Source organism: Hippoglossus hippoglossus, chromosome 8 (assembly GCF_009819705.1).
Source record: "Hippoglossus hippoglossus isolate fHipHip1 chromosome 8, fHipHip1.pri, whole genome shotgun sequence".
In the NCBI taxonomy this organism is placed as follows: Eukaryota; Metazoa; Chordata; class Actinopteri; order Pleuronectiformes; family Pleuronectidae; genus Hippoglossus; species Hippoglossus hippoglossus.
In genome coordinates, this window is record NC_047158.1 from 23,271,132 (window position 1) to 23,407,670 (window position 136,539).

Sequence of the window (136,539 nt, forward strand, 5' to 3'; positions counted from 1 at the left end):
GTATGTATGTATGAACCAGTCCTTCATCTATATTGTCTTTTGTTTGATTTTGTTGTTTTTACGGTTTAAAAATCATACGAATTAAAATAATGTAACTGTAGATATGAACATTTTTACATTGAAACAACAAACGTCATTTTGATTTCAGAATAAGTTTTTTTTATTGTGAATTTTCTGTTACTATGTCACTTCCTGTCAAACCCCCCCCCCCCCCCCCCCCCCCCCCCCTAAAAACTATGAATCTCATCAATCAGTTAAAACTATAAAAAGCTTCTGTACAAACTGAAACCTGTGAAAACTCATCTGATGATGTTCAACTGGATCTGTAGATGTAAAGTAAACTGCATGTTTCCTCTGAATAAACAGTTTCCTCTGAATTTTTCCCGATCTGAGACATTTTAGCTTCAATTCTTTTCTTCTTCTTTGTTCGGTTTATTGGTGGGTGGCAACCAATATCAACGTGCATCACTGCCATCTGCTTCTATGTTTAGTTTTTGGGTTCATTTCTTGAGGAAGTGGAGACTTGTGGTCTTTATTTACAGTCTCTGATCTTTATTTTCAGTCTTTGATCTTTATTTACACTAGTTTTATCCATAATGTTTATAAAACTTAAATATTCTTTTTATTATTCGTCTTTTGATGGAGTGAAGAAAACACTGTACACAAGCAGTCGAGATGAAAAAGTAAATGTTGCTCTGCAGCAACGCGTGTCAGAGTTCCGCCCTCTAACCCTGACGCTCTGGTGGATGAGTGCTGGGACTGGCGAGAGGGAAGGAACATGAAGTGGCTTGAGTCATGTACAACATCTTGTAAGAGGTCATCAGGAGGTTGCTTATGGTCACCTGACCCTCTGTCAGGAAGGAAACGTTATTTGGAACTAGTACAAGAAGCATCATTATGACGAGAACATCAGGGCCTAGCTTTCTAAAGACTGATGTGGAACTTTCCTTACTGAGCTTCAGGTTCATTATTTATTCAGACGTTTAAACCTGAGGAACGGAAGTGACGCATCGACACCGGAAGGGGGCAGCGTCGCGCTTTGTAACGTGTAGTGTGCCGGGATTTCATCAGGAGAAGAAGAAAACGTGACGTAGTAGGAATAAACACACGTGCAAACTTCCGGACGATCCGCTTCTTGTTCGGAGTTAGAAACATGGAGGACGTGATTCCGCTGCCGGAGCCGAGAGGAGCCAGGAAGAGAGGCCGAGCGGAGAGGAGCGACCCGGGGCCGGAGAGGAGCGACCCGGGGCCGGAGGAGCAGAGGAGGCGCAGGAACGCGAGCAGCGTGTCGGGGCTGCGGGAGGAGGACGCCTCGGTGCGGCTGCTGGAGGAGCTGCTGTTCGGGACCGAGGACGAGCTGCGGGGCCGAATCCTGGAGGTTTGACTCCATTTAATCTTCATTTAAACTACATCAGCTGATTCCACCTTTTCTACACCTTTTATTAAACTAATTCACTTTCATTGCTCTGCGCTGGTGACACCTGGTGGCCGGAGGTGTCATGTTGTTTTATTCAAGACGTTGAAGAAATAAAACTTAAAATTCAACAAAAGACCAAACTGTTTGTTCAATAGATTCAATATATGTAAAATGTCATTTAAACTATGTTAACTACACTTATTCTGAAACATCTGCTCGATAGTAACAAGTATAATGCACGGAGCTAGAAAACAACATAATGAGATGATACACAAAGCAAACAAACATTTATAACGTTACAATATGTAAGAAGAGATCATTACAGTTTGTTAATTTCAAATCATTGATGAAGAGAAACAGTAACTTTCTAACTATGGTTTTAATTGTCAGTGATTTCATGTGTTGGAGACGGATGATTCTAGTTTTTCAAAGTTAACGATGTGTTTGCTTCCAGACTTCAAGTCAGATAACTTTATGTTCTCATGGTTAATAACTAAACAAGACTTCAATAAAAAGTTCATCATTTTATGTTTTGACTTCGAGCCGAGAATGAGATGATGAATAATTGTCGTGTTTTTATGGTGTGTGACGTGTTTACTTGAGCAGGAGGACGAAGACGCGACTGAACGTTTGTCTGTGGAAGACGAAGATGTCGAGTCTGAGGAGGACGAGGCTCATCTGCAGCACCGACCAACCAGAGAGGCCGCCTGGGTGGACGAAGATGACGAGCTGGAGGAAGAGTGAGTGTGGTGTGTGGTGTGTGTGTGTGTGTGTGTGGTCCTCACTTTGTGCCCCCCCCCTTATTGGACTGTTTGCGGGTTAAGACTGTACAAACGTGTCTGTGTGTGTCTGTGTGTTTCAGGGTGGACATGAAGCATCGTTACCGTAAAGACCTGATGAAAGGAGATGCTGAGTCGATCATGACCAAACACAAACTTCAGCAGAGGATGAGAGAGCAGTGAGTCCACACACACACACACACACCTCATGTTTACCTTTGGTGTGTGTGTCTGCTGCTGAACACATTGTGTGTCAGGTTTCAGAAGTCGATGGGCGGAGCTCCGTTGTGGGCGGAGAGCAGCAGCAGGAAGAAGAAGACGACGACGACGAACGGTACGAACGGTTTTCATGATTTTGTCTTTATTCTTGTTTCTTCTGAACAAATGAAACCATGTTTGTGTGTGTTCCTGAAGCAGCTGACGACGATGATGATGAAGATGATGATGATGAAGATGACGACCTGCTGAGGAGGACAGGAAACTTTGTGGCGTCTTCTGAGCGTTTGCCCAGCGGCATCTTAAGAGTCAGTGATCGTTAAATTCAACTTTGTTTTTTACATTGTAATGATCGTGATGATGATGAAGATGTTGTCTCTGTCCTGTCTCAGATGAAGAAGTGTCTTCCCGCCAACAGCGCTCGTCCATCCGAGGACAGACTGACCACTGTCCAGTTCCACCCCTCCGCTCAAGTCGTCATGACAGCTGGCCTCGACCAATCAGTGTCCCTCTTTCAGGTACGGACGGCCGATCATCTGTCGCTGTCCGATGTCTGGTGGAGCAGATCATGTGACACTTTATCTCTCGTCCCTCAGGTGGACGGGAAGACAAACCCAAAGATCCAGAGCATCCACCTGGAGCGTTTCCCTGTCCACAAAGCGCAGTTCAGTGTGGACGGCGAGACGGTGATCGCCACCGGTCTGAGGAACAAGATGTTCTACCTGTACGACATGATGGAGGGCCGGGTCACACCTGTCCACACTGTCAGAGGTCAGAGGTCGAGCGATACATTCATTTTTTAACCCTTTCAGAATAAAAGTCTGCCAGCTGCTGCTGTTTGTTGCTTTAGGTTTGAATGAAAACAGAGTGAAGGAGTTCTCAGTTTGTCCTGATGGAGGCGCACTGCTGCTCAATGGGACTCGTGGGTACCTGCACCTCCTCACACTCAAGGTGGGTGTCGTTCACCTTCATCCGCTACAGTCTCATCTCAGCTTTAATAACGAGTTAACCTCTGACCTCTACATCCTTATTTTGACTTCATGTGATGTCATTTGCTGGAGCATCGACTAAAAGGTTTTGTAATAATAAAACATAAATGTGATGAAACATGATGACGTCAGAGACAGAAAACAGAGGCCTCGACTTTCTGCAGCAAAAAGAATGAATGTTCTAAATATTCCGTTTTTTATTGTAGATTTAAACTGGATCCTGTACAGTACCAGTGTCCTGTTAGGGGCCACCAGCAGGGGGGGCTGTTTTCAGAGGGTTAATGGTGTGTGTGTGTGTGTGTGTGTGTGTGTGTGTGTGTGTGTGTGTGTGTGTGTGTGTGTGTGTGTGTGTGTGTGTGTGTGTGTGTGTGTGTGTGTGTGTGTGTGTGTGTGTTCAGACTAAGGAGGTGGTTTGCAGTATGAAGATTAACGGTGACGTCAGCGGCGTCGCCTTCTCCCACGACGGCAGCAAAATCTTCGTCAACTCAGGTGAGTCCACGACATTCAGAGTCTGTGACATCACAAATGACTCTCCTGTCAGTCTTGTGACGCATGTTTGTGTGTGTGCAGAGGAGGGGGAGGTGTACATGTGGGATGTGCGCAGCAGTCGTTGTGTGAACAAGTTCACAGATGAGGGTTGTGTGAAGGGGACGTCCATCGCTGCCTCTCGTAACGGGCAGTACCTGGCCTGCGGGTAAGACACGCCCACACACATCCTGCAGTCTGCATTCTACTGGCTAAGATTGGGGGGGTGGTGGATTGATTGATCTTCTGTCTGTTGCAGCTCTCAGTCGGGGGTGGTCAACATCTATTCTCAGGAGGCGTGTCTTAACTCAGCCAATCCGAAGCCTCTGAAGGCCGTGATGAACCTGTTGACCTCAGCGACCTCCCTGACCTTCAACCCCACCTCTGAGATTCTAGCCATCGCCTCCCGAGCCGAGGACGAGGCTGTAAGGCTGGTAAGATACTGGTGGTTAGAAAACAGCAGGGGCATGAACTCTTCAACTCCGATACCAGCTGTTCAGTCCCGGTTCTGTCCCCTCAGGTCCACCTGTCCAGCCTCAGCATCTTCTCCAACTTCCCTGTCTCCAAGAGGAACATTGTTTATCGAGCAAGCTGCCTGGACTTCTCCCCACATAGCGGCTTCTTCTCATTGGCTAACAACAAAGGACACGCCCCCCTCTTTAGGTAAGCTAATTGATTTCTCTGCACTTATAAAGTTTGCTTCCATTAATGTGCTCATGTTAGCATGTTAGCATGTTTTAGTCTACAGACTGACAACCGTAGATTCTACCAAATGCTTTTGATTGAAATGAGCTGTGTTTTCAGGTTGTTACACTACAAAGACTTCTGAGGAGAAACTTCACACAAACTCTGAAGGACTGAAGATGAAAACTGCACCGACGACCAGGTGGTGATGAAGATGAGGTGATGAAGATGAGTTGGGCCTGAGGTTGTTTATAGAAAATGTGAAATTACCTCTTGTGTGTTTTTATTATTTGTATAAAAACTAAATCAGTTCAACTCATGTTTCGTTGTTTTTTTTCACTGAGACAAAATCTGACGATTCACTGATCTGAAATCTGAATTAATCTCTTGTTTGTTTCACTAGTTTATGATTTCAACTGTTAAAAATCTGCATTTTAACATTAGACATAATATCTTTTATCAAACCAATTTGGAACAGCATCAGCTTTCCGCTCTGACTAGTTATAATGAAAACAATAAGAGGGTAAAGATGTTGATTTATTAATGATGGCAGCAACAGTTCATATAATAATTAATTATTAATAAGTATTATTGATAATAATGATAAGTGCTCAGTGCATGATGGGAGTTCTCTCTCAGTCTAGACCTCTAGCAGCATAAGTAAGGGATGTTTCAGGACCTGATCCAGAACTATAGGCTTCATCAAAGAGGAACGTTTTCAGTTTAACCTTAAATGTAGAGAAGGTGTCTGACTCTAGAACCCAGAGTGGGAGCTGGTTCCACAGGAGAGGAGCCTGGGAGCTGAAGGTTCTACTTCCTGTTCTGCTCTTACAGACTCTAGAACCCAGAGTGGGAGCTGGTTCCACAGGAGAGGAGCCTGGGAGCTGAAGGTTCTACTTCCTGTTCTGCTCTTACAGACTCTAGAACCCAGAGTGGGAGCTGGTTCCACAGGAGAGGAGCCTGGTAGCTGAAGGTTCTACCTCCTGTTCTGCTCTTACAGACTCTAGAACCCAGAGTGGGAGCTGGTTCCACAGGAGAGGAGCCTGGGAGCTGAAGGTTCTACTTCCTGTTCTGCTCTTACAGACTCTAGAACCCAGAGTGGGAGCTGGTTCCACAGGAGAGGAGCCTGGTAGCTGAAGGTTCTACCTCCTGTTCTGCTCTTACAGACTCTAGAACCCAGAGTGGGAGCTGGTTCCACAGGAGAGGAGCCTGGGAGCTGAAGGTTCTACTTCCTGTTCTGCTCTTACAGACTCTAGAACCCAGAGTGGGAGCTGGTTCCACAGGAGAGGAGCCTGGTAGCTGAAGGTTCTACCTCCTGTTCTGCTCTTACAGACTCTAGAACCCAGAGTGGGAGCTGGTTCCACAGCAGAGGAGCCTGGTAGCTGAAGGTTCTACCTCCTGTTCTGCTCTTACAGACTCTAGAACCCAGAGTGGGAGCTGGTTCCACAGGAGAGGAGCCTGGTAGCTGAAGGTTCTACCTCCTGTTCTACTCTTACAGACTCTAGAACCCAGAGTGGGAGCTGGTTCCACAGGAGAGGAGCCTGGGAGCTGAAGGTTCTACTTCCTGTTCTGCTCTTACAGACTCTAGAACCCAGAGTGGGAGCTGGTTCCACAGGAGAGGAGCCTGGTAGCTGAAGGTTCTACCTCCTGTTCTACTCTTACAGACTCTAGAACCCAGAGTGGGAGCTGGTTCCACAGGAGAGGAGCCTGGGAGCTGAAGGTTCTACCTCCTGTTCTGCTCTTACAGACTCTAGAACCCAGAGTGGGAGCTGGTTCCACAGGAGAGGAGCCTGGTAGCTGAAGGTTCTACCTCCTGTTCTACTCTTACAGACTCTAGAACCCAGAGTGGGAGCTGGTTCCACAGGAGAGGAGCCTGGTAGCTGAAGGTTCTACCTCCTGTTCTGCTCTTACAGACTCTAGAACCCAGAGTGGGAGCTGGTTTATCCATTTATTTTTCTGTTTGTGGCAGAAATTTGTCTCCATACAGTGGAAAAGGGTTTTATTGCATTATGAAGGCTGAAGAATCAACCAATCGCAGACCAGGACAACCAAGCCTCAAACAGGATTGACCAGCTCACTCAGGAATGTCCTCGGTCCCGTTCGTCCTCCACAAACATGACAAACATGCATAACCCTGATCCTGCCTCTGAGCAAGGCATCTGCTGGAGACGGCTCCTAACACCAACACACGACCTGTCACTAAATGTATTTATTTTGTTTTTATTTGTATTTATTTATTGGAACATTCATATTTAAATAATTATTCATATACATTGTTTGCCCCCCCCCACTTGACTTTAATTTGAAAATTAGATTTTATAAACTAAAATAAGATTTATTAGAATTGATTTATTTAAATGTATTAGTTTGTTTGTCCTTTTTGATTTTGACGTTAATTCTTAAACTTGAAACATCATTTAGATCAAGTTTATACGGAGGGTTAGGGTTCCGCGTCATCAGAGTGAAAAACAAACGTCTCCACCTCCGAAACTCACCTGACCACTCTGCACCTGTGTGAGGCCCCGCCCACGGGGGACGTCCCACGCCGACAGGAACCAGAGTTTCCGGATTTCGAAGAGAACCTGAAGAGAAGAAGCTGCTTCGAACCTCAACAGGTTGGTGGTTCAGCTCAATTCATTTCATTCAAATGTTACATCTAAAAGTTGTTTTGGATCCAGAAAAAGTTGATTTAGTTTGATTTAGTCGAGTTTGAATTCGTCTGAACGTTCTCACCTGTTCTCAGGTGAATGTGTGACGCAGCTGACCGAGGATCAGTCTCATAATGTCACGTCGGTTTCTGAGACTCACTTGTTGACATGGATTGCTTAGCTTAGCATAGCTTAGCATGACGCCTGAAAACCTAACCTTTAGATCAGTGGTCGCCAACCCGTCGATCGCGATCTACCGGTCGACCTCGCAGTCTTCACTGTCGATCCCCGAACTCTCCGAACTCTCTGGACTCACTGGCTGCGTCGCGCCGCAGATCAGCTGTGTGTCGGTTGTCGGTTGTTCACACGGCAGCGTGTCGGTTACCGGCGGCGGAGCTGCTGGTTCATCTTCGAAACAAGTCGATTCATGTACTAAACTAAACACCAGGACTCTACGGTCTGAAGACGAGCACCTCCCGGTCTGTCGATAACAATCAAAGCCAATCAAAGCCCCGTGAGATCAAATGAATGGATTCAGAAAGTGAAACGCTGGAGTGCTTTTACTTTGAAACGGGTTCGGGAAGTGTTGTAAATACGTTTGTGTCATAGACAGATAAACGTTGTGTTTCACAGAAGAATAAAAAGAGAAAATGAACTTTCACCTGAGCTTTAATATTTATCTTTTGAAATTATGCCACAAACAAATTTTAAAACCACTTTCTGTGTGCGTTTCAAAATAAAAGCACTCCAGCGTTTCTGTTGACGGAATCCATTCTTTTGTTTAAAAAGTGTCTTATTGTGAAATTTTTGCAAGACCGGAAGACGCATGGCTTCATACTGTGTAGTACTGGTTTTATTTGAGTACAAGGGACTTCTTTCAATTCCATATTCAAATCAAAGCCCATTGAACACATTGTGCTGCAGCAGCTCCTCTGCAGAACATGTTGTTGAACTGAAGCTAAATATTGTGCACTGAACAGATGCTGTAAATATGAATTGATATTGTGAATATTGTGCATTGAATAGATAAAGTTGCACAACTGCCTTTCTTTGTGTATATTTATGCTCGTACATTCAGCCTTTTACAGAAATTGCAAAACCTAATAAATATGACTCTCCTAAGTGGGTTTCTTAGAAGATATCAGGGTGGTAGATCTCGGCTTACGATCTTGGGCTCGAAAAGGTTGGTGATCACTGCTTTAGAGTACGAGAAGTAGAAGCTAAGCTAAGCTAAGCTAACCTAAACCTGAAGACTTTCACTTGCTCTATTCTTTGGCCACACACGCTCAGCTGCCTTTAATTTTAAACGATTCTTCATTTCTTTATGTTTTTACTCTTTGTCACGGCTGTTTTGAAAAGCTGCTGTATAAATACGATTATATCCACACATGGACACGTGGAGAATAGTAGAGTGGGAAGAAGATCCAGTAGATGGCAGTAATTTACCTTGACGTTGTTTACCACTCGCCAATAAACCGAACAAAAAAAGAAGAAGGTTATCGTTACTTTTGATTTATCTTGCTGGAGATAAACGTTTTTGTTTTATCAAAATAAGATTTATCATGGGCAAAAAAGGTTTGTTTCCTCTTCTCAAACATAACAAGATAAAACTGATATTTGTGTTCTTCCAGTTTCACGTCCGTCACGTGTTAGAAACCTCATCAACACGTCCACTCGCTCTCTGGGAAGCTTCCACACATTGTCCTGCTGTGTCCTCACATGGACTCACTGACGTGTTACACACATGTTACTAGGAGGCTGCAGGAGAAGATCCAGAACATGTCCAGAGACACTGACTCAGACATTAGTTCTCACAGACGGAACCTGCAGAACATGTGAGGAACATGTGATGAGCACATCAGGAACATATGAGGAACATGTGAAGAACACATTACATTACATTTCATTTAGCTGGCGCTTTTATCCAAAGTGAGTTACAGTAAGTGCCTCAACTATGAAGGAACAAACCCAGAACAACAAGAATCAACAAAGTACAATTTCTTCAAGAAAGCCAAACTACAAAGTGCTATAATTAAGTAAATGGTAAATGTTTTTGTATTTATAAAGAGCTTTCCTAGTCTTGATGACCACTCAAAGCTCTTTACAGTACAGTTTTACATTCACCCATTCACACACATTCATACAGTTCATCTATAAGCAGCACTTTGTTGTTCTGTGAGGGGCAATTCGGGGTTCAGCATCTTGCCCAAGGACACTTCAGCATGCAGATGGGGAAGACTGGGGATCGAACTGCCGACCTTCAGGTAGAGCTGCATATATAGTGACATATAAGTGCTACTAAATCGTATTCAAGGTATAGTCGGAAGAGGTGTGTTTTTAGTTTGCGGAGGAAGATGTGTAGACTTTCTGTCCTGATGTCACTGTGGAGCTCGTTCCACCGTTTAGGAGCCAGGACAGGAAACAGTCGTGATGTTGTGAGGGAGCAACAAGCCGATTGGCCGAAGCAGAGCGGAGTGAACTTGCTGGGGTGTAACGTTAGACCATGTCCTGGATGTAGACTGGACCCGATCCGTTCACTGCACGGTACCATGTACTAGTGTTTTGAAACACATGCGAGCAGCCACTGGTAACCAGTGAAGGGAGCGGAGTGGTGTGAGTGAATTTAGGTTAAAGACCAGTCGAGCTGCTGTCGGGAACATATCAGGAACACGTCAGGAACATGTGAGGAACACGTCAGGAACATGTGAGGAACACGTCAGGAACATGTCTATCATGTCTGAAAACAACTATAGTACTTCCTGGAAGTGATGTCATCATGTCTGTTTTCCACTGAGAAAACAGTGAATTTCCAGTTTGACCTCCGACCTCTGACTCTTTAAATTGCAGGATTTTCCTTTGATCTGTCTTGCAGCAGCAGGATGTCGATGGCGGAGGCGACTTTAGATCTGTTCTCAGAGCAGGAGTTAACCTGTTCCATCTGTCTGGACCTGTTCATTGAACCAGTCACAACTCCCTGTGGACACAACTTCTGCCAGGTAACGTAAAGACACATAACACCTGAGGCCCGGTTACACCGGAACTGATGCATGTGTTCGATTCGTTTGTCTCCACCAATCAGAAAAGTTATTTTTTCAGACTCATGCGAGCTCACTGTGATGGAATTAATGTTAAAAGTGAACATTTGCTTCTGATCTGAAGAGTTTTGGTCAAAGCGTTCTCGAGACATGTTGACACAAGAATGAGACGGACGTACAACCCGAAAACATATTGCCTTTGGTCACTAGGTGTCACCAGTGCCGAGGCTTAAAAACTGGTGACTTTCTTGTTTTTCCTTCAAAAGAAGAAGGATGTCGTATCCTAAAGCTCAGAAATGGCGCCCTCTATGGGAGTTCAGGTGCAGGTACAGGACCACAGGTGCAGAAGGGTTCGGTGATCACGTGAGGTTCAAACTCTTTTTCTCTTATTTGTTTGCAGGCGTGTATTGGAGGTTACTGGGCGTCCAGTCCCGTGTGCACGTGTCCGCTGTGCAAACATCAGTTCGATGAACGGCCTCAGCTCAGCGTCAACAAAGTTTTCGCTCTCATCGCAGATAAATACAAAGAGACTCGTTACGGAGCCACGGGGTTACCGCCGCAGGTCGGGAACGAGACGGCGTTGATGACCGGCGGCACAAACACCTTCACGAACCCGTTTTTGACGGTGGCGACAGTGGCCCCAGGTGAGGAGGTGGTGTGGTGTGATGTGTGTACAGGTGTGAAACAACCTGCCGTCAGCTCCTGTCTCACCTGCACGGCCTCATACTGCACTGAGCATGTGCGGCCACATCACACCGCCCCCTTCTACTCCAAGCACCCACTGATGGACCCTCTGAAGGCTCTCCGGGGCCGCACCTGCTCTGTACACCGCCGCCTGCTGGAGGTGAGTGGAAACAGATTGGTATCATTTCAGCTTTGTCGTTTTTTGAGGTCCATTTATTTTTGGTACATTTTTAACCAAGTTGAGACTTTTTTCACATTTTATTTTGTTTGTTAGTTTTTTAAACAAATTTATTAAAAAGAAAAACTGACATTATCACAAATCAGAGGGGTCCGACGTTGTCCTCCGGAGTCAGACATTGTCCTCTGGTGGTCAGATGTCGTCCTCGGGGAGAGACAGTTTTAGGTCTCTGCAGAGATGTTTGGTTGGTTCTTGTCAGGGCTGACATTGGTCCTCTCAGGGACACTGATCACGTTGCCATGGATTAACGGAATGAACTTGTTCCTGATGTGTTCACCCGTGCAGGTGTACTGTCGGACATGTCAGAGTTGTATCTGTGCCATTTGCGTCCTGGAGGAACATCGAACACACAAAACCGTCTCTGTCCAGACAGAGAGACTCAGCAAACAGGTAAATGACAGAGACTTGATGTGAATGTACTCGTGGTGTGATTCAGTCGGTGAGACGGAGTCGTGTTCACGTGTGTGTTCAGAAACAGGTGGCGAGGACGGAGCAGGAAATCCTGAACCGGATCAAAGAGCGAGACATCCACGTGACGGAGCTCAGGAGAAAACTGGAGGGAGTGAAGGTCCGACATGTTTTTGTTTGAGTAAAACGTTTAAAACTTAAAAGAAGGGCAACTTTTGGTCCCAGTTTGTCCAGCTGGGCCTGAGGAGCCTTGCTCATGGGCACTTTAGCTGATATCACTACATTTAACAAACTATTTCAACTTGAAGTTTTGGTTCTGTATGTTTCAGTCAAACCATTTAGATTTGAATGATCATTATTTAAATTGTTTTGTCTCAGAACTACGCAGACGGACAGCAAGGTGAGGTTGAACACCTGCTGGACGAAGTGTCCGGTTCCCTCGAGCGTGTCCGGACGCGGGTGGTGGGCGGGATCCAGAACCAGCTGGACGCCGTCATGTCAAAGGGGGAGGGGCTGGTGAGCCGTCTGGAGGCCGAGCTCAGCCAGTTGATGGACAGGAGGGCCACACTGGAGGTCCAGGCCATCAGTCAGGATCACATCGGCTTCCTGCAGGTGGGAACTGAATTTGTATTTTACTCACTGTATGAGGTCGATGTTATCAGTGAAACCAAAGCAGAAAGACTTTAATCCCATTTACCATATTTGTTTATTTATCGCAAGTTATATCATCTTTGCGATGTTTTACTAATATCCTGCAGCCCGAGTAGACATAATGTATATCAAGAGGTCTTGTTGTAATCATATTCATCGATCAGCTGCCATCATGATCGTTGATTCACAATCCACCATCAAGATCCAGGATGTGGCCACAGCAGCGATCCTGATAAAGGAAGAAGTCACGTCAGTAACATGTGTTGATGAGACATTAGTGTGAGATATATATATATATATATATATATATCATGACAGTAATCTTGAGATCTTTAGAATGTGGATACTCGTACCAACAGGTCGGCCAAGCTTCAGATAAATTAGTTTGAAATGATGTTCGGTCACGTTGAATGTTCTACTTGAGCTTTTACACGGCACACGTCTGTAATCAGGGACAAAAAAACCACAGAAAACTCTTCATCAGTCTTCATCCCCTCCTCCTCCTCAGAGCTTTGAGGAGGCCACAGTGCCTCTGGCTGACGATCAGCAGAGCAACGTGGACGAGGACTCTGAGTTTTCCCTCCATTTCCATCTGGCGGAGGTGAAGAGTTCTCTGACAGAGGTGAAAGACAAGATGGACGACATCAGGATGGGGGAGGTCCGCTCCCGAGGCTCCGGAGGCTCCTGTGAGTTGAGCTGGTGATGGAATCTGACCTTTAAACCATGAAACATCCCTTTTATCAATTTACACCAAGAACATCTTAGATTTGGTCAAAGGAAATAAAAATGGTTGAATAATTCAGCATTGAAACCTGAAGCAGTTTGTGTTTCAGTTTCATCCACAGATCTGATGGCGGCGGAGAGCATGCTCAGTCTGAGAGGAAGCAGCGCCAATCTGAGGAAGAGTCAGTGGAGTCTGAGAGGTGAGGCGTCATGATCAAAGCACAACCACACTCGCAATACTTTACTTTTATTGTGAAAGGTCTCACGGTGGTTTCCTGTCCTCTGTAGATATGAAGAAGTTCAAAGCCGTCTCAGGTCTGTGTCCCACTCACTTTTCTTCTCCATCACAAATGATCAACATGTGTTTGTAAAAATCTCTTTGTGTTTTGTAACAGGACATAAAAAGGCTCGGGTTTACATGGGTGAGTTTTACAACATTTACACATTTTTATTTCAGCTCTCTGAGACACGTTGTGTTTGCTTACAATCATCGCTATTACTATTTTAATAAACTTTATTGATTATGTGGATTTATAACAATTGCTCTAACCATTTTGCTGTGTATTAAATGTTAGCACAAGACAACACCATGTTACTGTTAACTTAAAAAACATAAGAAATATTTACCCGCAGCTCGAGCAGAATGCTAACTGAAGCATGCTAGCATCCACTTTTTTCAGGTGGATGCTAGGGTTAACTAGTTTAAATTCATTTTTCAATTTCATTTATAAAGCTTAAAATCATAATATACATGACCACAAGGCTCTCTACATATTAAAGTTATAGAGAAATGCTTCAACAGGGCGACTGAAACTCAAACTGGAAGTTGGAGTGGTTAAGTCTAAACTGGGGAGACTGTAAATAAAGATGGACAACATGATTCCTTAAAGTGAAGCCAAAGAGTCTTGATCACCCCCTGGTGGCTGGCTGCAGAATAGGATTCCATGTTAGCAGATGAGACGTTTCTAAAAGATAGGTTCTGAGACTTCCTGATTGACAGTTGAGACTGACTCTTGTTTGGTCCAGAGTGTGTGTGGGCGGGACCTCGATACCACAGCCGGGTGGAAACACATGGTGTTAGCTTTTGTAAAGCTTGAGATGTCACACGTCATCGTACATGTGATGTCCCCTCTAGTGCCCCAGGAACAAACTGTTGGTGTGTTTTGGTTAACTTGTGGTTTCCAGAGGACGTGACGTTGAACCCGGTGACGGCGTATCCGTTCCTCATCCTGTCTGAGGACAGGAAGCAGGTGAAGCGAGGAGAGAAGCTGCAGTTCTACAGAAACAGTCCTCACAGGTTCGATGTGTGGTCCTGCGTCAACACCAAGGAGGGATTTGGCTCTGGACGCCATTACTGGGAGGTCAGACCCACACACAAAGAAACACACACACACACACACACACACACACAGTAACACCTGCTGTGCGCTCTCACCTGTCTCAGGTGTTTGTCGGGGAGAATAAGGACTGGAAGGTGGGCGTGGTCAGCGAGTCGGCTCAGAGGAAAGGTCTGTTCGACATGAGTCCCTCTAACGGATACTACGCCATCTGGTGGAGTGGCAGCCAGCTGAGGGCGCTCACTGCACCCCCACTTACCAAGGTTGAACCCAAACCCTGTCATCAGTCTGTCTCCTTATTGGCTGTATCATGAATAATGAATCAGTCCATCAAAAAATCTGCTCATACATCTGTGTCAACCTCAACTGTCCACCTACATCTGTGTTAACATTAGCTTGTGTCCATGTACGTCTGTGTCCACATACTTCTGTCCACATACGTCTGGTCTGTGCTCAGGTTCCATTTGTGTCTGTCCTGCAGGTAAAGAACCCTCAGAAGTTGCGTCAGGTGGGCGTCTTCCTGGACGTGGACGTGGGTCAGGTGTCCTTCTATAATGCCAAGTCGGGCTCTGAGATCTACAGCTTCACTGGATCGTCTGAGTTTACAGAGAGGATATTTCCTCTGCTGGGAACTGGAGACAAAGAGGTCCCCCTGGTGCTCATCACCGCACAGCACCACGTGGCCTGAGGGCCGAGCCTCGTACCTGAGCGAGGTAGAGGAGACGTAAGGAAAGAGGGTGGAACAGAAACTTTGAATCAGTTGTGACTCTGTTGCCGTTGACGACTAAATAAAACGTCAGTCCTCCTTTGATTTGTCTTTGGAACAACATCGTCTTTGCGTTAAATTAAGACAAATCCATCGATTGATCAGTGAACATTAGAACAGCTGACGTCTCGTCTCACGTTCCAGATACTTCAACTGTAAAAAACCAACTTTGATAATTTAGTTTGTTTATTAATGAGTGAATAAAGTGTCAGAAATAAATGAAACAAGAAAACATGTTTAACATATGAACATTAAAACATATGAACATTAGAACATTTCAGTCAGGACCACTTCTGTCAAACAAATCCTCATTCTTCTTCATTTGAATCTGCATCAGTTACATTTGGTGGTTCTGGGATCTCCTGAACCTGAAGAAGGTGACAACAGAAATGAGTTGCATCAAACCCAGTCTGAAAAAAGGGTGGAGCTGGTTTTCAGAGGAAGCAGCTTAAATTAATAATGAAATAAAGGCGCCTTGTTTGAGCTTTGCCAATGAACGTGTGGAGGGAATCAGCTGCTGTGAGCTGAACGTGACTTTGTCCTTCCTGAACTATGCTCAATATGAACATATGATCGTTAGAACATAGGAACACATGGAACATACACCGCTCAGAAAAACTATAAGAACACTTAAATCACACATCAGATCTTGATGAATTAATGATTCAAGTATAAAATCTTTACTAATGAACATTGTATGATTAGTTGAGAACAAAATGTAACAACGATCGATGGAAACTTAAACCATCAGCCCACTGAGGACTGGATTCAAAACCACACTGAGCGTCCCAGTAACAAACTGAAACCACAGGCTGATCCAACGTGTGTGAATTTCATCAAGTCATCATGTGACTCAGTGGGTGTGGCCTCCTCCTGCCTGTTCTCCTGACAGCGTCTGGACATGATGCTCCTGAGGAGTCGCAGGATGGAGTCCTGGGGGTTCTCCTAACCTTTGCTTATATGGTATTATTCAGACATTAATTATGTTTACTATCCTCATTCATGTTTATCATTTACACACTTCCCTGAGGTTAGAATCGAATGTGCCGTGTTCGTACAAACTCACTGTACGAACAAATGTGGGTGAAATTTACCATAAGTTACAAACATGGTCTTTGTTTGCGATGAATCTAAAGATGTGATGATGAAAACCTTTAATTCTTCACAATTAAACTCACAACACGGAGACGTCTTTGGTCGGTTGTCATGGTCCCTCGACAGATGATGGATGTGTCAGCAGGAAGTGTGTCAGTGGATTAAGGGCACTGAACAGGAAGTGATTCTGGACACGTCACAACATTTCTAATCTTTCAAGTTCATATTTTATTTAACATAAATCATATTGCAGTCAATGTGAACAGCTGGGTTTCAATATACACAAGAGAGTCAAACATTTTAAGCCCTGCTATAACCCCACCAACAATTACCCCCCCCCCCCCCCCCCCCAGCCAACAAAGCAAAAAGAGCCCCCCCCATAGACCCCACCCACCCTCTGCTCCTTTAAAACACACTGATCGTCCCACCCCCATGACAGCACAGCCACCTAGCTCCGCCCCTAATACTATGTGTGTGTGTGTAGCAGCAAACTCCGAACCAATCAATCTTTACGTTGCTAACGTTGGCATCATTTGGTGCCATCTGTCCCACCTGCAGCCGATCTAGTGTCACGTGATCAGCGGCAAGCGTGAATTTACTTTTTTAAAAGACAGAAGTAATTCTTTTTTTATTTAAGGCTCGTAGCAAACACCTCCCAATCAAGCCCCTCCCTCCAGCACTGACATCATCCGACCTCCTGCCGTTGACTCATGACCAGCAGAAAACTGTCGACTTTGAGTTACTACTGACAATACAATGGCTGCCTGTTGGAAATCTTTTCATGGTGACCACCAGTGACTTCCCAACATCTTGTCATCACGTTGCCATAACGTCAGAGACGCTGGGCTCAGTAATCCTGCTCCCTGATGACAACATGATCAGTTTGGAGTTTGCTGCCGACTGATGTGAGAGTAACGAACAAATGGCAGCAAAAAGGAGGTGGGCGTGTCCTTCTGACCACCTGATAAACTCAGGTGTCTCCGCCACGCACATAAAATAAAAAAAATAAAAACCATGTGGGTATCAGAGGCGTTGTGGCGTTCACCGAATCATTGTCTCACCTGAGCAACACCCCCCCGTCCCTCCATCATCATCATCATCATCATCATGGGCCGCTGCTCTATCGGCCATCTTTTTGAGTCCAGTCAGGTGTGTGTTGTGTCAGCGCCCCCCTGTGGCGTGTAAACGGTTGAATTCTGCGTCTCGGAAGTAAAACAGAGAGAAATGGGGGGTGGGGGCTAAATGTGAGCAGGTGTGTGTGGGGATGGATCTGTCGTCTTGTTTTAAAACAGAAAAGCGTCTTCTGATGAGCTGCTTCCTGTCTCAGCAGCTTCTGCCAACGAGCAGGACGGAGGAGGGGGAGGAGTGGGGGTGGGTGGAGTCTGGAGGATGGTGGGACGCCGAGTTATTTAAGACACCTCTCAAAGTAGGTGGCGCCCACGTAGCCGCCCCTCAGAGAGCGATGGACATTCTGCTCAAAGAGCCGCCGGTTCGTCTGCAGAACCTCCGCCGCCTCTTTGTTCAAGGGATCCTCAGGGTTCGGCTCCTGCAAGGGGGGGGCGGGGAGGTGATCAGAAGTGGAACAATTCACCGATCAATCAATCAATTAATACGTTTTAACTAATGGATGGATCTTAATGTTCTAAGAACAGGTCAATGACTGAAGTTACCTACTAGCTAGCTAACTGACCGACTAACTAACAAGTGATCTAACTAACTAACTAGCGAGCTAGGTAGGTAGCTAACTAACTAGCTAACTGACTGTCGACCATGATGTTGTGATGACATCACATCAGCTCGGGGGACGTCTGGTCAGTTCAGAGACGGTCAGTGGACATCGGGCGTGACAACCAATCATTTAGATTGTGTAGTGTCTCATAACGTATTGATTACAACTAATAAATGGAGTTCAGTCAAATCAGTTTCAGCTAATTTTTATCAGCATCAATATCACCACGATCACTTTGTTTCCTTTCTGCTGGATGATGATTATTGATGATTATTATTGGATGTATAAAGTTGCCATGTGTTGCAGGCGCTCTGAGTGTGAGACTCACTAGAAATAGATACTGTAGACCGTAGATGATGGAGTTTACTGTCAACACAGGCTTCCAGTCCTCTCTGTGGACAAACACACACACAGTGAGGAAGTGAAGCTCCACGGCTGCTGGTTCAAAGCTCCGGCAGCTGTATACAAACCTTAAGATATTTAGGCAGACGTTTCCTTCCAGGTCGATGTTGGGGTGATACACCATTGTCTCACACTTTACCTTGGGGGGGTCATGAGGATAACCCTGTCCTACCTGAAAAACACATCCTCCATGTTAGCTGATGGGACATAGACTAAAAAAAATAAATCAAAGGAGACCTTAAAGAAATATTTCTGAAAGACTTCTGTCAGTCACTGATGGTCTTTATATACAGTCACTGATGGTCTTTATATACAGTCACTGATCATCTTTATATACAGTCACTGATCATCTTTATATACAGTCACTGATCGTCTTTATATACAGTCACTGATCATCTTTATATACAGTCACTGATCGTCTTTATATACAGTCACTGATGGTCTTTATATACAGTCACTGATGGTCTTTATATACAGTCACTGATCATCTTTATATACAGTCACTGATCATCTTTATATACAGTCACTGATCGTCTTTATATACAGTCACTGATGGTCTTTATATACAGTCACTGATGGTCTTTATATACAGTCACTGATGGTCTTTATATACAGTCACTGATGGTCTTTATATACAGTCACTGATGGTCTTTATATACAGTCACTGATGGTCTTTATATACAGTCACTGATCATCTTTATATACAGTCACTGATCGTCTTTATATACAGTCACTGATGGTCTTTATATACAGTCACTGATGGTCTTTATATACAGTCACTGATGGTCTTTATATACAGTCACTGATCATCTTTATATACAGTCACTGATCATCTTTATATACAGTCACTGATCGTCTTTATATACAGTCACTGATGGTCTTTATATACAGTCACTGATGGTCTTTATATACAGTCACTGATGGTCTTTATATACAGTCACTGATCGTCTTTATATACAGTCACTGATGGTCTTTATATACAGTCACTGATCCTCTTTATATACAGTCACTGATGGTCTTTATATACAGTCACTGATCATCTTTATATACAGTCACTGATCATCTTTATATACAGTCACTGATGGTCTTTATATACAGTCACTGATCGTCTTTATATACAGTCACTGATCATCTTTATATACAGTCACTGATGGTCTTTATATACAGTCACTGATCATCTTTATATACAGTCACTGATGGTCTTTATATACAGTCACTGATGGTCTTTATATACAGTCACTGATCATCTTTATATACAGTCACTGATCGTCTTTATATACAGTCACTGATGGTCTTTATATACAGTCACTGATGGTCTTTATATACAGTCACTGATCGTCTTTATATACAGTCACTGATCATCTTTATATACAGTCACTGATGGTCTTTATATACAGTCACTGATGGTCTTTATATACAGTCACTGATCATCTTTATATACAGTCACTGATGGTCTTTATATACAGTCACTGATCGTCTTTATATACAGTCACTGATCATCTTTATATACAGTCACTGATCCTCTTTATATACAGTCACTGGTCGTCTTTATATACAGTCACTGATGGTCTTTATATACAGTCACTGATCGTCTTTATATACAGTCACTGATCATCTTTATATACAGTCACTGATCATCTTTATATACAGTCACTGATGGTCTTTATATACAGTCAGTGTGACAGGTGACAGGTGTTTCTCACCTTAAAGCTGAAGACAAACTTTCCTCCTTTGTAAAAACCCTGTGAGACAAAGACAAACATTCATCATCATCCCCGTTGTCATGACAGCAGTGGTGTACAGGTGTACTACAGGACATTAAAATCACTTCTGACCACAGCCAATCATAGTGAAGTATTTTCATGGTGTGAGGGGGATGATCCTTTAATGATCAAAATATTGAGCAGATGAATATCAATAAAAGCTCTGCTTCTCACAGCTGATGGTGGAAAACAGGAAGTGAAGAAACGCACCTCGTCTGGTGAGATGATGAGTCTGAAGTTGAGGAGGTCATCGTCATCAGGGAAGTTGATCTCACACGTCTTTGGCAGGTTCAACTCATTGATGTCTGACACAGGAAAGAGAAAAACACTTTCCATCAGTTCACCTCACAGGCGATCAATAATCAACAGTTGATCAATAATAGAACACAGAATAAACTTATTTCATTCAAGAAGCTTCAAAAAATGACTGAAACCAGTAATTGATTAACAGTTGCTGAGTATTTTCTTTGGTGGATGAATTGATTTTGGACTCAGTGGATTCACTGAGAATTAAATACAAATATTAAGGACATTGATCATTGATGACAATAACGAGTCCAGGTAAATGAATTCTACTCATCATCAGAAGCTGTTTTCACCAAGTGAGTGTGACGAGTCATCTGCTGATTCAGCCGTTCAGCACAACTTCAACGCAAACAGCAGAACGTGATCCCCACTTACTCAGAAGTTTAAATTAAAATGTTTATGCTAAAAAGTAACGTTTCACGTTAACAGTAACGATTATCGTTTCTGAGATTCTGGTTGAGATCTGGTCACATGACTACCTGTCACCTCGAGTGTTAATAAAGACTGAGGAGAAGTGACTTTTCACTGGTTAGCTGGTTATCTCCAGGTCAGAGACTCACCTGAGCAGGTGAACACAAACCGATAGTTAGTTCACCTGGTTAGCGCTGGAGATGCTGTTCCACACTGTTCATGTGAAGTGGCTAACAGTTAGCAACTCGCCGTGTGTTTTGAGTAGGTGTTAGCTGTGTGCTAGCATGCTAACCATCAGACAGTCTATGTCTGAACGTCTATTTTCAAATGTAGCACAAGCTAGCTGTTAGCCCGCACCACTCCATGCTAAAGTTAGCGCGCTAGCTCTTTTCATCCGAGTTAGAAATAGACCCGCTTTATGATGAGCTCTGGGGGGGGCCCCTGCGGGTTACTGCTAACTAGTCGTGCAGCTAACCGGCCGGTGGTGTGGGTAACTAGCCTACCTTTCTGTATTCGGAGCTGGGCCGCGCTGGCTTTTTTACCCCCGGCTCCTGTTCGGTTTCCTCCAGCAGATTCCTCGTCTTTCTTCTGCTGCTTCAGTGAAAACAGTTTAATCATCTTCAGTCGTGTGGTCGCTGCTGCTGCTGCGTGTTGCTGCGGGGTGTGCGGGCTCCGTGCGGGATCTCAGGAGGCTCGGTTCGGTCAAACGGCACCGGGACGTGATGGAGCCGGTGCGTCTCAACTAATTACACTGAAGAGCTGCTAGCGCCGAGCTAGCCTGTTAGCCTGTTAGCTAGCAGGGGAGGCCGGGCACGGGGGGGGGGGGTAGATGTGGTATGGAAGACAATCAGTGACAAAACCAAAACTGTAGCAATGAACAATTCATATAAAATACTATAATCAACAAACTTTAAATCAAACCTGTACAATAATACAACTTTTATTCAATCAAAAGTTTCTGAAAGTGCTCAAAACATATAGAAATATCTATATAAACTTTTTATAAAGACCATCAGTGACTGTATATAAAGACGATCAGTGACTGTATATAAAGAGGATCAGTGACTGTATATAAAGACCATCAGTGACTGTATATAAAGACCATCAGTGACTGTATATAAAGATGATCAGTGACTGTATATAAAGACGATCAGTGACTGTATATAAAGATGATCAGTGACTGTATATAAAGATGATCAGTGACTGTATATAAAGATGATCAGTGACTGTATATAAAGACCTTCAGTGACTGTATATAAAGACCATCAGTGACTGTATATAAAGACCATCAGTGACTGTATATAAAGACCATCAGTGACTGTATATAAAGACCATCAGTGACTGTATATAAAGACCATCAGTGACTGTATATAAAGACCATCAGTGACTGTATATAAAGACGATCAGTGACTGTATATAAAGATGATCAGTGACTGTATATAAAGAGGATCAGTGACTGTATATAAAGATGATCAGTGACTGTATATAAAGACCATCAGTGACTGTATATAAAGATGATCAGTGACTGTATATAAAGATGATCAGTGACTGTATATAAAGACCATCAGTGACTGTATATAAAGACCACCAGTGACTGTATATAAAGACCATCAGTGACTGTATATAAAGACCATCAGTGACTGTATATAAAGACCTTCAGTGACTGTATATAAAGACGATCAGTGACTGTATATAAAGACCATCAGTGACTGTATATAAAGATGATCAGTGACTGTATATAAAGACCATCAGTGACTGTATATAAAGATGATCAGTGACTGTATATAAAGACCTTCAGTGACTGTATATAAAGACCTTCAGTGACTGTATATAAAGACGATCAGTGACTGTATATAAAGACCATCAGTGACTGTATATAAAGATGATCAGTGACTGTATATAAAGACCATCAGTGACTGTATATAAAGACCATCAGTGACTGTATATAAAGATGATCAGTGACTGTATATAAAGACCATCAGTGACTGTATATAAAGATGATCAGTGACTGTATATAAAGACCATCAGTGACTGTATATAAAGATGATCAGTGACTGTATATAAAGACCTTCAGTGACTGTATATAAAGACCTTCAGTGACTGTATATAAAGACGATCAGTGACTGTATATAAAGACCATCAGTGACTGTATATAAAGATGATCAGTGACTGTATATAAAGATGATCAGTGACTGTATATAAAGACCATCAGTGACTGTATATAAAGATGATCAGTGACTGTATATAAAGAGGATCAGTGACTGTATATAAAGATGATCAGTGACTGTATATAAAGACCATCAGTGACTGTATATAAAGATGATCAGTGACTGTATATAAAGATGATCAGTGACTGTATATAAAGACCATCAGTGACTGTATATAAAGACCACCAGTGACTGTATATAAAGACCATCAGTGACTGTATATAAAGACCATCAGTGACTGTATATAAAGACCTTCAGTGACTGTATATAAAGACCATCAGTGACTGTATATAAAGATGATCAGTGACTGTATATAAAGATGATCAGTGACTGTATATAAAGACCATCAGTGACTGTATATAAAGATGATCAGTGACTGTATATAAAGACCATCAGTGACTGTATATAAAGACCTTCAGTGACTGTATATAAAGATGATCAGTGACTGTATATAAAGACCATCAGTGACTGTATATAAAGACCTTCAGTGACTGTATATAAAGACCATCAGTGACTGTATATAAAGATGATCAGTGACTGTATATAAAGACCATCAGTGACTGTATATAAAGATGATCAGTGACTGTATATAAAGACCATCAGTGACTGTATATAAAGATGATCAGTGACTGTATATAAAGACCATCAGTGACTGTATATAAAGACCATCAGTGACTGTATATAAAGATGATCAGTGACTGTATATAAAGACCATCAGTGACTGTATATAAAGACCTTCAGTGACTGTATATAAAGATGATCAGTGACTGTATATAAAGACCATCAGTGACTGTATATAAAGATGATCAGTGACTGTATATAAAGACCATCAGTGACTGTATATAAAGACCATCAGTGACTGTATATAAAGAGGATCAGTGACTGTATATAAAGATGATCAGTGACTGGGGGGCGTGCATCTTTTAATCTGTTGTATTTATTAATTTATTCATGTCTTCTCTCTCTCCCTCCCTCTGAGGTGAGTCGGTGAGTGTGGTCACCTGTGTGACGTCATCAGTGCGGGGGTCGCAGATCAGCTGACTCACAACACCATAGTCCCGCACGGCCCCGCAGCCCGCACAAACACACAGTGGCACAATAGGAGAACAATAGCCGCGCGCTGCTCGTCCCGCACATGTGATGCATATGATGTGCGGTGATGTGCGGGTCTAGCTCTGGCGGAGGGTTATTGCTCCGGTGCAACGAGCGGGTCGTGGTGTTTTGAACCCCCCCCGGGAAGAAGCGGAGAGGAACACGTTGTAACGTGCTGAGGAGAGAGAGAGAGAGAGAGAGAGAGAGAGAGAGAGAGAGAGGGGAGTGAATGGGCACGACTCACTGCGCCCTGCACGTATCGATATTATCGATCAGTTCGATCATCGATACATTAAACCCGCAGCGGGTCTGTTAGCTTAGCTCGGGAGCTAACCGGGGCACCAGAGGCTACCACGATGGGACGCGTGTGAAGCAGCCGCAGCTAACAGCAGCCTGGCGGAGAAAGGAACAAGGAAGCGGACGGCTAGCTGCGCTGCACCGAAGCTAACGTTGGCTAGCTGTTGGCTAATATTATTTCTAATGAGCGACCGAGGAGCATGCGACCTGATCCGAGGAGGTGAGCACCTGCACCCGGAGAACCGGCGGTGAGGCGGGGTTCCCTGAGCCCCACCTGCCCGGCCGGGTGTTTCTGGAATGGGGAGATAATGAAAGAGGAAGCGTACTGCGGGGAGGGGGAGCGGACAGCTAGCCTGCTAACACGCTAGCACCCGTAACGCTAGCCCTGCCCCCAGATACCCGTGTACCCGTATACCTGTGGGGTGGGGGGGCATTCACGGCGTGTAGAAACGTCCTCGCGCTCCTGTTTGCGATCACTTCTCTAAATAGAGCTGCACTCTGACACGTTAGCTGCTAGCCGTTAGCTGTTAGCCGCTAGCAGTTCCAAGTGGTGCTAGATGCGCATCTTCATTATTGTCTTCAGGTCCGAGAGTTAAAGTTTAAACCTGAAAAACTGCTTAAGGTTTTAAATGTTTGAAATAATGTGTCGGTTCATTGATCAGTGAGTTACCGGTGAAACCCGATCAACAGCTGTACCGATCATCCATTAATCGATTTAGTCCTTTTTTAAAGCAAAGATGAGAAACGTGTGAAGGGAAGTGGTCACGTGACAGAGGTGAAGACACCTGAACGTCTCACTGTGGAATATTGATCCTGTCGATTACTGATCAATCAATAATAAACACAAATATTAAAATGAATCAGTATTTTATTTGTAAACATCGTATTGTTATTACCACTGCTAACACAGCTAACAGCTCATTAGGTTTATTATTATGAATCAGCCTCATCAATTGATTAATAAGCTACCGACCAGTTTCTGATCAGTTCTGTTCACTGTCCCTTAGAGACGATTTGTGATCCAGTATCTGCTGCTTCTACTATTTGTTGTTTTTCTGTAACCAACTAATCAGTGTTGTTCATGTTCTTCAGACTCTGACTCTTTGGCCTTTGGCAAATTATAACAAACATTTTCAAGGCAGTTAATCTGAAAACTAACCTAGTAGATTAATCAGTAATGAAAATAAATGTCCGTTACACCTGTTTGATCGACCGCTAATTGGAACTCTTAAGTGTCCACGAAGCAGCTCGGCAAACTAGTTACAAACTGAATCAAGCTGCTTCGTGTGATTTCTCATTTAACATTACATTTCATTTAGCTGACGCTTTTATCCAAAGCAACTTACAATAAGTGCATCAACTATGAGGGAACAAACCCAGAACAGCAAGAATCAAGTCATTACATAGCTTCAAAAGCCAAACTACAAAGTGCAACATGTACAAGCAACTAAACTTAATCATTTGTATTCATTCATCATCTTCTTAACCGAGGTGTGGTCTGAAGAGAAGTGTCTTCAGTCTGGAGGAAGCTGTGTAGACTTTGTGTCCTGATGTCCATGTGGAGCTGGTTCCACCGTTTAGGAGCCAGGACAGCAAAACAGTCCTGATGTTGTTGAGTGACAGCTGTCCCTCGCAGTGAGGGAGCAGCTGATTGGCCGATGCGGAGTGGAGTGGACGGGCTGTGAGGTTTGACCATGTCCTGGATGTAGACTGGACCCGATCCGTTCACATCCGTTCCGTTTAAAAACAAATTAAATTAATTTGTGTGATCAGTGTTGATTTTGTAAATAAACCAGTGAGTGTGAAACTGAGAAAAGTGAAAATAATCTGGTTCATTATGAAACATTCGAGGTCAGAGGTCATAAGCTGAGTGGGCGGTCCTTCAGTCTGACTTAGGACACGCTCACAGTGACAAATATGTGACCGGTGTCTCAGAACCTCCTGATGTGTCAGTTATCAGGTCTCAGGCTTCATTCATACTAATCGGATGTCTTCAAATTCCGTCTCTGAGAAGTTGAAGCTCATTCACAAAGTGCTCACGATGATCCGGTGGATCATAGAATCATTGACTCATGTTTTTTTATGTTACAGATTCACTGATTAATTGATGATCAATAATGAAAACAATGATACGGTGATGCTCTGTGATCACATGGTGACCAGTTGCCATCTCTGATTGTGTTTGCAGCTGACTTGTTCGGGGATGTCGGGCAGTAAGGCACTGGGCGGGGGGGCCGGCGGGGGGGCGAGGCGCAGGCGGACGCGGTGCCGGCGCTGCCAGGCGTGCATGAGGACCGAGTGTGGAGAGTGTCACTTCTGTAAGGACATGAAGAAGTTCGGAGGGCCTGGTCGGATGAAGCAGTCCTGCCTCCTGAGACAGTGCACGGCTGTGAGTCCAGCACACACACACACACACACACACACACACACACACACACACACACACACTGATTTTTACCTTTCATTTATTCGTGTCGATTCTTCAAATAGCATCGACCCACAGCTGCATCCCAGCAGGCAACGATGCTGGGTTTCCATGGCAACCATCTCTGGATGGAGTCTTGAGTTGGCTTTGATCCATCGCAGTGGTTTTTCAGAGAGATGCTTTAACAAACACACACACACACAGCTGTTCATATCATTTCTGTTGTTGGGTTATTTATGGGTCATTGTTTCATCTCAGAATATTAATATTACAGGGCTCCAGACTACATTTAGTCGCAAATTTATAACTTTACACAGTCTGTAGCCAATTCTCTGGATTTTACCCAGAGGTCATGTCTGAAAATGGCTTCAGATGATGCACACTGGTGTGAGCAAGATTTTTGGTGGCATGTGCGTGTGTTTTTTTGTATTTATGATGTAACAATCTTGAAGACCGTACACGGCCCGGAGGCCAGGAGTTCCCCACCCCTGCTCTAAAGGGAAGGAGAGGCTTGAAAGAGGAAGTTCCTTGTTTACTTGTTTTGTTGTGGTTGTGCTGTAATGACGCTAATGAGCTGACCACATATATGTATACATTTATCAGTTTTTTTTATTTGGTTTTAATATTTTAAAAAGCACCACTGAGGTGTTTTTCTCAGCACTTAAAGCACCTTTTAAAGCACTACTTCACTTTTTGAAGTAGTGCTTCGCACATTTCTGCATTTTAAATTGTCTATTCATTACCAAAACATTTATCAGTAAAACAGTTGGGAAATGGTAAAAATATGAATGTGTTGCATGTCGCTGCCTACATTTTGTGCTGGTGCCTCTCAAATGTTCAGTGAGGAGCAGCAGAAGTTAGTCTGGAGCCCTGTAATCAAATTAACAATCATATTCTACAGTGTTTTAAAAGTCCAGCTGACAAACGTCTTCACACAAAACCTGTCTCTCTTTGTATGGCCACCTGTCCACCTGTCTCTCTCTCTCTCCGTCTTTGTAATTCGGGTGCTGATGTACCTGTCCCTCAATCACCTGTGTGTCTCCGTACAGCCCGTGCTGCCTCACACGGCGGTGTGTTTTGCGTGTGGCGAGGCAGGGAAGGAGGACACTGTGGACTCGGAGGAGGAGAAGTTCAGCCTCTCTCTGATGGAGTGCACCATCTGTAATGAAATTATCCACCCTAGCTGCCTGAAGGTTGGTGATCAGGTCGGATCAATAATCAGAATCATTGATCGTTTCTCTACAACTCTCAGACTGACGCTGTGTCTCCTCCTCAGATGGGTAAAGCTGAAGGAATCATTAACGACGAGATCCCAAACTGCTGGGAGTGTCCCAAGTGCCACAAGGAGGGCAAGACCAGTAAGGTGAGTCAGACCAGGGTCCTGGACTCGGGTACCTGTACTCGGGGTCCAGGACTCAGGGACCCCTTTCCCACAGCAATGCAATACAGTGCCTGATCTCGAACTGGTTCTTTGTGTTGTGATGGCCAAAGAACTGTCTCATGGCCAGAAAAACAGGTTCAACTCTGGTACACTTAGCTGCTCTAAAGAGAGAACTGCTTACATCAGGGGCTGGGGGCGGGTTTATCATGACCAACAAGACCAATACGACCAAAACATTGTGACCACCAGTTTGAAAAAACTAAACCTGTACAAATGTTATAAACCCGTCGGAGGCATACTTGAAAAGAAATACAGTCGTCCTCCATTTCTTATGTTGTGCTTGAAGTCTAGTGTGGCTGAGAATTCAAAAACTGTACACGTGATGTAACGACGTGGCTCTATTCCATGGAAAAGCACACTTGAACCAACTTCAAACCAGACCTAGCATCAGATTCACCTTGGTCAAAAAGGGTTCAGAACTGAGGGACTAGGACTCAGGGACCAGGAAACTTTTTAACGGCATCATTGCATCAGTGCAGCGGTGACTGACCTGTGTCTGTCTCCAGGACCAGGCCGATGGCTCAGGGAAGCGGCGACTCGATAACGGGGAGGTGGGCCGTTGGAAGCTCACAGATGACCCGCCCCCTAAAAAGAAAGCCCCTCCCTCCCTGGAGGAGGGGGGAAGGACGACGGAGGGGGGCCACAAGAGGAAGAAGGAGAAGGAGCTGCCTCAGGACAGCGGAGCCAAGAAGAAGGTGGAGTTCCATGTATTTACACATGACATGTTGATGTTTAGTCAGACGTCACATCAGTGTTAATGTTCACGATAAGAAAAACATATTTTACAGAATAAACATTCATGTTTATATTTTACATAAATAAGTTGTTTGATTTCTTAACTCAAGTTCTATATATATTTTCTTTTTCTTCTTATTCATGTTAAAGTTTTTGGTTAAAGTGTAAAATATCAAACCAATGACATCTCAAATCATTGATTATTTTATTTTGATAATGAGCGCATAGATAATAATCCAAAGTGGTGGAGCTTCACAGAAAAAGTCCTCCAGCTGTAGGAGACACAGAGGACTTTTATTGTGAAGGGTGGTGACCTCTGACCTTCTGTCTGTTTCTGTCCAGATGAAAGCTGCCCATGAGAAACGCCTGAAAAAGGTACTAAGGCTTCGTTCACACCCATGTTTCTGTCAGCGTGATGTGACGGACTAAAGTTCATGTTTACGGTGTCGTCAGTGTGTCGTTAAATCTTTTCTCACGTCACGTCGCTGGTCGGCCAGTCGAAGACCACGTGTTATTCAGATGAGACAGAAAGAGAGACTGTGATTAACACCTGCTGTGTCCACATTGTGATCGGAATATTTCATTTGAATTACTTATTAAATTATGTAAAAACAGACGACATAGTTGAGCACGTGGAGGGGTAGGACCTTGATACCTGTGTGTGTGTGTGTGTGTGTGTGTGTGTGTCTGTGTGTCTGTGTGTCTGTGTCATTACAACTTTTTGAATCTTTTCTTTTAAGAAACCCAAACAGGAAGTGGTGGAGTCTAATGGTCCCACATCGTCAGCTGGTGGATTTCAGGGCTCCTCCTCTTCGTCTTCGTCTTCTCAACCTGGTGGTGTTGGGGGAGGAGGGGGGGGAGCAGGGGGCGTGTCGAGTGCGGACCAGCGGTCGCATCACAGAGAGAAACTTGAACGTTTTAAGAGGATGTGTCTGCTGGAGCGTCGGCCCGAGTCCTCCTCTTCCTCCTCTTCCAGTTCTGAGTCCGACTCCGAGTCTGACTCCGACGATTCCCTTAGGGGGGAGCAGGGTGGAGGCTCCTCGCCATCGTCGTCCTCCCCTGCCCCGCCTCCTCCAATTGTCTATGGCAACAGCAGTGGGGGCCGGGTGGAGAGGGAGAGGAGTCGTAGCGAGCGGGAGAGGGAGAGAGAGAGGGAGAGGGAGAGACGTCTGGCCGAGCTGGGCTTCAGTGCCAGTGAGGAGTCGGAGGGGGAGGGAGGGAGGGGTGAGGAGGAGGAGGAGGAGGAGGTGGGGGTAGGGGGAGACAAGACACGGCGGAGAGGGGGAGGAGATGTGGGGTTACCTCCAAGAGGACGTAAAGGAGGGCAGCTGGACGGAGAGGACGAGGACACGCCCACATCAGAAAGGACCAGGAAAAACTCCTCCTCCCTACCCCCACCCTCACCCCTCTCATCCAATCAGATGCCTCCATCCTCGCAGCATGATGGCTTCACGGGGAAGCAGCGGACCAATGGGCAGGAGGCGCGCAACGGACGGACAAGAGGTGGGACGGGAGGGGTGAGGGAGGGAGGTGAGAAGGAGAACGCCAGCGGGGTTCTGACCAATCACAGACATGGTGGGGGAGGAGGGGGTGGCACCAAGGGAAGTGGGAGCCGTGGCAACAAGATCCGTAGCAACAGCAAGAACCAGGTGTCCAGAAACAACATTTCCTCCTTGTCCATTCCCACCTCCAATGGGGGAGGTGGGGGAGGCCCCGGGGGAGGCGGCTTGATGATGTCAACAATGGCTGCGTCCCCCTGCTCCCAGCCATCACGTCTTGCCCCTCGCTCTCAGATGATGAAGCGCAGCCCCCCGGCCGTGCCCTCGCCACCCCGGCCTGTTCAGATGGAGAGACACCTGGTGCGCCCCCCACCCACTTGCCCAGAGCCCAGCTGTTTGCCTCTGGATGGCGGAGCATCGCACATCATGACCCGTGACGTCTGGCTCCGAGTCTTCACCTACCTGAGCCACAGAGAGCTCTGCGTCTGCATGAGGGTGTGTCGCACCTGGAGCCGCTGGTGAGTTCACAACCACCTGAGACACTGAGGCTCCTCCCACACTGATACACCTGAAAACACACGTCACATGACAGTTCACGTCCACTGGTCATGTGATGTAAACAGGAAGTAGATTGTCTCTGCAGTTGGTTGCTTAGTAACAGAAGTGAAGGTGAAAAGTCAGAGCAGGGATTTCTTTTCTCTGAGCGACGACGAGGTGGAACTGTTCCTGACAGGAAGTGTTAGCGACGCTTTGTGTTCACCGCTGGTAGTCGAGTCATGTGACTGATGAGAACCAATCAGGAAGAGAACGTGTCATCGTTTACTAATGTCTCAGTTTCTGTTCAGACTCAAACACAAACCCAGAGTTTTCAAACTGAAACGAGATCAGTTTACACAAGTCTCTGATTCAGAGGCTGGAAACTCCAGCAGGCGTAACCATAGCAACAGGGATGAGTTTTATAACTAAAGGTGTCAGTGTGGGAGGAGCCCGAGACATGTCTGTAAACATTATGATGTCACAGTAAGTTAGAAGTAAACAACCACATGATTGTTCAGGATGTCTTTCACCATAAAAGGATAACATATTAAACTGGTTAAATAACATGAATCGAAGTTTTATATTGTGACTAATAAAGGTCACATGACATCGTTCACACACATCCTGCTTACAGACCTATCAGCATCTCTTTCTTGACCTACCTGAACATGTGACATCCCTAACTGTTTCCACCTGAACCATGTGACACTGTCGTCGTCACATCTTGACTCTGATCGTTTGTGATGTGTCGTCGTTAAACTCTTGCTGTCAGACTGACGTGTTGTTGTGTCTCTGTGTCCATCAGGTGCTGCGACAAGAGGTTGTGGACTCAGATCGACCTGAGCCGCCAGCGCTCCATCACCCCCCCTATGCTGAGTGGTATCATCCGCCGCCAGCCCGTCTCCCTCAACCTGGGATATACCAACATCTCCAAGAAACAGCTGATGTGGCTCATCAACCGCCTGCAAGGTGTGTGTGTGTGTGTGTGTGTGTGTGTGTGTGTGTGTGTGTGTGTGTGTGTGTGTGTGTGTGTGTGTGTGTGTGTGTGTGTGTGTGTGTGTGTGTGTGTGTGTGTGTGTGTGTGTGTCTCACTCACTCAGTCTCACCTGTGTGTGCAGGTCTGCTGGAGCTGAACGTGTGTGGTTGTGCGTGGCCGGTGGTGTCGGCGTTGTGTCAGGCCGTGTGTCCGTGTCTGAGGCTGCTGGATCTGAGCCGAGTGGAGGACCTGAAGGACTCGCACCTGAGAGAGCTGCTCGCCCCCCCACCTGACACCAGGACAGGTGAGACGCACATGACATCACCTGACAGGAAGTCACACATGAACCATTGATGACTCACTGAAGTGCTATGAATCATTCGTTTATAAATGAAGTCGTTTAATCTCTAATTAAATGCTTATTAATGAGAGAATTAGACCTTAATTAAAGATTGTTCATATAGTTTTATATTTCTAATGAAATCTTTCAATTCATTTTGAAAAGGTTTATTGTGTTCATGAAATGCATGTTCTTTTATTTCTGGTTCATGGTGGAATCACTTAAAATGATCAAATCCATCTGTCATACACTTTGCGCTCTGATTGGTCAATCAGCTCACGGGGAGACCAGAGCAGGACGCTTCCAGAATGTGACGGAGCTGCGATTGGCCGGTTTGGATCTGACGGACGCGTCGTCTCGTCTGCTGGTGCGTTACGTTCCTCACCTGGTCAGGTTAGACCTGAGTCAGTGTGGAAACATCACAGACCAGACGGTTCTCACCCTCTCCTCCCCCGTCTCCCCCCTGAGAGAGAGCCTCACCCACATCAACCTGGCAGGTGAACAAAAGTCTGATTCAGGTTTAAACCAGACTCGTCTGATCCTGTTTCCAAGAGTCTGGCTTTCAAATCACTGAAAAGAAGATTCAATTGTTATCGATACTTAATTACTGAATAGTTATTTTTCATTTATTCTACAGTTACTATATTTACACTATTTTACAGTTAGTGTAATTATTTAACAATTTGCTTTTATATTTAATTTTAATTTTTCCAGTGAACTATGATTAATTATTTTAGTTATTTTTCCCACGTTGTTGTTGTTGACTGAACCACCTGGTGTGTGTGTGTGTGTGTGTGTGTGTGTGTGTGTGTTTTCAGGTTGTGTTAAAGTGACAGAGCAGTGCGTCTCGTTGTTGCGTCGCTGCTCGTCCCTGCAGACGGTCGACCTTCGCTCCTGCTCGCTCCTCTCGTCTGAGACTGGACAGCTGCTCTCCTTCCCCTCCCACAACTCCTCCTCCTCTTCCTCTGCCACAGTCGCTTCCTCCTCCTCCTGCCCTCCTGAAGACAGAACGCTGATGAAGAACAGTTAAAGTCCACGCCACCTGACAGCCCCGCCCCCCAGCTCCTTACACTACAGACAGAGGAGGAGCAAGAGGAGGAGGATATATTTTTGCGATGACATTGTGGGTCATAGTAAAACAATAGAAACTCTGAGCATGTACATATTTGTTCTCTGTATAATTCTGGCTGTGTGTAAATATCTGTAGTTTACTGTAAATGACCTTTAACCTTTGGACCCCAACACACTCCTCTCCCTCCCTCCTCTCCATCGATCCTTCCTTCCGTCCACCCTGCGACCAATCGTCCCACCGATGTCCACCTGCTCGTCTGCAGCTGCACAACAGGATGTCCCCCCCCCCCCCCGACACGCCCCCACAGGAAGTGAGAGTTGTAGGTTGGGGACCATATCGACTTTTAGAAAAGTTGCAGCTAACAGTTTCCCTCCGCTTCCAGTGTTTGTGCTAAGCTAGGCTATCTTCAGATCTGGTGCAGTTAAATGAGCGGACGAATCACATTTAGACGATCCTGATGTGTCGCACCTCAGGTTCCTGTCGTTCATGTCCCTATCACGTGATGTCACCTAGCCTCATGCTGACGGGCCGGCGGTTTCTGTCCGAGCTGCGTCTGTGAGGCGATGACCTGACTCCCCGAGTTCAGGTGGAACTGGCCAACGAGTTTAAATGACATCAATCCCATTTTCATTTCAAAGGAAAATGACCAATCGAATGAGAGACTTGGCATGTAGCAAAGGTCCCTGACTGGACGCTCACTGGGGAAGTCGTGGTTGAGATGCTGCCACTAGGGGGCGCCTGTAAGCCTGTGGTGGATGTTGTTACGTCAGTGTTTCCTGCAGCTTCAGAAATGATGTACATACGAAAGTTTAGACAAGTTTATAGAACAAAAGTATCAAACCTGTCGGATGCGACACGTCGCCGAGTCAAACGCATTTTATTCATGAGCGTCATGAACGTACCTCATCACGTCCACCATCCAATCAGAGGCTGAGCTGCAGTGTGGGTGTGTATGGATGTCAGTGTTGGGGGGGGGGTGTGTGTGTCTGTCTGTCTGTGTGTGTGTGTGTGTGTGTGTGTGTGTGTGTGCAGTACGAGCAGGAGTTCAAATCATAAGAAGGGACTGTGCTTTATTTCGATTGGCCCCTCATCACCTCCGTCCCATAGTCAACTTTCACAAGGTAAACAATAATCTTCAAAGCTCCGCCCACACTGACACGTTATATTTTTAAAGCTGTTGCTATGGTTACGCCTGGTGGAGTTTTCCAGCCTCTAAATCAGAGACTTGTGTAAACTGGTCTCCTTTTATTTTGATAAATTGTGTTTGAGTCTGGACGAACAGAAACTGAGACTTTAGTAAACGATGACACGTTCTCTTCCTGATTGGTTCTCATCAGTCACATGACTCGACGACCAGCGGTGAACACAAAGCGTCGCTAACACTTCCTGTCGGTAACAGTTCCACCTCGTCGTCGCTCAGAGAAAAGAAATCCCTGCTCTGACTCTTCACTGCTCCTCCTTCAGAGGAGTTTCTGTTACTAAGCAACCAACTACAGAGGAGACAATCTACTTCCTGTTTACATCACATGACCAGTGTAGGTGACCGGTCATGTGACGTGTGTTTTCAGGTGTGTGGTGCGTCAGAGATTGTTGCTGATGCGTAGCTGAAACACTCATTTTTAAATGAATCGGTGTGGACGCAGCCTGAATGGTCTTGTTTCACGTTGAGGAAGGTTAGCGCCCCCGTGTGGTCACCTGGTCTGACCTCATTCTGCGCTGGGACTGTTCCTTTAAACAGCTGGCTGTGGAGGGGGCGGGGCCGCAGGTGATGTTTGGTTGAAGGTGTTTTTCTTTCTTTGTGTGTGTGTGTGCGCGTGTGTGTGTGTGTGTTTGAATCTGAGCCTCAACGTCTTCAACATTCGCCTCAATTGTACATGTTTGTTCTTTGTTTGTTTACATCAGCTGTTTCCCTCCATCGTCGCCTCCGATCAGATTCTTCATCATTGATTGGTGATTGATTGTTTTTTCTCAGGAGTTTTTTGTTTTTTCTTTACGTCAGGTTTTATTTATTTCCGTGCCACGTCAGCTTCCATCCTGCTGAATCTGAACTTTGATGTTTCACGGCCATCACTCGTAAAGAATTTGTCGCCGTCTGTTTTCTACGTGATGACATCACTTCCTGTTTCGCTGCACTATTCAGATTGTATTTCTGTGGAAGGTCAATGCCGGGTAAAAAAACCAAACAAAATCGAATTATTGTTGTGACGCATTAAAGTAAGAAAAAGGGGCGAAACAGGAATTCAGATGTTTGTGACGCGATGGAAACTGAGTCACGTGTGAACTGGCTGTTTAAATGTGTCATGGACTACAGTCTCCCTCTGCTGGCCGCCATAACAGCTAGCTGAGGCTACGTTAGCCTCGTTGTTGCACCACATCCGCTGTCATCAGACCGAAACTCAACAAAACAAAGATGAAATTATATTGAGTGAACGAGCGGGAAAATGGAAGCTATTTAGAGACCTGTGTTGCTAGCATATTAGCAGTTCTGGCTAACAAGCTAACATGCAAACAACACAGATTGTGTCGAGGCCTGAGATGACCAGTTGACCAATTGTTTTGTAAACAAAGTGAAATTGAATCGATGACCACTTTGATAATTGATCAACTGTTTATGTTGTTTTTCAAAAACCTTTTGCGATGCTGTTGTCGGTTGATTTAGTTTATTTTGCTCTGTTTAAAGTAAAAGCTTCACACTGTCAGTAGTTATTGTTCATTTTATAATCGTCATCAAAAGATCACGGAACACAGGGACCCCTGGTGTTCATCTGCAAAATAACCTCCGTAGAGAAGAGACTCCCACAATCTGTCGTCTGATTAGTGGATGGGGGCCATTCACATGGGGGGGGCACAGGGCCTGGGCCCCCCCCATGTCGGCCTGAGGTCGCACATCGTAAAGAAGCAGCAGGTCGGTGTTGACGTGTGACGTAGTCCGTGAATCGACACCATCGGTGGTGACAATTCAAATATCCACCACGCCGTGTCGACGCCATGTTGTGCCATAAACTCACCAGATCCACGTGTCACAGTGTAAATGGGTCAGTTTTTATTTTTGTATTCTGTTGTGATTTATTTTTTTACTGTAATGTTTCGCTCTGTCCCGCCGATGATGCTTCACGTTTCACCTAGCAACAAGTGACGAGATCAAATCGGATTGGACGATAATCTCTGACTCCTGAAAGCTCTTATCCAATCAGATGTCTGACATATCTTAGTAAAAAGTGAGCGGGTGTTTTAAAGATGCACTGGATCATCATCACGTTTTGCCAAATGTACTTTTTGTTGTGAAAATGGGCATTTTAACGTTTGTTACTTTGTTTTGTTCCTTTTTCTTCTTTGTCTCGGTTCTTCTGTTGTTGATGAAAAAATGAAGAAGTTGAACAAAAAGTAAAAAGAGACAAAAAGAGAAACTCAAGGCAGCTACGTACGAGAGACTACTGTAAAACCACCGACCAATAAAGAAGCAATGGTTTGTTTTTACACCTGTTTCCTGATGATGTCACAGCTGCTCCCACCAATCAAAACACCTCAACCAGCCAAGTAATCTATTACCAGAAAGTCCTGCATTATAAAGAACACAAGTGCAACCAGCTTCATGTAGTTACGTTATTTACATCAGTTCCAGTATTTACAATACAGTCACAGTATCTGTAGTTACTGTAGTTACTTTACAGTTACATGTAGTCAAATTACAGTTGCTGTAGTTACATTACAGTACTTGTTTTATGTAGGTGCATTACAGTTACTTTAGTTACTTGTAATATTATAGTTACATTACTTGAAGTTATATTACAGTTACAGTTACATACAATTTAAATATTGAACAAAAACGTTTTAATCAAACTGAACTCGTGCACGAGTGCGTGTGCGTCAGGGAGCGCGCCAGAGAAGAGCAGACGAGGTCGCGCGGAGTCAGATTCAGGTGTTCCTGGTAAAAACCTCCACTTTTTCAAATCAGTTATATTTTGGTTAAAAAATAAAAACCAAAAAATGTAAGTTTTATTTGGTTATACATTTTATTTATTAACATAAAATACATCATGAATGTAACAGTTGTATTTGAAGAAGCAAACATTTAAGATGAAGCAGCATCAAATAATGAAGATATTAGTCAAAGGACCAAACAGATTTATATAAATTAATAGTTTCTATAAACTGATGCATGTTTGATATATTGATTTATTTAGTCTTGACTTTTATTGCAGTTATATACATATAGGAATACGTGTTTTTCTTTATGTATTTTCATATTATATTCACATTTATGCAGAATACAGTACCTTGGGAACCACTGGTTTATAGTTTATTGGGTTTATGATTCTCCAAGTAAAGTCCTATAAAGTAAAAATACTCAAGTAAAGTACAGAGATGTACTCGAGCAAAAGTACTTTCCGCTGCGGAGTGTTACATTTCCGTCGGTCCCTGAAGGCAGCACGGCGCCGTCACTGTGCGTGATATCCCTCCGCGGGAGAGAAGCGCGCGGCCCTTTCCCTCCGACAACACAGGATGTGAACGAGCGAAGCGACGAGACGCGTCTCTGCTCCGTGAACGTCCCGCTGCCCGAGAGAGAAGCACCGGGAAACCTGCGCCTCTGGCCCCGCACCCTGCACCGACCCGCCCCGAGGAACACGCACTATCCCGCTGGGAGCGCTGCGCGGCCACCGACACCGTCCGAGAGAAGAGAGCGCGCCGGGGTCGGAATGGAGCTCATCACGATCCTCGAGAAAACCGTCTCTCCAGGTGAGACCCGCCCGAGTCCCGAGCCCCGAGTCCCGGGCCCCGGGCCCCGAGTCCCGGGCCGGATTTCGGTTGGCTGGTTTTCAGGCGGCTTCTCGGAACTGGAAAAAGTTTGATGGAGGGAAATACCTCGTTACCGGGTTGTTAGCTGGGGATGCTAACCGTGCTAACGCTACGGCCTCAATCCCCACTGCTGACTTAGCATTCTGTCCGAACTTTACCCGCAGTGTGACGGAGAAGTCCGGCCGCTTCTCCGCTCAACTGATCGGTAAACGCGTTGTCACACCACAGAACCGTGGGTTTCCCCAGGGGGACGCGGACCTGCCGGTTGGGTGTAGCCGGTTAACGGCAACGACCCTGCCCATGCCTGAAGTAGCCGCTCCGCTAGCTCGTTAGCCGTTAGCTCGTACCATTCAAACTGTCGCCCCCCTGCTCGCACTCCTGTCCCGGGTCACGTTTCCGTGGAGCCGCCGCGTCCATCCGCCCCCCCCCGCTTCACATCAACTTAACAATGTTTTATTCGGGATTTATTTTGTCCCACAAACTTTATTTCTGTCGCCTGCTAATGTTAGCATGCTAACATGCTAAGAAACAGCCTCCTCCCTCACGGCGGCTAAAACGCACGTTGGAGGCTCGGCGTGTCGCTGCGGGCGGAGCCGGGGAAGTTTCCGGGGATGTCTCCGCTGAAGTTGTCGTCTCATCAGCGGAAACTGAGCATGAAACCTAGTGTGTTGCCGTTAGACCGCCCGCTTCGCGGCTCATGTCTCCTCTTTAGCCTACGTGCCAACCATAGCTGTCAGCTAGGTGCTAGCATCCCCCTGAACCCTCTCCCCTCTCTCCCCTCTCTCCCCTCTCTCCTCCCGCAGATCGGATTGAACTGGAGGCGGCTCAGAAGTTTCTGGAGCAGGCGGCGGTGGAGAACCTGGTGAGTGGGGCTCTAACGGGGGTTAAACGGTGTTTCCGGTGGTGGTGCCGGTCAGTGGGGATGAGGAAGCTAACGCTAACTGACCCACAGCTACAGCGTGGAGCTCGGCTGCACCCCCCCCCCTGTTGGTGTGGAGGCAGCTTCACTGTGACGTCATGGCTGCAGCTTCCGGTTAAATGATCTGATTATTGATCAGTAGTTTTACTGTGAAAGGGACAAGATCAGCTGATGGTGGACTGACAGCGTCACAACACAAACTCTCACTCAGTCGTGACCTCTGACCTCAGTGATGACCAGGGTTGGGTGTCTTTTTCTTAGGACACAACATGATGATCGATGATAAAAATTTTCATTGCTACGGCAAATTGAAATTTAATGTCTTAACAGTTCGAATATATAAAGGACGTCCACACCACTGGTGGATGAGTTTGTAATGGGGTCACGTTCGCAGTCGAACACGTCCCTCTGCTTTTGAATCCGTGTGTCAACGTGTGCTTCACACTGAATCGTTCTCAAACTAGGCTGCACGTCCTCATGTCAGAATCCTTTCACGTGAAAGTAGTAGTCGAGTCATGTGTCTGGTAAGAACCACGGCAACAGTGATGCGTTTTATGTCATGTCCATGTGGGTGGAGCCGCGGTGAGACGTTTACCAATTCTTTAGTTAATCATAGATAAAAGTAAATGTTTGTGTGATATTCTGGAAAACAAACTACCAAACTAACCACCTCGCTCTGGCCTCAGACCACATTCCTGGTGGAGTTGTCGAAGGTGTTAGCGAACCCTGGGAACACCCAGGTGGCTCGAGTCGCTGCCGGTCTACAGGTGAAGAACTCTCTGACCTCCAAAGACCCAGATGTTAAGACGCGGTACCAGCAGAGATGGCTGGCCATCGACGCCAATGCTCGCCGTGAGATCAAGAACTACGTAAGGATCCCGTCACTTTTCACCCAAGCTTGATCCAGCCAACGTCCGTTACTCATTGGTCCGATTGTGTCTCTCAGGTTTTACAGACTCTGGGCACGGAGACGTATCGGCCGAGCTCGGCTTCGCAGTGCGTCGCCGGGATCGCCTGTGCAGAGATTCCTGTTAACCACTGGCCCGAGCTCATCCCACAGCTAGTCGCCAACGTCACCGACCCGTCGAGCACTGAACACATGAAGGAGTCAACGCTGGAGGCCATTGGATACATCTGTCAGGACATCGTGAGTGATAACACACGCAATAAATAGAGACACACACACACACACAAACTTTACATACTTGACACTCACTGTGCTGCCTTCAGGACCCAGAGCAGCTGCAGGAAAACGCCAACCAGATCCTGACAGCCATCATCCAGGGCATGAGGAAGGAGGAGCCGAGCAACAACGTCAAACTGGCAGCGACCAACGCTCTGCTCAACTCTCTGGAGTTCACCAAAGCCAATTTTGACAAGGAGGTACTTGGCTTTTCACAATAAAAGGCTCTTTATTTTAACCTGCAGGACCTTTTGTATGGGGCACATCATAGTTAAAATATTGATAACATTATGAAATATGAGACTGTAATAAATCTACAGTTTGAACTAATCTGTATTTATACATGTTTGTTTTCAGACAGAGAGACACTTCATCATGCAGGTGGTGTGTGAAGCGACGCAGTGTCCAGATACCAGAGTGAGTAACGTGAGGACAGTGTTTGTGTCGAGCAGCATCCACACGCCAACACTTCTGATGAGTGTGTTTTCTTTCAGGTGCGTGTGGCGGCCTTACAGAACCTGGTGAAGATCATGTCTCTGTATTATCAGTACATGGAGACGTACATGGGCCCCGCCCTGTTCGCGGTAAGAACACGGGTCAAGATGTGAAACATGACTGTATATACACAATCTTAATTTTTTTTGTGTTTCCTCTTGCACTTTTTTTCTCAGATCACCATTGAGGCTATGAAGAGTGACATCGATGAGGTGGCGTTACAGGGCATTGAGTTCTGGTCCAACGTCTGTGACGAGGAGATGGACCTTGCCATCGAGGCGTCGGAGGTCAGTGTGAGCAGCCATCATTTCTTTAGTTCTTCAGTCCCTGATAGTTAGAACCTCTCTGACAACCGTTTGTTCTCGTCCAATGGCAGGCCTCGGAGCAGGGGCGCCCACCTGAGCACACCAGTAAATTCTATGCTAAAGGGGCCCTGCAGTACCTGGTCCCCATCCTCACTCAGACCCTCACCAAACAGGTACGCACCTGATGACGTGACTCATTACCAGATGTGGTTAGTTCCTGTGGGAAAGTTCTTCAACAGATTTGACTTTTTCCAGGATGAGAATGACGACGATGATGACTGGAACCCCTGTAAGGCGGCAGGTGTGTGTCTGATGCTGCTGGCGACCTGCTGTGAGGACGACGTGGTTCCACATGTTCTGCCCTTCATCAAAGAACACATCAAACACCCCGACTGGCGCTACCGCGATGCCTCTGTCATGGCCTTTGGATCAATCCTGGAAGGACCTGAACTCAACCAGCTCAAACCGCTCGTTATACAGGTCAGTGGCTAACTGACCAGGTCACCTGGTTCAGGTTCAGCTCATTGTTTCACGGTTGGTGAATGTGAAAGCATGTTAATCATGAGGTTTTCTTCCTACACACACACACCAGGCGATGCCGACCCTGATTGAGCTGATGAAGGACCCCAGCGTGGTGGTGAGGGACACCACGGCGTGGACCGTGGGACGGATCTGTGAGCTGCTGCCTGAAGCTGCCATTAACGATTTGTACCTCTCCCCCCTGCTGCGGTGTCTGATCGAGGGTCTGGAGGCGGAGCCCCGGGTGGCGTCCAATGTCTGCTGGGTGAGAAGTGGGCTCGAACCAGGAGGGGGCGGTGCACAAAAGATGTTTAAACTCTTGTACTTTTCTTTTGCTTGTCATTTTAATTAAGAGTTAGATGTTTGACCTGAATCTAAAGTTTTATACAAATCTAAGTTTAACCTCAGGACTGAAACAGGAAGTGATGCCATTCATCTCTGAGTAGTGCTGGGCAATTAACCGTAAATTTATCAAAACCGCCATAACATCAAGTAATTGAGCTAAAAGTTTGAAATGATCATATTGATGAGAAGTTATGTCGCCTCTATCTCTTGGCCTGAAAAATTAGGAAAAACAAATGAACTAAGAATTTTTTTTTTTCATTTTGAGTTAAATTTTACATGACTGATCACACACATGTTAAACATATTTGCTGTGTGTGACATCACATGTAGCTGTGTAACCGTGGCGTGTTGTCCTCCGCAGGCCTTCTCTTCTCTGGCTGAAGCCGCCTACGAAGCCACAGATGCTGCCGAGGACCAGGAGGAGCCCAGCACCTACTGTCTGTCCACGTCCTTTGAGCTCATCGTCCAGAAACTCCTGGAAACCACAGACAGGTGGGCTTTTGGGAAACGTAGAGCTACAGGCGGTTGCTCTGGTGACAGTGTGTGTTTACACCCTTGTGCTTCCTGTTCAGGCCTGACGGTCACCAGAACAACCTGCGCTCCGCCGCCTACGAGGCTCTAATGGAGATCGTGAAGAACAGCGCTAAGGACTGTTACCCTGCGGTGCAGAAAACCACCCTGGTCATCATGGAGAGGCTGCAGCAGGTCCTGCAGATGGAGGTGAGACAGGAGGTGTTTGTGCCTGAAGCTTCGTTGTCATGACGACATGTTGTGATGATCGGTTTGTACGGGACAAAGCAGAACGTATAAAATCAAATTGAACAATAGTTAGTAACAGGTTGATCTTTTTCAGTCTCACATCCAGAGCACCTCCGACAGAATCCAGTTCAACGATCTGCAGTCACTGCTGTGTGCCACTCTACAGGTGAGAGCCCATTTATACACGCCATCATTAACGCTGTATACACACCTGCATTGACTGTATAAAGCCCATGTGTGCGTGTATATAAACAGGATGTGTTTCCTCCTGTAGAATGTTCTGCGTAAAGTTCAGCATCAGGACGCTCTGCAGATCTCAGACGTGGTCATGGGTTCTCTGCTCCGCATGTTCCAGAGCACCGCCGGCTCTGGAGGCGTTCAGGAGGACGCTCTGATGGCCGTGTCCACACTGGTGGAAGGTACATGCACGTCAGCTGAGACCATGGAACCACCACATGGTGGCGCTGTGCTTCATTGAATAATTTGGTGTTGGTTTGCGTTTCAGTTCTGGGCGGAGACTTCCAGAAGTACATGGAGGCCTTCAAGCCGTTTCTCGCCATCGGACTGAAGAACTTCGCAGAGTATCAGGTCGGTCACCTGGCGACTCGCCACCCTCAAACCAGTTAGAGGAAGTCATCTGTGGCAGTTTCAAATTAAAAGTATTCTGTCCAGTTGGCTTCAAGGATTATCTTATCTTATCTTGGCTTCATGACTGTCACTATAACATGAATATTTAGTGTCTGGTTGATGATATTGATTGATTTTTGTCTCAGGTGTGTCTGGCGGCGGTGGGTCTGGTGTGTGACCTGTGCAGAGCTCTGATGTCAAACATCCTGCCGTACTGTGACGAGATCATGCAGCTGCTGCTGGAGAACCTGGGGGTGAGGAATAACTGCCTCCCTCTTTCCTCCCCTCTCCTCCCCCTCTCCCTCTGTCCTCGTCGTTGCTCAGTGATGATGAATCATGCACCACGCTGAAGTCGTGATGTAAAACCACATATATCTGAGACCTCCATACTTGCTCTTCCTCGGTTCGATCATCACGTCCACTGACCCTTCTCTTTTCTCCGCCTCCTTTAGAACGAGAACGTCCACCGCTCAGTGAAACCTCAGATCCTGTCTGCGTTCGGCGACATCGCTCTGGCCATTGGAGGAGAGTTTAAGAAGTACTTGGACATCGTGTTGGACACACTGCAGCAGGCGTCACAGGCTCAGGTCGACAAGGTACACACACTTCAGACTGACCACATCAGAATTCAGGATATTTTCACTACGTCTAGAAACATTCAGTCAAGTTTGTCTTGAACTAAAATGATAAAAATAATTATTGTTAAAGGTCATTGTTGAAAAGAAGAGTCAGAGGAATTTGGGGGTGTGGAGACATTTTAGTTTAAAGTCCAACAGGAAGCAGAGTAGCGTGCGCTACAAACTGTGGAAAGAACGTTCCCACCAAGACACTAAATACACTATAGCACAAAGCTCTCCACAAGTTATTTTAACTATGGAAATTGTTTTGCTTTTGAGTTATGAATATTGCTCTTCTCCCGACACTCTGGAGCTAGTGCAGGTTATAAATATGTTTTTCACTGCACGTGATGAAAGATAATGACTTCAGAGGCAGAAAACAGGCTTCGACTTTCTGCTGCAAAGAATGAATGTTCTAAATATTGTGGTTTTTAATTTTAGATTTAAACTGGCTCCTGTACAGTACCAGTGTCCTGTTAGGGGCCACCAGCAGGGGGGGGCTGTTTTCAGAGGGTTAATGTTTACACAGAAATACATTTGTTTCACAGTCTAATGAAATATGAACAAAGTTTCATCATCTTATCATTTTCATGTGTTTGTGTCAGACGGACTACGACATGGTGGACTACCTGAACGAGCTGAGGGAGGGTTGTCTGGAGGCGTATACCGGCATCATCCAGGGCCTGAAGGGCGACCAGGAGAACGTCCACCGTAAGACACGTAAACCCACTCTGATCACATGACCACGACCAGTCGGTGACGTCAGTTCCTCCTCCTGACTCCAGTCGATCAGGAGGATTTTATGATGTCGTACAGAAACTCGGGTCTCTTCACCCAGAAAGCTTCAGGCTGCGGCCGATATCGCCAAGGCTTTCTGGTTTTGCGTGACCCCACAAGCGCGCGCGCGCACACACACAAACAAACACACAAAATGAGTGAATTTGCCTGATGGACATCTTCTCTCTCCTCCCTTGCTCAGCTGACGTGATGCTCATTCAGCCACGAGTCGAGTTCATTCTCTCCTTCATCCATCACATAGCAGAGGACGAGGACCACTCTGACGGCGTGGTGGCCAACGCTGCCGGACTCATCGGGTGAGGAGGTGGGGGTGGGTGTGGGTGGGTCTGTGAAGAGAAACCATGCACCACTCTGACACTGTGATGTCACTACAACGTCTGAGACCAACACACAACCTGGTTTTATTCTACCCCAACGTATGCGTCTTATTTGACCTCACAGTTGAATCCAGAACCTGATTCAGACCCGAGTCTGGATCCTGACTCTTTGTTAAATCTGTAACTGAACTCTTGCTGAGACTGAAACAGTTTTTATAATGGTTTGGTTAATTTGAATTGAATCTGAATTCAAGTTTTTGAAGACATTTGATTTCTGTTTCACTTGTGTCACATTAAAAGCTTCAGCTGTTTTGTTGATGTGTGTTTGTATGGTGTGTGTGTGTCCTCAGCGACCTGTGTACGGCGTTCGGTAAAGACGTGATGAAGCTGGTGGAGGTTCGTCCGCTCATCAATGACCTGCTGACGGAGGGTCGACGCTCAAAAACCAACAAGACCAAGACGCTCGCCACCTGGGCCACGAAGGAGCTCCGCAAGCTCAAGAGCCAGGCCTGGTCAGACACACACACATACCCATCTACTAACACGGAGCAGGCAGGGTTCATGACCTATACTGCAGCCAGCCACCAGGGGGCAATCCAGAGCCATTATGTTGTCCCTCTGTATTTGGTCCCTAAGTCATGTGACCAACAGAACGTTTGTTGATGTATTTCAGATGCTTGGTGGAGAAGACAGGGGGCGCTGTGAGAGATCGACATGCGTGAACGACGAGGAAAAACTTTAGCTTCTGTTCGTCGGTCGAAGACGAGTGAGTGTGAGAGAGAGAGACGTTTGAGAGAGCGAGCGAGAGATGATGACGTCACACAACCCTAAAGTCCAGCAGGCGACGACCCCCTCTCCCCCCTCTTCTGGACAGCCTGTGGACTGGACTCTGACTCCCCCCTCCTCTCCCTTTAAAACAAACTTACCTTCAAGCCTGCCCCCCCCCCACCCACAATCCACCTCTCTCGCTGTAGCTGGGCTCTCCTTCGACGTCACGATGACGTCACCGACCTGCCGTCGCCACCCCCCCAACGTCGGGGGAGGTGGGGGTTGAGGAGGGGAACCGGATAAAAACCCGACAAGAAAATATAAGACTTGGAGCGGACTAAGAGGAAAACTTTTTTTGTTGCTCTTCTTTTTTTCTTCTTCCGAGCACTAACACAGCGAAGGAGATGTGACGGAGATAAAACTTCTCCGTCTGCAGCGTCCACGCTCCCGACAACAGCAGCACTAAATCACTTCAAAATAAAAGTCCAAACCTCACGAGGAATGGTCAAGGAGCGAGTGCCAAATGGAAAATAAAAGGTGCGAAGCGTTTCAGTTTTTATTTCCAGCTGCACTTGTTTGGGAAAGGGTCACTCACGTTTCTGCTTGTTTAAAAATTCAGAGAATTGAAGACGTTTGTATGAGGTTATATTTTTCCATTGCTATGATAAAAAAAAGTTGGAAAAAACCAATAAAATGATATGAAACATTCCCCACGCAGTTCTGGTGATTTGGGTCTCTGTCGTCTGTCGGACTCCTGGACCGAACCGGACTCTGAACTTTGTTTACGCCACAAATGACCATGATCTTTTTTTTTTTTCTTTTTTTTTTATTCCTCGGCCGTCACTCCTCAGACAGTTCTCTTGTTGGGGGGGGGGGGGCATTGTAGTTCACACCTGTCGCCTCTGGATCGCTTCACTTTCAGTCCCTAACCCTATCTCAAACAATCAACCGGAGGAAAGAAAGTTTAAATTGAGCTTGAACCTTTGAGTTGACGGTTAAGTGTTTCCAGCCTCACAGGGCTCTTATTTTGAAGAGGTGTGGCGGACGTAGGGAAAAATTCCTGTTGACATGAACCTGCAAACTTGGTGATCATTGAATTGTGAATCATTTAAAGCTGATCTGCTTTTTATTTCATAATCAACTCTAGTGAACTAATAAAGTCTATATTGTACTGAACCATCTGCTGCTGCTTCTTCAGAGGGGGGGGGGGGGGGTCAGACCTCAAAGTCTAAACACACAAACACACACACACACACACACACTGACAAACATCAGTCTGAACACATGAATTCATGTTAAGGACATACAGGCCCTTGTTCTACGAAGTGAGTTCAACATATCCAGGATCTGTTCCTCCAGGCTCAGTGGTCACATGACGCTGGTTATCAACTCGTTAAGTTAACTCAGGTTTTCATCAAGATCTGTCTGTGCACACAAAGGGGCGGGGCTTAATGCATATGACCAATCACAGACATGGACAGTTTGACTGACTCCTCAGCAGAGCTGAGGAGCAAACTGTTGAATAATAAAAATCAGAAGAATAAAGGGTAAGGTCACAAGGTAAATCTGGAAACTATTTGTCCCCCAAATAAAAAGGATGAAGCTACTTAAAGGATCAAAGTATTAAAGTATGTGAGGTTCTCCTCGCTAACACTCCCAGTACATCAGTATCAGTAAGTGGAGCAGATGCAGTCTGTGGTACTGGGAGCACTTTACGGGTCAGGCTGGTTCTGTTGGGCTCCAGCAGCTGACAGAGGTTCATCCTCTGAGGAGAATCTAGATCTTTCAGAAGCTCATCAGAGGAGCTCAAAGGATCTTGTGGGTCTCTGAAGACCCTGGTCCTCCTCAGAGACTCGAACCATCCACACCAGCTCCACGGATCCTCTGAGAACATGATGTCATGGTTCAAAGGAAGGGATTGGTCAATTACTAAGTTACCATGGTGATTTACCCGATAACAAGTGAACGAGCTTCGTAGGACTGAAAACTCTGATTTAAACCAGATTTAAACCTGATGACTGAAAACCCTGCTTCATAGTTCATGTTTTTATTATCGCTTGTTTATGTTGATAACTGAGGATCAGCTGAGAGACACTTCCGGTCGTGTCTCCGGTACCGGGACGTGTTTAGCTGTCTACCGTGCACATTCTGCACGCGCCTCCGTTCAATCAACACTTATGATTAATGATGGAGCCGCTGCGCACCCGCGCCGCGCGCCCCCTCTCCAGCTCGTCCGTGTCGTCTGACCGGTGGCAGAGTCGGTAGGAGGCTAACGGCTAACAGCTAGCTTATGTTACCGAGCGGCGGCCCCGGTCAGGTTTCTCATGTCTGTTCGTGTTCTGACGTCGTTCAGCGGAGCCGTTACCGCCACCAAGCGGGCCGGACGTCACATGGCCGTCGGACGCTGCTCCGTCGGGCTCCCGGTCCGCTCGGCGGGAGGATGCCGCCGTTAGCCGCCGTTAGCCGCCGTTAGCTCCGCAGCCGTTGATTCATGTCGGTGTTATGTAAGCGCAGCTAACGTTAGCCTGACAACATGAACGACGCGCAGCAGGACATGTCCCCGGACTTTGTCCTCATGAGGCTCGTGTCCGCGGCAGAGTACGACCGGCTGGACGAGCCCGACGACCTGATGTCCGGAAGCGGCGGGTTCGGGCCCGTTAAAGCGGCGCTGGGACACCACGGCCGGTTCGATCTGGAGCCCGGTGGCCCCTCGGCAGGCCTCGGCTCTGCCTCCCCGCACTACAGCTCGCCGCTCCCCGGAAAAGGCGACCTGGACGGCGGGCTGGTTTTGACGCAGGCTCCGCTGGGCTCCGAGGCGCCGCTTTCCCCTCCGCCTCCAGAAGACTTCGCCGTAGCGACGCAGAGGTTCGTGGACTTCCCGGTGCCGCACGGCTCGGGGGGGCAGCTGATGGTGTTTCAGAACCTGCTGCGGTCAGGAGACCGGATCCTGGAGTGCGGGCTGGAGCAGCCGCCACCGAGGTTCCTGCAGGAGGAAGCGGAGAGACAGCAGCTAGATTCCGGATCAGGAACCGGTCCCGGTAGCACAACAGCCGGTCCTGGGCCCGGAGGTGGTAAAGACCAGAATTCACACTGTATCACATCCACAGAGGAGAACCTCCTCCAGTGGCACCCGGTCCTCAGACTGTCCAAAGGGTCTGATGGGTCTCCTCAGCGGGGCATCCCGGCTCTGGACTCTGAGCCCGGGTCAGTCCTGTGCCATCGACACCGCCTGCTGACAGACACACTCGCTAAATGGCCCCCAGGCCTGCTGGATCAAGCCTTGCGTCTGGGGCTGCTGGAGCCCAGGAAGATGTGCTCCACCGGGGGAAGGGACCCGGTCCTGGCTCTGGCCCGAAGGCTGGGTCAGCTGGGTGAGGGGAGGGAGGGTGGTGGAGGAGAGGAAGTGGTGCCTCCACTAACTCGGTGTTCCTGTCACAGTGTCCTGGCCTCAGGTTCGGGCGGCATCGGGCCCGGCGAGGACCCGAGTGATACCAGCGATGCCCTGCTGGTCCTTGAAGGTCTGGGGTCTGAGGAGGTGGGGGGGCTGGGAGGGGGTGGTGAGAAAGGGGAGAGGGTGGGGGGGCTGGTTGGTGGTGGGATACCTGGGGGGGCGGGGCCTGTGTTCTCCAGTGGGACTCTGAGTGGTCTGATGCGGCAGGTCCACAGACTGGCGGAGGAGGCGGGGGTCTGCACCGATCAGAGCTGCCGGTCGACGGCGGACGTCAGCACCACTGACACCCCCTGTCCATACCCCCCCAACCACCCACAGGCCCATGCAACCCCCGGGGGTCTCCAAGTCTGGCTTGAGCCACTCCTGTCCACCAACCCTGAACCAAACCACCACCCACAGCATCAATCCCGCTCCCAGCCCCAGAGCCGCACTGCCACCCCCAAACTTGGCGTGGCCTCGGGGGGAGTGGGTCGATCTGCCTCCCCTTTAGTGGTCCTGAAGGGGGAGGTGGGAGGAGGAGTACGAGAGGGGGAGAAGACACCGCGGAGCAAGTCGAGAAAAGGGGGGTCCCTGAAGGTCCGGCTCAGCAAACTGTTTAGAACCAAGAGTTCCAACGGGGGGTCGGGGGGGCTGCTGGACAAGAGGCCATCGCTGGCCTCGTCCACCTCGTCCGGGGGGAGTCTACTGGACGTGTGGGGGTCCACCTGCAGCAACACGGAGCAGGACAGCAGCAGGTAACTTCAGGAGGGCGACATACTTGATGCTTGTCGATATTGAATGTTCATTTACTCAAACATTGAGGTCACAGCAGCCGAATCCAATACAATTGAAGACGTTAGTGACTTATCTTCAGACGTAACAAAACAGAAAAAATCTAAAAACATGTTTCCATACTGCTCGTGTGGTGTCAAGTGTCCGCAAGCCCCGAAGTTCATACTCGAATCAAAACAACGTCATTAACATTGTGTTTTAAGCAGCTCGACATGATCACATTATTCCCTGTGGTTATCGGGCTTATCTCCAACTTAACCTGGAGCAGGTCAGCTGTTCAGCACAAGTTACCATGGTGATTTACCCTGATAACAAGGGAACGAGCTTCGGAGGACTGAGAACTCGTAACTAGTTACCTGATAACCACAAGTCCTGCTTCACAGTACAGGGCCCTGGTGTGTTTGGACTGACTGTATATAAAGATGATCAGTGACTGTATATAAAGATGATCAGTGACTGTATATAAAGATGATCAGTGACTGTATATAAAGAGGATCAGTGACTGTATATAAAGACGATCAGTGACTGTATATAAAGATGATCAGTGACTGTATATAAAGATGATCAGTGACTGTATATAAAGACCATCAGTGACTGTATATAAAGACCATCAGTGACTGTATATAAAGATGATCAGTGACTGTATATAAAGATGATCAGTGACTGTATATAAAGACCATCACTGACTGTATATAAAGACCATCAGTGACTGTATATAAAGACCATCACTGACTGTATATAAAGATGATAAGTGACTGTATATAAAGACCATCAGTGACTGTATATAAAGAGGATCAGTGACTGTATATAAAGACGATCAGTGACTGTATATAAAGATGATCAGTGACTGTATATAAAGACCATCAGTGACTGTATATAAAGATGATCAGTGACTGTATATAAAGACCATCAGTGACTGTATATAAAGACCATCAGTGACTGTATATAAAGACCATCAGTGACTGTATATAAAGATGATCAGTGACTGTATATAAAGACCATCAGTGACTGTATATAAAGAGGATCAGTGACTGTATATAAAGACCATCAGTGACTGTATATAAAGACCATCAGTGACTGTATATAAAGACCATCAGTGACTGTATATAAAGATGATCAGTGACTGTATATAAAGACCATCAGTGACTGTATATAAAGATGATCAGTGACTGTATATAAAGACCATCAGTGACTGTATATAAAGATGATCAGTGACTGTATATAAAGACGATCAGTGACTGTATATAAAGACCATCAGTGACTGTATATAAAGACCATCAGTGACTGTATATAAAGATGATCAGTGACTGTATATAAAGACGATCAGTGACTGTATATAAAGACCATCAGTGACTATATATAAAGATGATCAGTGACTGTATATAAAGACCATCAGTGACTGTATATAAAGACGATCAGTGACTGTATATAAAGACCATCAGTGACTGTATATAAAGACCATCAGTGACTGTATATAAAGACCATCAGTGACTATATATAAAGATGATCAGTGACTGTATATAAAGACCATCAGTGACTGTATATAAAGACCATCAGTGACTGTATATAAAGACCATCAGTGACTGTATATAAAGATGATCAGTGACTGTATATAAAGACCATCAGTGACTGTATATAAAGACCATCAGTGACTGTATATAAAGACCATCAGTGACTGTATATAAAGACCATCAGTGACTGTATATAAAGATGATCAGTGACTGTATATAAAGACGATCAGTGACTGTATATATGACGACAAATCTCCATTTCCACTAGAAAAGGAGCCAAAATATTTCAGATGTAAAGGCTGCCATCTTGTGGTGATGATGTATTTTGCAGTCCAGCCCATACACTGTATTGACCAATCAGGAGTCAGTCTCTGCCTGTTTGTTTTATCATCACATAGCCTGATGAAGATTGACTTTAAATGTCCGCTGTGTGTCCGTCAGGCTGCAGGTGTCCAGACCTCACAGTGCCTTCTCTCCAGTGACCTTCACTCCTGCGTTCACTGGTGAGTCTGGGTGTGTTTTATACAAACAGAATTTACCTTGTCGTCTATGGTGCAGAACGATGCTTTGATGTCGTGATTCTTTGGCTCAGGACGACTTTGTTAACGTCCTAAAAACGTACGTTTCTTTTTTATTGTTCTTCCTTTATGTTTGGTTTATCCTTTTTTAATTGAAGTTTATTTTATCTGTTGTCTTTAACGTTTTGTGTTCTGGTTTTTATTTGTCCTCTTTATGAATCACTTTGTAACAGCTGTTTTGAAAGTTTCTATTAATTAGATTTGTATTATTTACTGAGCAAACATGACATCGCTGACTTGCTTCACTGAGAGTAAGCGCCCTCTGCTGGACCATGAGGCAAACTACTTCAGACGGTCTGACGAGCTTCTGCTGCTTGTTGGCGATAACAGAATAACTGTTATCTGAATGTTTCTGTGTAGGAGAGAGAGACAGGAAAGTCGACTGTCTCGTCCAAAAGAAACTGCGTCTGCATTTAATTATTAACATCAGCTGATTATATATTTCAGATGTTTTATAGTCTCATATATATATATATATATATATATATATATATATATATATATATATATATATATATATATATATATATATATATATATATGGAGGAGTCCTGCTCAACACTAATATTTCACACTTTCCCTTCTCTGCCTAACATCTTCTTCCTCCTCTTCTGCCTGTTGGACCGTGTCTCCAGGTGAGACAGTGTCTCTGGTCGATGTGGAAATTTCTCGGAGAGGTGGGAACTGTCTTCATCCCCCCACTCCCCCACCCCCACCCAGACGGAGCCTCAGTCTGCTCGGTACTTCACTTCCTCTTCCTCTTTTGCTTCCTGTCTTCACCTCCTCTGTCCTGCTTCCTGTCAGGTGACTCTGAGGTCAGAGGTCAGCTGACTCTAAACAGGTGTGTTTCTCTCGTTGGTCTCCAGATGATTTCGGCGGTCCTCCTCAACAGGGGACACTCACCGAGCGAAGTGTGGGGGCGTCAATGCAATCTCTTCCCCCGCGACCGCTGGCCCTGCCCCCCTCCCTCAGCACCATCCAGCACAGCCTGAGCCTCAATGGTGAGACACACACACACACACACACACACACACACACACACACACACACACACACACACACACTGGACAGCTGTGTTCAGACTGGAGAACATGGACACATGCATGTCCTTCATGAGTCATGTGACCAATCTAACTAACACATTTTTTGATGTTGGTCAGACACCTTCCTACGAGGTTTACCACGGCCAGTCCCTCTGCGTCCCGACAGTCAGCACTTCCCACCGCGACTCACCCCCCGCTGTCCCCTCAGTCGACCCGACGCCAGCAGCTTCGCCACCAGCCTCAGAGAACTAGAGAAGGTGGGGCCCGGGGCCACGCTGGGGTCAAAATGTGTCTTCATAAGTGATGTTGTGATATTTCATTCAGAACATTTTAAAATAATGTCACTGACCTGTAGCACTTTGTAGTTTGGCTCTTTAGTTCTTGTTGTTCTGGTTTGTTCCCTCATGGTTGAGGCTCTTATTCTGAGTCGCTTTGGATAAAAGCGTCAGCTCAATGAAATTTAAAAAAAAATAATTATGAAGGTCGATTTTTATTTTCCTTAATTTCAAAGATTTTATTGGCAAATTAAGTCCAGTCCAATAAGTCCAGTCTCTGAAGTCCAGTCCAATAAGTCCAGTCTCTGAAGTCCAGTCCAATAAGTCCAGTCTCTGAAGTCCAGTCCAATAAGTCCAGTCTCTGAAGTCCAGTCCAATAAGTCCAGTCCCGGAAGTCCAGTCCATGTAGTCCAGTCCCGAAAGTCCAGTCCAATAAGTCCAGTCTCTGAAGTCCAGTCCAATAAGTCCAGTCCCGGAAGTCCAGTCCAATAAGTCAAGTCCAATAAATCCAGTCCTTTTAGTCCCTGAAGTCCAGTCCCTGAAGTCCAGTCCAATAAGTCCAGTCCATGTAGTCCAGTCCCGAAAGTCCAGTCCATGTAGTCCAGTCCAATAAATCCAGTCCTTTTAGTCCAGTCCCGGAAGTCCAGTCCATGTAGTCCAGTCCCGAAAGTCCAGTCCAATAAGTCAAGTCCATGTAGTCCAGTCGTTGAAGTCCAGTCCAATAAGTCAAGTCCTTTTAGTCACTGAAGTCCACTCCATGAAGTCCAGTCCATGTAGTCCAGTCCATGAAGTCCAGTCCATGTAGTCCAGTCGTTGAAGTCCAGTCCAATAAATCCAGTCCTTTTAGTCCCTGAAGTCCACTCCATGTAGTCCAGTCCCTGAAGTCTAGTCCAGTAAATCCAGTCCATGTAGTCCAGTCCAGTAAGTGTAGTCTATGTAGTTGTTAAAATCTCATGGAAATCCAGTTTGACTTGAGTTAAACTGTGTGTGTCTGTGTGTGTCTGTGTGTGTCTGTTTAGTGCGGTTGGTACTGGGGGCCAATGAACTGGGAGGATGCAGAGATGAAGCTGAAGGGGAAACCTGACGGATCGTTTCTGGTTCGAGACAGTTCAGACCCTCGATACATCCTGAGTCTGAGCTTCAGGTCGCAGGGAGTCACACACCACACACGCATGGAGCACTACAGAGGTAACACAACACAGACACACACAGAGTGAACATGAATGTGACAAGCATTTCAAGCTTTAGCTGAGTTTGATGTGTTTCCTTCAGGAACCTTCAGTCTGTGGTGTCATCCTAAGTTTGAGGATCGTTGTCACTCTGTGGTGGAGTTCATAGAAAGAGCCATCATGCACTCCAAGAACGGGAAGTTCCTCTACTTCCTGCGCTCCAGAGTCCCTGGTAACCAAGCAACCAATCACCTGACACCTTCTGTCCTCACCTGTCTGCACTTTACAACTCAAAGTCTGTGTGTGTGTGTTTTTCAGGTCTGCCACCGACTCCGGTCCAGCTCTTGTATCCAGTCTCCAGGTTCAGCAGCGTTAAATCTTTGCAGCATCTCTGTCGCTTCTGCATCAGACAGCTTGTTCGCATCGACCACATCCAGGAGCTGCCGCTGCCCACGTGAGTTCAGACATTTAAGGCTTTAACAAAATCTGAACTTTATTTGTTGTCACATGTCAGCAGAATAAATTATTATGAGATCATTCGAGAAGCAAAATGAGCAGCACAATGAATCAGCAACTGTACGTGGAGACGGACGATGCTCCCCCTGGTGGCTGGCTGCAGTATGCACCCGACCAATCATGCATCAGTCTCAGCTGTCAAGCGTGACGTCTTGTTTTTGTATCATCAAATAACTAATTAAAACCAAACACTTGAACAAGCATCAGTGTTGGGATACACTGGACATTCAATACATTTGTTTATCAGAAAAATATTTAATATTTAAATATTAACTACAACACCCAATAGTTAAAGTTATAGAAAAACATTTATTATGAAAATAATAAGTCAAAACACACAAACTATCTTAAAGTATACTTACTATATACAGGTGTGTGTATTTGTGTGTGGTTCCAAAATGGCTGCTGTGGCCCCTATGAAGACAAAGGACCACATGGAATGTTGGACCCTGTGGGGGAGGGGCTGGGGCTGGTTACAGAAAGACCCCGAGTCTGTGAAGAGCAAAGCTGAACTAACATTAGCTTTCAATTGTTCCGTGTATCACAACAACACAAATCAAACTCATAAACATCTCACTAATAGAACAGTCCTTTTCTGAGCTAAGTGTAATCAGCCCAGTTGTGTTACCAGTCCATGAAGGGGGGGGGGGCAGTATTCTGAGTGCTTTTGGATCCAGTTGTTGTGAACCTGGTCAGACCTTTGTGTTCTGAAGTCCTGAGGCAGGATCTCATCACTGCTTCAGACCTGCATGAGGTCAGAAGAGCTTCGGTCCGGAGGACGTCTCCCGGATGAGCAGAAGAGAAAGAGAGAGATGGAGGAGAAGTGAAAAGAAGAGGGAGCGGTACACTTCTTAAGAAAGAGAGGGAGCAGAGGGGGAACTGTGGTTTAAGTGGTCTGGTGACCTCACGGGTTCTGAGACACACAATGACAGTAGTAGCAGGAAGTTGGGTCCAGGGGCAGGTCTCACACCTCAGCGTGAAGAAGTGAAGGACCCTGGGAGACTGAGTTCTGGAAGCTCTCCTCTGTCTTCAGCCTTAGGATCCACATGTGGGACCTACTATTGGTGACCAATAGTAGGTCCAACATCAGTGAGATAAGAACGACCTGCAATGACAGAAACCATCTTTAACGTCGACTTTGATTTTTTTAGTTTGGTCCATGTCCCAACTGCTAACATGCAGGGGTTTATGCTGCAGCCAGACACCAGGGGGCGATCATGTCGTCCATCTTTATTTACAGTTTATGGATGAAACAAACCCAGACAGATTCCGTCCTCCTTTACCCATGCTGCCTCTCTCCTCAGGCCTCTGATCGCCTACCTGAAGAAGTTTTATTACTACGACCCCGAGGAGGAGATCAGCCCCACACTAACGGAGAGGAGTCCTGACTGCAGCAGCCAGATGGGGGCGGTAGAGTCCCAAACGTAGCACTGGAGCCTGAGACCATGTAAGTGTCACCGGTTTCGACTTGGGAGAAAGAAGCGACATCGTGTTGAAAACTTGTTTGAACGGTGAATAGAGTGTAAACTCCTCTTTCATTCACTCTTTTGTTCCCTCCAGTTCTTTTCTTTCCTTTGTGTTTTTCTTTTTCTGGGGACACCTCGATCGGCTCGCTGAAAGACGTCCAGACCGTCTCCTGGACTCGCTGACCGCAGCCAGTCATCTTCCTGTGCTCAGTCCTGCGAGTTTCAGATGTTCCACCCTCCTGCGGGCTCTCTGATTGGCTCACGAGCAGCGGAGGTGGAAGGACAGGGGATGTGGAGACTCTGCATCTCTTCGGATGTCATCACTGGGCAGCTGGACTAAAGAAAACTGGACGCTAGAATCTGTAAAAGAAACAAAGCAAGAAGCTCAGTGTGAGGAGAGAAACTGTCGCCTCTGGGATCCTGTAACGTCCACGAGCAGGTGGCCGTCACCGTGGAGACGGAGGATTAGAGCTTTTAGAAAATAAGAACATTATTATTATTATGAATAAAACTGTAGAGGTCAAACCTCGTGTTCTCTCAGGTTTGATTTTTTTTCATTTTCTCTATAATCTAAAGTTAACTTTCGATAAATAAAAACTATAACCCTAACATTTGATTGGCTCTAATCCTCCGTCACTGCTCCAACAAAGATCTTCCTGCAGTTTTCTACGTTCAGTTTCAAGTCTGCACACACTGGAGCCAAAGAGCCATTTCCTCAGGATTAACCAAAACTCAACCAGCGGCTCGTCACGTGTCCGCCGTCGCACTGACTTTTACCGTAGACGCCCGACCATGTATAGAAATGTCTCAAAGGTTAAACTGGAAACATATCTCAAAAGTAAATGTGAAATGATTTTAGAAGCCATGTTTTAAAGTCGTGATGTTCCACCAGAATAACAAGTCGTAAACTTTAACGTCTCTCGGCTCAGTGCTGAAGAGTGAAACCAGGGACTGTGTCAGTCTCAGCTGTCAATCATCACGTCTCAGCCTGTTTTTATATCAAATAACTGATTCAAACCAAACTGATCAGAAACACTTGAACAAACATCAGTGAGATAAGAACGACCTGAAATGACAGAAACATCTTTGACAAACATTTATTTAACGTCTACATAGATTTTTAGTTTGGTCCATGTCCCATCTGCTAACATGGATGAGGAGGGGGTTTTGGCAAACAGACAAACCCTGCCCGCTTTCACACCTTAGTCCACCTGACCAATCACAGCGGCCGAGGTTTCAGACATCAACATATAACGGCACAAACAAAAAGTGAAATTCTTTGTTTAACTTGGTCGTGATTTAAAAATGAGGAATAAAGTCGTCAGCTATAAAAACAGTCACAGATACAAAGTACGTTTGTTTGGTAAAGAATAATGAGAAACAGGAACAAATGTCCACATTAGCAGGAACCACAGGATCCCAGGTGGTGGCAGAAATACCAAAAAAAAGGAGAGGATGGAGGTGATGACTACTGACCTACATTGTTACCGTGACGACGTTTCACTGGAACAAGCTGCTGTTTGGATGAGTTTTACTGAACACTGGACACCTGACCCTGTGGGGACACTTCCATGATGTCATGACAGTGAGGGGGGCGGGGCATTGATAAGTATTAATACTGAAAACTGAGATGTTATTTTTGGTGTGGACGAACAGTGAAGTAATCTGTTATCTTGGTGACCTGCGACCTGTTAATAAAACTGTGGGTGGGGCTTGTGTTTGAGCTTCTTTCTGTCCAGGTGAAGTCCACAAACCTCCGGTGCGACGCGACGCTACATCCACACGACCACGTTTTCATTTTAAAAAGTCATCATCTCTGCTACAGATACATCTCAGTCCGATACAACAGAGGAGGTGTAAATGCTGCTGGTCCCGTTTTAGTCTGGACAACCAGAAACTGAGCTGTTTAGAAACAATGACGTCAACACAACCTCGTACTTATTGTCTTTTCGGTCACGATGTAGCCCTTGCTGATTCGTCACATGACCTCCTTCATGAAGAAAACCAGCCTCAGCTCACACATGCCCATTGTACGTGAGCGGTTATGTGATAAACGCTTTCAGACGTGTTCCTGTGGATGGCGATTAAAACTGATGCGGAGCCAAGAGATCGATTTAGTTTGGAAACTGTTTCCAAACTAAATCGTCATGTGAAACTCAAGTGATAAAAGTTGACATCGAAGGTTTTCCGTCACACCAGGTTCTGAGTATTTAGAACACAGGAAGTTGGTTCCCAGCCGGAACCCAACGCAGCATGAACTGTGATGTCATCAGTGGGTGTGTCCTATACTCCAGGTTAGAAAGTGCATAGACATCTTGTCATGAGAAGTTAGGTCATCTTCACTGTTCACTTCCTGCAGCACCATAACACAAAGTATTAGACAAATTCAAATGTCGACCTGATGATGGCGCTAGAGTTCACCACGCAGGTGAGTTCCTAATAAATATAATTTTCATCGTAGCAGCTTCAGGCTTCGCTAACAGCACTCACTCGTACACGTGATTTTAACCCGGGGGGTGTTTACGCCTAGTGCGATCGTCGTAACATAAACTACCATTTAGTTTCCTTCGTGCTAAAGTGCCATGCTAGCTATCCATGCTAAAGGGAAGTACACAGGACGTTTCTAAGATGGACAACTTCCACTCACAGCTTCCAGGTAACACAGGGGGCGCTCTCAGGGTAGTCCAGAGTAAATGTAGCTGCTTTTCTTCCGATTTACACCAATTCAATCCTCGTTTGATGTCACACATCACGTGACACCCACCATTTTTGTTTTCATCAGTCTGTTAGTGTGAGTTGTTAACCCTGAGTTTCATCAGTGTGTTTGTGTGACTGTTAATGTCACAGTTAGCAGCTGCTACAGTAGCAAATCTTTCACTGACCAATCAGCATGCATTAGCATTAGCAGAATGCTAGTGGGAAAGCTCCATGTAAAAAAAAACAGACAATATTTGAAAAAAACTGCTTTTTGTCTGGAAGCACATGAAAATAAGGGTAGCTCCATTCACTCCAGTTTATTGAGGATTACATCACGAGCGCCCTCTAGGGGAATTGCAGCCAGTGTCTGTACAGTGAGGTTAACAGGAAGTGGACAGGCTCTACGTGGACGGGCTTATGCAACGTTAGCAATGTAAATAATAATGTAATAATGCAGTTGGGTAACGTGTTGTCTCTTCCCGGTACAGCTGTGCAGTACCTGCTTCTTACCTGCAGGTGGAGTAAAATATTTAGATGAATTCACGTGACTTTTGAAAAAAGAAGATGACGTTTCCTGTCGCTTAATGTCCACTGTTGAACTTTTCTAAAATAATGATAATAATTTGCTTCTTGTGCCGGAATTTGTGCGCTGAAATCAGGGAAGATCTGGAACCATCTCTTGAAAATCTCCAAATAAAAGAAGGAGCCTCAACACAACACGTGATATTTATCTGTGTTTTTATGATACACACAATTAAATCAGTTTGCGTAGATACAAATGAATACCTCCTAAAGATTATCATGATACACAATGCTGGTTTTTCACATGACATATTTGAACATTGTTTTCTGGATCACATGGAATATTTGACCCACAATAATAATAATTGTGGGTCCTATATTCTATGTTATATTATTGTAGGTTTGATATGTGAGGTAAACAACCACAGGAGGGGATTCTAGTTACATCATCAAATAACTAATTAACATGAACACTGGAACAAACGTGATCAGCGTGATTACAGGTTTCTGGCCTATAATACAGCCAGCCACCAGGGGGCGATATACATTCAGCTTCACTTAAGGCAGCCGTCGTCCCGTCCATCTTTGTTTTCAGTCTGTGGTGGCGAGGATGTCAAACCTGGGGGGGGCAGGGGGGGACGTTGACACAGGGCTGGGACTGGATCTTTCCGCCGTCACCCGACGCCAAAACACAGTCGGCACGTGGTTTCCCAAAGAACGTGGCCTTCTCCCTCTGACGGCCGATGGTAGGACTGCAACACACCCACACTCTGCTCAGTGACAGGACTACAAGCCCCATAATGCACTGCAGTCACTTTTTCAAGAAGAGTTCAGGACATTAAAGAATGAACTTTTCTGTTTCTTGTATTTTTACTGAAAATATTACTTCCTGACACAGGTTATTGATTTCATTCATTTACTCAGCATCTGTGTGGTATATGACAGGGGGTATGTGTGTATATATATATATACACATATATATATATATGAACGGGTATATATATCAGGGTTGTGTATGCGATGTATTCAGCAACTAAATATGCATTGAGTTGCTTTTTTCTATCAAACATGATTGATCAGTCAGGTAATTTCTCTTAATGTGGAAATACATATTTAAGATCTTCCTGAAGTAAAGGAAAGATAAGCTAAAGAGATGATGTGGGTTAGGGGTTAACCCTAACCCTAACCCAATAGAAAATGACTGAATGAATCATCTGTCACTGTTATTGTTGCTGTTGATTGGATTTTGAAAGTGTGATTCACCTTTAATATAATGTTTTAAATCAATATTATAATGTCTGAAGGGTTAGGCGAAATGGGATTGAGCCTAATATTCTATTAATGTTTTTCAGTATGACAGAAACAAACTGACTTGTAGCCGCTGTAATCAGGTTTACAAATTCTCCTCCTGATGCGTTTGGACCTCTCTCCACAGGAAGGAGTACACAGACTCCACGACTCCCAACCGTCCCAGCTGCCCTTCACTGCAACACGCACACACACAATAAGCACGGGATTGGCTGGTGTAATAAGACATGAAATCTTTAAGACAATCATTGACAATGAAAACATGAACCAATTAAACATTTGCAATGTGCGGTTTGTAGAGTGGATGGTTTCTCTGCCTGTCACACGGAGGACTAGGTTCGATTCCTTGACGAGGAGCCAGAATTACATTCACTAAACATCAAGAGAATGAGTTTGTCCTGTAACCTTCTGTTTTAATGTGCTATTGTTTCACCACAATGTGAAGTGTGGGGCAGTTGTAGCATCCAGAAAATAATAATAAATTGTATTTTTTTACAAAATAATATAATAAAGAAAGAAGATATAAAAGTCTTACATCGAGATGAGGACAAAGTCAATGACGGTTTGCGCTGTAGCCGCCCGCCCGCCCACCTGAGGTTTTCCTTTTGTTCACTGTTTTAACAGTTGTTCATGTTGTAGTGTGTGTGGACATGTATCACTGTCTTTGTGAGGACCTGTTTCCTGGTGTATTGTGAGGTGGTTGTTGCCATTTTGATTTCCACTAAACGTATAAAATACTTGAATGTGTGTGTGTCACCCACGGTAACAGTTGCTGACATCATAGCAGACCCGCATGTCAGTCAAAGTGTCTCCGCTGCAGATGGATCCGTTATGAGCTTGATGACGGCACTGATGGTCACGAGTTTGACTCCCGCCCAGCTGCTTGCAGCGGATGTCCCGCCCACCAAACGGATATTTACATTGGGACCACTCTGACCACTCTGACCACACACCGTCCACTGCAAACACACGTTACTCATCTTCAGGGTTAGTGTGTCGGCAAACTTCATCTACATCACTGAGTTAGTAGTGTTGTTTGTTGTCTCCAGGACAACACCTGGGGGTCGTTATCGTCTTCAACACTTGTGAGTAGTCTACTTTGTGTTTTTTTGTCTCAGGTTTAAGAAAGGTACCTGGACAGTGGACATTGGTTGTACAGATGCTGGTTCGACGTCCCTCTCCAGGACATGGCAGGCCGCCATGTTGAGCAGCAGGGCTGTCACATCTCCTGTCTGACAGCTGAAGCCCCACCCCACATGTGACAGGACATGAAGTGAAGGGAGACCAAGACCCCCATCCCCCGTCCACTGGTGGAGAGACAGAAACAAGACAGCGAGGGGTTATCTGTGTCGATGACAACTAAACATCTGTGCAACCTGTTCTTCCTTCAATCACACCTCTCCATGGTCCTCTCAGAGTCACTGTTGTCTCTATGTAGAAACTTTGAAGTCTATAGTTATGTCTCCACACCAGCGACACCCAGTGGCTGGAGGCATCATATGTAAGAATAATATATAAGAATGGGTACGTTCGTCATATTCTTGTGAACACGATATCTAAGGAATGCCTCCAGGGAATAATTTCAAATTTGGCACAAATGTTCTGAGAAGCTGCTTCAGACCTGAGCTCCTCAGTTCTCTGGATCTTCTCTGGAGGATCAGACTCGGTTTGTCTTCCTCCTCCTGAGCTCCTGTATAAAGTCTAGATCCAGGAGCAGTGTGAACACAGCAGAGGATCCTCCACTGATTCACTGAGTGAGTGGGGGGGGGGGGGGGGGGGGGAGGAGCTTCTAACACGGGACACAAACATGAAGAAACTAAAACAAAGATCTCTGGTGAAGAAGTGCTGACACACACAAAGAAGACACAGACGAAGATGTGAAGAGAGTTTGTGGTGATCAGAGCTGAAGGTGTCAGGTGATGTCAACATGATCACATGACCTCTGCAGCAGAGGTCACACGTCACTTCCTGTCTCTGTCTGCTGCACCCGGCTGCCCCCCCTCTCACCTGAACCATGAGGAGGATCTGATGCTGTGAACGAGTCTGTGCAGAAAACCTGCTGCTGAGTTGTTCAGCTGTGAAACACAAACTCTGGAGAAGCTCTGGAGACGAGTCTCTGGATTCCACCTGGAGCTCAGGTCTGAAAACAGCTTGGATTAGATTAGACTGATTCGATTTCGGTGGTCAAAGGTCACGGTGACCTCATATTGTTGTGAATGTAATATGTCACCTGGAGGGACTGCACTGGTTACCAGAGGTGTACAACCCCAGGGCGGGGATTCTACTCTCTATGTTGATGTCGTTATAGACTCTGTAGACATGTGATGTCTGTTGATATCAGCTGACAGGGGTTAAAGCATCTGGGAGTTTGTTTTTGTCTCTTACAGCTGTGCAGTCACACATTTTTATGGTTGACTGACTGGAGACAGGTGTGTGTTCAGAAAGACAGGTGTACCTGGGCAGTGAGGTGTGTGATTGCAGTCCTCTATCTGGTGGTTGTCGCCTTGGCAACCTTTGCCGGGTGGCCTGGATGAGGGGGGAGGGTTAGAGCAGGAGCGGTAGCGAGTCCTGACGGGTGCTCGGCCTTGTGGGATACAAGAAGACGAGCACTCACCCCAGCTGGACCAGCCAGACCAGAACCCGTCGACTGTTAGAGACATTGACAGAACAAGAGACTCAAATAGTTTTCACCTACGTGGACACGTCAGGACAACCTGACCTGCTGACTATGTCACCTGGCCTGGAAAGATAGACTGATAAGTTACAAGACAGCCAGAAGCTCCTATTATTCATTATTAATAGAAGAAAATAAGAACAACCCGAGGTTCCTCTTCAGCTCTGTAGCTGACAGAGAGTCACAGCTGGACTGATCCATCTATTCCTCTGAGGAGCAATGATTTCACAAACTAAATTATCCACCACCACCTCCTCCCCATGAACAGCACAGATACATGGTCTAGTCCAGAAACCATAGAACCACCTGTAGCACCTGATCTATATCTGGACCACTTTTCTTCAATTGATCTTCTGAACCGACGTCACTAGTTTCATCCTCTAAACCAGAGGTCACTAACAGGCGGTCCGGGTCCGGACCCAGAAGCCGTCCCGTACGGACCTACAGCCAAAACAGAAGGTTATGATTTAAAACCTGACGGGGCGCTTCTATTTGTAACCGGCGCAGCTTTTGTAGTCTTTACGGTAATGGCTTAGTGGATGAGAAACGCACAGACCAATTGCATGCGAGTTAAGCCATCCCACGTGATACCACTCAGCCAATCAGGTCTGTGCATTCCAGCAGGTAAACATTGACTCTACAGTGCGGACGGATGAGAGGTAGAGGCAAGTTACACATGAGAAGACGGGAGAAAGAAAAAGACAGATAGAGAAACAGGAGTGAGACGGAGAAAGGGAGAGATACAGGAGTGAGACGGAGAAAGGGAGAGAAACAGGAGTGAGACGGAGAAAGGGAGAGAAACAGGAGTGAGACGGAGAAAGGGAGAGAAACAGGAGTGAGACGGAGAAAGGGAGAGATACAGGAGTGAGACGGAGAAAGGGAGAGAAACAGAGGAGTGAGACGGAGAAAGGGAGAGATACAGGAGTGAGACGGAGAAAGGGAGAGATACAGGAGTGAGACGGAGAAAGGGAGAGAAACAGAGGAGTGAGACGGAGAAAGGGAGAGAAACAGGAGTGAGACGGAGAAAGGGAGAGAAACAGGAGTGAGACGGAGAAAGGGAGAGAAACAGGAGTGAGACGGAGAAAGGGAGAAAAACAGGAGTGAGACGGAGAAAGGGAGAGATACAGGAGTGAGACGGAGAAAGGGAGAGAAACAGGAGTGAGACGGAGAAAGGGAGAGAAACAGGAGTGAGACGGAGAAAGGGAGAGAAACAGGAGTGAGACGGAGAAAGGGAGAGAAACAGGAGTGAGACGGAGAAAGGGAGAGAAACAGGAGTGAGACGGAGAAAGTTGAGAAACAGGAGTGAGACGGAGAAAGGGAGAGAAACAGAGGAGTGAGACGGAGAAAGGGAGAGAAACAGGAGTGAGACGGAGAAAGGGAGAGATACAGGAGTGAGACGGAGAAAGGGAGAGAAACAAAGGAGTGAGACGGAGAAAGGGAGAGATACAGGAGTGAGACGGAGAAAGGGAGAGAAACAAAGGAGTGAGACGGAGAAAGGGAGAGAAACAGGAGTGAGACGGAGAAAGGGAGAGAAACAGGAGTGAGACGGAGAAAGGGAGAGAAACACAGGAGTGAGACGGAGAAAGGGAGAGAAACAGGAGTGAGACGGAGAAAGGGAGAGAAACAGGAGTGAGACGGAGAAAGGGAGAGAAACAGGAGTGAGACGGAGAAAGGGAGAGAAACAGGAGTGAGACGGAGAAAGTTGAGAAACAGGAGTGAGACGGAGAAAGGGAGAGAAACAGAGGAGTGAGACGGAGAAAGGGAGAGAAACAGGAGTGAGACGGAGAAAGGGAGAGATACAGGAGTGAGACGGAGAAAGGGAGAGAAACAAAGGAGTGAGACGGAGAAAGGGAGAGATACAGGAGTGAGACGGAGAAAGGGAGAGAAACAAAGGAGTGAGACGGAGAAAGGGAGAGAAACAGGAGTGAGACGGAGAAAGGGAGAGAAACAGGAGTGAGACGGAGAAAGGGAGAGAAACACAGGAGTGAGACGGAGAAAGGGAGAGAAACAGGAGTGAGACGGAGAAAGGGAGAGAAACAGGAGTGAGACGGAGAAAGGGAGAGAAACAGGAGTGAGACGGAGAAAGGGAGAGAAACAGGAGTGAGACGGAGAAAGGGAGAGAAACAAAGGAGTGAGACGGAGAAAGGGAGAGAAACAGGAGTGAGACGGAGAAAGGGAGAGAAACAGGAGTGAGACGGAGAAAGGGAGAGAAACAGGAGTGAGACGGAGAAAGGGAGAGAAACAGGAGTGAGATGGAGAAAGGGAGAGATACAGGAGTGAGACGGAGAAAGGGAGAGAAACAGAGGAGTGAGACGGAGAAAGGGAGAGAAACAGGAGTGAGATGGAGAAAGGGAGAGAAACAGGAGTGAGACGGAGAAAGGGAGAGAAACAGGAGTGAGACGGAGAAAGGGAGAGAAACAGAGGAGTGAGACGGAGAAAGGGAGAGAAACAGGAGTGAGACGGAGAAAGGGAGAGAAACAGGAGTGAGACGGAGAAAGGGAGAGAAACAGAGGAGTGAGACGGAGAAAGGGAGAGAAACAGGAGTGAGACGGAGAAAGGGAGAGAAACAGGAGTGAGATGGAGAAAGGGAGAGAAACAGGAGTGAGATGGAGAAAGGGAGAGATACAGGAGTGAGACGGAGAAAGGGAGAGAAACAGAGGAGTGAGACGGAGAAAGGGAGAGAAACAGGAGTGAGACGGAGAAAGGGAGAGAAACAGGAGTGAGACGGAGAAAGGGAGAGAAACAGAGGAGTGAGACGGAGAAAGGGAGAGAAACAGGAGTGAGACGGAGAAAGGGAGAGAAACAGGAGTGAGATGGAGAAAGGGAGAGAAACAGGAGTGAGACGGAGAAAGGGAGAGAAACAGGAGTGAGACGGAGAAAGGGAGAGAAACAGAGGAGTGAGACGGAGAAAGGGAGAGAAACAGGAGTGAGATTGAGAAAGGGAGAGAAACAGGAGTGAGATGGAGAAAGGGAGAGAAACAGGAGTGAGACGGAGAAAGGGAGAGAAACAGGAGTGAGATGGAGAAAGGGAGAGAAACAGGAGTGAGACGGAGAAAGGGAGAGAAACAGGAGTGAGATGGAGAAAGGGAGAGAAACAGGAGTGAGACGGAGAAAGGGAGAGAAACAGAGGAGTGAGACGGAGAAAGGGAGAGAAACAGGAGTGAGACGGAGAAAGGGAGAGAAACAGGAGTGAGATGGAGAAAGGGAGAGAAACAGGAGTGAGACGGAGAAAGGGAGAGAAACAGGAGTGAGACGGAGAAAGGGAGAGAAACAGAGGAGTGAGACGGAGAAAGGGAGAGAAACAGGAGTGAGATTGAGAAAGGGAGAGAAACAGGAGTGAGATGGAGAAAGGGAGAGAAACAGGAGTGAGACGGAGAAAGGGAGAGAAACAGGAGTGAGATGGAGAAAGGGAGAGAAACAGGAGTGAGACGGAGAAAGGGAGAGAAACAGGAGTGAGACGGAGAAAGGGAGAGAAACAGGAGTGAGATGGAGAAAGGGAGAGAAACAGGAGTGAGATGGAGAAAGGGAGAGAAACAGAGGAGTGAGATGGAGAAAGGGAGAGAAACAGGAGTGAGACGGAGAAAGGGAGAGAAACAGGAGTGAGACGGAGAAAGGGAGAGAAACAGGAGTGAGACGGAGAAAGGGAGAGAAACAGGAGTGAGACGGAGAAAGGGAGAGAAACAGGAGTGAGACGGAGAAAGGGAGAGAAACAGAGGAGTGAGACGGAGAAAGGGAGAGAAACAGGAGTGAGATTGAGAAAGGGAGAGAAACAGGAGTGAGATGGAGAAAGGGAGAGAAACAGGAGTGAGACGGAGAAAGGGAGAGAAACAGAGGAGTGAGACGGAGAAAGGGAGAGAAACAGGAGTGAGACGGAGAAAGGGAGAGAAACAGGAGTGAGATGGAGAAAGGGAGAGAAACAGGAGTGAGACGGAGAAAGGGAGAGAAACAGGAGTGAGACGGAGAAAGGGAGAGAAACAGAGGAGTGAGACGGAGAAAGGGAGAGAAACAGGAGTGAGACGGAGAAAGGGAGAGAAACAGAGGAGTGAGACGGAGAAAGGGAGAGAAACAGGAGTGAGACGGAGAAAGGGAGAGAAACAGAGGAGTGAGACGGAGAAAGGGAGAGAAACAGAGGAGTGAGACGGAGAAAGGGAGAGAAACAGGAGTGAGACGGAGAAAGGGAGAGAAACAGGAGTGAGACGGAGAAAGGGAAAGAAACAGGAGTGAGACGGAGAAAGGGAGAGAAACAGGAGTGAGACGGAGAAAGGGAGAGAAACAGGAGTGAGACGGAGAAAGGGAGAGATACAGGAGTGAGACGGAGAAAGGGAGAGAAACAGGAGTGAGACGGAGAAAGGGAGAGAAACAGGAGTGAGATGGAGAAAGGGAGAGATACAGAGGAGTGAGATGGAGAAAGGGAGAGAAACAGGAGTGAGATGGAGAAAGGGAGAGAAACAGGAGTGAGACGGAGAAAGGGAGAGAAACAGGAGTGAGACGGAGAAAGGGAGAGAAACAGGAGTGAGACGGAGAAAGGGAGAGAAACAGAGGAGTGAGATGGAGAAAGGGAGAGAAACAGGAGTGAGACGGAGAAAGGGAGAGATACAGGAGTGAGACGGAGAAAGGGAGAGAAACAGGAGTGAGACGGAGAAAGGGAGAGAAACAGGAGTGAGACGGAGAAAGGGAGAGATACAGGAGTGAGACGGAGAAAGGGAGAGAAACAGGAGTGAGACGGAGAAAGGGAGAGAAACAGGAGTGAGACGGAGAAAGGGAGAGAAACAGGAGTGAGACGGAGAAAGGGAGAGAAACAGGAGTGAGACGGAGAAAGGGAGAGATACAGAGGAAGAAAGTGATTCTAAAACTGTTCAATTGTTAAGATGTGTTGAGATTTATTATCTGTAAAATTGGTTTGAGACTTTTGAGTCAAGATGTGAAACAGAAAAAGGGAAATTCAAGCTCTTGCTCCCTTTATTTTATTTTTCTGAAGTTAAGCCCTTTATGTGAACATGCACAATTTTCACATTTTATTTATTTTCTCTTATTTTGAAATACAGCCCTACTTTTATTTAGTTAATGAGAGAACATTATACATATCTGCAATCATACATATATGTTCAGTTCTTTGTTACGTGACAATAAATATTGTCAAAACGTTTTTGAATCGTACTGAATTCATTTGATTTGACAGTCAGGTATTTAGTACATGCAGATGTTGATACAACTACTAGGCTACTTAAATATATATCACACTAAATAGTTAGACATTATGATCTTCTGGACCTTTGCTTCAAGACATTTTCTCTAACTGGACCTCTTTACATTTTAGTTGAATACCCCTGCTCTAAACCAACAACTTGTCTATTAGACTCTGTCCCAACTGGACTTTTTAAGGAAGTTTTCCCGCCGCATTAAATCAGATTCTTATGTCTTTGTTAACCGGCTGCGTACCACAAGCTTTTGAGGTAGCTGTAATTATACCTCTGCTTAAAAAGCCCCCTCTTGATCCAGAGGTTTTAGCTGATTAGACCCGTATCAAACCTTCATTTCCAAAATCCTTGAAAAAACGTTCCTCTTTGATAAAGCCTATAGTTCTGGATCAGGTCCTGAACCATCCCTTAGTTATGCTGCTATAGGTCTAGACTGCTGGAGAACTCCCATCATGCACTGAGGGAGAACTCCCATCATGCACTGAGGGAGAACTCCCATTTTCTCTCAGAGCTGCTCATTATTGAACTGTTTGTTTCTCTATAATTTTATAATTTTAAGCCTTGAGATGATGAAGATTATGATTTGATAATATACAAATCAAATAGAATTTTCCTTGTGAACCTAAACAGAACCATGGCAACACTTGACAAGAGTGTGTGTGTGCGCGTGCATGTGTGCATATGTGTGTGTGTGTGTGTGTGTGTGTGTGTGTGTGTGTGTGTGTGTGTGTGTGCGTGCGTGTGTGTGTCTGTGTGTGCGTGCGTGCGTGTGTGTGTGTGTGTGTGTCTGTGTGTGTGTGTCTGTGTCTGTGTGTGCGTGCGTGCGTGCGTGTCTGTGTCTGTGTGTGCGTGTGTGTGTGTGTGTCTGTGTCTGTGTGTGCGTGCGTGCGTGTGTGTGTGTGTGTGTGTCTGTGTCTGTGTGTGCGTGCGTGCGTGTGTGTGTGTGTCTGTGTCTGTGTGTGCGTGCGTGTGTGTGTCTGTGTCTGTGTGTGTGTGTGTGTGTGTGTGTCTGTGTGTGTGTGTGTGTGTGTGTGTGTGTGTCTGTGTCTGTGTGTGCGTGCGTGCGTGCGTGTGTGTGTGTGTGTGTCTGTGTCTGTGTGTGTGTGTGTCTGTGTCTGTGTGTGCGTGCGTGCGTGCGTGCGTGTGTCTGTGTGTGTGTGTGTGTGTGTCTGTGTCTGTGTGTGCGTGCGTGTGTGTGTGTGTGTGTCTGTGTGCGTGCGTGCGTGTGTGTGTGTGTGTGTGTCTGTGTCTGTGTGTGTGTGTGTGTGTGTGTCTGTGTCTGTGTGTGTGTGTGTGTGTGTCTGTGTCTGTGTGTGTGTGTGTGTCTGTGTCTGTGTGTGTGTGTGTGTGTGTCTGTGTCTGTGTGTGCGTGCGTGTGTGTGTGTGTGTGTCTGTGTGCGTGCGTGCGTGTGTGTGTGTGTGTGTCTGTGTCTGTGTGTGTGTGTGTGTGTGTGTGTGTCTGTGTCTGTGTCTGTGTGTGCGTGCGTGTGTGTGTGTGTGTGTCTGTGTCTGTGTGTGCGTGCGTGCGTGTGTGTGTGTGTCTGTGTGTGTGTGTGTGTGTGTGTGTGTGTGTGTGTGTGTGTGTGTCTGTGTGTGTGTGTGTCTGTGTGTGTGTGTGTTACCTGGACAGGGACTCTGACAGACCCGTGTCTGAACATTTGTTCCATCACAAAATCGACCACCATATTTTGGGGCGGGGCTATCACAGGTCCTGGTTGACAGCTGAAGCCCCTCCCCACAGGAGATGGAACACGAACCAGGCGGAGACCACGCCCCCCAGCTCCCATTCACTGCCGAGACAGCCAATCAGTTCACACATCAGGTTGTCATTAAAGACTGTACCTGACCATTTATCTGAGCCTTTCTCACCTGGACAGTTTGGTAGCTCGCTGCAGAACTCAATCTGCGAGTTCTTGCCAGGGCAACCATTGCCAGGTGGTGCCGTGTCATTGGAGGGGGCGGGGTTAGAGCATGATCGATATCGCACTTTGGAGGGGACGATGACATCATCACGCTGGTCATCGATACACAAGCCAGAACATTCAGACCAACTGGACCAGTCTGACCAACCTCCGTGGACTGAGAGACAGAAAGGTGGAGAGACACAGGAAGTCAGAAGGAGAGACAGACACAAAGAGAGACAAGACAGACAGACAGACAGACAGGTTACCTGGACAGGTCTCGTGTGTTGGACAGTTGTCTGTCTCCTCCGAAGAACCGCTACAGGCCGAGCGACACTCAGAAGAACTGGAGCAGAGTCTCGCCCTCTTCCTGACTCCGCCCCCTCCACAGGTGACCGAGCAGGGTGACCATGTGCCCCACAAGCCCCACCCCTTTGCTGCACACACATATTCAAAACTTTACCACAATAATGTGTGTGTATGTGTGTTTGTGTGTATAAATGTGTGTGTACCGTCGCAGCAGGTGCCGCTGCATGGTTCCGTCTGCAGTTTGTTTGCAGCATTGTTACACTCGCCGACGCCAAAACATGTCCTGCTTCTCTGCCTCACTCCGTCCCCACAGAGAACAGTACACTGTGACCATGGCGACCAGGGAGACCACGCGGGAGGACTGAAACAAACACACACACACACACACACACATTAACACACACACACACACACACATTAACACACACACACACACATTAACACACACACACACACACATTAACACACACACACACTCAAACAATTTAACAACAGTTTAACTAACATAGAGCAGAAGTGAGATCTGATCACAGGAGACACATTGAGGACACACTTTAATACCAGGTGTGTACGGGCCATACTTGCTGTGTTACTGGAGTATGCCTCTAGGGGGCACACCACAGAACTCAGACTGTGTAGAACTTCTGGATTTATAATTTGTGAAGAAAAGCATGGTAGCAGGATGTATGGGATTTTGCGAATGGATGAATGCATGTGAATGGTGAGGATGAAGATGAAGGATGTCTGCCAGGCTGGTCTGGGAGGATATGCTGTGGACTGGGCGGATGGAGGGGGTTCAGTCTCAGCCACATTTGTGCCCAAACTGATGTCGGACCCTCAAAAAAGTCTGATTTAAATTGAGCTCAGTTGAGTTTGGGCTTGACGGATATCGTTGATGTTTTTGCTGAAGTAGGAACGATATGCTTGTGACAGCCAGAGGCCAGGACCTGGATGGTTGGATCTGAGATGCCCGGTCTCGCGGCAGTGGATGCTGCTCCGATGCAGAAGAAATGGCAGGAATTGTGATTGGACGATATGCCTGAAATGTGGAGTGTAAGTTGTGTAGGTGCTTTTGAAACCAGAATCTGGTGGCCATTTTTCTGTCTCTGTGACGAAGGGTGGGTGATGTGGCGATGCCATGGAGGTGTAACTGGAGCTGAGATATTTGATCAGAGGCTCTTTTGGGCTGAGATGGGAATCTGGCCGAAAAATGTAGATGGGGAATGAAACTCCCAGCTGATCTGTCGGAGCATAAATATGAGAGAGTCAGGAGTATGGATGGAGATGTCTGATAGGCTCGGATGGCGAGAAGGGTTGTAAACAGATGTAGTTCGGGCAAATTCAGAGCTCCTCAAGAAGCCCAAAGAAGCTGATTCCAGCCAGGTAGGTCGGGATGGTTCAGGACCGGATTCCTTTATAGAACGAGCGTGGGTGGTAAAACTGAGAGAGGGCGGGCTGCGAGGATTTCCATCTGTGGAGGTATTTAAAAATTGTGGCGAAAACGATGGGACTGGTTTTGGGGTGAGTATCCGACTCTGGGGCCAACAGTCTGAATTTCTGGAATGAGAACCGAGACGGTGAATCATGGATGTTGTTCTGGTAACCGGGGATGATGAACTGGAATTGGGCTGAGATTAATGTGAGTCTGCACGGGAATTGCATAATGGCTGGAGAGCAGGAGCGACCTTTGTTGAGGATCTCTACGACTGCGGTGTTGTCGTGTGGATGAGTGTGGACATCCTGGACCATTCATGTCCCTAAAGAATGGCAGCTATGATTATGGGATATATCTCATGAGGCGCAGATAAACAGCTGGAGTCTGATGATTACTGACACTGTGTGTGTGTGTGTGTGTGTGTGTGTGTGTGTGTATACTTTCACTAACCCACAAGACTGACACAATCCACCTGTTGCCAGGTAACTGTACTGAGGGTTCTGACAGCAGTCGTCCTCGTCCATTTCACCAAGCTCCTGATCGCACTGACCTGAGGTCAGAGAGAAATGTGCAAAACACCGCACACACTCTACACACACACAGACACACACACACACACACACAGTGAGTCCTAATGTAAACAGAGTATTGTGTGTGTGTGTGTGTGCGCGCGTGTGTGCGTGTGTGTGTAGTTTCCAGGATTTCAACACACAGTCAGAAGTTGAACAAAGTTCAGTCAGAAATATTTTGTTAGACTAAAAACGAACTTTCTTCTGTGATTGTCATGACAACGATCTCACTCTTCTTCTGCTGGTTTGTCTTTTATCGTCACTTAGTTTTTTATACATGTACTGAATATGTTTATGTATGTGTATATATATATATACTGCATATGTGGTTCATTCACTTCATATACAGGGTTAGGGTTATATGCATATAAATACAGACAGACACACACACACAGACAGACAGACACAGACACACACAGACACACAGACACATACACACACAGACACACACACAAAGACACACACACACACAGACAGACACAGAAAGACAGACACAGACACACACACACACACAGACAGACATACACACATATACACAGACAGACACACACACACACACAGACACAGACTGACCTGAGGTCTGCAGAGAACCCAGTAGCAGAACCAGAAATTGGAGAATCCTCATCCTGCTGCTGAAGAAACAGACAAACTGAATAAGCCTGACCTCCACTCTGCTGACACTGTGTGTGTGTGTGTGTGTGTGTGTGTGTGTGTGTGTGTGTTACGCCATGTTACCGGAAGAGGAATTTATATTGATTGCAATTTATTTGCACAACATGACTAACACACAAACACAGACACACGCACATACACACACAAAGACACAGACACGTACACACACACACACACACACACACACACACACACACACGCACACACACACGCACACAGACTTACAGGGACATACATACACATGATTTTGGGATTCATTCCTGCTTCCTTCATTGAGTTCGGTTTCCTGGGCTGATGTCCTTCATGAGGAGTTTCACAGACACTTCTTGGCTTACAGTAAAACTTTCTGGAGGTTGTATAAGTTGTGTAGCGATGCCATATGCTGCCCGAGCACTGAGGACACAGTTCCAGGGAGAATACAGGAGCACGTCTAACCCTAACCCTGATGCATCATTGACGATGTCATACATACTGCATGCTCAGTGGGCAGAAGGAAATCTCTGTGGAGCTAAAAACACGCACACGCTCAACACTCGTTTTCCGCTTGTGTTTGAGGTTTTGTTGATTTTTTCGCCCTCGGCTGATCCAACGCTCTCTTGTCAAAACTCTTGTCATTGTTTCATGGTTGTTGTGTGTCATTGTGTGTCTCTGTGTGATGTGTTGGGGTTGTTGATGGTGTTTTTGTTGTGTTTTTTGATGGTGTTGTTGGGGTTATTGAGGGTGTTGTGGTTGCTGATGGTGTTGTGGTTGTAGGTGGTGTTGTTGGGGTTGTTGATGGTGTTGTTGTGGTTGTAGATGTTGTGGTTGTAGATGGTGTTGTTGTGGTTGTGTATGGTGTTGTTGTTGATGTTGTGGTTCTAGGTGGTTGTTGATGGTGTTGTTGTGGTTGTTGATGGTGTTGTTGTGATGGTGGATGGTGTTGTTGTGGTTTTAGATGTTGTTGTGGTTGTAGGTGGTGTTGTTTTGGTTGTTGATGGTGTTGTTGTCATTGTAGATGGTGTTGTTGTGGTTGTAGATGGTGTTGTTGTGGTTGTTGATGGTGTTGTTGTGGTTGTTGATGGTGTTTTTGTGGTTGTAGATGATGTTGTGGTTGTAGGTGGTGTTGTTTTGGTTGTTGATGGTGTTGTTGTCATTGTAGATGGTGTTGTTGTGGTTGTAGATGGTGTTGTTGTGGTTGTTGATGGTGTTGTTGTCATTGTAGATGGTGTTGTTGTGATTGTAGATGGTGTTGTTGTGGTTGTTGATGGTGTTGTTTTGGTTGTAGGTGGTGTTGTTGTGGTTGTTGATGGTGTTGTTGTCATTGTAGATGGTGTTGTTGTGATTGTAGATGGTGCTGTTTTGGTTGTAGGTGGTGTTGTTGTGGTTGTTGATGGTGTTGTTGTGGTTGTTGATGGTGTTTTTGTGGTTGTAGATGATGTTGTGGTTGTAGGTGGTGTTGTTTTGGTTGTAGATGGTGTTGTGGTTGTAGGTGGTGTTGTTTTGGTTGTAGATGGTGTTTTTGTGGTTGTAGATGATGTTGTGGTTGTAGGTGGTGTTGTTTTGGTTGTAGATGGTGTTTTTGTGGTTGTAGATGATGTTGTGGTTGTAGGTGGTGTTGTTTTGGTTGTAGATGGTGTCGTTGATGGTGTTTTTGTGGTTGTAGATGATGTTGTGGTTGTAGGTGGTGTTGTTTTGGTTGTAGATGGTGTTGTGGTTGTAGGTGGTGTTGGTTTGGTTGTAGATGGTGTTTTTGTGGTTGTAGATGATGTTGTGGTTGTAGGTGGTGTTGTTTTGGTTGTAGATGGTGTCGTTGATGGTGTTGTTGTGGTTGTTGATGGTGCTGTACTCACTGTGTCAGCAGCACTGACATCCAGTGTTAAACCAGGATCCAGTTGTTACAGTCCTGGTTCCAGGGGGGTCCACCTCAGTCCGCCTCTGAATGAAACATCTCAGGAGGAGACCTGAGCTGAGGCAAGCCCCGCCCACCGGACACCTGCCACCTGCCTGATAGGAACATCACTATGCTGCTCTCTGATTGGTGGGGTTAGGGCTAACCCTAACCCAGTTATTTCTGAACTTCATTCAAAAATAATTCAATAGAACATAATATAAATAATTATGTGTTCTATTGAATTATTTTTTAAATATTTGTAACTGCTCAGTTTATCAAGATAAAATATATAATGTTTTTATCTAATTTCATCAACACTGAACATTTGTGTTTTATATATAGAATTATTATGTAGAAAAAAAATTATATATATATATATATAATTTTTTATAATCTCAAAAAACACGAGTGAGCTCTGTTTGTTCTCCAGCCAGATGACGTCAGTGTGTTCGTAAACAACAAACAGCTGAATATCGATCCATCTGTTTTTGATTACCTTTGCCTGCGCTGTTGTTTCTGTGATCGTCTCGTGCTGCCTGCAGTATCCCACAATCCTCTGCGCTCCAACAGTTGCCAGTCATTGTGAAGTTAGCCCGAGGAGAAGAGACAGGTAAAGACCCGTCCAGACCCGATCAGACCCGGTCCGACCCGGTCCAGGCCCGGTCCAGGTCGCTGTGTGGTTGTGACGGAGCTCCGTGTGTCCTCACTGTCCGCACTTTTTCTTCCAGACACGATGAAGGAGACAGCGGCCAAGAGGAGAGACAAGGCGGGAGGCCGGGACACCAAAGCCGAGAAGCCCAAGGGTCCGGAGCCGCAGGACGTGGAGATGCCGGAGGAGGAGTTGACCGGCGCGGCCAAAGTCAAAGAGCAGGACAGCCTGACCCTGGAGGGTAAATATTACCGTGAACTGCCCCGGGACAGACCGGGACAGCTGCCGGTCTCCCTGCGCTGTTAGCCGCTTAGCCTGTTTGCATAGCCGGCTAACAGGCTAACAACCAGGAGCTAACCGTGAACGCGTTAGATTCAGATATTTAACGGATTCAATGATCCTCCCCCGGGGAGTTAACGTGAGACCGGGTCCACACCGACCGGGTCCCCCGGGGAGTTAACGTGAGACCGGGTCCACACCGACCGGGTCCCCCGGGGAGTTAACGTGAGACCGGGTCCACACCGACCGGGTCCCCCGGGGAGTTAACGTGAGACCGGGTCCACACCGACCGGGTCCCCCGGGGAGTTAACGTGAGACCGGGTCCACACCGACCGGGTCCCCCGGGGAGTTAACGTGAGACCGGGTCCACACCGACCGGGTCCCCCGGGGAGTTAACGTGAGACCGGGTCCACACCGACCGGGTCCCCCGGGGAGTTAACGTGAGACCGGGTCCACACCGACCGGGTCCCCCGGGGAGTTAACGTGAGACCGGGTCCACACCGACCGGGTCCCCCGGGGAGTTAACGTGAGACCGGGTCCACACCGACCGGGTCCCCCGGGGAGTTAACGTGAGACCGGGTCCACACCGACCGGGTCCCCCGGGGAGTTAACGTGAGACCGGGTCCACACCGACCGGGTCCCCCGGGGAGTTAACGTGAGACCGGGTCCACACCGACCGGGTCCCCCGGGGAGTTAACGTGAGACCGGGTCCACAGGTTGAAGTAGCTTCAGCTTCAGACTCAGCACAGATTCTTTGTCATGCTTGGTTTTAATTTCTTTCTTTTTTTCACAGATTAAACAGCTCAACAAAACTTTGACAAATAACTGATGGGACAACACTTTATTTTTTCATGGGTTAAAATTTGTTTTAATTTATTTTATTCTTCTGATAATGGACATCAAGAGCTTGACAAAAACTTAGGACAGAACTGTCTTTTGACAGCGTCTCAGTTTTTGGAGCTGGTGTGGATTGTTAGGAGGACCATGGTCTTCAGAGACCCACAAGATCCTTTGAGCTCCTCTGAGGAGACTCCTCAGAGGATACACCTGTCAGCTGGTGTATCCTCTGAGACTCCTCAGAGGATACACCTGTCAGCTGGTGGAGCCGAACAGAACCAACCTGACCCGTTGGAGCGGGTTAGGGTTACCCTAGGGTTAAAACTCTCCTCTTCAACATGGCTTTTAGAACTTTTAAAGAAAAAAGTTCAAATATTATGGTTATTAATACCTTATACAACTGTAGAATTAAAAGTATAAAACACTCAAACTGATTATTTTACAGAAGCATTTCGGTTCTGAAAAGTGCATGAGTTCTCTAAAGTGAACTTTCTGTTCTTGCATAGGAACAAATCTCAGATAAAAACTGCATAAGTGGGTTAAAGTAGACATTTCTTTTGAATCTCACAGTACCGCAGACTGTTAACGTTTTACACATTAATAACAATGGGCCTCATTCACCAACCGTTCTTAAAGGGATGGTTCACCCAAAAATCTCAATTTACACATTATTTACTCACCACTATGCCGATGGAGGTTTGGGTGACTGACTTGATTCTCTAGAGTTTAAACCTGCTACACAAGACGTGACACAGTCAGGACATCAGAGTTAAAGTGACCTGAACCATCCGGAGTCATGATCCGACATCATCCCTGAATAACTGTTTGAATATAGGACTAGATGGTGAATATCCCATGTGATAGTTTGTGTGTGAGTCCTGACGGAGTCACTGCATCAAGCGATGAGAAGAGGAAGCGAAACTTTCTGACATGAGGTGTTTGTTAGTGAGGTGGAGGTGAAGAGACATTTGATGGGACAGCAGTGATGTGATTAATAAATAAAATACACTGATACTCTGCTGCTGTTAACACAGCGAGTGAGAGTGAAGACGATAGAAAGAACCGAGCCTGAAATAAAAAAAGATCCAATTCAAAGGTGAAGGCAAAAAAACCACTGTCAGAATGTGAAGGAACTTGTTGTATTGTCTGATCGTATTTTAATCATCCAAAACTGCAGGATTATTAAATTCAGAGACAACTGTGATGTCCTCAATCTATAGAATTTAACAGAATTATTATATGCTCGTGTTTGTACTGGGATGGTTCCCGTCGGTCGAGGGATTCAACAGAATCTATATCAGCTGATCAGACATCGCTGAACCCTCGTTTCCTCATCCTTCCATTCGCGTGCATCCATCACGCACCAGTGTCACCGCAGTATTTATTTATTTAGAGCATCGAACCGATTCCCTCACATCAGTGGATCCTCACCTCCTCTGGGATATTGTTTGGAAAGTTTCTTAATTTCTTGTCAGTGATCTCCAGGTCGCTCTGTGCGCCTGATGGCTCAGTCCCGTTCACTGCAGTGATCTGATGATACACGCACAGTGTTACAAGATATTATTAAAACCTGTTAATGACTCGGCTCTGTAATGCCGCTGTTCAATGGAATCTAAACGTAATTTGTTTTATATATTTTTAAATTAAAAGGTTCATGTGGAACAGTTTTGTAGTGCAAGCACAACTGAAGTTGTTGGTTTTAATGTCAATGATGAAGTGGATCAATAATCTGGCTTCAGTTCACCACCTCACGTCTGCGTCGCCACTTTCCCGTCTCCAAAACATTCGTACACATGGGTCAGAGTTTGCGTGGAAATACGCAAATTTTCCTGTCAAGTTTGTTTTTATAAATCCCAACGTTTGCGTGAGAAGTGGCGTACGTACATTTCAGGCCCCGTTTTGTGCGTACGCAACGGTTATAAATGAGACCCCTGAACCATCCGGAGTCATGATCCGACATCATCCCTGAATAACTGTTTGAATATAGGACTAGATGGTGAATATCCCATGTGATAGTTTGTGTGTGAGGAGGGACAGAGACACACACAAATTTCTTTCCGCAGATTATGACTCAACACAGTGTTTTAACTTCTTTGTTGCAGAAGAAGTGACGCCCTGTTTATGCAGGAACATAAATATGAATTCAGCAGGTTTTTATAGAGCTCAGTTGTAAGTGTGATGATTAGAGAACATGAGGAGCAGAATCACTTGTTGACCAGCGGAGAAACGCTCCTCAGTGCTGTGGTGCTGATTTAAGATAAGATAAAACTTAATAGATCGACACACCGGGGAAGTTTAGTTGTTACAGCAGCAGGTACTTCAGAATGAGGTAGACAAGAGAATATAGAAATATAAAAAGATAAATTAAATTATGTACATTGTATTCGCCTTTTCACTTTAGTGGTTTGTATGAAATGTTATAAGTAAAGTTTATTTGATTCTGGATGTTTGTTCTCATGTTTTTATTATACATAACAGTTTGATCCTCGGTTCTGCTGTCAGTCAAACTGTCCTGGTCTGTGCAGCCGGATATCAGAAAGGCCACTTCTCTGACCTCTGTCCTTTGTCCCCTGCTCAGACATCAAGGAGCATGTGAAGCAGATCGAGAAGGCGGTGTCGGGGAAGGAGCCTCGGTTCGTTCTCCGTGCCCTGCGAGCGTTACCGTCAACCAGCCGCCGTCTCAACACCAACGTGGTGCATAAAGCCGTGTGTGGCTTCTTCACCAACAACGCGGCCACCAGAGACTTCCTGCTGGGCTTCCTGGAGGAGGTGAGGGCATGATCACTGATTGCTTCTAGTATTGATTCACCTGTAAATCAGACTCATTCTCTCACCTTGTATTTAAGGCTTGTTTAAAAAACATGTGTCGATCATCAGAAGAGTGATTGGTATCAATTGTAATAATTAGGGCTGAGTTAAAAATAATAATCGATCTTCGTTTTAATGATACGATACTGATTGATAAAAAAGAGGAATCAATCTTTTAATATTTGCCTTCTCCCTTGAGTGACCCCATTTTACTTGAGAACGGCAGCAACATGTTAGCGAGTCGCTTCTCTCATCTGTCTGGAGGCGGAGCCACACAGAGTTTATGCTCCCGCTGACCTGCGCTAACTTTACAAATATACTTATTAGGACCTGATCACTCAGTTCACCCGCAACACGAGAAGCACACAGCCAGGGCATCAGGGTTAAAGTGCCGGGAACGATCCGGATTCATGATCTGACTCCATCAATTAACAACTAAATAAATGTGATCGTCAGGTTGTGTGTGAAGAGCAGACACACACACACACGACCTCCGAGAGGAAACGCTGGAATACTAACTATACAATCATAATCCCATGTTTACCAAGCTGGTAACATGCACTGATCAATCACACATCAGATGTTAATGAATGATTCAAGTTTAAAATCTTTACTGATGAACATTGTATAATTAGTTGAGAACAAAATGACATAACAACAGTCAATGGAAACTTAAACCATCAACCCACTGAGGACTGGATTCAAAACCACACTGAACATCCCAGTAACAAACTGAAACCACAGGCTGATCCAACGTGTGTGAATTTCATCAAGTCATCATGTGACTCAGTGGGTGTGGCCTCCTCCTGCCTGTTCTCCTGACAGTGTCTGGACATGATGCTCCTGAGGAGTCGCAGGATGGAGTCCTGGGGGTTCTCCTCCCAGACCTGGATCATCACCTCCCAGACCTGGATCATCACCTCCTGGACCGTGGACGGACGTGGTGGCGTCGGATGCACCGACACATGACGTCCAATAGGTGCTCAACTGGATTTAGGTCAGAGGAACATGAGGGTCAGTCCAGGGCATCAATGCACCAGGAGGAACCCAGGAGGAACCCAGGGCCCAGTGCATGTTGGCTATGACATTGAGGTCTGTGTGACCCTCCCAGGATCTGCCTCCTCAGACCTTCACTGATCCACGTCTCCAGACTCGTTCACACCTTTCACATGTGCTCAGTGTAAACCTGCTCTCATCTGTGAGGAGAACGAGGCTGCAGTGGTGGACCTGCTGGTCCTGGTGTTCTCTGGTGAATGGAGATGTGAGCTCAGGTCCCACTAGAAGACCTCGGCTCCTCATGCCTCCTCATGGAGTCTGTTTCTGACAGTTTGGTCAGAAACACACCAGTAGTTAGCTGGAGGTCATTTTGTAGAGCAGCGCTCCTCCTGTTCCTCCTTCACGAAGGAGCAGATACTGGTCCTGCTGCTGGGTTGATGCTCTTCTACTGTCCAGCTCTCCTGTTGTCTCCTGGTGTCTCCTCCAGGCTCTTGAGACACAAACCTTCTTGTGACCACACGTATGGATGTGTCCGCCTGGAGGAGCTGGACTATTTTTCTAAGATTCCAGATCTTCTGGTGATGAGGGCCGACGCCGGTGTGGATGAGCTGTAAACAACAACACTGATCTTTCCACAGCAGAGTTTATACGTCATGAATGTTCCCACATGTTCCTGTTGTTGTGAACAAGTCTGACCCGGACAATCTGCTGCTGCTGCTTCACAGGACAACTACACAAAATGTCCACAAAAGGTTTTACAGAGTTCATTTTCTCTGGTTTCTGTTGTTAGTAATATGTAACTTAACCTCTAGATGTTACTAGAGGTGTGGAAATAAAAGTTCTTCCTTCAGATTATCACGTGTTTTAAGTAATAACCTCATGGTTGGCCCTGTATGCCCCCCCCCCCGATACAGTAAAGGCTATAAGTTAAGTCTAAAGCGAATGAATGTGAAATCAGTGTGGAGAGCACTGACCACTGTTACACACTTAACATTATTTTGTAAATTACAGCACAATTTTAATAACAGTGTACAATTATTTTAAAAGCACTTTCTAAATAAAATGTGAGTTCAAATTTAACTGATTGTAGCCATGTGCTACAATCACTACAACGCTACACTTCGCCGTGACCTCTTCATGTTTACTTTTGAAATACACGGAAACTCGCAGGTAACTGAGTAGGCCTGTGGCGTTTTTCTTTTTTTCAAACATTGCCCCGTGTGGTAAAATGTTTAATTGCTGCCACATAGCGAAATCCATTGCATTCCTTCAAGACTCACACTACGCAACAGAACATGCATTAGTTTTATCGATGAAAAAATGATGTCATCGACGAAATTCTTAATGATCAATTAATCGATCGTCGATTAATTATGCCCATCCCTAATCCCTGCTGTCGCTCTGTCTCTCAGCCGATGGAGATGGCGGACGGGGACGTCCAGTTTCGGCCGAGGACGGGTAAAGCAGCGTCTGCTTCGCTGCTGCCTGAGGTGGAGGCTTACCTGCAGCTGCTGCTGGTGGTTCATCTGACCAATAACAAGAGATACATGGAGGTTTGTCTGATGTCTGAACGTGGTGAGGAGAGGCAGCACAGCGACTAAGATGATGATGATGATGATGATTTCTTATGTTTCAGGCTCAGAAAGTGTCGGACGACCTGCTGCAGAAGATCGGCTCGAAGAACCGCAGAGCTCTTGATCTGGTCGCTGCTAAGTGTTATTATTATCATGCCAGAGTGTACGAGTTCCTCAAGCAGTTTGACACCATACGCAGGTACACTAACAGCACACTTTTGCACACACTCTGGTCTTAAAAGACGCGCGTGTAAAACCATGGTGTGTTTATTACTCTTTCAGTTTCCTCCACACTCGCCTGCGGACGGCGACTCTGCGCCACGACGCTGACGGTCAGGCCGTTCTCCTCAACCTGCTGCTGAGGAACTACCTGCACTTCAACCTGTACGACCAGGCCGAGAAACTTGTGTCCAAGTCTGTGTTTCCTGAACTCGCCAACAATAACGAGTGGGCCCGATACCTGTACTACACAGGTGAGACTGACGCCTCCATGTGATCACTTCATGAACTTTTCATTATTTTACTGCTCTTCGTTTGTTCCACCCCTGCGTGTCATGTGCCCCTGCAGGTCGTATTAAAGCGATTCAGTTGGAGTACTCGGAGGCTCGCAGGACTTTGACCAACGCTCTGAGGAAAGCTCCACAACACACAGCAGTGGGATTCAAACAGACGGTGTGTATGAACTGACACTGAGATGATGATTAATAGATGATCGGTGATTGATCACTGAAGCCGGATCATTGATTGTGTGTGCAGGTCCATAAGCTGCTGATCGTAGTGGAGCTGTTGTTGGGAGAGATTCCTGACAGACTTCAGTTCAGACAACCTTCACTCAAAAGATCACTGATGCCGTACTTCCTGCTCACACAGGGTTAGAATTTACACTCACTGAACCTAACCCTGAACTCATCACCACTCAACGTCCAACCATGAGTCTAACGGCAACCTAACCACTGACCCCCCCAAAGTGCTGTGAAACATCTGAAATTCTTTTATTTGAAATGTTTATTTTGTAGAACTTCATTTATGGTCTGTCTCTCTCGCTCTCTCTCTATCCCTCTCACCCTCCCTCCCCGTCTCTCTCTGTCACTCTAGCTGTGAGAACAGGTAACCTGGCGAAGTTTAACCAGGCGTTGGATCAGTTTGGGGAGAAGTTTCAGACGGACGGGACGTACACACTCATCATCCGCCTGAGACACAACGTCATTAAGACCGGTGAGCCAATCACAGGCTGTTATCCTGCAGGTTGTTGTATCTGACGGAAAACTTGATGTTAACTTCACTGTGTATTTTCAGGTGTACGTATGATCAGCTTGTCGTACTCTCGTATCTCCCTGGCCGACATTGCTCTGAAGCTGCAGCTCGACAGTCCTGAGGACGCAGAGTTCATCGTCGCCAAGGTAACAAGGATTAATTCAAGATCACAGAAAAGAAGTCAGTCAGATCATGTATTTGTGTGGTTCTGATCACATCCGTGTTGTTCAGGCGATCCGTGACGGAGTGATCGAGGCGAGCATCAACCACGAGAAAGGTTTTGTCCAATCAAAAGAGACCATGGACATCTATGGCACCAGAGAGCCTCAGCTGGCATTTCACCAGAGAATCTCCTTCTGTCTGGATATACACAACATGTCTGTGAAGGTAACACACTGTCCGATACACAACATGTCTGTGAAGGTAACACTGTCCGATACACAACATGTCTGTGAAGGTAACACTGTCAGATACACAACATGTCTGTGAAGGTAACACTGTCAGATACACAACATGTCTGTGAAGGTAACACACTGTCCGATACACAACATGTCTGTGAAGGTAACACTGTCCGATACACAACATGTCTGTGAAGGTAACACACTGTCCGATACACAACATGTCTGTGAAGGTAACACACTGTCCGATACACAGACACACAAATTTTAAAGAGTGTGAAATGATAATTGACTCCGTCTCCCCCTGCAGGCCATGAGGTTTCCTCCCAAAGCTTACAACAAAGACCTGGAGTCAGCCGAGGTAACACACAGACACACACACACACTCAGATGATTGCACATTCTCACTGCTATGCTACATTTTGTATCACTGTGTGTGTGTGATGCGTTCAGGAGCGTCGGGAACGTGAGCAGCAGGACCTGGAGTTTGCAAAAGAAATGGCCGAGGACGATGACGACAGTTTCCCGTGACCTTGTTGAACGGACTTCCTGTGCAGACAGGAAGAATTTCTGTGTGTTGGCGGCACACTGATGTTAGTAGATCATTTATAACCCACAATGCCCCTCTCCTGTCTTTTCTCTGTGGTGTGTATTCTGCTGTAATGCTTGAACTTTAACCTTTGGTTTTTTTCTCTCACTGAGATGAATAAAAGAAACTTTGATTTCACCTGATTTGTGTCTGTGGAATTCTGGGTAATGTTGTGTGAAGAGGGTCTGAAAATAAAATCTGTTCTAAACAGTATGATCATGTAAATATCTCACAATTAAAACAAATGAATGGATCGAGTCAACAGAAACGCCGGAGTGCTTTTATTTTGAAATGGGTAGACTACAGGAAGTGCAAACATTAATGTTCCTGACTTATTCAACAGATAAACGATGAAACTGAAAAGATCTTTTTCTCTGTTCTGCAGTGATGTTGATATAGTTATAGAACATCACATTAATGTGTATGTATAGATCATGACGGATGTTAATGTAGATACACAATGAGTGTGTATATATAGATTCTTACAGATTAGTAATGGTGATGTATATTTATATGTAGATATAGATGTGTGTATATATTGATCATAATGTGGATATAGACTATTGCAAAGCACCTTGTCAGTTTTTCAAAAGGTGCTATATGATTTAAGTTTATTTTAATTATGTTTTGTCTACATATTACAAAATAATGTAGATATAGATTGTGTATATAATAAAGGTTATTCATGATTCTATAGATTTTGTAAATGTTACAAACTTAGTAACTTAGTTACTGTGACATTTTCTTACAGCAGAAAAGTGTTTCCTGCTGAGTCAGTTTGTCCAGGATGACGACACAAAGGAAGTAACACACCCACACACACACACGCATTACAGATAATGTTAAAAGAATAAGATACTTTACTGATACTTTACAGTTACTGTGCAGGTGCAGCGTCTGATGACGTTACAACATGATAATACAATACTCTGCACATACATTTACTAAAGTCACATTTTCAAAGCAGGACTGTGACTTGAGGTTTTTTCATATTACTGTAATAGTAAGTGTAAGTGAGTACTTCCTGGGTGAGGTCACAGTTTGACGTAGAAACTAAGGTGTGAACGTGCGTTGTTACGCAACAAGTTTTCTGAAGCTTCGCCACTTCGGGTTTTATCGAATGATGATGCAGCGGCGGGAAAATCCCGCGAGACACAGAGTGCGCATAAAAACAGACGCAAAACATTTTAACGCATTTATCTGCGGAAACAGAGAGAGACAGACAGAGAGAGACACAGACAGAGAGAGAGACACAGAGACAGAGAGACACACAGACAGACAGAGAGACAGAGAGACAGACAGAGAGACAGAGAGACACACAGAGACAGAGAGAGACAGAGAGAGAGAGACAGAGAGAGACACAGACAGACAGACATGGACTCTTGGACAGGTAAGACCTGGAGCATCTGTGATGATCAGCTGATCCTCCACCTGAGGACTCACCTGATCTGTGGAGGCTTGTTGTTGCCCTGTGTGATTTTGTATGGGAGGTTGTTTGTGCCACAGAGGCTCAGTTATTGGGTTGTTCAGTCGTTCATCGTCTGTGTGGAACAGTTTGCTAACGTTAGCTTAACTTAGCTGGACAGCAGAGAAACAAAAACTGTGTGAAGACCAAAATTAATTTGGTTTGTTTTTTAAAAGAATTGATGCGTATCTAAAAACAGACGTGATGGTGATTGGCTCTTTCATCTTTGTTTATTGTTACCTGAAGGTTTGGACGTGGATATTACGTCACAGGATAACACAGCTGTGCTTTGGACGTTAACTTGTCCTCTAACTCTTTATCATCTGGTCGAAACGTCCCATCAGCCTCATTATGTTGACGTCCAAAACTAAGATGCTAAAGATGCTAATAGATCAAAGCACTTGTCTTTACAGCAGAGTAGAAAGGTACAAAACACATTTATGTTGATACATGTTTACATTTTACACTTTTGTAAATTGTTTTATTTTTTATGACCAAACACTTACAGCTCGTTGAAAAACTACAAATGTAATTTTCCTGCAGTTGTAAGCAATAAATGTTTCCATATGTTAGTGTCCGGTATCAAACTCTGCTGAAGCTTGAATTTACTTTTTCATTTCTTTAATCACACAAATATTAAATATGGTTTTCTGGCACTATTGACTCTCCATACTTGCAAACACTTCCCCCTCCAGTCCTCGCCCTGCTGTACTACTGCCTGTTTGCAGTTTTGGTTAAATCAGTTCCCGTGTCCCACACTCCCCCGGCGTTCAGGGAGGCAGCGGAACGGGCAAAGACGCTGGTGGAGAAAATCCTCAGAGACCTCCCCGCCGTGCACGCCGCCGCCATCAACACAGAGGTGATCAACACTTCTGATTGGCTGGCTCAGCTCCACTCCTGCTCTTCTTTTGTCAGTAACCTTTTCCTGTCCTCCTCAGGGTTTGACCCTGGACCCCTCGCCTCAGACCCCAAACCTGCAGTTGATGGTGACCTCACTGGGCATCCCCGCCGCCCCCATCCTCAAACCACTGTCTGAACGCTTCACAAAGGTCAGTCTGAAGAGGTTCTTCAGGTTCTCATGGAGAACAGGTTCTGGAAGTGGTCTTCCACTATTACAGGGTTTCTTTAGTCTATGGTTCTTTCGATCAGTCACATTTCATTTGTCTCATATTCCCAGTTTGTCTCTGTGATACCATTTGATGTCACGTCATGTGTGGTTGTGTCGCCCCCTGCAGGACATGTGTGTGAGTCGTATGTCAGTGGGCTGTCTGTTGTACCAGGGGCTGCTGGGAGTTTTGTCTGACAGGCTAAGCGGACTGACGAACCTGCGAGCCGACCTCAGAGACCTGCTGACCCACATCAACAAGGTAACATACACCTGATGACATCATTACTGCGGACCGCAGCGATTGGCTGCTCATGCGTCTTTCTGTGTTTCAGATGAAGGAGGCAGCTCAGCTCAGCGCCGAGAGTCCGGAACAGAACCAGAGTCTGGATCTGGCCTCTCGTCTCAATGGTAACTACGAGGTGCAGGTGGCGGTCCATGTGACGCTGACACAGCTTCGTTCGTTCTGTCACGACCTGATCCGCAGTCTGAGAGCCATCGCCACCTACAGACGCAGAGCTGCAGGTGCACCCTAAGCCCTGCCCACCGGTGGGATTGGAATAAAGATAAAGATATTAAAGACCCGTTGGTTTCTGAACAGTGAATCTGAGGCTCAGTGGGTGTTTCACCCGGCGCCATCTTGCTGGTGTCTGACTCATCCCAGTTCCTAGCTCATCCAAAAAGGGTCAAAGAGATGGAGCACAAGTGGAGCTGAGGTGGGCTGAATGAAGACTGAAAGCTGACTTGACTTCGAACCTGCGTCTTCGAACCTGCGTCTTCGAACCTGCGTCTCCGAACCTGCGTCTCCGAACCTGCGTCTCCGAACCTGCGTCTTCGAACCTGCGTCCTGATGCTTTGTTTTCTTTAACCACTCAGAGTTTCTGCAGCGTTTTCAGAAGTTGACAGGAATCGCTCTTGTGATTTATCTGCAGATCAATTCTTTATTGATAATTATTTATTAACAATTCTGATTGTGTGTCATGGGACACATGACACTCGGAGCTTCTCTTTCCAGCTTCTCCTTCCTCTTCTCCATCCTTATCACATCAAAGAAATTAATATCTCATCAATACATGTTACTGACTTGACTTCTTCCCCGGAGTCCCTTTGCCTTATCGTCCACAGATCCACATCATGGATTAAGATCTGTGGATCGCGTATCAGAGATCGTAATGGTGGATCCAGTTTGGCGGATTCTGCATCGTGCTGGCTGATCGTGATAATAAAGGCAGATCCTTTATCGTGTTGGCATCAGATACTGGTAGTGGACCACGACCGAGGTGGCAGCTGATGATGGATCCTAATGGCGGCAGTGGACAATGACTGTGGACTATAGTGGCATCCGATCTTGATGGTGGATCATGATCTTGCTGGCTGCTGACCACAGACTGTGATTGAAGCAGGACTGCTCGATACATAGTATTTCTCCTCAGATACTCGACCATTACTGACATTAATCCATCAATTCACTGACCTTCAGTTATGCTTCAAAATGTTTATTCTTGTCAATGCTGCTAAAACCTTTATCTTTGTGATGTTCTCCTTTACACGTGACATCTGTTCACTTGTGTCCGTCCTGGGAGACGGATCCTCACATGTGTCTCTGAGGATCCGTCCTGGGAGACGGATCCTCACATGTGTCTCTGAGGTTTCTACCTTCTTTACCTGTTAAAGGTTTTAGTAGTTTGACTCTTGTTGAGGGTTAAGGACAGAGGACGTCTCACCTTGTTAAAGCCTCTGAGACAAACTGGGATTTGTGAATATGGGCTATACAAATAAAATTTGATATATTGATTGATTGATCAGATAAGCAGTTACTGAATTAAGATTTTATTTATTACTGATATTTATTGATTATTCATGGTGTATTATTTATTTACGGGCCATTATTTTGGTGGAGCCGTTTGTCGACCTGTGGCCTTTGACCTCGTCTGAGGCCGCAGCACAAACAAGTGTATTGATTTCATACATGACTCAGCAGAGAGCGAGAGAATGGCTGAGTCAGTACAGGAAGTGAAATGAGGTTCTTTGAAACTGAACGTCTCTGCTAAACTAAACTGATTTATTGACTTTATTTATCTCTATTTATTTTTTATGCATGTACAAATATTTTGTTGTCGTTTCTTACTCAGGTTGTTAAAACCTGGTCAGGAGTCGATGGTCATGTGATGTTGCTGATAATAAAAACTCTCCTCCACCCTCAAACAAGGCTGTGCACTACTCTCTCACATCCATAAACCACACAAGTGAGGATCTCAACCCGGTGATTCCACTAACAACACCAACCTGGGAGCTGCTGGTGGAGGCTCCACCATCCAGAGCATTCTGGCTCACTGCCTCTTGGTGGTACTCCGGCTGCTCTGGAAGACCGGCCGGCTCCTGTTTCCTCTGCAGAGCCAATAACATCATAAAGGCCTCTTCACATAGACTCAGGAACAGCTCCAGGTCCATTAGCACAGTGAACTCACACAATCACTGTACAGCAGCTGCACTTCTCCCACACTCGACTACATCCTGAACAATATCGACCCTGTGAAGATACATGTGCTGCTATTTTAGGATTGTGCAGTATTCCAGCCTAAGTGCAATAACCACCATCACTCTGGTGAGGGGACACCCACGCCTTTGCACTCTAGCATATATCTTCGTGTTTTATATATATAACATTATTTATTGTATTTTCTATCACTAAATAGGACCTGTGTATTTGTTTACTTGTCATATACGACCTGTTTCATGATAAAATCAAATAATTGAAAACAGTGTGTGATGATGTTTTTACACCAAACGCCCTAAACACATCGCGGGATCATTTGTGTTTATTTCGGGTCAATCGCACGTAACGTGAATTTTCTTGAACTTCCTGTTCTCCCCAGTAGAGAAGTTCTGGCTGATCCAGACGCTGTGGTGAACGTGGAATCACCAGAGAAGCGTTGATGTGTGTTGGTCCCTAAGTTCACGCAGAGGTTCACAGTCGGGGACGGTCAGCGGCTCAGGAGCTTTGTCTCGATGTTGTTCCAACACTGAGGCCGAGCAGGGACCGGTCTGATCATCCTCTGGTCGGTGCCCGAGGATTAAACTCTATTGGGTTTTCGATAGGTCAACATCTACAGAATAAATTCACCTGTAATTTATCCAATAGAAACACAAGTCCCCCAAAATACAAGAGACCTTGTGTATTCATACATGCCCAACCCCAACCCCATCCAAGGAGGACAGAGTAAGAAAGTAAAATTGAAATACATATATACATATATATACATATATATAAACATACATCATTCTGGGATCACAGGGAGATCCAATCTCCCAACATGAGAAAAGAAGGGGGCCCACATTGTATAAAACTTGTTCATAGACCCTTTGAGTGTGAGCCAGATTTTTTCCTATTTTATGCAATTCAAAAACATCTTTAATCCAAATAGCATGAGAAGGGGGTACAGAAGATTTCCATCTAAATAGAATTAACCATCTCGCTAACAAAGTGACAAAAGCAATTACATCCTTATTCATTTTGGTCAATTGTAACGTGGGTGAAGGAGCTGATTGGAAATTTGATGCCCGAGTTCAAATATTTCAACTCGAGCACCAAAGCCTCTCGATGCAAAGTCTTTTCTCGAAGCGTCTTTGGTTTGACTTTGTATGGAATCTCCAGTGTTCAGAATGTATGACCTCTGTTCCTGTTAATGTGGACCACACACTGTAAATAAAGATGGACGACATGACAGTTCACAAAGGTGAAGCCAGATCCTCATGATTGCTCCCTGGTGGCTGGATGCAGTATAGGCCCTTAACCCTCCTCCTCCATGTTAGCAGATGGGACATGGACAAAACAAAAATATCAAAGTAGACGTTAAATAAATGTTTGTAAAGATGGTTTCTGATTAGTTTGGTTTAGTTATTTGATGATATAAAAACAGGCTGAGATGTAATGATTGACAGCTGAGACTGACTCAGGATTGGTTGAGAGCGTGTGTGGGCAGGGCCTCGATACCACGATCTCTACTGCACAGACTCTGACTGACGTCATCACCACAAGATGACAGAGTGTATCTGAGATATTTTTGTCTCTATATACAGTCGCTGATGCTAACGTTAGCTGTGTAGTAAAAGTAAGTCTTTGTTAACTTCGCCACAAAACATCAGCTGATCAGTTTCTTTTCTGCTTCATTAAAGAGAAACAAATAAACAAAACAAGTTTCTCAAAGATGATTTTATTTGAAGGTCAGAGGTGAGTCAGTGTCTCCCTCTGGTGGCAATGTTCAGTTCCTGCGCTGCTCCTGTTCTTTCCTGCGTTGTTTTGCTTTTTGTTTCTCCAGTTTGTCCAGAACTTTTCTCTCCTTCTCCGCTGCAGCGTGAATTTCTTTAATGCGACGCTTCAGAGTGCAGCGATCAGACGAGCTGAGCACGCCCAGACCCTGCAGAGGTCAGAGGTCAGAGTTACTGACAGACTTAATGGGATAGATCACCGAAAAATGAAAATTCACTCATTATCTACTCCCCATTATGGGGGGGGGGGGGGGGGGGGGGTGTTGGATTCTTGCAGCAGAATCCAACACAACTGAAGTAACTGGTGACTGATTCTTCAGACGTAATAAAACATAACATGCCTCCATGCTGCTCCTGTTTCTGCAGCCAAAAGCTCTTTTCACCAAACTAGAATTCAATCCTCATTTTCGAACCCCAAAAAACTCTTCTCCATCTTTTCCAACCTCCTTGACCCCCCCCCAGTCCCCCCCCCCCCTTCTACCAAGCCACTTTGTCAACTACTTCACAAAAAAGATAGATGACCTACGCTCCTCATTCTCTAATCCTCCTTCTGTAACATTTCCATCATCTTCATCTTCATCCCCTTCACTTTCCTCTTTCACCCCCGTCTCCCAATCAAGTTCTTACCTTGGTAACCTCCGCCCCCCCGACCACCTGCCCCCTTGACCCCATCTCACATTCTCCAGTCTATCGCTCCTGACCTTCTTCCTTTTCTCACCCATCTTATCAACACTTCCCTGTCAACTGGCTGTTTCCCTAACTCTCTGAAGGAGGCAAGAGTAAACCCTCTCCTGAAGAAACCCCCCCCCCCTCGACCCGTCTGAAGTAAACCACTACAGACCTGTCTCTCTTCTTCCCTTTGTTTCCACAGCTCTGAGCGAGCGATCTTTAATCAACTCTCCTCCCATCTCCACCACAACAACCTTCTTGACCCTCACCAGTCTGGTTTCAAGGCCACTCAACTGAGACTGTCCTCCTTGCTGTCTCTGAGCAGCTTCACACTGCTAGAGCCGCCTCTCTCTCCTCTGTCCTCAACCTTCTAGACCTCTCTGCTGCATTTGACACAGTGAACCACCAGATCCTTATTCCCCCCCCCTCAGGACCTGGGTGTCTCAGGCTCTGCTCTCTCCCTGCTCTCATCCTACCTCAACGACCACACTTACTGGGTAACTTGGAGAGGATCTGTGTCTGAACCTTGTCCTCTCACTACTGGGGTCCCTCAAGGTTCCGTCCTGGGTCCCCTCCTCTTCTCTCTTGGCTCTGTCATTCACTCACATGGCTTTTCCTACCACAGCTACGCTGATGACACCCAACTAATCCTCTCTTTCTCCCAATCTGAAACACAGGCAGCAGCAGGAATCTCTGACTGACATCTCTCAGTGGATGTCTGCACACCACCTGAAACTTAACCTCGACAAGACTGAACTACTTTTCCTTCCAGGGAAAGGCTCCTCCCACCCACGACCTGAGTATGACCTTTGACAACTTAGCCCCCCCCACCCAGACTGCTAGGAACCTGGGTGTGACACTCGACAGTCAACTCTCCCTCACTGCCAACATTACTGTAACAACATGTTCCTGTAGATACATGCTGCACAACATCAGGAGGATACGCCCCCTTCTCACTCAGAAGGCGGCGCAGGCTCTGGTGCAGGTTCTGGTGCAGGTTCTGGTCCAGGCTCTGGTCCAGGTTCTGGTGCAGGTTCTGGTCCAGGCTCTGGTGCAGGTTCTGGTGCAGGTTCTGGTCCAGGTTCTGGTCCAGGCTCTGGTCCAGGCTCTGGTCATCTCACACCTAGACTACTGCCCCCCCCCTCCTGGCAGGTCTACCTGCTGCTGCCATCCGACCTCTGCAGCTCATCCAGAAAGCAGCAGCTCCACTGGTCTTTAACCTGCGTTCACTGACACCACTCCGCTCCCTTCACTGGTTACCAGTGGCTGCCCTCATCCATTTCAAAACTCTAGTACTTGGTACCGTGCTGCGAACGGATCGGGTCCAGTCTACATCCAGGACATGGTCAAACGTTACAGCCCGTCCACTCCGCTCTGCATCGACCAATCAGCTGCTCCCTCACTGTGAGGGACAGCTGTCACTCTACAACATCAGGACTGTTTCCTGTCCTGGCTCCTAAACGGTGGAACCAGCTCCACATGGACATCAGGACAGAAAGTCCACACATCTTCCTCCAGACTGAAGACACTTCTCTTCAGACCACACCTCGGTTAATAAAAAAATAAAATAATATAAAATGTTTATTTGCACTTATTGTAAGTCACCTTGGATAAAAGTGTCAGCTCAATGAAATGTCATCAAGTGTCCACAAGCCCCGAGATTCAAATTCAACTCAAAACGAGGTCATTTACACCAAGTTTTAAACCTAAATGTCTGTGATGTCTTCCTATGAGGTGCGTTCACAGAACCTCGGACACACCATCGTGTGGCTACGTCTGCTAGCTTAGCCACTTCCGGTGGACATTTAGGCTTAAAACGTGGTGTAAATTACGTCGTTTTGAGTCGAATTTGAATGTTGGGGCTTGTGGACACTTGATGACACCACAGGAGCAGATATGGAGGCATGTTATGTTTTTTCTGTTGTTTTATCCCATCTGAAGAATCAGTCACCAGTTGCTTCAGTTGTAGATTCTGCTCTAACGCTGTTTAGAGCAGAATCTACCCCCTGAAAAGTGTTTTGTGGGCCCCCCCCTCCATCATAGTGGGGAGGAGATAATGAGTGAACTTTCATTTTTCAGTGAACTATCCCTTTAACTGAACTGGACTGAAGATAAATCATGATCCTTTAAAATACACTGTTAAAATATTCATTAACTACACTTTATCTAAAATAGTTTTAGAAGAGTCAAACCACTTCGGGATTTGAACCCACAACCTCTTGCCATCACCTTCAGCCTGCTGCCGTCCATCTGCAGCAGCTGCTGTCCGTCCACGTTTCTCGCATTGAATTCTGGGACATATTTCTCCATGTTGAGTCTTTGGAGCCATTGACAAACCTGCTGAGTCGTCCACGACAACGCGACACATGATGACTCATCACCAGGCTGGGGGGGGGGGGGGGGGGGGGGGGGGGGGGGGGGGATGTTAATGACTGACAGGTGTCGGCTCTGACTGATGACATCATCACAGTAGAATTGTGTGTGTGTGTATTACTGTGTGTGTATGTGTTGCAGTGTTTGTGTATATTACTGTGTGTGTGTTACTGTGTTTATTACTGTGTGTGTGTGTGTGTGTGTGTGTTACTGTGTGTATTACTGTGTGTGTTACCTTGTGTGTATGTGTTACCTCATCAGAGAACAGGGTGTGGTACGGATGAGAGGATCTGGAGGAGTCGACAGGGGGGGGGGAGGAGTGAGGAGGAGAAAACTCCTCACTGAGCACGGACTCCTGCACACACACACACAGTAACACACACACACACACACACACACAAACAGTAACAAACAGTAACACACACAGTAATGCACACAGTAACACACACAGTAACAGCTAACACTCACACAAACACAGTAACACACAGTGACACAGACACACACAGGAAGTGAGTGTACCTGAGAGTGAGCCCTTCGGGGCGTTGGGGGGCTCAGCGGGGGTATTTTGGGGGGTGGAGTCACAGACCCTCGTCCTTCAGTGAACCAGGACAATGGAACGAAGGAACGAGACGGACTCTGATCCCTGAGGACGAGGACGTCATGAGGACACTCATCAACATGAAGATTTTATAATGTGACACTCACCTGACTGACAGTCTGTTGGATTGTTCTGTCCTCACTCTGACGTACGAACGTCTCAGAGTCACCCTGACACACACACACAGACACACACATTAATACCATATCATCATCTTTCACCAGTGTGTAACCATGTGATCCAACAGCCAATCACTGATGCTCATTCTGACACACTGTCTGCATGTGTGTGTGTGTGTGATTGTGTGTGATTGTGTGTCTTACCCCAAGTCCAAGAACCGTCTCTTGGTTTTCTTGTCAAAGACACGAGTCGGGCTGCCGGGGTCAGAAGGACTGGTGTCTGTATCAGATACCAACACTGTCTCACACACACACACACACACACACACACACACACACACACACACACACACACACACACACACACACACACACAGGAGTGTGTTTAAAGTGTGACAACACTGACTCAGAAACCATGACACCAGGTGTGTACAGGTGTGTGTACCTTCACTGTCCGGCCTTCTGTTCCTCCTCATGTAGACAGGTGAACTTTTGGAGGAGGGGCAGGATTTGGAGGGCGAGGCGCTGGGCGGAGTCAGAGCCTCCTGGGACGTGGCATTGGTTAGCTGGTGGTACCGTCCCCGTGGGGGAGCAGCCAATGACGCGCCTCCGTCCTCTGGAGAGTGACGGACCTGAGAAGTCTAAGTGAAGCCACAGAGGTTTTCATTCGTTTTCATTAACATTTTCTCTCTGGGTGTGTAACCTGATCTCTGATTGGTCTCACCAGAGACGTGTCGAAAGAGAAGGCGGGGCTTCGAGCAGAAAGCAGCGAATCGGGAGGGGGGGAGGAGCCTCGCATGGCCAGGTGGAGAGGTGAGCAGGCAGAGTATAACTGACTGTCCTGAGAAAACACACACACACACACACACAACGCAAACGTTTTCTAAAGTGACATCACTGATTTATTCTCTTGAAATAAACTTAATAAACATTTCAAATATTATATGTTTTATTGACTCTAAATGTTTTAATCATAAAATCTATTTTATTAAAGCTTGACGTCTTTACCAGGATGAAGTTATTTATGATATTTAATCCAATCTACTTAAGTGATGATTCACTGATTGGTTCATGTTTAACAACGTAAAATAAAGTCTGTACCTTCCTGTCGAGGCTATCATCTCCCTCCGTCAAGCTCACGCTGTCGCGGTGACAGGACCTCGAGGGGCGGTGCCTCCGGGCTTTAATGGACAGCTGGGCTCGGCCTTTCTGGATGTTGTTGTCCAGAAGCTCAGTCTCTGGGATCGCCTCGTTCAGGTCTGAAACACCGAAGGTCACATGACGACTGGCGGTTGCCTGGTTCTCATCAGTCACATGACTCGACTACCAGCGGTGAACACAAAGCGTCGCTAACACTTCCTGTCGGTAACACTTCCACCTCGTCGTCGCTCAGAGAAAAGAAATCCCTGCTCTGACTCTTCACTGCTCCTCCTTCAGAGGAGTTTCTGTTACTAAGCAACCAACTACAGAGGAGACAATCTACTTCCTGTTTACATCACATGACCTGTGTAGGTGACCGGTCATGTGATGTGTTTTCAGGTGTGTTGGTTTTGTGTTAATCTTGAGTGAGTTTAAAGGTTGTAACAACGTGGCTTTTATTTGGAAATGAACAAGAAAAGAAGTGTGTGTTCACAGTGACTCACCGAACACGTTGTCGGTGTCGTCCAGGTCAGTGGACATGGCTCAGTCACTAAACAACATGGAGCGACAAAATTTAACATATGGAACAGAAACATTTCTGATGTGAATGTTTGAAAAACAGGCATCAGAAGACACAGGAGGGTCACGAAGGACGACATGTTTCCCTGCTCCATGAAACTGAGCAAACATTCTAGATAAGGTGATGAAACAATGTTGAGTGTTTGAGTCTCTGATTGTGTCAGTCAGTATAAATATGACATACAACAGCTCAGAATGTGTTTAGTTTAACTTTAGTTTTACACCATCATAGATCTTCCCTACAGGAAATCTGAATCAATATGAACTGTGATCCATAAGCAGAATAAGAATTAATCACAAATACAAACGATTCCCAACCACAGATACAACAGCTGTTCTCGGTCACTTCAATAATAAACCTCCATGAATCCAGTGATAAATCCCAATGATTCAGGTTCAAGACATCACTGAGTTCACTGCAAACAGGAAGTGATCATTCAGCTGCTTTAATTTGGAAAGATCAGGAGCTGATCACAGACACACACACTCACACAAGAACACATACACACACGCAAACACATGCACACACACACTCACTCACACACACGCTCACATACATGCACAAACACACTCAAACACACACAAACACACACTCACACACACACACACACACACACACGCACACACACACACACACACACACACACACACAGGAAACTGCACCGTCAGAGTTTGAAGATGGAGGATGAAGATGAAACAGTGATGACAGAGGAGGGTAAACAAACAAACAGATCGACTCACCCTGTCTCTCTCTCTCTATCTGTCGGTCTCTGTCTCTCTGTCTCTGTCTGTCTCTCACCCTGTCTCTCTGTTTCTCTCTCTGTCTGTCTCTCACCCTGTCTCTCTGTTTCTCTCTCCGTCTCTCTCTCTATTTGTCTCTCTCTCTCTGTCTCTCTCTCTGTCTGTCTCTCACCCTGTCTCTCTGTTTCTCTCTCCCTGTCTCTCTCTGCTCGTCCGTCAGCTGCTGCAGATCCGGAGGATGGAAGAAGATTCAGCTGCTGCAGCATCCTTCGTCTGAGCGTTGGGGAGGGGGGGGGGGGCTGGGTTGCAATAAAAGAGACAGGGTATGTCATATTTACAGATACTACCCGTCGCACATATGTATTATTATATATTTCTATATACATATTTACATATGTATAAACATATTTATAACATCCAGCGGATGGACCTGGGGAAGACTTTGTCTCAAAGCAACGCCTTACGTAAAAGTCACCATCACGACCTGAGACATCTCTTTTCTTCAATTTGAGCAGAAACTAAGTAGATTTACTCCATTACTATTTTCAGAGACAGGTATTTAAGTATTTCCATCTGATATGACTTTCTAAAAAACAAAACAATAGGCTTGTGCTAAACAAAGGGTCTGTTTGAGGACAAAAGGAGAATAAAATTTAGGAAGTCCTGGACAGTCCTGGATTACACTACAACCCCCCCCCCCCCCCCCCCCCATGCTAACCTGATGTCTCTGTCTGTATCATGGGGGGTATTATGATGGAGAGACTCCTGCAGTCATGAGTAAATGGTGGAATCATCAGATGGACCAATCACGCGCTATCTCCCAAGGTTTATTTACTCTCCACACAAATGAATGCAGAAACCACACATCTGATCAAGTTACTATTAAGTTTGCTGAAAACACAGACATCCTGGGCTTGATTCAAGATGACGATGAAACTAACTTCAGAGTTTGAACATCACGAAAACTAAAGAAGATATTTTTGACTGTAAGACTGGCAGCTGCACTCATTAACATATGATTATTGCTGGGGAAGCTATTGAAGTTGTAGAGGACTATAAATACTTAGGAACAATAATACTCTCTCTGTGGAGAGCAGTCCAGCCTTCTGCTTCACTGCCTGGGGTTTTTGGCACATTCTGAATTTCCAAATGGAAAAATAAATCTATCTATCGATCAATGATCAGTTCAACGATCAGGAGAAAAATCTTCATGAATACATTCAGTAAAGTTCTCTGAAGACGCAGTGTCACAGTACTGCTTCATTCAGCTCTCAGTGCACTCCCCCCGCCTCCTCCTCACCAGGTCACGCCCACCTCATCAGTCCAGCTCCGTCTCAGCCAATCAAGCCAGTATATAAGCCCCAGTCACTCATTGGCCTTTTCTCTTGGATTGATTTCTCTAACCCTAACCCTTGAATGCAGTTTGAGTCAGCAGTTATTTCCTTTTATTTTAATGTATTTTGATATCGTCAGTATTTAAAAAATAATTTATTCATATTTTTATTTGTGATGTGTGAGATTTTTTTTCTACATTAATTACTTTTTATTTTTGCTGGAGCAAATTTATTGTTGCTTCATTCATCCAACACTATAAAGTTTGGATAACACCTGATCCAAATGATGCACCACCTGAAGAGTGCGGCCAGAGGGCGCTGTTGATCTGCAGGTGTGAACCAATCAGGATGTAAACTGGGTTGGTGCAACAAGATGGGACTGGTCGGTCACAGATGGGCGGGGCCAGAGAGAGGAGGAACCTGTTTGTGTGACTTGGACTCACCCCTTCAGGACCAGAAGAGAAAAAACAGGATGAGTGGGTCTGAACTTCACTGCAGGTAAAACTCTTTTATCTTAAACTTTATTTGAACAGTTCTCTGTGTTTGTTAAACCCACGGTATGGGGACCTGTTCCAACACTGATATTGTGGGGACTCTATAATCATATAGGGTGAAAGTCTGTGTGTGTGTTGTTGGCTCGAATGTGTTTCGCTCGACAGAAATTAACTCTTGCAGGTTTCCTGTGTGTAAACGTCTGAAAAATGTTAAATAACGAATGAGGATAAACGTTTAAAACTTTTCTTACAGTAGTTTGGTTTACACTGGTTCCAGAACGTTGTATGTACAATAAAGTATGTATTTCCTTGTGTACTACAAACACTGTACTGTGAAGAGCACATTACAACATCTATACAATCAGTGTCCTATAGAATTTAAAGATGCATTCTGTACAAACATTAGACAGAAACATGATTCAGACTCTTTTCACAAAAACTAATTTAAGTGTAGATTGAATGTAGATCACTCAGGAGGAGATCATGCAGGTTGGAGGTCCTTGGGTTCCTGGTGGTCTCTGAGGAGGTTCCAGGATTACTAGAGGGACTTTTCTGCTTCAAGAGCGTGAAGCATCAGGACTATTGCCATGGTAACCTGCAGTTTGATGACCACAGGAATAACCTCTGATTTTTTATGCTGACCATCAGCTGACGACCAATCACAGAGGAGGATTTGCTGTGCGCTCTCTGAATATTCCAGTTTATTTTGAACAATCTTGTTGAAAAACAGTGGCTGTTGGGTTTATGATGTCATTCGACACCCTGTGGGCAGCAGAGGCAGTTTCTCCTTTAAATTCTTCCTCTCTTCTGATTGGTTGATGGGGCGTGTCCTGCCACAGGCGCCTGACCTCGGTTTGATGATTGACAGTTCAGTTTATTTTCACACACACTTCAGTCCTGCGGTCGAACAGTGTGTGTGTGTGTGTGTGTGTGTGTGTTACATACCAGCCGGTTGGTGTGGGTGTGGCAGAGAAAAACAGAGAGAGAAAGGGGGGGGGAGGGGGGGCAGCATTCCAGCATATGCACACACACACACACCTGAAACACACCTGGCTCAGGTGTGAGTGACTCAGAGCGACTCTTAAAGGGCCCGTCACTGATATTGTTTCAGTCAGTGTTTGACATCTGATCAGAAACTTCAGGTTCTACATCTGACGACTCAAACAGCAGCAGCAGACATCAGATCGTAGTTATTGATCAGTTACAGGTGATAGATCAGTGTGGGAGAAACATCCAGAACAGAATCACAAAGACAGGAAACACACATACTGTGATGTCACTGAGGGGTGGAGTCCACACAGCCTTGTGGGCGGTGCTTGCAGCAGACAGGAAGAGCTGACACTTCCCTTTGTAAATAGAAAGGTCGGAGATCTGCCTCTTGCTATTGTTGTGTGTGTGTGTGTGTGTACTTGTACATCTGTCTTTGTGAAGACCACTTAGAGTGTGAGCACATTTTTGTGACTAACCTTCAGTTACAGTTTAAGTTTTGGCAACAAGTGTGTGTGTGTGTGTGTGTGTGTGTGTGTGTGTGTGTGTGTGTGTGTGTGTGTGTGTGTGTGTGTGTGTGTGTGTGTGTGTGTGTGTGTGAGAGATGCCTTGCCAAGAGGCTCCTAAACAACATATGTATCAGCTCCACCACTGAACATGTGACTGTTTGTCCTTTTGTCATTTTCTGGAACTTTTCCTGCAGCCACTTGGTAAAGTATCTGGAAAGTTCACAGTAAGCGTTTGGACGTGTTGATGAGGTTTCTAACATGTGACGGACGTGAAACTGGAATAATTAAAATATCTCAGGATGAAGATATCTGCCTCTGTTAGATCTGTGGTAACTGAACTGGACTAAACCGAATCGTTCGACCACATATTAACCTGCACCAGACAGTCTGACTGTCTGCTGTGCCTGTGTGTTGGCTCACAGCGCCACCTGCTGTGGTTGCCTGGAGGGAGAATTACTCAAGGCTATTTGTTTCTGAAGCATCATTTATTAGAAACAAGAAGTGTATTTGTTTGTCAGGTGCATTTTGTATTTGCAAACCACACTGTTTGTAAGTGAATGGTAGGATATTTGTAAAACATGTTTTGTTTTGTTAGGTTTTGGCTTGAATTTAGCTCCATAAGTGTGAGTTTAACGTTACTCGTGTGATACAGGACGTCCCTCCACTAATGCTGTTGTGTCAGGCTCTGTCACATGTAGACAAGTCTTTAACCCTCGGTGAAAAGATGAGTCGGGATCAGTTTGACTTGTTCTGACATGAAGGAGAAACACATAACTCTCATTCCTCTCTTGGGTTTTGTGTTCTCACGCACTGAGTGACTCTCAACTCAATTATTCTGACTTCACAAGTGAAAACAGATACATAAGTCTGTTTCAAACCATGTACCCGTCACATACTTCATACTACTTACATACTAGGACGTGATAATGATATAGACGTCTGTAGTTCTCTCTCTGGTCATCTTACATAAACTACACTGCCCCCCGATGATTTCAGGTGGTACTGCTCCGCCTCTTCCTGTATGCGTATCTAACGTTGAACATAAATGAGGGTTAAGATAAAGTGAAGGAATCTGATCTTCATCTGCAGACAAACACTGACTGAAGAACCTGAGTTATAGTAACGTTCACAGAGCTGCTGGAACCTTTGGGTTGCTGTTCAGTGTCGGGATGTGACACCAGCAGCCACACAAGTGAACTTGTGTCCGTTCACACTTTGTCAGAATGTGGACTGATGAACATCCTGGTTCACATCAGCTCGGTCGTCACAATGTCACTGACACAAGGCTCCAGTCTGGTTTAATCAACCTGACTCAAGTTAGCTTGTGTTAACTTGTGTTCATGTCATCAGCTTCACTGACACTGTGAATGTTGGATTCATGTCTTCTTCACCACCACAACAGTTTCTGGTGAATCCGCCCTGATCACAATTTTCTCTCTTTAAAGGGGCTCCTGATGAGGTGTGACCTGTGACCCCTCACCATCAGATTCACCTGCCTAACTACCTGAGGGGGTGTGGTCTGAGGAGCCAAGGGTCATCCCCAATGGCGGCGACCTCCTCCGTGCTTGGCAGAGGTTAGTTCTTTTAAATTTGTTGTTAAACTTTTAGACACAACAGTAGTTATGCTAGTTAAAGTAGCAGTAATAATGTTAGCAGTAGTTAAAGTAGCAGTAGTTAAAGTAGCAGTAGTTATGTTAGCTGCAGTAATGTTAGCAGTAGTAAAAGTAGCTTTAGTTAAAGTAGCAGCAGTAATGTTAGCAGCAGTAATGTTAGCAGTAGTAATGTTAGCGGCAGTAATGTTAGCAGTAGTAATGTTAGCAGTAGTAATGTTAGCGGCAGTAATGTTAGCAGTAGTTAAAGTAGCCGTAGTTAAAGTAGCAGCAGTAATGTTAGCAGCAGTAATGTTAGCAGTAGTAATGTTAGCGGCAGTAATGTTAGCAGTAGTTAAAGTAGCCGTAGTTAAAGTAGCAGCAGTAATGTTAAGAGTAGTAATGTTAGCAGTAGTAATGTTAGCGGCAGTAATGTTAGCAGTAGTTAAAGTAGCCGTAGTTAAAGTAGCAGCAGTAATGTTAGCAGCAGTAATGTTAGCAGTAGTAATGTTAGCGGCAGTAATGTTAGCAGTAGTTAAAGTAGCCGTAGTTAAAGTAGCAGCAGTAATGTTAGCAGCAGTAATGTTAGCAGTAGTAATGTTAGCGGCAGTAATGTTAGCAGTAGTTAAAGTAGCCGTAGTTAAAGTAGCAGCAGTAATGTTAAGAGTAGTAATGTTAGCAGCAGAAATGTTAGCAGTAGTTAAAGTAGCAGTAGTAATGTTTGAAGTAGTTAAAGTAGCAGTAGTAATGTTGGCAGTATTTAAAGTAGCAGTAGTAATGTTAGCGGCAGTAATGTTAACAGTAGCAATGTTAGCAGTAGTTAAAGTAGCAGTAGTAATGTTAGCGGCAGTAATGTTAACAGTAGTAATGTTAGAAGTAGTTAAAGTAGCAGTAGTAATGTTGGCAGTATTTAAAGTAGCAGTAGTAATGTTAGCGGCAGTAATGTTAACAGTAGTAATGTTAGAAGTAGTTAAAGGAGCAGCAGTAATGTTAGCAGTAGTAATGTTAGCAGTAGTTAAAGTAGCCGTAGTTAAAGTAGCAGTAGTAATGTTAGCAGCAGTAATTTTAGCAGTAGTCATTGTAGCAGTAGTTATGTTTGAAGTAGTTAAAGTAGCAGTAGTAATGTTGGCAGTATTTAAAGTAGCAGTAGTAATGTTAGCGGCAGTAATGTTAACAGTAGCAATGTTAGCAGTAGTTAAAGTAGCAGTAGTAATGTTAGAAGTAGTTAAAGTAGCAGTAGTAATGTTAGCGTTAGTAATTTTAGCAGCCTGTAAAGTAGCAATAGTTATGTTAGCAGCATCAGCAAGAGAGTTAGCATTAGCATTAATGCCTATTGATATCACACTGCCCTTCATTATTCTGATCCTCTGATCTGGACTAATTTTTTCAGGGCTGGGTCTGGTCCTGGTAGAGTTTGAGTATGAGTACCAGGGTCGGGACGGGGTGCTGGTCTCCATCAAACCCAATGAGCGATATGTACTGCTAGCAAAGACCAATGACCACTGGTGGCAAGTTCAGCGTGACAGCAGCTCTAAGCCATTTTACATCCCTGCCAAGTACGTCAAGGAGCTGCCAGTGGATTTCCCCTCCCCCTTGGATTTTGATGATCCAACCAGTGCTGAGCCAGTGTTGGTTCCTGTGGCTGCCCCAGTCCCTGTGCCCATTCCCATTCCAAAGACTCTGGAGGAACCCAATGGGAACAGAATCAAACAAGGGGATGAGGTGACAATCCGGCTTAAACCAGATGCATCTACTGGGTACCGTAAGACTGAGAACCGCATGTCAACATTTGGCGTCCCGTTGGATTTTCATGACCTGTCGCAGCTGGTTCAGACCAGCAACCCTCTTGGTGGTCCTGCAGAGACTGCGACCGCAACAACCAGCAGGAATACATACATCACCGATGGTGGTCTGAGCAAAAAACTGCCCCACCTGCCGGGTTGCCTGGATGACCAGAAGGACTCTGCAAAACCACGAGTTCCCACCTTCAGTCCAGCAGACCCGCTCTCTGTATCACGGCCCCAGACCCAAGCCATACCGGTAGAGATGCCAGTGGTCCCTGTGGTCCCCATAGTCCCCCCCAATAATGATATCCAAAGCACATGCTCATTGTCAGAAATTTGCCCTGACCACAAGGATTCCCTGATGGAGCCAGAGGAGGAGGCAGAGGAGGAGATGAGCGTGGAGGAGAGCAGCAAGGAGCAGGGGGATTTACTGAAGGAGCAAGATTCAAACCACATTTATGAGTCCATTCAAGACCTGAACCTGGACCTGGAGGTTCTGGTTAGAGAAAGAGTGAGTCCTGGACCTGGTCCTGAACTTGCACCTGCCCCACCTCCCACACAGGTAAGACACCTGAGACACTAGATCTTAAACAGGACAGGATATTGGATTCTGGTGTTGGACAGCCCAACCTTAAGGTTCTGCAGGCTCTGATTGTTCAAGTTTTTTTTACTCCTGGACCACTCTGTTGTGATTGGTCTACCACTACGAGTGTGTGTCGGAAATGTCCGCCTCAGGGTTAGGGTTGGGGTTATCCAAAAGGTCAAAGGTCAACTTCACTGTGAAATCAAAATGTTCTGCAGACTGACACTGTTATCTGTTAGTTTCTGGTTGGTGGAGACAAACGATGGTGACATGGGGATTCTAGAGTTCAAACTACAAAAATAATCTCCACGCAAACAAAGCATGCTGGGAAGTTTGTTCACATGGTCATCAGCAGATCTTGTTTAAATCTCCTCTAATTTGCCCGTGTCAGAACATGTGTTTGCCTGCTGATGTCACAGCAGGATGTGATGAGGTCAGCAGGATGTAGTGATGTCACAGCTGGCAGGATGTGTTCTGGGTCGGACAGGAAACTGTGAGAGGACAACGCTGCAGTGACCCCTGCAGGACAAGACAATCTGACATCTGTGTGTGTGTGTCTGTGTGTGTGTGTGCGCGTCTATCTATAGTTATGAGGCCATATTTGGTTCAATACCATCGTTGTGAGGACATTTTGTCTGGTCCTCACAACTATAGAGAGATGTGTGTGTGTGAACTGGTCTGACTGGTTTGGTTAAGACTCGGTTATTTCTCATGTTTCAGCTGCTCTCCGTGTACTGTAAAAAAATCACTTTGGAAAACAAATGAAATAATGACAAAAACAATAATAACGATAGTGTGTGAGCGCTTTGAGACATCGACACCTGAACCCCAACTGTGTGTGTGTGTGTGTGTGTGTGTGTGTGTGTGTGTGTGTGTGTGTGTGTGTGTGTGTGTGTGTGTGTGTGTGTGTGTGTGTGTGTGTGTGTGAATATTGAAGCAGGTTTCATGATCATTTAAGTCTCCAGTCTGACAGGTAGTGAGGGGGTGGGGCTACAGAGGGATCTTTAGGGAGACAACATGACACAGCTTCAGTCTCAGTTGGACACAATAACATCCTGATCCTAATATCACAGAGGCATTATGGGTAAGCCTACAGGTCCTGAACTCAACTATCAGCAGGAAATGCTCATCTGTGGTCAGGAAGTGTGTTTAGGTTAATGTAGAACTTTTTAGTTTGACCTCTGACCACTGTCAAATATTCGGAGAAGACACCTGATCATGGTGTAATGTGGTCTGTCCCATTTGACGTTCAGGGACGACCTGAAGTCACATGGCTCAGTTTGAACTTCGCCTCATCAGGACTCAGGATCAGTCATCAGGAAATGTCAAATAATTTCATCAGGGTGATGTCATCTGTGTTTGATCAGCTGACACTGAGCATCTTTGTTATATCAGGCTCCTCCTTCTCATAGGAACTCTCTATGACGTTTTTCTACAGAGCAGACATATGTTGTGTCACCCGAAGGCCACTGTAGCTTCTGTGAGGGTTTGTTGTAACATGTAACTTCACCACTAGATGTCACTAAATCCTTCGAACTGAACCCGTAACTGTAGCTACTCTCTCTCTCTCCACAGGACCCCAGCTCGCTCGGCCATAACTCACCCATCTATGCAAACATCTCTGTGAAGAAAACGTCTCACGACTCTGACGACCTCCTTATTCCGCCACCTCCAACCGAGCCCGCCCCCTTCCCTACAGGCCACACACCTTCTCCTTCTTCAGTCTCTTCCTCTGACATAAAAAGCCCCGCCTCCCCCATCAGCCTGCAGGATGAGTGGCAGGTAAGGCAAACTCGTACCTCTGGCAGTCTGTTGTTGAGACACTAAAATATATTTGAATTTGATTAAGATATTACATTTTATTTATCAGTGTCTGGTTCATTCTCACAGTTTTTGTATCTGACTGTGTTTAGATCTTTGATGAAGTCGTGTCTTTCATATTTTTCTTCCTGTTCATCCTTCATCAGATTTGATCAGATTTCACACTTTAACTTTCCGTTGAATTGAGGTGATTAAAGTTTCATCACATGTCACCTGAGCTGTTCAGTTCCAGTTACAGCTCAGGTGACACTTCACTGCCCTGCTCAAAGACACTTCAACACAACTCACACAGTTTTAGTTCCAGGTCATTTTTAATAGTTTAGTGTTTCATCCATAGACTGTATATAAAAATGGACGTAGGTTCGGGTTCCAAAAGAGGAAGCCTATGCAGAAGTGCTTAAAAGTGTAATACCGCCGGGATCCAGCAGGGGCTGGATCAACTGGCTCTAAGAAAACTCTGGCTCCATAGGCTGCCATTCAAAAACCGCCACTTTCTCCCATGAAATACTCTGTCAAAAAAATGACCCACGGTTGATTATGGTCTTATCCGCTTGATATTCCCTGTCTTATAAGAGATCTGGTGGTCCTTCTGAAAAGAATTTCGTAATTAATTATATATTAGAGCTCAAAATGTGTTAATTATGGAGGCATGGCTCTTTGACTAACCCTAACCCTAACGGACAGGCAGCAGCTGCAACGGGTCACGCGAGAGAGAATCACCAGAGCAAAACAGGAGCTGTGTTTACACCGTGTTCACTCACTTCTCTCACATTTACTGTGATTCTGTTGGTATCAGTCGCTGGAGAAGGTTTTTACACCGACACGTTAACTGTTAGTTTGTCTTTATTGGGCCCGAGCACCGTGCAAGGACCTTATTGATTTAGCTTCGGCTTATTAAACATGAACTTTACCTCAGATGATGGAAGCTAACTTGTTAGCAGCTAGTTCTCGGCGCAGTCGAGAGCTGTGGTCAGTAGCCGGTGTAGGTGGGCGTGTTTACACTCCGGGTTGAGAGGTCAAAGTTCAGACCCAGCTTAAAAAATTTGATTGGGTTAGGGAGAGAATATGGAAAGAAGTCATTTGTTTTTAATTTCTCAGATAAACTACAGACTTAATAAATAAACCTGAACGCAGTAGAAATATTCAAATTCAAAGATCTTTATTGTCATTATACTCAGGTACAATGACATTGTAACAAGAGTGCACCTGAACACAGAAGCAGCTTATTGGTCTCTCTGCTCAGGTTCACACGGACCACGACAGCGGGAAGATGTTTTATTTCCATCCTGTGACGAGACAAACAACCTGGACCGACCCCCACAGCCCCACAGCGCCCCCTGCTGCACTGGCCTCCCCTTCACCGCTGCTCTCCCCCGCCTCCTCTCAGGTACATTCACCTGTTCATTCATAGAGTGGATATCAATCACTGCTTGTTACATGGATGTTGGTGAATGTCTAGTTAGTTGAAGATAAGTCTCGTTAAGATAAGATAAGATAAGATAATAATTTGTCCCATTATGGGGAAATTTGCAGTGTTACAGCAGCAAGAGTCAAAAAGACATCAGCAAGAAATTAGTAACTTGCAATACTTAAGTGTAAGGAATATAAAAAAATATATAGAAATATAGCAACATATGGATGTAGTTGATGTAGTTAGTTGAAGATAAGCCTAGTTAGGTGAAGGTTAGTCTAGTTAACTGGAAGTAAGTCTAGTTAGGTGTAGTTAGGTAAAGTTAGGTCTACTCAAATCTAGTTAGGTGAAGTCAAGTCAGTTGAGGTGAGTAGAGCTGTGTCCTCTCTACTAACATGGTTCCTCTCAGGATTCTTGTTGTTGGGAGCAGCTACTGGACGAAGCCTCTGGGAGATTTTACTACTTCAACCCAATCACACGAGCCACATCGTGGACTGCACCTGAGCCACTCTCCCCCTCCTCCCCCCTGTGGTCGCCAAGCAACAGGAAGCATGACGACAGCCCGGTACGATGCCGATAAGATGCCAGAATAAAACTATGATAACAATAAAGTCAGAGCAGAACTGTCATGGGGTTACGCTATGCCCTGTAATATATAAGGTGCAAACGCTTAACATACACCAACGAGGGACACACAGTTATACTTGTCATTTGCTATGTTAACAACATTGGTTGCAGCATCTCAGTATCAGTAGCATTAACATTAGCATAAGCATTAGCATTAGCCAGACTGCTAGCATGTTAAGCTACCACTCATAAATACTCAAATAAACCATTTAATCTTTCTAAACTGTACTGATACACATAGTCCATGTCCAATAATTGGAAATAAACTTTAAGATAGTTTATATTCACAAACATTTATTCAATGTTCTTTGGGTACTGGCGTCTGGCTGCAGTATAGGTCATAAACCTCCTCCATGTTAACAGACGGGACATGAACTGAACAAAAAAATCAAAGTAGACGTTAAATAAATGTTATTAAAGATGTTTCTGTCATTTCAGGTCGCTCTTATCTCACTGATGTTTGTTCAAGTGTTTCTGATCAGTTTGGTTTACATTCTACTTGATTCTTGTTGTTCTGGTTTGTTCCCTCATGGCTGATGCACTTACTGTGAGTCGCTTTGGGTAAAAGCGTCAGCTAAATGTAATGTAATGTAATTTGTTATTTGATGATATAAAAACAAGACGTCATGATTGACAGCTGAGACTGAGTCAGGATTGGACCTTGATACCCAGACTCTGACTGCAAATAATTTCATCGCCAATAGAGGGCAGTGTTTGTATTTGAGATATTTTAGCTTCATTTCTGGAGGAAGTGGAGACGTGACGTAAACTTTATTTACTCTGAACAGAAGAACAAACTCTGTTGTTTCTTTTTTAAACTTTAGCCTCCACTGCCAGAGGAAGATTATCCTGTAGAGGGAGCTAATGACACTGTGTTTACAACGGTAAGCACACACACACACACACACGCACACGCACGCGCACGCGCGCACGCGCACGCGCACATACACACATACACACATGCACACATTTCATCTGTAGTTTGTCAATTTTCTTCCCAGAATCCTCAGCAGCCTGTGGGTCTGATTCCCAGAGCTCAGATGGAGTTGAAAGATGGAAACTCCTCCCAGTGGAGGATGCAGGAGGTAATCAATCAATCAATAGATCGATCAGTTTATGCTCCTGATCTTTCTCTGATGAATGTCATTGATGGTTTCAGCCCCAAAGGAGGACGGGAAACGGAGTTTCTGAGGAGGGAGCGACTCTGCAGGTCAGGAGCTGGAGACACAGTGTGGCCGAAGACGTGAGTGACACAAACGTAGAAAGAACCTACTCTGACGCAAATCAATGACTGAATCAATAATTTAATCAATAATTTAATCAATGACTGAATTTATGTTTCCTCCTCGATGTGTTTCAGACGTTTGCTCTCGGTCACAGGAGAAACGTGTCTGACCTCACGGAGGTGTCGAATAGAAGGCTCTCGCCCGACAGTTCACAGGTAAACACACCTGTCTCACACCTTTCTTCACAGCTGTCTTCACAACATTCTTCACACCTGTCTCACACCTTTCTTCACACCTGTCTCAGACCTGTCTTCACAGCTGTCTTCACAACATTCTTCACACCTGTCTCACACCTGTCTTCACAACATTTTTCACACCTGTCTTCACACCTGTCTCACACCTTCCTTCACACCTGCCTCACACCTGTCTTCACGCCTGTCTCTCATCTTTCTTCACACCTGTCTCACACCTGTCTCATTTATTCATTCATTGTCTCGTTAACACCTTGTGATGTCATCCTGTTCTTCCTCATCAAGTTCTCTGATAGGCACAGACTGAAGAGGAATCTGTCCAATCGGAGCACAGACTCCCACCAGCTTCATGTAGGTCCTGGGCCCTGATTGGCCACTGGGTGCTGGGTGTCTGTTGGGTTGTCTCTGTCAAAAATGGTCTGAAACAATGGTTGGGTTCTGTGGTGGTTCTCCTGGTGGATGGTTCTGAAAAACTAGCTGCTCGTCAGCTCGTTAGTTATTTACCGAACATAGTTTAATGGTTGTAGCTATGCTAACAGCATGTTCTCAAAATGAATTCTCATGAATCTTGGGTCAGACTTTGTTGATCCTCTTGGTGCCACCAGCAGGTCAGACTGTTATATCTTCAAATCTGAAGAAGTTAGTGGTGGAATCTCATTCTGGTTCGAGTTTTAAAATATCATTTAACTCTTGAGACCAAACAATGCTTAGTTCAGGGATCCTGTAACTGACTGATGTAAAGACCACAGACTGGATCAAGAACCAACTGTGATCCTGTGGATAGAACTTGGAACCTGCCGAGACCTCAAACCACATACTGCAGAGACCACATACTGAAGTCTTGGATCAGGACCGACAAAATCAAGAACAAGAATGAATAATTCAGACGTTAAGTCGGACAGTCGATCTCTTCTCAGGAGACAAAGAGCTTCATAAAGTTTATGTTGGAACTAAGGAGGTTCTCCTGGTCTCTTAAAGGCAACTAGAGGAGCTTATTTGAGTTCTTTAGGAGACCTTAGTACTTAGGATCAGTGGATCGTGGTTTTAGGAGGTCCATGTTAAGGATCCTGGTTTAGAGGGTACATGGGTCCTTAAGGGTTTTGTTGGGTACTTTTAAATGGGTCACTGAGGAGGTTTTACCAGTCCTCCACTAGATTCCAAGGCTCCATGAGGATTATATGTGGCTCCTGGAAAGGTTTGCGATTTTAAGGGGAGGATTTACTGGAGATATATAGAGAGAGAAGTGCTCAGTGCATTATCGGAGTTCACCCTCAGTCTAGACCTATAGCAGCATAACTAAGGGATGTGTCAGGACCTGATCAAGAACTATAGACTTTATCAAAGAGGAACATTTTAAGTTTAGGGTTAGATGGGGTCTGACTCCAGAACCCAGAGTGGGAGCTGGTTCCACAGGAGAGGAGCCTGGTAGCTGAAGGTTCTACCTCCTGCTCTACTGTGAATTTGACAGGGAGCCAATGCAGAGAAGCTAAGAGCAGTAATATGATCTCTCCTAGTTCCTGTCAGAACTCGTGCTGCAGCATCTTGGACCAACTGGAGGCTTTTCACAGACTTACTGGGACGTCCTGATAATAGAGAGTTACAGTAATCCAGTCTAGAGAACAAGTTTCTCAGCATCCTTCTGAGACAGGATGTTCCTAATGTTCATAATATTGTGCAGGTGGAAGAATGCTGTCCTATAGGCTTGTCTTATATATGTTATATTGAAGGGGTCCTGGGAGATTCAAGGTATACTAGAGAACAATTACTGACTTCACTTGGGATCCATGATGAGAATTATTGAGTGGTAGAGAGTGGCAGAGTCTAGAAATCACTTAGAACTAGTAATGCTCCTTGATGAAGTTCCAGGGGTTATAGAGGTTTCTTCAGGGAGTTCTGTCTCTAAAGGTGGTTCGAGGGTAACAGCCTTCAGGGAGGAAGAACAACAACACACACACGCACGCACGCACGCACACACACACACACAGACAGTAATCTCATTTTAAAGCTGACCTGTAATGTGTCCACAGGGCCATCAGCTGGAGAAAGCAGGAATCATCAATAAGACCAAAGTAGTTGATAACGGCAAAAGGATCAGGTGAGAACAAAAAAACTGAACTCTGAGCTTCAGTATTTCGATGATGTCTTCACTCTGTAGAACTGCAGGAAGGATTTTATGGTTGAAAGCAGATTTAGACGTTTTATTTTCTTCTCTTTGGATCTTCTTTAACATCAGGGTGATATTTAGTTTGGAGCTGACTGTCTGTCTTGTTGTTGGACAGGAAGAACTGGAGTCAGTCCTGGACCGTCCTGCATGGTGGGATCCTCACCTTTCACAGAGACCCCAAGTCTGCTCCGACTGGGAACGCTGTAAGAACCAGTTTCACACCTGAACACTCACTGGATTTCACAGATAAAGTCATCAGGCAGGTTTGAGTCTGGTTAGAGGTTCAGCGGCGATGATGTCACTTTATGAGTCATTAGGTGATGCATTAGGTTCACATGTACAACTCTTGAACTTCCCATGACCCTGAGAGTCTTCATACATAGTACTGTCCAATCTGGCAGTGGTTCATGTTCCCCGCAGGATGAACAGTAATAATTGACCTGAAGCCCTCTTCAGGTTCTCATATGTCATGTATTGAAAACTCTTTCCAATATGTCTGTTCATCTCAACAAAGTTTCCAACGGGTGGATCCATCTCAGGGCCGACCTATTCCAGGATTCATTGCACTTTTGCTGACAAACGTTTTTCAAAGAGATGATGATGAGACCAAAACATCTGTTTTTAAATGTATCAACTAAACCGACGTTCCGTTTTCCAGAGTAAAGCGTCACAGATTGTTCCAGAGTACACGGTGGACCTGAGAGGTTCTACAGTCAGCTGGGCTGCCAAAGACAAGTCCTCCAAGAAGAACGTTGTAGAGGTACTGACCTGTTTCCACGGTTACAGGCTGTTGGACCTCCACATATGCGTTACCATGGACCTTCTGTGTCTGTTGCCATAGTTACACCAGCGTGACCATGGTGTTATTTGTTTGTGTTTGTTTGCAGCTAAAGACTCGGCATGGTTGTGAGTTCCTGATGCAGTACGACACCGAGAGCATCATCAGTGACTGGCTCAAAGTGATCCAGGACGCCGTCAGACAACTGGTACACAACACACAGACGACACCACTCGACACACGGACATGAAATGACACAACACGGACACCACACGGACAACACACAGACGACACACACACACCACACCACACACGACAGACAACACAGACAACACACGCACCACACATTACACACAACATAGACAACAAACAGACACCACATGACAAGACACAGACAACACACACAGACACCACACAACAGAAACCGACAAAACACAACAACATTGATTCAGGAACGCGATGTTGTGACGGAGGACGAGAGCGATGCAGCGTCAGACACAAAACACAACAGAACAGAAACACGAATACATACACAACACATCCTAACACGTACAGAAGTGGTGTAAACAGATCTAATCTGATTCAGGAACACGATGTGGTGACGGAGGACGAGGACGACGCAGCGTCGGACAGAGAAGACAAAGAGCGCAGGAAGACGTGTGAGTCGACTTCACTTTCAAACTTTTTGAGTAGTTGATCAACAGAAAAATAATTTTGTCTCTCCTGTCACGGAAACAGGACACAAAAAAAACAGACATCTGAGACATTTCAAATGTTCATCAACTAATCAGATTCATCGATGAGTCTGAAACCAATCAGATTCATTGATACTGACTCGGGGTATTTTTCTTGTTTTCAGCCACCAGGAGTTCATCAGGCGTTGACTCGGAGCAGACACGAGTTCGGACCAAACTCAGACGCTTCCTCCAGCGTCGGCCGACGCTGCAAAGCGTCAAAGAGAAAGGATACATCAGAGGTCTGTAGAACACGTGATGTCTATAGAACACATGTTCCATGACGTTTGTCTGTAACGTTCTCTCTCTGGTTCAGATAATGTGTTCGGATGTCACCTGGACACACTGTGTCACAGAGAAAACACAACCATCCCCACATTTGTACAGAAGTGTATCAGAACGGTAGAGCGGAGAGGTACACACACACACACACACACACACACACACACACACACACACACACACACACACACACACACACACACACACACACACACACACACACACAGACTCGCAGGTTTACTAAGTAAATATTATGTGACATGTAAATGTTTGTGTGTGTGTGTGTCAGGTCTGGACATTGATGGTATCTACAGAGTCAGTGGAAACTTGGCTGTGATCCAGAAACTACGACATAAAGCTGATCACGGTAATAAATGTCAGTCTGTTGTTTCCCATGATGCATCATGTGGACTTCTCTGAAGATTAACCACTAGGAGGCGTCTTGATTATTGAACACTCAACATCGTGGCAGATTATAACTGAAATAAAAAGTTTTAAAGTGAGGAGTTGACCTGAGGTGTGACTCTATGCAGATGATGTGTTTAAATCTGTTGTTGTCGTCTCTGCAGAGGAGCAGCTGGACCTGGACGATGGGCTGTGGCAGGAGATCCACGTGATCACCGGAGCTCTGAAACTTTTCTTGCGGGAGCTTCCAGAGCCGCTGTTTCCCTTCAGCTGCTTCGACAAGTTCATCGCTGCTATCCGTCAGTACTGCCTACATCTCACATTGTACACAACGCAAATGTGACACAAACCTTTAAACCAGAGAGACACACATTGTATTTTTCTTCCTCTGCACCGGACACACCTAGTGGCTGGCCGGGGGTATACTGTTTTCGGGTTGTCCATCCATCCCTGTGAACATGATGTCTCAAGCACGCCGAGAGGGAATTTCATCAGATTTACTTTAAATATTCAGTTGGATTCAAAGATAAACTAATTCGACTTTAGAGGTAAAAGTTTAAAGGTTAGTGACCTCATAGACATAAACTGCTCTGATTGGTGGAGACAAGTAACCACAAGGAGGTGATTCTAGTTTTTATAGTAAAGTCAATAATGACCTTAATATAACCCCAACCCTAACCCCCTTTTGAGACGTGGAGAATTGAAGAGTGGGAAGACGATACATTAGATGACAGTAATGCATCTTAACATTGGTTGCCACTCGCCAATAAACTGAACGAAGAAGAAGAAGAAGAACAAGAACAAGAACAAGAACAAGAAGACTTCAACATCTGGTCGTTTGTAGCAAACACAGAAATATGTTTGTCCCTTTCAATTGATAATTTTGTTAACGGACAAACTTTTAGTCTTGAAACACACAAGTTCTGCAGGTTCTCGAAGATTTATGACTCCTCACATCTCCAGACTCAAACTCCAAGCTTTTTAGATCTAAACACAGTTCAGAGAAAATATAATTTAGTTTGTATCCCCTAGTTTCGAGAGGCGCTGCCATGTTCCTCCAAGTACGTATGCAGAGACCAACAAGTGGTGTGTTCATCCAAACAGGTGTAGGAGTTATCTCAGGTCCCAAGTTTCTGATCTAAAAATAATCCAATGAAAGAAAAACTGCTTAACCCAAATTTAGCTGCTTTCAGACAAGAGTTTGTTTGTCCTGTGAAGCAGCAGCAGCAGGTTGTCGGGTCCGACTCGTTCAAACAGGAACATGTGGGAACATCCAGGCGAGGGGCGGAGCCTGTAGAGCAGCAGGTTGTCGGGTCCGACTTGTTCAAACAGGAACATGTGGGAACATCCAGGCGAGGGGCGGAGCCTGTAGAGCAGCAGGGGCGGAGCCTGTAGAGCAGCAGGAGGCCGGACATGACGTATAAACTCTGCTGTGGAAAGATCAGTGTTGTTGTTTACAGCTCATCCACACCGGCGTCGGCCCTCAGCACCAAAAGATCTGGAACCTCCTCGTGTTTCTACGTCTTCTACGTGTACGGCTCCTCGTCTTCATCCTGAGATATTTGTGTTCTTCCAGTTTCACGTCCGTCACGTGTTAGAAACCTCATCAACACGTCCACTCGCTCTCTGGGAAGCTTCCACACATTGTCCTGCTGTGTCCTCACATGGACTCACTCTGACATGTTACACACATTTTACTAGGAGGCTGCAGGAGAAGATCCAGAACATGTCCAGAGACACTGACTCAGACATTTGTTCTCACATAGAGAACCTGCAGAACATGTGAGGAGCATGTGAGGAACATGTCAGTGGTTCAGTTCATGTGTGAAAACATCTCATTGACAAATAAATGAAAAAGAAATGAAGTGTTTTCAGCCTTGTTCACTTAAACCACAATGAAAGAAAAGCTCATGTTATCAACACATCGTGAGTAAAGATCATCTGGAGTTCGGCCTGTAGCACTTTACGCTTACTTGTTAGCTACATCTGCTGAACCTGTCATCATGTGAACGCAGCTCTGTTTGTTTCCATGCAGAAGTTCCAGACCACAGTCTGAGAGTGTCCTACATGAAGGACCTGGTTCGATCGCTGCCTCTGCCAAATCACGACACCATGGAGCTGCTGTTCAAACACCTGCACACGTGAGTGTAACCTAAAGCCGAACCAGGCCAGAGAAGCAGGACTGGTTTTGTTCTCGTGTTTATCGAGCAGTTTCACCTCTGAGACGTCACAGCACCTTCAGCTCTCAGTGTCTCAGTCTGGTTTCACAGAAACTGTTAACCCAGGATCAGACGACACACTCAGATGTCACCCTGAAAAAGGGTGACATCAAATACAGAATGTTTAGCACAAAAATGTATTCTTCTCTCTGATGTTGTTTTAGAATCACATTAGGTGAAAGAATCATATTTGTTTTTTTACATTCAGTAAATCTTGGATGTTTTTTGATCTCATTTTCTCTGGATCTCACTTGTCTTAAACAGATCCTTTTTGTATCTCACCAATGTTGATTTGAGTTTACTGACGACTGTCTTCATTTGTTCTGCGTGTGGTTTGTCCAAAATAAGCTAAGTACACAATTATAAATGCCTTCACATACAGAAGATTATCAGGGTCAGACATGGGAAACAAATCAGAGGAGGAAGATTTGTTTCATTATGTCTCAGCGACACCTTTGACCAGAGGCATCATGTTTTTAGTTTGTTCGGCCGTCTCATTCTATTGAACGTTATATCCCAAGAAAACCTTGAGGGAGTTTCTTCAAATTTGGTCCAAATGTTACAACTTAGACTCACAGATGAACTGATTAGATTTCAGAGATCAAAGGTCACGTGACTGAAACTGCTCTGATTAGTGAAGACAAACGATCATGAAGTGAAAATATTCTAAACCACTATTTTACACAGTGGTTTTGTTTGAACAGATGTTTTCCATGGTTGAAATATGGATGTTTTTCTCAAACTTGTTCACGTGATTAATTTAAAGTCTGTGAGTCGTCACTCCTCTAACGTTGTTCCACAATGATTTGATGATGTCAGAACTTACACTGAACCTCTCTCTGCAGGGTGACCGAGCACAAGGACTCCAACAGGATGTCGGTTCAAAGCGTCGCCATCGTGTTTGGACCCACGTTGCTCCGCCCACAGACTGAGTCCCCCAACATGACGATCCACATGGTTTTCCAGAGCCAGATTGTGGAGCTCATGCTCAATGAGTTCCAGTTCGTCTTTTCCCAGACGTAGGAAGAACCTACTGTTGAATTTACAAGAACCATTAGAGAACCTCTGGGGGGCACCAGAGCACCATGAGAAATGCCAATAATCTTCTGAAGTGACAGAGAAGCTCCTACACCTCCTGTCACATGGTTCCGTTTCTAAGCAAAGTTAGAGTCTTCTACAAAACTCTGGATCTGTGTAGATAAACATCATCATCTCGCTCTATCAAGATCACGCTGCCACATTCTGACCCTCTCAAAGCTTTGTGACTTGAATGATACAGGTAGAACCTGATAAAACCCTGGATCAGTTTGGAACCAGCTTTGCTTCTAGTACAAAGACCAAACCGCTCATTTAAATCCCCAAATATCTCACTTTAAAACAAAATATCCAAATTTATCTAAAACTTTGTAGAACTCTTCACAAACACCCTCTCTCTTTTTATTTTTATTTTTACAGAAAAAAACAGCAGCGCTCAACCTCCTGAGATTTCTCAATTTGTGCAAGAATAAATTCCACCTAGTTTCAAAACCTTCTGGTTTTGAAAGATCACACGACACACCTCTCTGACCACACTGTCCAGAATGATTCAGGGAGAACTTGAGTGAAAATATCTACAACTCTTTGGCTTCACTTCAGACTGTACAACCTGCACCTTAAAACCCAAAGAACAAACTAAATCTACAAGTTCAAGTCTCACTCACAACCTCGTAAAACTCACAAAATCTCCTATTAGTAACGATTTTCTGACATTTAACTTTAATGGAACCTGAAAACCTTATGAACATAATGTTCTAGAACCTTGAACAGAACCTCAGGACTTGTTCACACCTGGTTTGTTTCAGAGCTTCAGACTCTTCAGTTCAGTCTGAACCTAAACATCAGGTGTGAAAGGTTCCTCAGAGCAGAAGAGGAGTTCTGGGTCTGGATCAAACTGAACCTGGTTCTGTTGGTTTGCAGTGAAAACACTTTGTTGGAGAGTTTTGACTTTTGGACCAATCACAGGAAGTAGAGACAGAATTAAACAGTAGAAGAAGAAGAAGAAGAAGAAGAAGAAGAGGAAGCAGCTGCAGTCTTCACCTCCGACGATATAATGTTTGAACCACGAGGACGTTCAGTTGGTGCCTTTGAACTAGTGTGGAGTACTGTAGTACTGTAGTACTGTGGAGTACTGTAGAGTACTGTGGAGTACTGTAGTACTGTAGAGTACTGTAGTACTTTGGAGTACCATAGTACTGCGCCTGAAGGTGCTGATGCTGCTTGTGATACATCATGATGTTACCATGGCAACCAGATGACCAGCCCAACTGACAACACGCCCGTCTACAAACCAATCAGAGTCAAGTATAGGTAGACTCCGCCCACGTAGGCGATGACAACAGGACGTACGTATGTCAGACAAAATTTTGTCCCTAAATTACAAAGTGAAACCCAAACTAACCAAATCAATTGAAACTATGGAACAAACACATGAAGCTTCGGACTCACAGTGAGAAAACGTCATAAAAGAACATGAGACACAAACTCTCATCCTTGTCCTTTAAAAAGTTGTGTTTACAGGGATTGAACCTGGAGCCACCAAGAACTAACCCTAACCCTAACCCAGTGGACCAATGAACCCTGGACTCGATCTCTTACCCAAAGAGATTTGCTTCTTGGAATCTTAAAAAAGTGTTTCGTCTCTATTGGTTGAAATGTCTCATGAGCTTAAACCAAAGAAACATCTCACTCAGGTAAAGACCTGAATTTTCACTCATTGTGAACATGAACAGGTGTTTTTATGTCTGTGATGCTGTATCCATGGATACCATCGAAAGAGTTTCTCACAGGAATTCATCAGCTGGATGTCTGAAGTCTTGTTTCTTCTCCACTCTATTTTTAATCTGATGTCTGATCATTGGAAAATGTCGTCACTGACAGGAGGCGGACCCTGGTGTGCCGGTTGCCATGACAATAGTTCAAAGTTACACATTTACCACAGTTTTGAAACAAGATCCTGCGCACGATAAGTTTGATTTCAGTTATTGTTATGATGAATTCATGAGGTGAAATAATCCTGAAGAACATGTTTCATTTCATTCAGCACCTCAAACTGTGACATTCATCTTGTTTAATGATCCTGTCTCAAACATCACATTGGTTCATTCTGTAGAATCTTTTATCCAAAGTGAAAAATCAATCAATCAGTTCTTTCATTCAAAACACGGACTTGTTCGGGAGTCTCAGTAAGAGAATGAAAACGAGAGTTCTGTGTGACATTTACTGACATTTACTGACTCTGGTAAAATACACGTTTATACAAAGTATATTTTTTACATGAAATCTTCATTGTTTTTAAACACTGGGTCAAAATGTTACTCTGGATGTGACAGTGATGTTTTTGAAGAGTCGTCACATTGACGAGATATTACGTCATCACAGTTCAACCTAAAAAATTTACAAACTGCTTCCTGTCTTTGTGCTAAGCTAGGCTAAATGCACCCTGGATCTATCGGAAGAAAGTCTTATCAGGGTCAGGGAGTTTTCTGACATGTGTTTCTGTAAATCTAAATGAGGTCTATTGGAAAGTTGCGAGGACCCAGGATGTTTCCCTGAGGGACTACACATACAGAACCACCAGGTTCTGATGAAACGTTTAAGGATGAATGTGCTGTGACGACACATCTGCACAATGCTGTGTGTTTTGATAGTATTGAGTTAATATGTATTAAAGATGCAGAACAAAGTTAAGATGAACAGATTAAACTCTGTATGTAAAAGGTGTTTTACTGATTTTAATAAAAACTGATCATTGTGACACTTGTCATGTTATGACTTCGCTCTTTGATCTTTGTTGGACTTTGTCTGATGCTCCGTTGAGATTTGAATGTTTGATAACATCTGATGTTGTAGGTTTTACAAACTTTCTTAAGTTTGGATCTTGACCAGAAATTGAACGTTTATTCATTCGTTCATCTAAATATTGATTCATGTTTAATCTCCTATTGTGTGGAAACTCACAGACGATAGAATCATATAGAATATAATTGTATAGAATAGAACAGAATTATATATAATAGAATAGAATAGTGTAGAATAGAATTGTATAGAATAGAAGGAATGATGCTGCAGATCTAAAACACATGGTTCCATGGTGTTGTAGCACAGTCCGGGCAGCAGGTGGAGGTATCAGCGGGTGCAGTTCATCCTCCGCCCAGCGGCGGCAGCACCGAGCGCAGGCGCTGGCCTGCTCCCCGTTGTCATAGAGATAGTTTGTTGTTTCTGACTCGAGAAGAGAAAAAACACCTGAACACACCGAGAGCGCGAGGAACCCAAGAAACCAGGTGAGACTCCTTTCCTTACCACTAAATCACTTTCCTTACCACTAAATCACTTTCCTAACCACTGAATCATCACTTTCCTAACCACTAAATCACTTTCCTTACCACTAAATCACTTTCCTAACCACTAAATCACTTTCCTAACCACTAAATCACTTTCCTTACCACTAAATCACTTTCCTAACCACTAAATCACTTTCCTTACCACTGAATCACTTTCCTAACCACTAAATCGCCTCCTTTCCTAAAATTATCCCCTTTCCTAACCACTATTCCTTGATCCCGATGGAAAACGCCACAGGGTCAAGATGTGAGGGAGAAGCAGTAAGGAGTTAGGAAAGGAGTTAGGAAAGGAGAACCATGGTGCATAAAAAAAGACTTACACAGTTTTGATTTGACTTTTGACAAAGTGTTTTAATACATTGGATTTGTTTCGTCAATATTTCTCAAGTACCTGATATAAGAAGGCCCAATTTATATAATAATTAATATATATATGACGTCATCCGAACCATACAGTATATATATATATATAAACTATATATAATTTCACTTTTGCTCAGTTCCTTCACAAAAGCGTAAACTACGAAAAATAACTAAGAATAACTAAAACAATGTGACTATCATTTTTATTATTATTATTCCAAAGGCATAATCTAACTAGATGTATTAAACAAAACAAAAAATGAAATAAACAAATGTTTAACTATCAAACACTTAATTAAACAGTAAATAGCTCCAACACTTACCCACACTCATTATTCTCTTATCTTATTAAGCTTATTAATAGGTTTAAATAAATAATCTTCTCTATTAAAGTAAATGTTTCGACATTATTTGGGTCTTAAATTGCATTTATTGTGGAGTTTAAAAAGGTCTTAAAAAGATACATATATATACTAATATACATATACATTAGTATATATATATCACATACATATATTTCTAATATCCTGGACAATGGATTTATTATTCAATAGTCCAACATATAACCTCCATAATATTTTTTTTCTCTAACGGGATTATTTGGATTTTTAAATAAACTCTTTAAACGAAATGATCTGATACATCAGCTCCGATTTCACTTTCCCTGACGTTGTACAGGTCGTTGTTATTCCTAAAAATCCATTCTGTGACATTGATCAATGTCACTTTCTCATTTTCCAGTTTTCCTTTTACAATGATATCTCTTCCTTCCTCATCACTGAGTGTTTTAATATGAGTATAGAGACCCCTCTTTTACTGCCATGACAGAATTAGCTATAAAATGTATTTTCACAACTCAATCTATTAAGCTTTTCGTTTTCCTGACTAGATGAATGTGTTTCCTGTCAATATATAATCTATGCTTTGTCCTTTCTCAATTATTATCTTATTTTTATTATCTATTTTCTGGCATTTAACAGGGTTATTCAAACCGTTCACGTTCAACAACAACATTTTCATGCTATTCTCTGACATTTCTATTTATGAAGTCAAGCTGCAGTCCAGACCCAAACATAAAACTTTGAGACTTCAAAAGAGAGGGATGTAATTTGCCTAATGTTGGGGAGGAGCCTTATCACTGTAGGGCCCCTCCCACAAACTGGTATTCCTCTCATAGAAGTGTGTTTACAAACATCACTCCTTCTGTCGATTCCATGAATTTATATAGATAAGTTATATTTGAGTCATAAATCTGACATCATATGTGGCCCAGGGTTTCTATCTGTTTTTGGTGAAAAAAGTAAATAAATAAATTCAGAAACAGAATAAAAATACAGTTATCATTTCCATGTTTGAAATTAAATATGTTCAGAGGCACATTTTCCCTTAAAAAATGACATGACCTGATCCATGTTTATTCAGATCCCCAAATCCACTTGTATTGTGTCTCTGGTCTGGTATCGCATCCCCTTCTCCTTTAATGCCATTTTAATTGGCCCGTGAGCGTTGCGTCTTCCTATGATGTCGGCTGCGTAATCATTGTCAAAATAAAGCCACTTTCCATCCAGCTCAATCTTCTGTTGCCACACTTTTCTAAGGACAATTTCTTTGATACACAAGCTATGCAAACCCCATCTAATGCACAAATAACCCATATTCATTTCCTGTGTTATTTCATGAATGGCTGAGAATCTTTCTTTGCTATATTCTTTTATAGTTTATTCGTCCTTATTCGTTTAGGAGAAGGCTCCTTTGATGACAGAATATGAGTCTTCTATGTCATCAAAGGAGCCTTCTTCATTTAGGAGAGCTGGATTCCAAGACACACAACTCCAGCTTGATCCTGTAGAACAAAGTGTACAACACAAGTGTAGGTCCTCAGCATCAGAGATTTCAGATTGGCTCCTCCTCTTCCTCATCTTCATAAAGTATCTTTATGATGATTACGTTTGTAAGTCTGAAATGATTGGGACCAGCCATACTAACACTCTGGATAAAGAAAATCAAAAGCATATTTTCAAATGCATATCAATCAGTCTATTAAGTATAAACTGTTATATTTCAAGTTTTATTTTGTTGATCTAGCTATGGTTAGCTAGCCAGAAAAGAAGCTAGCTAGCTAACAGGTAGTTAGTATTGCACATATTTCTCTTTGTCACTAGTAATAGATTGTAAAATATGACTTACATGCATCAGATGTGCAAAAGCAGCTGTGTTCCGTAGTGAATACATACTGTACGGGTCATTTTGACCTGTAAAAGTGAAGCAAGATTTACGTTCGTTTATAAAGTAAGAAAGGAAAAAGGATAATGATCAAAAACAAGATATTTAATGAATACTTGTATCAATATTAAATGATAAAATACATTTATTTCAAACATATAGCAAAGAAACACAAATTCATGAACACAGGAAATGAATATGGGTAATTTTTGACCCGTGTTGTGCATTAGAAGGATAGTTGTACAAAATTATTTTTATTCAAAAAGTAACAAAGGAAAAATTTAAATAAGGATTAATTGGGGAATACCTGAAATACTGAATGATGAAATTCATTCACTGCAAAGATATAGTTTTGGGTCAATGCTCTGTGAGTCTGCTGGATTTGGAGTATCACTCCGTCAGGTAGTGTGAGATGGGTGTTCAGCAGCTCATTCACAAATTCAGGGACAGACCTCCCCTCCTTTCCTTCCGGTACTGCGTAAATACGGAGATTATTCCTCCGAGAGCAGCTCTCCAAATCTGCTACCTTGTCATGCATGCTTGCGTCTTTCATCTTGAAGCAGGCTTTCATCTTGAAGCAGGCTGATTCCAGGTCTGTTTCTCACATTTTGGCCCTGCAGCTCTCGCAAAACGTTGTTTTGTCTTTCCCTTTAGCAATCTGTCTTGTTTAGCCTTGTTAACTTCTCCAGTTGTGGTTTCCTTGTCGACAGCATTGTTCTTGTTCAGCGACCGGGCCCATCCCAGTTTTCTTTTGTTTTATTCATTTTCTTGTCAGTCTTATGACTCCTTTGCAGTCTCTCTCCATTCATATGTTAGATTAAGTTGGTTGTTAGTGTAACAATGATAGGAGGTACTTTCCAAACTGACTTTGAGGAACTCCCGAGAATTGCCCTCTGCTTTCTACTTTATTCTAACGCAGCACGTGTCTGTAGTGTTGTTCTGAAACAAAAACAGAAGCTGTCAGATTCAGGTTGGGCTCGATTAGTTTTCTCTTGGGCTCGGAACTGAGCCGTCCGAGCAATGCTCAAATACATATATGTGTGTGTATGTGTATGTATGTCTTCTTCTTCTTTGTTCGGTTTATTGGCGGGTGGCCACCAACATCAAGGTGCATTAACGCCATCTACTGTGTGTTCTTCTTCTACTGTCATGTGTATGTATTTTCATGACAGAATTTATGCAACTAACATGTGACAATTTTCACTTTAAATCCAAAGAAGTTTATCTAAAACTGTTTTCCTGTGTGACATCATCAGATGATGGCTACGTCAGAGCGTGATGTCATCGACTTCTCTGCGTTGGAGCTAGAGCTGCAGGCGGCGGTTGAGTCTGAGCGGAGATACCAGCGAGAGAACGAGGCTAAACTGAGGGCTGTCAGCCAGAGAGTTGCCTCCTACCAGGAGTTCAGGTAAGTGCAGGGTCCTGGAAACTCCTGCTAGTTGGAATTTTTTTAAGTAATCCTGGAATATTCTGACCAATGGGACCCCAGTCCTGGAACGTCTTTAGAAAACTCAGCTTTAAATATCATCCTAGAAATTCCCTTAGAGCAGTGGTGTCAAGCTCAATCACAGAGAGGGCCAAAATTTAAAACTGTGACTACGTCGAGGGCCAAACAGGGTCAACATTTATCAAACAGGATATTGGATAAAGTGCAAAAAGAAAACATATTTAGGTAAGCTACATTCTTCTTTTATGTACATGTGCCAGAGCCAGATGTTTGACATCTTTTCTTGGCTACCAGTTCATTAATGTTTGGGTTAGGTTCTGTGCTGTGGAAACCTAAAGTGAAGGTGTGCATCCGTCAGACGACTCCTGTGTAGGTTTTCAAATACTCAGCGAGTGAGAGGAATATGAAAGTGTGCATCTAGCCGGGCATTGCTCACCGTGGAGCGTGTGCGTCCTATTTGCCGGTGGCCAGTTAGCTAGGCCAATGATATTTTATGGCGGGCCTTGAGTTTGACATGTCTGCCTTAGAGGGATAGTTCACCCAAAATGAAAATTTCACCACTATGCCGTTGGAGGGGGGGGGGGGGTTGTTGAAGTGTTTGAGTCCACAAAACACTTCTGGAGTCTCTGGGGTAAACAGTGTTAGAGCAGAATCCAACACAACTGAAGAAAATGGTGACTCCTTCTTCAAATATAAAGAGAAATGAATCAGTTAGATTTAGTTATTGTCCTCTTGTGGAGGCCAGCGACAGAAATGACCAGGTCTCACGGGGTTTTCAAGAATCAGACAACCTCTCCAGAGGAAAGTTTATCATGATTTATTGTTTTATTTATATAATTGTTTTTGTATATTTATGTCCATCAGTACATGGTTTATTCATATACATCATAGTGTTTCAAACATAACTAAAAATAAATATATAAATAAATAATTAAAGCCCTCAAAAAGCCAATTCATTTGCCTGAAAAAAATAAAACAATAATAATAATTAATAAAAAAAAAAAAATATTATAAAAATAATAATAATGGGCCCGAGCACATGCTTTGGTGAGAGTTTGAGGGCATTAATTTGTTGTTGAATCCTTTGATGCTAATAATGCTGGAGTGGAGTTGTTTGTTGACGGCTCAGCATCAAAGGATTCATGGTCCATGTATGTCCGAGATACAGAACCTCGTGTTTTGATGGCGTGTAATCAAACCTTGACGCCACGCCACGGTCACACCGTGTGACCAAAAATCGATCTTTGAGGTAGTTTGTATCTCCATCTTGTTGAGATGACACTCATCTCAATTTGAAGTTGATCTGATGAAAGCCCTGGGACAAGTTCGTCAGAGTAAAAATGTGAAAAATGGCCAAAATGGCCACTAAAAGCAAAATGGCGGGCTTCCTGTTGCTTTTTTCAAAGTGCACCTCTAGACTTTTTTGTTTGTCTGGTCATGATACACCTGTGTATCGATTTTTGTGAAGATCGGTCAATATGAACGCGTTCCAGGGGGCGCTGTTGAGCCATTTTGCCACGCCCATTTAAAATGACTCCATAATACGTACATTTTCACCACTTTCTAATTTTCTGCAAACTTTGTTAAGAATTTGAGCATGTTCAAGCCCTCAAAAAGCCAATTCATTTGCCTGAAAAAAAAATAAAATACAATTTCAATAGGGCCTCCCACGGTCTCCTACTGTTCGGTGCTCGGGCCATAAAAAACATAGCGCCTCCATTCTGCTTTTGTGATGTCATCCAAGTGTCCGTCAGCCCTGACTTTCCTATCCGACTTAAAACAGCATCATTTACACAACCTAAATGTCCTTTGATATCCTCTGGATCCACGTTCGCATGCACACACGGCTCATGCTCTCACATGCTCTCACCCACGGGCACGGGCGGGTTGCACAGTAGCATCGTTACTTCTGGTATTAGAGGTTTAGGCTAATTTGAATGTGAACACTTGGATGACACCACAGGAGTAGTATGGAGGCATGTTATGTTGTTTTATTACGTCTGAAGATAAATCCCTAATTTCTTCTATTGTATTGGATTTGGCTGCTACACTGTTTAGCCCTGAAACTCCAAAAGTGTTTTGTGGACTCAAACACTTCACCCACCCTCCATCAGCATAGTGTTGAGTCTCGAGTTTTGGTGAATTATCCCTTTAAGGATCTTTGAAATGTCATGAAGTTCAAGGTCATTAAGATAACTTCGGGGGTGCGTTACAAGTCTCCTGGAGCTCCTTCAGGATATTCTTAAGGTCCTTGAGTTCCAGGATGTTTTTTGCAAAGTTCCTTGGGTCCTTGTGGAGATGTCTTGACTCAGATGTTTGAGAACCTGTTTCTGTTTCTGTCAGAGACCTGGTCCTGACCTGTCACCTGAAACCTCTGGAGAAGAAAGACAAAGAAGGAGCTCCACGGAAACAGCCCTGGAACCCTGTTGCCCCGAGCAACAACTAATGTCGTCAAAGAAACGAGGAACACATTAACCTGCTTGAATTTTTTTTAATGTATTCTTGTTGCTTTTCACGATTCCCCAGATTATTAAAACTTTTAAGTTGTTTTCATGGTGCAGGTGCAGATGGTTCATGGTTGCAATTCAACCCTCAGCGTTTGTGGAGATACATAGTTTTCATTGAACAGGAAGTGCTGTGAGACTTGACTTGACCTCACACATAAAAAGTGGAACACGTATGAAATGAAAATGTGACTTGAATAAAAGTATTAAACCAGTGAGACATGTGTTTAAATCCACTGAAGAATCTCAAACACGGAGGAACTCACTGTGGCTGTTTTTTCCAAATAAAAGTTCACATTTTGGAGAGGCAAGGTTTTTACTTGACAACAGTCACATCAACACGATGTTAAATATAATAATGATATAAAATAAAACCAGCCTTACACAGCATTATTCACACCTTATATGAATTTCATGCACCCGCACTCTTTCTGTCCTGGTCAGTACCAGCTTGTTCTGTTTTACCTGTTGTCTGTTGCACATGATTATTGTGTTCATCACACTGTGTGTGAAGGTAGCATGGATGTTCCCTTCACACGTCGCAGTGCTCTGCTCAACCGGAGCGTCAGCTCTGTTGTTTTCATTGTTGATTGACAGTTCCTTGTTGGTAGGTGTCGGGCACTTTTCAATTTGTCCATCCTGGACCCGGGCCCCTGGTTTTGTCTTAACTGGCACAATTTGCACGTTTTACTTACTGTTGAATTGTTGCTTGTGTTTTTTTCTTGTTTGACCCTCCAGATTGTTGAGTGGGAGACTCATTGTGTTTTACCAATAGGTTTTACCTGGTTCAGCCCCGACTGCTGGAGTTGGCACGCCAGGCGCCAGAGATGCCTCCACATCCTGATGCTGTGTCCTCAATGCCTCAGGAAATGTGGATAACACCAACAGCTCTGGTTTTGTCTTTTCTAGGCAGGTTGATGTTTATGATGAGGAAGATGACTTTGATGCTGACTTCCATGTGGTTAAAGACTATCCTGAGTCCAGGGATTTTTCTGAAGAGTCGAGCCCTGTGGCTTGGGGGCGTCTGGTGGGGCATGGTGGTCTGAGTGGTCCAGAGCTCCTCCCCAAGGGTGTCCAGCATTTACGCTCCTGCTCTCAAGAGAACCGTGGTTGTTGGTCTGCCAAGACCCATTGCCACTAACCTGGAGAAACTCATTTTGTTCTCATACTTTTCAGTTGTTGATAATGAGATAATTGAACTCAAATGATTGTGTTCTTTTACAAAAATGTGGCTTTTCCTATGTAAGGCTTTTTGACCTGTAGGTGGGGTCAACTCAGTCAAAGAATACGGTTATTATTACAGTTTTGGAGTGGAGTCTGGTCTATATTGTTATTATTAGTAGTATTTTAAATGCATGTTCTTGTAAACTCTTTTGTCGAAAGTGAAACAAGAAGTTGTTTGTGCTAAGCATGTTCCCTGAGGTGGAACCACAGGGAGGAGGTCTCACTCTGAGCTTTATGAAGGAGATCGTTACACTCTGCGTGTGAGTCCATCAGCACATGTTTGACGTTTGAAGTTTGGGTCAGAGTGAGACTTCTGTCGTGTCTTGTTGGTCTTTGAAACCGTCGCAGTTGAGTTGTAATGAGGAGTGAGTCATCTGTGCGAGTAGAGACGATCTTTGTCTGCAGGTTGAAAAGTTTTAGCAGAGTCAGAATCAGTCAGGATCAGCTGGTGAGTGTGTGTCCGTGAGAGTGAGAGCGAGTGTGTGTGTGTGTGTCTCTTACGTCTCATGTGTCAGTTGTTTTCATCAGGAATGTACTGATAATTTTCTTGATTGATTTTTGAAACTTCAGAATGATTGACAGGAGGAGAAGTTTGATGACAAACATCAGAAGAATAGATTTTTTGATCAATCAATAAATAGTATTGATTGTTGTTTCCACCTGTGGAACCTCAGAACGAGAACATGAAGGATCAGAACTTTAATGACGACGTGACAAAGATTCTGGACGAAGCTCCGAACGCCAGGAAAGCTTTGATGGAGAATTATGACAATCTCCTGAAGGTGGCGCAATACTGTCACGACAACTACCTAGAGGTCAGTGCTGCTAATGCTAATGCTACTTACATCTATCCTACTACTGGTAATGCTTTTACTAATGCTACTAGTACTGCTTACCACTCAACCTGCTGCAACAACTAACTGTGGCAGTAGCAGTTTCCCTTTGTTTCCAGTCTTGTTGAAGCTAGGCTAACCCGTCTGGTCTCCATGTTTATTTGTCAGTCAGGTGACAGCAGCATGGTGGCGCTGGAGGAAACTAAAACCTTCACCACCCAATCACTGGCCAGCATTGCCTACCAGATCAGCACACTGGCCTGTAGCGTCCTGAGTCTGTTCGACGCTCAGACCAATCAGCTCTGTCACATGGAGTCATCCATCAACCACATTGGTCAGGTTAGCCCCGCCCCCTCTTTCTGCTCCATTTGTGTTAACATGACAAAATTCATACAAAATGGTCGTTAACACAGTTTAACACAAACGTCATGAATACTAGATTATTACAGGGTTACTATAAAATGAATACAGGATTAACACAGGATTTTTATAGGATTACTCCAGGATTCACTCAGACTGAGTTTTAGAGGTGTTTCTAATAAACTGACACTTGAGTGTAAAAGAGAAAAGAACAATTTTACTCAAAGAGGTTTTGAATAAAGAAAGTTTGTATGTGTTTGTGAGGACATGAGCTGGTTTCAACAATCTCAGAGGTGTGTGTGTGTGTGTGTGTGTGTGTGTGTGTGTGTGTGTGTGTGTGTGTGTGTGTGTGTGTGTGTGTGTGTGTGTGTGTGTGTGTGTGTGTGTGTGTGTGTGTGTGTGTTGCACTGACTGAATGAATGGAGCCTCTGTTTTCTTTCGTCTTTGTGTTCACTTATTGTCATTCATCCATTCACATCAGTAAATGTTTGTATTGGAACCTGTAGTGTTTTTCTCTAATAATTTATTCCATCATGTCAAATCAATAGTCAATAAATTGAAGGTGCAGAGTTTTTCAAATCATCAAACTAGTCAAGTTCATACTTAATGTTTAAATCAAACTTTATTTAAAGAATCAAACTCTGTGGAAACAGGAAGTGTTTTGACATCATGTCGTCCTCAGACCGTCGAGATGCACAAAGAGAAAGTTTCCAGGAGAGAAGTCGGCGTTAACACGGCGGTGAGACGAGTCCCACGCAGCCACAAGATCCTCCCCCCTAAACCTATACAGCCCCGCCCACTTTACAGCCGCCAACCAATCAACTACCAGCAGCTGGACGGCCTGGGACACAGCATGAAGGTACCCCACACTCACACAAACACACACTCATACAGACACACACACAAACAGACACAAATACTCACAATCACACTCACACACACTCACAATCACACAGACACACACTCAAACAGACACACACTCACAAACACTCACACAGACACACACTCACACACACAACCTTCACCCCTCAGGTTAGTTTTTATTTACAAATATGAGAAAAGTTTAGAATCTGTTGTTTCAGAGAATCTGAATTTAAAACGACAAAAGCACTGAAGTTTTGTTCTGAGTCTGAACAGGAAGTTAACAGGAAGTTAACAGGAAGTTAACAGGAAGTTAAAAGGGAGTGACAGAGCTGCAGTGAACCACAGAAGAAGAAGTTCAACTTCAACTTCCTCATTCAAACTTGATACATCTTCTGTATTTATAATCTACTGGACTGTACCACTGTAATCTACTGGACTGTACCACTGTAATCTACTGGACTGTACCACTATAATCTACTGGACTGTACCACTGTAATCTACTGGACTGTACCACTATAATCTACTGGACTGTACCACTGTAATCTACTGGACTGTACCACTGTAATCTACTGGACTGTACCACTATAATCTACTGGACTGTACCACTGTAATCTACTGGACTGTACCACTGTAATCTACTGGACTGTACCACTGTAATCTACTGGACTGTACCACTATAATCTACTGGACTGTACCACTGTAATCTACTGGACTGTACCACTGTAATCTACTGGACTGTACCACTGTAATCTACTGGACTGTACCACTATAATCTACTGGACTGTACCACTGTAATCTACTGGACTGTACCACTGTAATCTACTGGACTGTACCACTATAATCTACTGGACTGTACCACTATAATCTACTGGACTGTACCACTGTAATCTACTGGACTGTACCACTATAATCTACTGGACTGTACCACTGTAATCTACTGGACTGTACCACTGTAATCTACTGGACTGTACCACTGTAATCTACTGGACTGTACCACTGTAATCTACTGGACTGTACCACTGTAATCTACTGGACTGTACCACTATAATCTACTGGACTGTACCACTATAATCTACTGGACTGTACCACTGTAATCTACTGGACTGTACCACTATAATCTACTGGACTGTACCACTGTAATCTACTGGACTGTACCACTGTAAACTACTGGACTGTACCACTGTAATCTACTGGACTGTACCACTATAATCTACTGGACTGTACCACTATAATCTACTGGACTGTACCACTGTAAACTACTGGACTGTACCACTGTAATCTACTGGACTGTACCACTGTAAACTACGACTGGACCTTTCTGTTTCTTGCTGCTCTTCAGTTCAGACCTTAGAGAAACAAGTTATTGTTCAAGTACTGGAAACAGAAATTAGACTCTTAATATGTTTTTAATTGTTTGTCTCAAACTCCCCGTCTTCACTAACGACTGCTCCCCCCTTCACTGGATCGTCCAGTTCCTCGACAACATTTCAGAGTTAATCGATAAAAATTCAAACATACTTACACAATGCCGCTCCTGCCAACCAGGACCAAGAACATTAGCCAAAGAACCAAATAATCAAATCGTTGTGCAACAACAAAAACACAGTGATCAAACCAAGCCAACAGACAACAATAGAGAACTTAGAAACTCAAGAACTAACCAGGACAGTTACAGACAAACTATACCAGAAAAAATACATGCAAAACAATAAAGTACTTGGATGATCCCAGGCCTGGCCTCTTCTACCTCACCCCAAAAATACACAAGTCTCCCAAGACATGGACGCCCCCCCCCTGTGGTTCAGAGTCATTGACCATTCTCAACCCACTCTCCAAACTTCACCCCAGTTACATCAAAGACACCAATAAAATGTTAATAAAATAAAAAACCTTCAATAACCGCTCACTCTCCTATTCTCCATAGACTTTGACTCATTGTATACCAACATTGAGACTGAAAATAATAAGCACAATAATACAGTTGCTCGAAATTACACAAGAAACGACTTTCAATTCAACAATAACCACTATCTCCAGCTGTGTGGATGTGCAATGGGCCAGAAGTACTCCCCATTGTACATCACATTACATTTCATTTATCTGACACTTTTATCCAAAGCGACTCACAATAAATGCCTCAACCATGAGGGTACAAACCCAGAACAACAAGAATCAAGAAAGTACTATGCTATAAGTAAGTGCCATTTAAGTGCTACTAAAGTTTTTGTTTAAACTTTTATTTTTTTATCAATCTGAGATTGTAGATTGAAGTGTTTTATATGCACATTTTAAACTCTGGAACGACGGGCAGGGGAAAGGATCCATTTATTAAAAACTATAGATCCATCTGGATTAAATAAAAAATATAAAAATGGATCCATTCCAGTTTTTAGCAATATGTTTTTAGAGTATTTCTATAAATACTAACCTCCCAGAGCTCTTTCCAACAGATTTTAATTGGGACCTTTATTGACTGAAAAATACTGAATGTTTTATGATCGTCTATTTAAATAAATTCTAATTAATATGAAAACTATTCATTTGATCTTTATATTTGTTGTATCATGTTTGTAATATCTTTTTTAAAATCTTGGATTGGATTGAATCTAGGAGCTGGTTGGCACAGAAGCAGTGTGGCTGCCTTAGTAGCAGGAGGTTGATGGCTTGTATCCTGGTCAGGGAGAACCGTAGCATAACGTGTGTGTGTATAAAACATCTTAATATTATGTGAATTATCACATATATACATATATATATATATTTTTACTTACTAACCAGAATGTTTTTGATCTTTTTAGTGCTTATATATATATATATATATATATATATATATTAAAGCAGGGGTCATCACAGTATATTGTTTAACATACCACCTGTTTTATTAGGATTAGCACTTTCATAAATAACAATTTTGTAAATTACTTACCCTTGTTATTTATATATGTTTAATATATAAAGATTGGAATTCATCAATGCTCATATTTTATTTCACTCTATTGAATAGTAAGTCTTAAAGGGGACATATCATGCAAATTCCACTTGGTTAGTGCTCCTACAGGTTAATGTGGGTATCTGGCTCATGTCTACCAACCCAAACACTCTGGGGAAAAACACCAGCGCGTTTTGTTATAGTTCCTCTACGTCAGAAACGTCATGCTTGAGTGACTCGAATGAGCTTCCTGGGTTTTGTGTCGTAACAAGGAACTGGAAGTCTCCCTACATGGTCTTCAATCAATCAATCAAATTTTATTTGTATAGCCCATATTCACAAATCACAATTTGTCTCATAGGGCTTTAACATGGTGTGACATCCTCTGCCCTTAACCCTCAACAAGAGTAAGGAAAAACTACTTAAAAACCCTTTTAACAGGTAAAAAAGAAGGTAGAAACCTCAGAGACACATGTGAGGATCCGTCTCCCAGGACGGACAGAAGTGCAATGGATGTCAAGTGTAAAGGAGAACATCAAGATAAAGGTTTTAGCAGCATTGATAAGAATAAACATTTTGAAGTATAACTGAAGGTCAGTGAATTGGTGGATTAATGTCATTAATGGTCAAGTGTCTGAGGAGAAATACTATGTATCGAGCAGTCCTGCTGCAATCATAGTCCATGGTCAGCAGCCAGCAAGATCAGGATCCACCATCAAGATCAGATGCCACTATAGTCCACAGTCATTGTCCACTGCCGCCATTAGGATCCATCATCAGCTGCCACCTCGGTCGTGGTCCACCACCAGTATCTGATGCCAACACGATAAAGGATCTGCCTTTGTTATCACGATCAGCCAGCACGATGCAGAATCCGCCAAACTGGATCCACCATTACCGTCTTGGCCCACCCCCCACCTCAGCCCCATAGACTGTATATATAAGGTCAGCCCGCGATTCTGCTTTCTCCGCTTGTTGTTGTACCCGTTGAATGTCGGGGTTCGGGGGTAAATGATGGTCTTCATAGCCCCCCCCCCCCCCCCCCCCTCTCTTTCTTTCTCTCTCTGTCTGCTTGTGTGCTTGTAGTGGGGGGGCAGAGGGGGACATTTAATTATGTGATTGGGAAAATTAAAACTCCAGGACAACAGAAGGGGAATACAAAGTATGGGATGCATATTTGATAATTTATATCATATAAAATATGTAATTTATATCGTTTAAAATCATGGGGGGAGAGGGGAGCTGGCTCATTAGCATTTAAAGGAACAGGCACTCAAAACAGGTCGCTCTGTGGAGGGCTGTTTCATACAGGGTAAAAAGGCTGTTTTATATGATCCTTGTGGTATTTTGACCAAAGTATGTTACAGACATTTCATTAAGACCCCAAGGAACCATATCAACTAGTGGTACAATGGGCATGCTATGTCCCCTTTAAGTACTGACGCTCCGGCTGCCTTCCCGTTGCCGGTTGTTCTTTTAACCCCCTTTTTTTAGGAGGGATCAATACAGAACCTGGTTTTTTATTTATTCTGAATCTCCCGGATCAATAAAGTTTGGTCTTATCTTGCATTCAGTCCAATTCTAACCTAAAAATCCTAAACCTAACCTAACTCCAACATAAACCAAATTTTAACCTCAAACAGACCTTTGAAAAGTGAGGACCGGTCAAAATGTCCTCTCAAAGTCAAGATGTCCTCACTGATGGTATTGAACCAAAACTGTCCCTCATTACTATAGAAAGACAAACACACACACACACACACACACACACACACACACACACACACTCTTTGTTGAGCGTGGGAAACTGTCTGAGACACAGGATCCATTCATGCTTTCCCCCCCCCCAGGTCTCTGGGAAACAGTCGGACAAAACAGGAACGATCCATAAACACGGCGCCTCCATCAGGTTTGATCCTGTCATCACGTCTACACAGTTAGTTCTGTCACATCACAGCCTGT

At 44.9% G+C, this 136,539-nt stretch overlaps 13 protein-coding genes and 1 non-coding gene across 34 annotated transcripts in view; 11 read left to right on the forward strand and 3 right to left on the reverse strand.

Annotated features, from left to right (window-relative positions):
* The first annotated feature begins 1,064 nt into the window (after positions 1 to 1,064).
* Positions 1,065 to 4,929, forward strand: utp18 (UTP18 small subunit processome component). 3 transcript variants are annotated; one of them, XM_034592756.1, is made up of 13 exons: positions 1,065 to 1,378; positions 2,024 to 2,157; positions 2,280 to 2,375; positions 2,454 to 2,530; positions 2,614 to 2,720; positions 2,805 to 2,930; positions 3,009 to 3,183; positions 3,263 to 3,363; positions 3,800 to 3,890; positions 3,972 to 4,095; positions 4,186 to 4,360; positions 4,447 to 4,589; positions 4,731 to 4,929. In XM_034592756.1, exons 1-13 carry the CDS (start codon positions 1,154 to 1,156, stop codon positions 4,753 to 4,755), a joined length of 1,599 nt encoding a protein of 532 aa, XP_034448647.1. In that variant the 5' UTR covers positions 1,065 to 1,153; the 3' UTR covers positions 4,756 to 4,929. The 3 variants fall into 3 exon arrangements, with proteins under 3 accessions (XP_034448647.1, XP_034448646.1, XP_034448648.1); XM_034592755.1 differs by having other exon boundaries at positions 1,112 to 1,378; positions 2,611 to 2,720; XM_034592757.1 differs by having other exon boundaries at positions 1,112 to 1,378; positions 2,454 to 2,516; positions 2,618 to 2,720.
* A 2,205-nt stretch (positions 4,930 to 7,134) lies between these two features.
* Positions 7,135 to 15,385, forward strand: LOC117766047 (E3 ubiquitin-protein ligase TRIM39-like). The gene is made up of 13 exons (XM_034592754.1): positions 7,135 to 7,225; positions 10,106 to 10,254; positions 10,694 to 11,137; positions 11,501 to 11,605; positions 11,688 to 11,783; positions 12,002 to 12,235; positions 12,783 to 12,960; positions 13,108 to 13,197; positions 13,286 to 13,312; positions 13,393 to 13,419; positions 14,183 to 14,358; positions 14,442 to 14,597; positions 14,816 to 15,385. Exons 2-13 carry the CDS (start codon positions 10,138 to 10,140, stop codon positions 15,020 to 15,022), a joined length of 1,857 nt encoding a protein of 618 aa, XP_034448645.1. The 5' UTR covers positions 7,135 to 7,225; positions 10,106 to 10,137; the 3' UTR covers positions 15,023 to 15,385.
* Positions 15,386 to 17,089: 1,704 nt separating this feature from the next.
* Positions 17,090 to 21,611, reverse strand: ube2m (ubiquitin conjugating enzyme E2 M). The gene is made up of 7 exons (XM_034592880.1): positions 21,310 to 21,611; positions 20,300 to 20,394; positions 20,030 to 20,068; positions 18,395 to 18,498; positions 18,253 to 18,316; positions 17,494 to 17,741; positions 17,090 to 17,463 (listed from the first exon to the last, which is right to left on the reverse strand). Exons 1-6 carry the CDS (start codon positions 21,422 to 21,424, stop codon positions 17,601 to 17,603), a joined length of 558 nt encoding a protein of 185 aa, XP_034448771.1. The 5' UTR covers positions 21,425 to 21,611; the 3' UTR covers positions 17,090 to 17,463; positions 17,494 to 17,600.
* Positions 21,612 to 24,258: 2,647 nt separating this feature from the next.
* On the forward strand, positions 24,259 to 33,669 carry zgc:158376 (uncharacterized protein LOC100101643 homolog). The gene is made up of 11 exons (XM_034592852.1): positions 24,259 to 24,622; positions 26,591 to 26,791; positions 27,877 to 28,020; positions 28,104 to 28,190; positions 28,775 to 28,963; positions 29,346 to 29,378; positions 29,744 to 31,020; positions 31,845 to 32,008; positions 32,158 to 32,319; positions 32,631 to 32,852; positions 33,174 to 33,669. Exons 2-11 carry the CDS (start codon positions 26,606 to 26,608, stop codon positions 33,383 to 33,385), a joined length of 2,676 nt encoding a protein of 891 aa, XP_034448743.1. The 5' UTR covers positions 24,259 to 24,622; positions 26,591 to 26,605; the 3' UTR covers positions 33,386 to 33,669.
* Positions 33,670 to 37,896: 4,227 nt separating this feature from the next.
* Positions 37,897 to 47,052, forward strand: kpnb1 (karyopherin (importin) beta 1). The gene is made up of 22 exons (XM_034592853.1): positions 37,897 to 38,164; positions 39,028 to 39,086; positions 39,830 to 40,012; positions 40,090 to 40,290; positions 40,374 to 40,526; positions 40,684 to 40,743; positions 40,821 to 40,910; positions 40,998 to 41,108; positions 41,198 to 41,299; positions 41,382 to 41,606; positions 41,719 to 41,910; positions 42,352 to 42,482; positions 42,563 to 42,710; positions 42,844 to 42,915; positions 43,024 to 43,168; positions 43,255 to 43,337; positions 43,523 to 43,630; positions 43,829 to 43,972; positions 44,599 to 44,704; positions 44,973 to 45,087; positions 45,459 to 45,620; positions 45,782 to 47,052. Coding segments are annotated over exons 1-22 (2,631 nt in total). The 5' UTR covers positions 37,897 to 38,124; the 3' UTR covers positions 45,783 to 47,052.
* On the forward strand, positions 44,751 to 44,891 carry LOC117767090. Its single transcript, XR_004614851.1, has one exon. It is a non-coding gene; the product is annotated as a small nucleolar RNA SNORA79 (small nucleolar RNA).
* A 966-nt stretch (positions 47,053 to 48,018) lies between the features above and the next one.
* Positions 48,019 to 56,998, forward strand: LOC117766125. 5 transcript variants are annotated; one of them, XM_034592848.1, is made up of 10 exons: positions 48,019 to 50,061; positions 52,051 to 52,112; positions 52,823 to 52,929; positions 53,029 to 53,188; positions 53,348 to 53,487; positions 54,525 to 54,693; positions 54,778 to 54,906; positions 54,993 to 55,128; positions 56,495 to 56,637; positions 56,751 to 56,998. In XM_034592848.1, the coding sequence occupies exons 1-9, from the start codon at positions 48,410 to 48,412 to the stop codon at positions 56,616 to 56,618; spliced, it is 2,679 nt and encodes an 892-aa protein (XP_034448739.1). In that variant the 5' UTR covers positions 48,019 to 48,409; the 3' UTR covers positions 56,619 to 56,637; positions 56,751 to 56,998. The 5 variants fall into 5 exon arrangements, with proteins under 5 accessions (XP_034448739.1, XP_034448737.1, XP_034448742.1 ...); XM_034592846.1 differs by having other exon boundaries at positions 48,020 to 50,061; positions 56,754 to 56,998; XM_034592850.1 differs by having other exon boundaries at positions 48,028 to 50,061; positions 52,823 to 52,927; positions 53,054 to 53,188.
* A 3,484-nt stretch (positions 56,999 to 60,482) lies between these two features.
* LOC117766130 (properdin-like) lies at positions 60,483 to 74,005 on the reverse strand. Its single transcript, XM_034592858.1, has 11 exons — positions 73,843 to 74,005; positions 73,151 to 73,289; positions 71,469 to 71,626; positions 71,226 to 71,393; positions 70,925 to 71,134; positions 70,678 to 70,845; positions 63,639 to 63,830; positions 62,317 to 62,490; positions 61,945 to 62,142; positions 61,248 to 61,359; positions 60,483 to 60,627 (listed from the first exon to the last, which is right to left on the reverse strand). Exons 1-11 carry the CDS (start codon positions 73,892 to 73,894, stop codon positions 60,489 to 60,491), a joined length of 1,710 nt encoding a protein of 569 aa, XP_034448749.1. The 5' UTR covers positions 73,895 to 74,005; the 3' UTR covers positions 60,483 to 60,488.
* A 1,839-nt stretch (positions 74,006 to 75,844) lies between these two features.
* On the forward strand, positions 75,845 to 85,338 carry psmd3 (proteasome 26S subunit, non-ATPase 3). Its single transcript, XM_034592863.1, has 14 exons — positions 75,845 to 75,891; positions 76,354 to 76,421; positions 76,540 to 76,701; positions 80,155 to 80,345; positions 82,793 to 82,933; positions 83,017 to 83,153; positions 83,237 to 83,427; positions 83,523 to 83,626; positions 83,711 to 83,825; positions 84,050 to 84,169; positions 84,251 to 84,354; positions 84,440 to 84,595; positions 84,917 to 84,967; positions 85,060 to 85,338. Exons 1-14 carry the CDS (start codon positions 75,860 to 75,862, stop codon positions 85,135 to 85,137), a joined length of 1,650 nt encoding a protein of 549 aa, XP_034448754.1. The 5' UTR covers positions 75,845 to 75,859; the 3' UTR covers positions 85,138 to 85,338.
* Positions 85,339 to 86,541: 1,203 nt separating this feature from the next.
* Positions 86,542 to 88,332, forward strand: LOC117766137. Its single transcript, XM_034592877.1, has 5 exons — positions 86,542 to 86,585; positions 87,356 to 87,519; positions 87,599 to 87,709; positions 87,896 to 88,027; positions 88,101 to 88,332. Exons 1-5 carry the CDS (start codon positions 86,570 to 86,572, stop codon positions 88,299 to 88,301), a joined length of 624 nt encoding a protein of 207 aa, XP_034448768.1. The 5' UTR covers positions 86,542 to 86,569; the 3' UTR covers positions 88,302 to 88,332.
* A 3,631-nt stretch (positions 88,333 to 91,963) lies between these two features.
* Positions 91,964 to 98,436, reverse strand: samd14 (sterile alpha motif domain containing 14). 9 transcript variants are annotated; one of them, XM_034592869.1, is made up of 11 exons: positions 98,391 to 98,436; positions 97,437 to 97,482; positions 96,895 to 97,052; positions 96,518 to 96,634; positions 96,239 to 96,434; positions 95,998 to 96,091; positions 95,782 to 95,844; positions 95,596 to 95,719; positions 95,330 to 95,431; positions 94,933 to 95,088; positions 91,964 to 92,183 (listed from the first exon to the last, which is right to left on the reverse strand). In XM_034592869.1, the coding sequence occupies exons 2-11, from the start codon at positions 97,471 to 97,473 to the stop codon at positions 92,028 to 92,030; spliced, it is 1,203 nt and encodes a 400-aa protein (XP_034448760.1). In that variant the 5' UTR covers positions 97,474 to 97,482; positions 98,391 to 98,436; the 3' UTR covers positions 91,964 to 92,027. The 9 variants fall into 9 exon arrangements, with proteins under 9 accessions (XP_034448760.1, XP_034448756.1, XP_034448755.1 ...); XM_034592865.1 differs by having other exon boundaries at positions 95,312 to 95,431; positions 98,373 to 98,435; XM_034592864.1 differs by having other exon boundaries at positions 95,312 to 95,431; positions 98,363 to 98,423.
* A 1,418-nt stretch (positions 98,437 to 99,854) lies between these two features.
* Positions 99,855 to 120,111, forward strand: arhgap27l (Rho GTPase activating protein 27, like). 4 transcript variants are annotated; one of them, XM_034592841.1, is made up of 22 exons: positions 99,855 to 100,085; positions 103,023 to 103,151; positions 104,557 to 105,512; positions 107,109 to 107,315; positions 108,598 to 108,741; positions 109,175 to 109,330; positions 110,217 to 110,276; positions 110,394 to 110,477; positions 110,552 to 110,635; positions 110,753 to 110,833; positions 111,155 to 111,220; positions 112,897 to 112,964; positions 113,149 to 113,236; positions 113,692 to 113,793; positions 113,921 to 114,019; positions 114,398 to 114,470; positions 114,671 to 114,787; positions 114,862 to 114,960; positions 115,117 to 115,194; positions 115,397 to 115,531; positions 117,268 to 117,373; positions 118,297 to 120,111. In XM_034592841.1, the coding sequence occupies exons 2-22, from the start codon at positions 103,121 to 103,123 to the stop codon at positions 118,472 to 118,474; spliced, it is 3,012 nt and encodes a 1,003-aa protein (XP_034448732.1). In that variant the 5' UTR covers positions 99,855 to 100,085; positions 103,023 to 103,120; the 3' UTR covers positions 118,475 to 120,111. The 4 variants fall into 4 exon arrangements, with proteins under 4 accessions (XP_034448732.1, XP_034448734.1, XP_034448735.1 ...); XM_034592843.1 differs by having other exon boundaries at positions 110,552 to 110,602; XM_034592844.1 differs by lacking the exon at positions 111,155 to 111,220.
* Positions 120,112 to 121,673: 1,562 nt separating this feature from the next.
* ccdc103 (coiled-coil domain containing 103) lies at positions 121,674 to 128,585 on the forward strand. The gene is made up of 3 exons (XM_034592883.1): positions 121,674 to 121,770; positions 125,673 to 125,824; positions 128,207 to 128,585. Exons 2-3 carry the CDS (start codon positions 125,673 to 125,675, stop codon positions 128,307 to 128,309), a joined length of 255 nt encoding a protein of 84 aa, XP_034448774.1. The 5' UTR covers positions 121,674 to 121,770; the 3' UTR covers positions 128,310 to 128,585.
* Positions 128,586 to 129,934: 1,349 nt separating this feature from the next.
* abi3a (ABI family, member 3a) overlaps positions 129,935 to 136,539 on the forward strand; it is a 10,994-nt gene continuing 4,389 nt past the window's right edge. For 3 of the 4 annotated variants that reach the window (XM_034592859.1, XM_034592860.1, XM_034592862.1), the window contains exons 1-5: positions 129,935 to 130,039; positions 130,266 to 130,406; positions 130,593 to 130,763; positions 131,467 to 131,643; positions 136,428 to 136,486. In XM_034592859.1, coding sequence (XP_034448750.1) covers positions 129,950 to 130,039; positions 130,266 to 130,406; positions 130,593 to 130,763; positions 131,467 to 131,643; positions 136,428 to 136,486 — 638 coding nt within the window. In that variant the 5' untranslated portion in view covers positions 129,935 to 129,949. Of the gene's footprint in view, positions 130,040 to 130,251; positions 130,407 to 130,592; positions 130,764 to 131,466; positions 131,644 to 136,427; positions 136,487 to 136,539 lie in introns of all 4 variants that reach the window. The other variant, XM_034592861.1, reaches the window with a different exon arrangement.

What these genes read in the sequence shown, in the direction of transcription:
- zgc:158376 (XM_034592852.1), top strand. Translation starts at nt 26,606, where the DNA reads ATGTCGGGCAGTAAGGCACTGGGCGGGGGGGCCGGCGGGGGGGCGAGG. An exon ending in ATGAGAAACGCCTGAAAAAG is followed by an intron (nt 29,379 to 29,743) that starts GTACTAAGGCTT and finishes TTTTCTTTTAAG; the next exon opens with AAACCCAAACAGGAAGTGGT. An exon ending in CACCCACATCAACCTGGCAG is followed by an intron (nt 32,853 to 33,173) that starts GTGAACAAAAGT and finishes GTGTGTTTTCAG; the next exon opens with GTTGTGTTAAAGTGACAGAG.
- LOC117766137 (XM_034592877.1), top strand. An exon ending in TGTCTGAACGCTTCACAAAG is followed by an intron (nt 87,710 to 87,895) that starts GTCAGTCTGAAG and finishes CGCCCCCTGCAG; the next exon opens with GACATGTGTGTGAGTCGTAT. An exon ending in TGCTGACCCACATCAACAAG is followed by an intron (nt 88,028 to 88,100) that starts GTAACATACACC and finishes TCTGTGTTTCAG; the next exon opens with ATGAAGGAGGCAGCTCAGCT.
- psmd3 (XM_034592863.1), top strand. Translation starts at nt 75,860, where the DNA reads ATGAAACATCTCAGGAGGAGACCTGAGCTGAG. An exon ending in AGGAGGAGACCTGAGCTGAG is followed by an intron (nt 75,892 to 76,353) that starts GCAAGCCCCGCC and finishes TGCTGCCTGCAG; the next exon opens with TATCCCACAATCCTCTGCGC. An exon ending in CAGAGTTCATCGTCGCCAAG is followed by an intron (nt 84,355 to 84,439) that starts GTAACAAGGATT and finishes CGTGTTGTTCAG; the next exon opens with GCGATCCGTGACGGAGTGAT.
- LOC117766125 (XM_034592848.1), top strand. Translation starts at nt 48,410, where the DNA reads ATGAACGACGCGCAGCAGGACATGTCCCCGGACTTTGTCCTCATGAGG. An exon ending in ACGGAGCAGGACAGCAGCAG is followed by an intron (nt 50,062 to 52,050) that starts GTAACTTCAGGA and finishes TGTGTCCGTCAG; the next exon opens with GCTGCAGGTGTCCAGACCTC. An exon ending in CAGGAGCTGCCGCTGCCCAC is followed by an intron (nt 55,129 to 56,494) that starts GTGAGTTCAGAC and finishes CTCTCTCCTCAG; the next exon opens with GCCTCTGATCGCCTACCTGA.
- LOC117766047 (XM_034592754.1), top strand. Translation starts at nt 10,138, where the DNA reads ATGTCGATGGCGGAGGCGACTTTAGATCTGTTCTCAGAGCAGGAGTTA. An exon ending in CAGAGAGACTCAGCAAACAG is followed by an intron (nt 11,606 to 11,687) that starts GTAAATGACAGA and finishes GTGTGTGTTCAG; the next exon opens with AAACAGGTGGCGAGGACGGA. An exon ending in AAAGGCTCGGGTTTACATGG is followed by an intron (nt 13,420 to 14,182) that starts GTGAGTTTTACA and finishes TGTGGTTTCCAG; the next exon opens with AGGACGTGACGTTGAACCCG.
- ube2m (XM_034592880.1), bottom strand. Translation starts at nt 21,424, where the DNA reads ATGATTAAACTGTTTTCACTGAAGCAGCAGAAGAAAGACGAGGAATCT. An exon ending in GTCTGCCTAAATATCTTAAG is followed by an intron (nt 18,317 to 18,394) that starts GTTTGTATACAG and finishes GTTTGTCCACAG; the next exon opens with AGAGGACTGGAAGCCTGTGT. An exon ending in GTCTACAGTATCTATTTCTA is followed by an intron (nt 17,742 to 18,252) that starts GTGAGTCTCACA and finishes CCCCCCTTGCAG; the next exon opens with GAGCCGAACCCTGAGGATCC.
- arhgap27l (XM_034592841.1), top strand. Translation starts at nt 103,121, where the DNA reads ATGGCGGCGACCTCCTCCGTGCTTGGCAGAG. An exon ending in ACGACATAAAGCTGATCACG is followed by an intron (nt 115,195 to 115,396) that starts GTAATAAATGTC and finishes TCGTCTCTGCAG; the next exon opens with AGGAGCAGCTGGACCTGGAC. An exon ending in CTGTTCAAACACCTGCACAC is followed by an intron (nt 117,374 to 118,296) that starts GTGAGTGTAACC and finishes CTCTCTCTGCAG; the next exon opens with GGTGACCGAGCACAAGGACT.
- ccdc103 (XM_034592883.1), top strand. Translation starts at nt 125,673, where the DNA reads ATGATGGCTACGTCAGAGCGTGATGTCATCGACTTCTCTGCGTTGGAG. An exon ending in GCCTCCTACCAGGAGTTCAG is followed by an intron (nt 125,825 to 128,206) that starts GTAAGTGCAGGG and finishes TGTTTCTGTCAG; the next exon opens with AGACCTGGTCCTGACCTGTC.
- utp18 (XM_034592755.1), top strand. Translation starts at nt 1,154, where the DNA reads ATGGAGGACGTGATTCCGCTGCCGGAGCCGAGAGGAGCCAGGAAGAGA. An exon ending in GAAGACGACGACGACGAACG is followed by an intron (nt 2,531 to 2,610) that starts GTACGAACGGTT and finishes GTGTTCCTGAAG; the next exon opens with CAGCTGACGACGATGATGAT. An exon ending in TGCCCAGCGGCATCTTAAGA is followed by an intron (nt 2,721 to 2,804) that starts GTCAGTGATCGT and finishes GTCCTGTCTCAG; the next exon opens with ATGAAGAAGTGTCTTCCCGC.
- LOC117766130 (XM_034592858.1), bottom strand. Translation starts at nt 73,894, where the DNA reads ATGAGGATTCTCCAATTTCTGGTTCTGCTACTGGGTTCTCTGCAGACC. An exon ending in GGGTTCTCTGCAGACCTCAG is followed by an intron (nt 73,290 to 73,842) that starts GTCAGTCTGTGT and finishes GTGTGTGTGTAG; the next exon opens with AGTGTGTGCGGTGTTTTGCA. An exon ending in TCACACACCTCACTGCCCAG is followed by an intron (nt 62,491 to 63,638) that starts GTACACCTGTCT and finishes TCTCTCCACCAG; the next exon opens with TGGACGGGGGATGGGGGTCT.
- kpnb1 (XM_034592853.1), top strand. Translation starts at nt 38,125, where the DNA reads ATGGAGCTCATCACGATCCTCGAGAAAACCGTCTCTCCAG. An exon ending in AAGCCAATTTTGACAAGGAG is followed by an intron (nt 40,527 to 40,683) that starts GTACTTGGCTTT and finishes GTTTGTTTTCAG; the next exon opens with ACAGAGAGACACTTCATCAT. An exon ending in CGCAGTGTCCAGATACCAGA is followed by an intron (nt 40,744 to 40,820) that starts GTGAGTAACGTG and finishes GTTTTCTTTCAG; the next exon opens with GTGCGTGTGGCGGCCTTACA.
- samd14 (XM_034592865.1), bottom strand. Translation starts at nt 97,473, where the DNA reads ATGTCCACTGACCTGGACGACACCGACAACGTGTTCG. An exon ending in ATGATAGCCTCGACAGGAAG is followed by an intron (nt 96,635 to 96,894) that starts GTACAGACTTTA and finishes GTGTTTTCTCAG; the next exon opens with GACAGTCAGTTATACTCTGC. An exon ending in TCCAACAGACTGTCAGTCAG is followed by an intron (nt 95,720 to 95,781) that starts GTGAGTGTCACA and finishes CCTCGTCCTCAG; the next exon opens with GGATCAGAGTCCGTCTCGTT.